Genomic DNA, 115,987 nt, shown 5'->3' with positions numbered 1-115,987 from the left:
TGCTCATCAAGGAGTGTTGTGGCAGGCAAATTTGGGATTTTTTTATTTTCTTCCTCCATAATTGTTTCTCTCTTTATGTTTCTCTTGTTTTTCTCTCCTTGTAATCTTTGGAGTTTCGACCATCTCGGTGGAAAAAAATTTATATGAATTACATGTGAAATTTGATATGTATTGAATTATTAGACATGCGCGAACGCGCGCGTAATTAGGTGTTTGATGTTGTTAAACCATTATAGATTGTCTTATGCAACGGTTAATAAGTGTTTATTTGTGTGCATTGTAACATTTCTTGAAGTTTCATCTTAAAATTCTATCATTTGCATATAATTTCATACATGTTTTGTGATTTTTCAGGAATTTCCCCACAAGTTCCAACTGAAACTGAAATGTTTCTGTTTCCATGGTGAATGAATCCGAAACCGAAATTTAAAACATTGCTGATAAATTTACCAAAAGACTGATTACCTATTATCATTTCCATCTACTCGACAAGCTGAAAATATTCAAAGGAACACTTCGGCATGAGGGGGAGTGTTAGAGAGAACATTATTAGACTCTAAGGGTGTACTCATAATTTTACATGTAATTGATTTATAAGTTGTAGTGTGTTTAGATTGATTATTGAATCCAAGGCAAATGATGCACGAGCAGAGAAGTTCTACATCGGTCTTCATAGGCTCATTAGCATAGGATTAGTTTGCTAATGATGTAGGGTAGTTTTGTCATTTCAGTTGTTCATGTCCTTTTATGTTGTTTTTGGTTCAATAGGCGTAATTAGGTTTCTCTTTGTAAGTTGGGCTGATATCTAAAGCCCAACTCCTTCTTTAGGTGGCGGGATTTTTTGATGAATTGTTTTTGAAACCTAGGGTTTGGAAGTTTTGCAAGGTTTTCTTGCTTTTTATTTTGATTGGGAAGAGATTAAGGACTGTTGAATGCAGTTTTCTATTCCCTTTCATTGAATTTTCCTCGTTAATCAAGGATTCTATCAAGATCAATGGCTTTGCGTCCCCCCACTCAGCTCGGTTAGTTGGTCGAGTTTCACCCAGAAATAAAAGGTAGCTTCATATCTTTGTATGTTTGTGTACTCCTTGTTGCTTGTGGAAAATTGAAAGGGTTGAATGCATCGAACTCTACCTTTGATTATTGGTTTGGTAAGGATTTGAACCCTGATGTTTAAATTTCATCCAATCTCTTGAATCTTTGGTGGAAATCTGGAGTTCATTTTATTCTCATTTAGAACTTGCTAAGTTGCTATTAAACCCAAGCTCCCAGTTATTTTGGAATGAATTCCTTTCTCTGAGCTCCATCCCTATTTAGCCAATTTTGCAACCCTAGAAGTTGGTGCCCTGCTCTGTTATTGAAGGTGCATGGAATTGCCTAAGTTAAGCTGGACGAACTATAATCCAGAATGGCCAAGGTCGTTGTTTTCTCCTACAAAGGCTTACACCAATTGGTTCATTTATTATTCCCATTGTACACGGTTTGGCAGGGCTCCCCTATAAGACCATATAAGACCCACTATTTTAGCTAAGCACCTGCAACTAGCATCCATCATGTGTTGCAACTAGCATCCATCATATGTTCGGTTTAATGCCTCAGTTAATGAACACAAGCATACTTTCTGTTTGCTATTGTATTTAATTTTTGACATTGGTAATGTCAATTGCTATGAAGCTACAAAAGACTTAATTAAGCATTACAGATATTGGGTTTTCATTGGTCCAAAATGAATTGCCTAAGAACCATGATTTGGATCAAATAGTTTGAAAGAGCTCGCTCTCTTCTGGCACATCTATTGGAATCGACATCATCTCCGAGCTTCGCGCTTTCTTGGACTTCACATGAATTGAGTGGTTTCTCCCATCTCTCTACTTCTCTACAACCTTCTCTATGTTTGATTTCTCCTCATGTTTCTTATTCCGCGATGAATCCTTTGCCTTTGGAAGTTTAACAACATAACATTACACATGTATTTTGTACTGGACAGCACTTTCCCTCATAAATTCCTAGTTATAAGTTTCATGAAATTTTCCCTTTACATATCTGTAATTCTATCCAATGCGATGACATTTTTGTTTTTGGACGCAGAAGTTTATGCAGATCCCAGCCACTCATCATTTAATGCGTTAAGTTTTGTGTCTGGGATTGCCACTACATTTACTCCATTGGTATTGCTGCTCATAGTTCCTTTATGGAAATAATTGTTTTGGTAGTGAAGATATAGTATGCATGATGCTTTCTCTATGGCTGAAACTGGTTTTTGACTTTTTCGAGTTCAGCAAGGGCCCTTTTGGATGCCGAGAAGATTTTGATTTGGATTTCTCACATTTGCAGCCCATTTTGCGTTGTGATTTGGATCCAGATCAAATCCTTGGATTTCCAAATCAGCAACTGACAGTGAACAAAATCAGATTTCCAAATATGCTGTGGAAATAAGTAATTAGAAATCCACAGATCTGGCAGTTTCCTTCACCCTCTTTGCTCCTCAACCTCTCCCCTCCAGTAGGAACCCCCTTCCCTCTCTGTCTCCCTCAACATGAGCTGGCAGATCTATTCATTTTGTATTCAAAACTCAATTCCAAATCCAAATACAATATAAGACGTATCCAACCTAATTGAATTTAGCGTCATCTAATGGAGTTTCTTTTATGACATTTTAGGCAGGTTTGAAGATAGTTCAGTCATATCTTGAAGGATACAGACAAGACTGGCAGCTTTCCTTTCAAAAGGACACAGTGAACAAAGGCGGTTGGTATGTAACTATTCCATAAAAAAAATCCTAGGATATATCTCATTTTTCTTACAAAATTATATGCTTTCAGAAATTTTATGTAAAGACTTATGGAGAGTAAAACCTCTCGAATACATAAATAAGGAGGTAGGCATGGTAAACATCTCAAGGGGGATCGTATTGCCGGCAAGGCGGTTCTAATCTACCCATCTCAGTTTGCCTTATTATACTTTACCTTTTTACATATAGGACTGTGAAACGACCAGTTACTCCACAAGCTTAAGCTGTTGGAGAAGGCATTATTTATTCTTTTATACTTTTAACACTCCCCCTCACGTGTGGTTGATGGGGACATCAGCAATGGGCGTGGATTCAAGGTTTACAAGCGTAGACGTGGATGAGATTGATGGCGGAGACTCTAGCATGGGTCACAGACATTGTCATATTTTTATTATTATTATTTATCTTCTATTTTCGTCATTTTCTGTGTAGCCTACTTTTTAGGCATCAAATCTCATCCATTTGGCATATTTTTGGTATTATTAGAAAGGTTTTTCAATTACCTATCTAATGAGCCCAAGATCACATTATTTGAATGTGATTTGAGCAGGGTGTTTTTAGGAAGTGGTATAGGTCTATTACGGGACTACTATTTTAGGTAAGTTTTTATCTTTATTTAGTTCTACTTTAGATTAGATGAATGGTTAAGATTAGTTTTTAACTTTAAGTTATCTTCCAGGGTTTCTTTTCTTATAAATACATCTTATGAAAGCAATGTAACTATGTAAGAGACTTCTGACTACTGAATAAAGAATTAAAGTTTTTGCAAAAGAAGCTATTGAAGCTTGGAACTTCTTCTCTTCTCACTTCTTGGTGGCTTGGAGCCATTCTTCTCAATCCCCTCTCATCTTCTCACTTATATTCTCCTCTCAAATCAACTATAAACAAGTCATTAGTTCTTCAATTTTTTGTGTGTTCTTGAACCCTAAAATACAAAAACCCAAAATCCAAAAATCTCCTACATCGTTTAAGATTTCATCTTGAAACTTTGAAGGACTTATTTTGGAATTAAACCTTAGCCATAGCAATCAAAATTCGTAGTTTTACAGCCTCTTTCGACGCCAATCAAATTTTCACACCTTTCAAGCCCCAAAACTTTCTTTTGGAGATTGAAAACGTAATCGGCCAACGTAGCAGCCCCCTTAAACCTGAAAATCTGATTTCTTTCATCATTTAAACCTATTATCTTTCAACTCACAGCAGTTTACCCAGAATTTCCAGATCTGTCCAAATTACCAGAATACCCTTTTGGCCTAAATTGGACCGATTTGATCCCGTTTTGTTGCTGCAGAAATTTAGTACTGTTTTTTTTTATTAGATTATTGCTGATTTCTCATCAAAATAAGGTTTAATTCATAGGTTTTGGTATTGTTTTAATTATTCTACTTGGTCGCACGTTTAAAACCCCGTTTTGGGCTAATTTTACCCTTCACTAGTTACCCAAATGACCCTTTAACTGTCGGCTAATTTGTTTAAGGTTTATTTCATGCTAATTGTGCTCTTTCTCATTATTTAATGCAAATTTATGCCTCGATATTGCTGCTGTCCGCAAAATTAATTCTGCTTTAAATCAACCCTACTTAACCCGTAGGTGCCTCTAGCCTTTAGATTCAGCCATAAGAGTTCGTATAGTCTTTAATCCCATTAGGAGTGTAGGATTTTTCCCTTATTTAGGTATTGTCCTGCATTAGTGGCCCCTCTTTCTTTGGGTTGGCCTACACTTGGCACATGTGGCCCCACTTTTGGGTTGACCATTGCATGTGGATTTTTGACATCAAGGAGGTTTGAACTCAGGATCTTTGCTCTGATACCATGTGAAACGACTAGTTACTCAAAAAACTTAAGCTGTTGGAGAATGCGTTATTTATTCTTTTATACTTTTAACAAGGACAAACTAAAATTGGGGTAGCAATACAAGACTCCATATTTTTGTTACCTGTCTCATGACACGCCATCAGCTGCAAGTCGGATTGGAAACCAGCCATAAATTTAGGAACTTTCGCCCATTCAGTTCGATTCATTATGCTTCTACCTTTTTACATATAGGACAAACCGACAAACTAATATTTGTGGCCTAATTCCCATATTTTATGTTACCTGTCCCATGACACGCCATCAGCTGCAAGCCAGATTGGGAACTTTGTTTAGCTGTTTTTTTACCTTTTTTTTTTTTAATAAATGGCAACATTTGCTTATAAACCCAAATTAAATGATTATAAGAGAGTCACCAATTTCCATATACATAATTCTAGCTGAAGAACTCCATTGTCAGCAAGCCTATTTAGCTTTACATGGAACATGGCTAAATAGGTACTTACTTGCCTCTTACCAAGTCTAAAATTTAATCTATGATATAAGCTAGTATCCATGCACCAGGAATTCTCTTTGTAGTCTAAGTGATGGCACATGTCAAATCTCCTTCCACTGCCGACTTTCTGGGAAAGTCTTTGTCAAGTATTCGAAGACCTTTAGGGGCCGTTGGATATGCGGATTTTAGAATCCTTGATTTCTTCAAAATTGTAGATGGGAGACGAGAGAAGAAAGAGGCCAGCCTCGTTTTCTGATTTCTCGCCCTTCTTTCCGACAGCAAGAGAGCAACAGATCGTCCCATGTTTCCAGATTTTAGAAATCTCAGAATGTGGGAGAGATTTCTAATATTTTGATCTTGAGGCTTAATGCCTCAAGATTCCTTCTTCAACGTAGCCCATTGGATGACCAAGCCCTTTATTTACCTTGATGTCTTCTACACAGAAACTATCTTATCTTTAACTTCCTAGTTCCCTCCCCCCCCATAGTCTCTAGAGCACAAGAAATGGGTTAGCTTTCGATAGGAAGCATCCTCTCTTGGCAAATGGTTCACCTGATCACCTGCCAAAACAAGCCATTGTGCTTGGAAATATCCACTCCACCCAAAAATCACGAGGAAGCAATACCAAATTCATCTGAATTTCTTGCAATAGAAGAAGAGGTCATCAACCATCTCTTCTGCATTCCTACACACGAAACACATACTTGCTTTATTTTTTTCGAATTAAAAATGGTTTAGCTTTTAAAATGCACTTAGATTTTTGTGATTTTCAAAAAAAAGAAAAAATGTTTTAGCTTTTACGAAGAAATATTTCAGTTACATCTAAAATTCTAAAACCCTTCCAATTATAGTTGAAACTTGTTGAAGAGCATTTCAATTAACAGAGACTTTTATTACCACTATCATTTCATACCAACACCCAGATGAGGACCCCTGGGATGGGGTATCCATGGCCGAGGCTCCGCGTATCTTTGAATTATCTATGCAGTTATGCAGAAACTCTTTAATGACTCGCATATGCATTATTTATGATAAGCATCACGTTCTTCACTTGCTCCCCCCTCCCCCCACCTTCTCTCTCTCTTGCATTTGTTGGTGTGAATCTTGAACTGGAGAAAACTTGGTTCCATAGTCTTGGCAAGAAATTGTTGTCTTTAGACATTATGCTTAGACTATAAACTGTTTTTGCCTTCTCGCAAAAATTTGATGTTTATTTATTTTTATTATCAATTGGAATAAGCAAATAGTGGTTTACATGCAAATTATAAATGTATAAGAAATGTTGTTGTTTTGTTTTCTTAGGCAGCAAGGAGGAATACTTGTTGCAGGTCCTGGTAAAAGTAACATCTCATACATGCACAAGGTTAGTTCCGTTTGACTTATTTTACTAGTAAATTGAATATAGTTGGCTAATAGTGAATGTGAGTTTGGGACACCTACTCCACATCCGTTGTGACGAGGATTAAATTATAAACTCAGGCTTCTAGTCCTGATTCCATCAGTATAATGGGACACCTACTCCACATCCGTTGTGACGAGGATTAAATTATTTAGTCTAAGGATTCTCCCTCCCTCTCTCTCTCTCTCTCTCTCTCTCTCTCTCTCTCTCTCTCTCTCTCTCTCTCTTCTGGTCCTTTAACCTACCATTTATATAACCCAATTTTGATCCATCGCCAATGAACAACTTGGTGGATTATGACCTTTCCTAGTAATTTGATACGTCTAATCGGATAGTCGTGATCTAGACTCCAGGGCGGTCAATCTGACCTTCTCTGGGTCAGAGGAGGGGTTGAAATAGTCACGGAACTACCAATTATGTATTTCAGCCATTTTCAAGGTTTAAGTACTACAAAAACCATATATAAAGTTGTTGATGATCTGATTTCTTATTTGATTTTTCAAAAAAATCTGATATGAACCCGGGTAGGATTCATGCATGATTAATCCTAGCCGTCCATATTGCCACAATCCAACTGTATAGGTTTTGAATTTGAATAATAGCTAATAATGGTAGGTTGATAGGATTTGGATGGAGATTAAGAGAGAATCTCTCTAGTAGCTCATTTGAATATGAATACTGGCTTGTAATAAGGAGGTAAACTAGGAGAGAATCTATTAGTTGATTTGAATTTGAATGATGGCTAAGACGGTAGGATAGTAAAGTAATTGAAATTGAGAGGGAGATTAGGAGGGAATATTCCTAGTAGTTGATTTGAATTTAAATTTGAATTTGAATTAGAATTAGGAGAGGATAAATAGGAAGGTGAGAGAGAAGAGAGCTATCTATAGAAATCTTTGTAAAATCGAAAGGTGAATTGGAGGAATCGTTTCGCTTGAAGAGAACGTTTTATGTTATTTTCATTTTATTATATTGGGATCTTATCATCTCCAGAGCATTTCGATCTATTACTAATTCAGAGCTTGCCGAGTAGATCGATCACATGAAGGATCATTTTGCCGAGTTAGTAGGAATGATTCATGAGCGATTTGATCAAGTAGCAATGATTCATGAGCGATTTGATCAAGTAGCATCGTCAATACAAGTGATGCAAGAGGAGATTGGTTCGATCAAGAACTGATCATGATAGTCAAGCCCCCAACCTCCTCCGCCAGCTCAACAATACGAAGACACTTTTCACAAACATGGAGTTCCATGCCCACCCAAGCTTAACCTTCTGAAGTTCGATGGGGATGATCCAACCGGATGGATCTATAGGGCCAAGAATTATCTCTTTTGTCATATACAAGAGGGAGCATGAGTACAAATTGCATCTGTCCATCTGGAGGGGGAGGCCATCCAATGGTACCAATGGTATGAGAAGACGAAAGGCATGCCGTCGTGGATCGAATTTGTTGAGGCTCTATGTGTTCGTTTTGGATCAAGCCAATTTGAAGATTTCACCAAATCATTTGACTCTCTCAAAAGACCATTGTTCGAGAATATCAACAACAGTTTGAAAGACTTGCCAACCGCACCTATGGACTCATGGAATCAGCTGCTTTATTAGTAGCCTTAGAGAGGACATCCGTCGTGAGGTTCAAGTACTACATCTGAGTACTTTGATGCCTCTCGATCTCAAGAGGAGAAGCTGGCGGCACAACACCATCATGATAGGGCCACGATACCATGGAATCTTGAAATTGATGTGCGGACTTCAACTGGATCAAGTAACTATCCTCCTCCCTCAATCAAACGCTTAACACCAATCGAGGCTAAAGAACGTCGCGACAAGGGTTTTTGCTACAATGTGACGATAAGTTTAGTCCGGGCATCGTTGTAAAACATTAACAATTATTTCTTATCAAAGGGAAGTGGCCGGATGTGGTTGATGGAGGCTAGGGTGATGACAAATTCAAAGATGAACCTGGAGGACCAGGTTCCTTCAATAGGGGGTGATATGATACAAACCCGGGCAGGATTTATGCATGATTAATCATAGCCGTCCATATTGCCACTATCCAACCGTATATCTTTTGAATTTGAATAATGGCTAAGAATGGTAGGTTGATGAGATTTGGATGGAGATTAAGAGAAAATCTGTCTAGTAGCTCATCTGAATATGAATAATGGCTTGCAATTAGGAGGTAGATTAGGAGAAAATCTTTCTATTAGTTGATTTGAATCTGAATGATGGCTAAGAACGGTAGGTTAGTAAAGTAATTGCAATTAAGAGGGAGATTAGGAGGGAGTATTCCTACTAGTAAATAGGAGGAATCATTCCCCTCGAAGAGAACATTTTATGCCTATTTTCAATTTATTAAATTGGGATCTTATCAAAATACTTGAAAAATGCCCTTTGCTCGGACAAAAATTGAAACAATTGTTCTTACACTCCCGATAATGACCGGAATGAAACCAAACCACTGGCATCCTTTATGTGCCAAAGAAACAATGGGGAGGAAACTGAATTGACATAAAAATCGATTTATGTGAATGCATCCAATAAAAGTCCAGACTGGTCTGTTGGTTTTTAGGAAATTGGAAATTGAAAAATGCTCACAAATACCTCAAAGGGGATCTGTATCAGGCCATGGTGCGTTTTTCCAGATCTCAGAAATATGGAGTGATATTGCTGATGCAATCCCTTGCATCTTGATTAGGGTTGGATCGGATGTTATCTTGAATCTTGATTTAAACAGGCTTTGATACTATGTAGTTAAACAGCTGCTTTATCTTCCTCAGCCCATGATCATCAATTTCAACTTGCTAGTCTGAAGACAGGAGACGAAAGATTTCTTTTAATTGTGAGAATGATAAACAGCTGGACTGCAGATCTTAGTGGCTGAAGAAAAAGATCATTGGAGGCCCTTACAGGAGGCTAAAGAGTAGTAGGATGAGATCGAGGCCCTTTCTGGCAAAAGATCATTGGAGGAGGTCTGTGTCCCTCTCCACAAACTCCCACACTTTCAAAAAGCCATGGCTGAAGAAAGAGGCCTTGGAAGTGGATACGTACTCCGGAGAGAAAGAGTGGGAGACTATTGTCAGCCATTAGACCGCTCAATCCAGGGACTCCATGGATGCCGATCTTAGCGGGCAGATCAAGAGTTGTATGAAAAGGGCTGAAAAGGAAGTGGGGAACGACTGTGCGGAAGAAGTGAACAAGGAAAACCAAGCATTTCAGGAAGAATTTGGAGAAATGGCGAAAATAGGTAAGTCTCTGGGGTTCGGATTTGAAGAAACGTGTCGAAGACAAAGGAGATGCTTCTAGACATCGAGAAGTGGGACGCAGCGTAGAAAGGAAAAACACCGGCCAAGGGAAGCAGGGAGCTTAAGGCTCTTAAGAACTAGGGGTTTCCTTGGCCTTTTGCTGTAAATGTTTTTTTGGGTTTTGATATGTTTTTGTTTGGCGTTTTTTGTCTTCTCTGGAGAATGGTGCAAGTTTTTTCTTTGTTTGAATGTTGAAGAGGCGTGTTGTAAAGGTCTGATGATGGGAACCTTTTTTTGATGATGGGAACCTTGCCCTTATTGTGGAGGTGGATGCGAACCGAGATTATTTGGAGTGTGCTTGAGGGACCTTGGGTCCTTCGCTGCTCGAAGATTTTTCCTCTGTTTAATCCCTACTTTACTTAGGGTTAAAGGATATGATATGGTTTGCTTTAAGAAAAGTTTTTTCTCTTTGTGCTTCTGGAGGAAGCTTCAACTGATTAAATGATGGTTTTTGACAAGAATCTTCTTTTCTGGGCTGATATGCTGAAGGGGATGAATTGTAGAAATATCCGAGAGGTGGGAACCTTGGTTCTTCGCTGCTCATGGTTTGTCTTGCCCTTGGATGATAGCCTATGGTTGTATTGAAGGTATGGGGTTCTAAATATTAGAGGGTTTGGTTTGTTGATAATGTAAGTCTAGTATGGTGCTGACATTTGGGTTCTTGGGGTATGGGAGGATGTTGTAATTTTGTGCTTCATTCTGGAGATGCAGCGTGGGTTACCAACTGAAGTTTTTAGAATGTTCTTGATGATGTTCTTTCTTCTTTGTTGTTTTTGGCCGTTTGGAGGTTACTCTTCTGGCTGTTCATGATGTATGTAATGGGGTGGGACTACTTGTCCCCAATCTTTGTAAATCTACGCTCGAGTGCCCAATCACATGTGAGCCCACTTTGTTAGGATGATCCAAAGCATTCATTTGAAAGGCCCTTACATAGATGGGGTGTGTACCAAAAATCAGCTCCATAGGATCATCCTAACCCATCCATTTGTGGAGGTCAAAATGGACAGACACTGTTTGTCCACAAATCTACCCATTTTTTGCCCTCCACTTTTGAAGGGGTTAGGATACACACCCTATCTATGATAGGGCCTTGCAAATGAATGCTTTGGATCACCACAAAATTTGTGGGACCCATGTGATTGGGCACTCGAGCGTACCATAAGCTTGGTACGCTCGAGTGTACAATCCTATTCCTCATATATATATATATATATATATATATATATATATATATATATATATATATATATATATATATATATATATATATATATATATGGCAATTTAAAAAAAAAGAAAAGAAGCTGGACTGCCATTACTCCCCTGTTCGAATGTTGCAAAACTGCAAAGTTCGGAATGGAAATATAAATCCTCTATTTACAGTGAGTTCCCTCTTTATTTTAGATTGCTCTCTCATTGGTTATTGATAGCTTGTTGGGATATGTAACAGCCAATGAGAGATTCAAGATAAAAAGATGTGTGCCAATCTCAAATGAGAGATTCAAAATAAAAAGATGTGTGCCAACCTCAAATCAGGGGATGCAAATCAGTTTTACAAATGTATATGTGCATAGAAACCCTGTTATCTCATCCATGTTCATTTCCTATGGTTTATGTTTACTTTTAGAATTTTAGACATGCTATTTTTTCATCCAAGCAATTGATATTTTACACATGCTACCTGTGATTGTGAATGAGTGAAGTACAATCTGCATTTAGGTGCTTTTGATATTCAATGAAATTCCTAATCGACTTTGTTAATTTTTTTTCCCATGGAATCAGTAGAAAACTATTAGCTTTTTTATTTTTTATTTATTTTTAAATAGGACAAAGAAGCTGGAGATGATCCAGATATTGAAGATATTTTGAAAGCATGTTGCTCATGAAAAATCACATAAGGTAGCTGTTCATTTTGGCTGTTGCAAATTTGAACATACGATATTATGTTAGAAAGCATTTTGATCCATATATGCTGTGTTTGCTTGATATGTCTTCACAGGAACTGAAACAGCTTGGGGCTGGTATCTTAATATAAAATATATATAAATATTTGGGGCATGAAGCAGGATTGTATTCTTATACAGAAAGGAAGAATAAAATATACCTTATTTTCTTCATTCATTCTGAACTAGATGTGCCCACTTAATGTTTGACTCCTATCTTCCAAATGTCTTCCAAGTAACAAAATTTACTTGAACCTAGATGTTTGAGAAATTTTGTTACTAGTTCCCCAATTTTCAATCCATGTATGAGGGAGGGGTATAATTATATCAATTGAGTTAATAAGATAATAAGAAATCTGATAGGGACCGGAAAGGCGCTGAACACATGTTCTCTTCATCTTTTTTCTCATAATATGGTATTTGAACTGTTTCTCTTAAGTTTTTTGGGGGTTGCTTGAGCTATGTTATTGGGAAATGATATTTCCACCCCCTATCTCAGCATTTCCAGCCACTTTTGTTTGTCTTTTCTTGAAATGACCTAATTTTAGGGAAAAAACAAATGGGTTGGAAATGCAATTATTTTTGGGAGAAAACAAACAGAAGGGGTGGAAATGCTTGGAATATCATTTCCCAATATTATATTGCTAGAAATATTATGAAAAGTTCACTGGATAAATTATTCCTCCTTAAATCAATTTGGGCTGTAAGTCAAAGTTTCATCGGATTAAAGTTCCTCCTTAAATCAATTTGAAAGTGGGTACCTCAAATCTGTTTGGGAATTGATGTTGTCCCTCTACCATCCATTGAGAACTGCAGTATCCTTTTAAATTCTATTATTCTCTGAAAACCCCACTTTAGTGATAGTTTCAGAGGGGGGGGGAGGACTTACAAGCAGAAAGCCCAACACTGAATTTTTATCATTATCTGGATAAAGCACTTAAAACCCCCATAGATGGCCACAAAAAAAATGAGATCAAAATGTTCAGGCCTAGTTCATTTCAGACTGTGAGAAGTGAGAACCGATGGTGAGGGCCCCAACCGATTATCAGCCCAAAATTGATTATCAGCCCCGTCGGTTCTCACAATCTGAAACTAACAGGGCCTCATAAATACCAGGAAGTTGAGAGTTTTCGTGAGGGTTACATGACTCTCATCAGCCACCAAAAAACCCATTTGATTTTTGTTCTATTAATTCTATCAGAACGAAAGTCTGATCATCTTGAGAAAATGGAAGAAGGTAAAACAGAAGAAAAAAGACAATTGAAGAAATCGACACCTAGGCCACAACATTGAGATTGACGCCGCTGAGTTTGAAATCCATTGAACACAAAACCAGCTAAAATATATTTCATCCTCCTCTCCCCTTCACATTCCCTTCAAATGAGAAGATGTGCAATTAACGTGACAATGATATGCGTCTTAACAATTAAGTCCTAAATGGGCGTCGTTAAGCAAATAATTCCCTCATCTTTTACTAAGATCAATTATCATTGGGAACACTGGAATGAGAGGGAAATCCAAGATACATCAGATGTTTATGTTCTTAAAGTGTAAGTCTACAGCACATTTCATAGTTCATATCTACAGCTACAGCTTAAAACAAGTAATCTGCTTTCCCAATACATGGCATACTACAATAAACCAATATTTAACATATTAATTTCATAACAGGTATAAGCATAAAATATATTTTTGATAATAGATATCTGCAAAGAATCAACACACAATCATAAATTGCAGACATTAATTTGCTCAGGCGTAGGGCTGCAACTCGAGCCGGGTTTTACCCGACCCGCATCGACCCGACCCGAAAATAGCCTGGGTTGGGTTCAGGTTTCATGGGTTTCGGGTCGAGCCAGGTTGAGCATTCAAAAGCCCGTATGAATCTCGGGTCGAGCCGGGTTTGAAGGGGCCCGACCCGAGTTACATAAGTTATAGTATGTACATTTTTTTCTATTGTTAGTTAAAAGTTAAAAGTGAAAACCCACGCACCCACTGTTATTGTATGTGAGTGTAATTTCTAGTTCTATGAGTTGAGTTGATTCAAGTGTTTGATTCAGCATTGTTTGATTGTAATTACAACATTGTTTGATTACAGCATTGTTTGATTCAAGTGTAATGTGAGTGTAATTACATCATTGTTTGATTCAAGTATAATGTGAGTGTAATTTCTGCTTCTATGAGTTGAGTTGCCTTACCAAACAAGAATCTTCCTTAAAAAATTGCATCAACGTGAAAAAACCCGACCCGAGATTTATCATGGGTAGGGCCGGGTTTGGGAATTGTGGGTTTTCCGAAAAAAAACCCGACCTGACCCGACCCGAGATGAGATATTTCTCGGGTAGGGTTGGGTTCTCCAAAACCCGACCTGAGTTGCAGCCCTACTCAGGCGTACTATGCTAAATTTGTATTTGATGTAGATTCTAATTTCAAAAAATTGAGGCTAGAAACTAAACGAAAAAAATTCTGCCCTGAAACAACTCCATACTGAACAGAACCCACTTCTAAAACCACCAATCTGAGCCAAAAAGCACCTCAAATCCAAAAAATCACCCCAATCTAACAAATTTACGTCAACCCGAAACTCCTCCCCAGAAACTACCCCGAAATTCTGAAATCACTTATGGAACAACCAATCTCAGCTCTAAACCATCCCCTGAACAGCAATCATAAACATCATACAAAAAATTGGGAGTCATACAGAAACAAATTGGGAGTCGTGCTAATGCATGCTGGAAAAATTCAACAGAACTTGACAGAGTAAAGCTCAGGAAATTCTGAGTAATCAAAAGCATCATACAAAGTACAAACACAATTTGGTAGTCATATAATGCATGCTGCAAAAAATTCAACAGAATTTGACAAAATGAAGCTCAGGATGTTCTGAGTTTCGGGAAGACAAGAAAAAAGTAAAATATGCTACAAAAGTTCTTCAGCCTCTCGTGCCTTAAATGTGGGCACAACATGACAAAATCAAATAAAATAAAGGTGTTCAAGGCGGAGATATCAACCTGTGAAGCACAGAGGGCTGTACTTACTGAGCAATTCATACTGTAGTTAGAATATTGAATACTCTCAAAAGTAAGTACAGTTGATAGAGCATGGTATGTGTGGAGAAATCTGATGGGCAAAAACTGATCTGATAACACGCAAAGTAATGGAAACATAATAGTGATGCAAACATACACATAAACACAAGATACACATGATTTAGCAACAATGGCTATGTCTATAAGGCGGGAACCGATTTCATGGAAAGAATAAACGAAGATTGCAAAATAGATTAAACCAATCCCGTATTCCGTAACCATGTCCTTCTCTCACCCTGGCAATCCCATTCTAAAACCTTTCCTATCTCCCACTCAAGACCAAGAGAATAACTTTTTCAGTAATTTCTCATGAAATAGTGCTTTGTGTCGTTCCCTCGTGTTACCTTCTCTTTTCTATAGTTTGGGCGCATATAGTTTTTTCATAACCTAAAGCCTACTCTTGCTGCAACTAAGAAAGCTCACAACCTCCCTATATCACAGTCAAACTAGAAATCCTTTCTTAGTCTAACTAGGTAGCTACAGAGAAGAGACAAACACCTGACTCTCTCCTACTCTAGCTAGGATACAACAAGAGAAATTCCCAACCGTCCTATTCTTCGTTTCCTATTCAAACAAGGAAACCTCAGAGAGAGAAATGTCCTAGTCAAACTAGGATGGGTGGTGCTCCACCTCCGTGGAAACAAGATATCAAACCCAACAATCTCCACCTTGGCTTGTTTCTCAGCCATCCTGAAGATTTTCCGTTGGGGTCTCTTTCGCGGTTGATGCAAGGATGGGTTCCTATGCTGCAGATGATGGGTAAGGTAACATTTTCGGGTGGTGGAGTACTGGAGTAGATTGGCCGAAGTCCCTCTCCAAAGTTGACTTGAGGCAGCTACACATGTACATTGGCCATGTTGATCGAGTCAGCTGACCAAGGCGATTCGATAGTGTGTGTAGCTGGTACTTCAGAAAGCCATAGTTGGTTTGCTACTACAGCAGACTGGTGGAGACGCATCCAGATATTTTGCTTTTCCTTTACTTCCCTAACTCAAGGAACACAAGGAGAGATTCTAAAAATTTTCCTCTCAGTCGGTGAGTCCAATGTTCTCGATTGGCGAAGCCTCACAATTGCGTAGCTTGACCCTCGACTCTTAATCGGCGAGGCTTTTCCTCTCAAGTGGCGAGGCCTGGCTACGCCTGGCTACAAGCAAGGTATTTAGTAGTTGCATTCCCTCCTATAAACGAATTCTAAAAACAAAACATTGCATACAATAAGTTCAAATGCACAACAAGGAACGAAACAGCGGATCAATCATTACGCAGAATACTTTGTTGTTGTTGTTGTTGTTGTGGCCCTCTTAGGGCTTTATTCTTGGTTGTTGTCCTCCTAGCTTGACCTTAACTCTCAGTCCGTGAGGCCTATGTTCTCGGTCAGCGTAGCCTCACAACCCGAAGGAAAACGCCGTATAGGTTATATGTTTCCTGATAGGAACAACGGGCGGCTTAGGGCTTTGTTGTTGTCCTCTTGGCAAGGCCTCGCAGCCCCCTCAATAGCAGTTTGCTTGGCTGCCCGTTCCTTTCTTCTCTTGTACGTTCCTTTCATGTCATGTGATGTCCTTCGCTTTCCTTCCCTTGCCTTACTAGTCATGTGTTGTCCTTTGCTTTCCTTAGGGTTGCCAATTGGCATATGTGATGAAGACATCGATGTGTTGCCCTTGGCTTCGGAGGGGTCGGAATCCAGTCGTGGCCGCATTACCTGTCTTAATCTACAGTGAGCACTCACAAAGTCATTGCCAAGTGTCACATGTTTGGGCACTACTGGCATATCTAAAAAACGACATCATAGCTAGGCGAATACCTAAGAGTCTGGTAGCTGCCAGTAATCAGTAGAAAACTGAATAAAGCTTTGCCCTTGATTGTGTTGGAGAATTCGAGGGTACTATTTGTGATAGAAAACAGAAACTAAAGACTGTTGCTTCAAGGCGTGATATCACTTTCCTTAAGACAAGATTCGCCCCCACCAGTAGTGTGCAAAGAGGATCCGCGAATTGCCTCCAAGATACAATGAAGCCTAGTAGGGAAGCCCTACTAACATTTGATGACGCCTCGCACTAGCGGAATCAAACCCGAAATGCCCTTCAGAATTTCAAGCCTTAGAGAAATTTTCAGATACTGTTTCTGTAGAAGAACAGTATCTAGAATAATAAAACAAAAGAAAACAATATGTAGAAATACTTAGGGAATTTGTAAGAATGTAGAAGTGTGTTTAGAATCTGTCAGATAGCAGAAGGAAATTGGTAATTCGATTCTGTTCTTAAATGACCGAATTCTGCACATTTTACAGACCACCAGGTGTCTTTTCATACAAACCATTTGGCCCACCCATCCGACCGGTCGACCTTCATCTTGATCCAACGGTCCAGATCAAATCTAGAAAAATCAAAGGCTCTGGAAAAATCAAAGGCTCCAATCGCTCCTCTCGACGTGCAAAGTGCGCCTAAAAAAGTGCCAATAAAGCGCCACTATGTGCCCTATAGCCCATAGCCCATTGCCCATGCCGCGCGCGCGTGTGCGAACAGTGCGTTGCACCGTCCCGCGGGTCCAACCATGGGTTTAACCCAATGTGCAATCAAACAAGTATTAGAGAAGTGTAGTGCTTTATAAGCCCTTCTCTTTCATTTCTCTCATTCGGTACGGAACTATCTTTTCAACTACACTTCTACATCCTTTTGTAAAAGCAAATCTTTCCAAGAAAACATTTTCTTTTTCCCAAACGCTTTTGATAAAACATTTTCCAAAACGCCTAAAACATGAAAAATACATGATTTTGAAAAAACCAAAATCACTAACAGATTGGTTATTCAAAGTGGGTGTACCTAGAGGTGAGCCTTCCATTATTGAACTCACAGCTTAGCAATAAGTACAACTTTCAAATCTGCTTTGGGCGACTAAGGTAGTCAATTTCGTAAAATGTCATGAGTGGAGGCGTCCAAGTCGAGTTGGAGGATCTCTAGGAATGGGTCAAATGAGGCTCAGTTAAACGAAACCCCAGAGTCGTTAACTCCTCGATAAATCTGACACTTAAAACCAACACCAACGAATGTAGTACCACGCTGAAAGGCAACTTGACGGCATCATAGTCGACAGATGAGGAGGCTTCAGTCTGAAGGTGGTGTACTTCATTTGGCCAAGTGTCTAAATTGGTTGGCAGTAAGACCACCATGAGGCGACTGACTGACTCACGAGGAAGGAGACTAGGGGAGAGATAAATCATTTGTTCTTGTTCATAAGGGCAAAGAGACATGGACGTATCTTCCCTTTTCCGTCTATTGAATATTTTGGCATAATGTATCTCCTCTTAGACCCTATTTAAACATGGAAACCTCAAAGAGAGAAGTCTCCTAGTCTACTGGGATGACCCCACTCCACTTGCATGGAAACAAGACACCAAAGCCAACAATCTCCATCTTAGCTTGTTTCACAACCATCCTAAAGATTTTATGATGTCGTCCCCACCAATTCGTTGTAGCAGCAAAACATCCATGGCCTTCTGAAGTACTAGCTATACACACTATTGAATTCTCTTGGCCAACTAACTCAATCAACAAGACCAATGCACATGTGTAGCCGCCCCGAGTCAACTTTGGAGAGGGACCTCAACCCGTCTACTCCACTAGCAAGAAGTGTCACGGTGACACTTCGTGCTAGTGGAGTGTCACCTCCCCATCATCTATAGCCTAGAAACTCGTCTCTGCATCAACTGCGAAAGAGACTGTGTGTGCATTCTACTCCTTTTTTAATCATCCATCAGGATACTAGGAACACCATTTGTCAGTGTATTTCCCGGTACAATTCACCACACAACCTAAATTGTGTACTTCATCAAACATTCTAATTTTCATAGTAACAAATTCATAGACGTAGCAAGTCGACCCATCATCCAAGGACATCCTGGAGCATATATGAACATAGAAACCTTATCTCATAGAACATCCTGGAGCATATAACATAGAAACCTAAATCTAGAATTAATTCATCTTTAGAAGTGTACCTACAGAGACTATGAGCAAATCTCCAACCATCTGATTCTGCCCATCAGTTACCGCCGCCATTGTATTTTCAGCATCACTAACTGACTTGTCAGCTCACTTTAGAGAATTATGCCTGCTGTGATGGTAACCCTGCAATGATAACAGTGTGCCGCTCACTCTAGATCTCGACATGCTACTTCTTTATCCCTTCCCAATCTTTTTTTATTCTCCCCACAAACAATCAATGCATGCTCTTGACCGTCATCGCGTTTAGGCCTCCTCCTAATCTTATTTGAAAAGAGTGCCACTATGACTTCTTCTAGCTTCATTGTATCCTTCCCGAGTAGGAGTATATAGTAACCATATTATCGTAAGAATCAAGATGAGAAATAAGAAATAACAAGGCCTTGTTTTCTTCCTTCATCGTTTCCCCAAACCTTGTAGAGTTGAGTCTGTTGAACACAATCATGTGTTCCAGAAGATTCTCACCTTTCTACATCTTCAACCAATACAACTACCCCTTTAGATACAATCGCTTGACCAAGTTTTCAACATGTAAAGCATCTCCAAATCTCACATAATTTTGGCATTGATTCTTCTTCCATAACATTAAACATAACATCATCACGAAGACAAAATTAAATAGTGTTGACAAGCCTCGATTCAATGTATTCCCATTTAGCATTATATACATCTTCTCTAGCTTCCCATCCTTTACCTTCAACGTCACAGCCAAGCCTTACTGAACTAGGATGTCATTCACTCTTCTCTGCTAAAAGGTGAATCTCCCCATTTAATCAAATTTCTCAATCTCAAATTTTGAGGTTAAGCCCTTTTCTTCCATTTCATATAAATCACACCTCTAAATGATAATCTTTAAATTCGGTCGCTCCACACAAAAGCAAGTAACACGAGAAAGACTAGCAAAAAACTCTCTTTCCACGCATCAATTAATTTAAAAAATCCTAGGCTGATTTAATAACCTACAGAAATCACAGGAAAGTATAGATGATAAAGATGTTGTAGAACTTCACCTCCAATGAGAATGTCCCAAACAAGCTTTCTAAATATGCCAATCTGCTCCCATTAGATCTATCCAACCTAGCTATGATACTACTTTGTAGAAAAATCTGACGCACAAAAATCCTGATCACATTTAAAGTAATGGAAAGATAATAATGATGTAAACACATACAAACAAGATGTATACAGTTCAACAACAATGCCTATGTCCGAAGAGAGAGAACCAATTTCTATATAAAAGAATAAACAAAGATTACAAAAGGGAGTAATCCAATCATGTATCTTAAGCTAACAATTAAAATTTGATATTTTTAATGTGATTTATTAGATTTGTATTTCATTTGCAAGTATATCAGTTGCCTGCCTGTCTACTTGTTTGCCAAGTTTTTCTTTTGTTATTAATTGAACTAAAAAAGTTGCAACAATTATCTAAAATAAAAAATGATTAAATAAACAATAAAAATAGCTAAAATACTAACATAATCGCATAAGCAAAAAGTAGTTCCATAAATAAAACAGAAGAAAAAATTATGAAAATAGACAAGAATAAGCCACACATAGATTTAGGATCTGAATGTTAGAGGGCTGATCCTAACCATCTATAGGTTGGAGAGTTAGGATCAACCTATGGAAATAATTTTTGGGGCACAACCTATTTAGGCTGTGGCCCATCTAATGGACGGTTTGGATCATCCTATGGTGCGAGCCATACCGTATTTTTAATAAAGTGAGGAGTGCCCTCATCAAAATACAGTCGTGCTGATAACATTTCCCTAAATCTATCATTAAAAGATGAGATATTTCAAAAATAGAAAAATATAAGGAAAAGTAAAACCCATAAAACTTGCTTAAGTAACACCTAAATTTCTTCAAATATTTTCTCAAACATGCATATGGAATGAATCATGCATGATTTTGATGTATTATTATTAATCCATGAACAGAAAACGAAAAAAACACGAAGTTTCTTCCTCAAACCAAAAAATTCCAAAATATATGTGTCCATCTTCGATCTATTGATTCATGCCTCATTTTTTATTTTATTTTTGGTAGATGAATTTAGTAGATCAATGCTGATTTAATTCGTTTAAATCAAGAAAACCGCCCTAAAATGGCAAAAAAAATGAAATAATAAAGTTAAGGGTATTCTGTTACGTACCCAAGATTAGCTGGAAGATCTTCTTGATTTCCTTAGTAGTAGATTTTCTTATTTCTTGCTATAGCTAGGATATTCCCCTTAATATTAGTTTCCTTTTATTATTATCTTGTTTCCTAAGTATCCTTTAGGATTTGGGAAGTTTGGATTGTTTCCTAAATAGTAGAAATGCTAATTCTATAAGTATGTAATATCTTTCTTTTTAACGTATGAATGGAAAAGCAAGGACTGTTTTAGGAGATTTGGCCATCTCGAATAGGCCTACATTGTTTCTTTCTCTCTTATTTTTACTTTTATCCAAGGGGTCGTATCATTTGGTATCAGAGCTATGGCTGATGAAAGTCATGCTACCCGAAACCAGCGGATGGAGGCAGAGATTCAATCTCTTAAGGAAGGCTATGAAGCGCACGGACGTATTCTTGAAGATATTCTAAAGAAATTGACGGCCTTAGATGCAACATGCCAAAGATTAGTCACATCAAAGGTTCAGGACGAATTGGATGATGCCCCCGTAGCACCACAAGTAAATCAAGGAAATCTTGAAGATGTGCAGACACATCTCCGTACCCTCCGTCTAGAATTTCCTAGATTTGACGGATCCGATCCAGCCGGGTGGGTTTTTAGTGCTGAACAATTTCAAAGGTTCAATAAAATACCCGATGAGCGTATGGTAGATTTGGCATCGATCCACCTTACTAGGGATGCAATACCATGGTTTTGTTGGATGGAGAAGACCATGGGTGTAATGGCATGGTCACAATTCAAGCATGCTTTATGTGCTCGGTTTGGGCCGCCTGGAAGCGACGATCCAGGAGGAGCACTATCAAAATTAGAACAAACGGTATCTGTTCGGGAATATCAATCGGAGTTTGAGCGATTGGTCAACCGAACCGTACGATTACCCGAATCATTCTTAATCGAATGTTTTATTTCGGGCCTTCGTGACGATATTCGGGCCTGCGTTAAAATGTTTCAACCGATTACTCTCCAGCATGCATCCCAACTAGCCTTGTTACATGAGGAATTATCTCTAGCTAGTGGTCGATACTCGCGCCCCCCACTACCAAATCCATCGACGTCTACTTCTACGGCGGTTGCCCTCATGAAGGAAGGACCATTACCAGCAAAAAAATTAACACCTACCGAAATGATCGAGCGGCGCAAGAAAGGGTTATGCTATAATTGCAATGAGAAGTATAGCCCACTCTATCAATGTCGAGGACAGTTGGCGATATTAGAAGGATTTGGATTTGAAAACGAGGAAGAAGAAATAATAAAAGTAGAAGGATCTTAGTCCTTGAGGACAAGGACTCTTAAGAGGAAGGGAATGTTACGTACCCAAGATTAGCTGAAAGATCTTCTTGATTTCCTTAGTAGTAGATTTTCTTATTTCTTGCTATAGCTAAGATATTCCCCTTAATATTAGTTTCCTTTTATTATTATCTTGTTTCGTAAGTATCCTTTAGGATTTGGGAAGTTTGGATTGTTTCCTAAATAGTAGAAATGCATTCTATAAGTATGTAATCTCTTTCTTTTTAACGTATGAATGGAAAAGCAAGGACTGTTTTAGGAGATTTGGCCATCTCGAATAGGCCTACATTGTTTCTTTCTCTCTTATTTTTACTTTTATCCGAGGGTCGTATCATATTCATGCCACATATCATATTCATGCCAGCCCCGCATAGGTCATATTGGCTGATACACTTTGCTTATCAACCGACACACTAGCAACTATTTTGTGAGCACCAATACTGGGTCCATATTGTATCAAAAGATACAGATACAAATCGGCCAATACGTATCTCCATCGACCGATAGTTCAAAACACGAACGGATGAGCTAGGTAACATATTTTTGGATTGTGTTACCTTGTTCATTAATTAGTTTTGTTCAGGTCTGGATTTGTGATTTGCAGTTCACATCAATCTTTTATAAGAACCAGGAACCAGGTTCATTAGAGGTGGATTTTTTTGGTTTGCCTAAATTCACTAGTTTGCTTGCTATGATGCATTGATAGTCTTTTGATTAATACTTGGGAAAGTCAAAGCTGGGTTACCTGGTTCACTCACTGCCATTCTTTATTGCAAATCAGTATGCAGGTGAGCGGACCAGATAACACAGATCTGTGTTAAGAAAACAAGCATAAGTAGTTCCTTTCATTCGAAGAAAATATTATAACATGTTTGGTTGAGGCATAACAAAAACTTCAAGTTTTAAAATTAATAAGTATCATCCGTTGATTATGAAGACAAAAAATACAAAACAAAAACTCATATATGTTTATAAGAAAGACAGTGAGAAACAATAGGACCGTCCAAATTCAACATCATCCGGTACATAACACATCATCAGCCCGAAACAACCAAATTCCAAACCAATAAATCGCCATGAGTTTTCGCTTGCGTGGAGACGCCATTGTAAGTTGCAAAAAGGATTCCCAATCCATGCATTAGATATAATAAGGCTGACAAAGACGGTCAATGGCATGTATCAGTTTTCTTCTGGGTCCAACTGCATCTGCTCCCATATCTTTAAGCTTGCCCATAGTCATATTCAATAATTGTAATTTATCGACATTTTCCCTCTGAAACATATGTATGAAATTCCCTAGGCCTTGAGACACAAGCCACCTGCTCAATCCACCAGCCCTTTTGAGCTTCCTGTCAAGATTCGATGCTCGCAACTGATGATTCTGCAACAAGCATGCATTGAGGCAGCTGAACTGTCTAAGCAATAACTTATCTTTCCCTCCATAAATTGGAATTGAATCTCGTCCCTCTGAAGCTGGAAATGATGACAAGGGTCGTGTATTCAAACCTTCTGATACCCCAATGGGTGTTCGAGAGGTACTTCCACAATTTTTCGAGGAATTGAGAACAGGATCTAAAACTCGCAAGGTTGACTCGCCAACAAACACATCTGAACCTTTTATTGTGGTCTTCCAAGTGGACAGAGGTAAATGGTCTTCGGTAGGGCTAGGTGAAGCAGCTAGATCGTGGATTTTTGAACCTTCTGCTCTACGTCCAACAATTTGAATTCCCTTTTTGAAATGGCAAGCAACGGATTCCTTCATATCACCCCTCGAAGGCTTGCAATGCTTCTTAGTCATAATCTGAGATCTGCTTTTAGTTGTTCTTTTCGGCTTGGTCTGTATTTGTTTCACCTTTGAACTTTGAGGCCGAGACTGAATACTTGGTGAGGGAGGAACCAGAATGGTGATTCTCTGTTTTCTAACAACCACCCAACTGTCATCGTCTAGTTCCCCCTCAATTCCAGAGTTCGAAGAATTGATGAGGCTGCCGGATGAGAAAGTACCTTTCCCTGTAGCTATTGCTGCCAGCTGTCTACACTTTGCCTTCACCATTGGAATATATATATCATCAATCCTGCTTCAAAACACCCAAATAGTAGATAGCCAGATCAGCTTATACTATGCAAATAACCAGGATAACCCACTTCCTCAAGAGGAAGAAAACACAAGGGATATTGTTGGCATTGAAGACCTCGTCAATATTGATACCAAACTAGAGTGAAGATAGTGCAATCACCCACATTATGGACATTGAAACTAGAGATCAGAAAATAAAACTGGAAATATTATGAACAAAATTAGGCCCGGCTATATGAGAGTGCATCATGTATTGTTTAACAGCATATATTTGAGACAAAAACCCATCCTTTGGCCAATAACCACATAAATCAGATAGGCAATTCTAACATGATATAGAGAAAAGGATAATGAAGACATTTCTAACAAATTTGTAGAGAAAAGAAAATGAAGTCATTTTTATAATTCTCATTTTTTTTTAAAGTTGACATATTTTCATTATATTAGAATTACGTTGGGGACCAGGAGTCTCATCCCGTATTATAAAATATCAAAAAATTGGTCCGGGCATACCCTGGACCAGGAAATAGTAAGAAAAGAAGCAAAATAAAATAACTGGGGCATGTCTTCCTTCATCATGCAAGTGGCGAAGTATATGCCTGAGGCCCCAAGGGCGTTTCTATGTACCAAGCTCTTCCATCAGTCATTTTTTCAAGCTAACCTCCAATTAGTCCTATTAACACCGTTACCAACAAAAACCAAGGTTTAAACCATAGTCACCAAAAGCATCCTAGTTGGATGGGAAGCTCGCTTCCCCGGAAACTCGCTTCAGAAGCTAAGTTCTTCTTGCTTCCCAAATTTAGGAGAAGCGCACTTCCCAGACGCTTCCTACGTGTTTCCTCTTAATTAAGAGTACACTTCCTATTTAGTTAATTATTTCTTCCTAAAAGAATATTTTCTCATTTTGACTATGCTAAAGGAGCATATTTTTTTTTAAAAAGAGTACATTTAAAGCTTGAAAATCAACTTAAGCTTCAAACTAAAATTATGTGCATCTTTTTCCAAACACTTAAACATTAAATATATGTGAATAAACATGTGAACTTGTAAATTCCTAAAACTTGTAATTCTAATTAGTCGCAAAGTCTTCTTGTTAGCTTGTAATTCTTACCTATATTAATCATTCCTCCCTAACCTACTATCATCCTACTCTATGTACTTCTTGTTTGCTTCCAATGAGGCTTATTACATGCTCCACGTTGGCTTCAAATGACAGCTTCCCACCATTTTCTCTTTACTTTCTTTAGAGATTTTTCGTTCCCACAGTTTCTCTTTTCATTCTTTAGAGATTTTCGCTTCCCAAATTTTCTCTTTTCTAAACCCCTCGCTTCCCGATCGCCTTTCTCACTCACTGCTCACTCTGGCATCTATGATTTACACACCTGAGTGCTGTATAATGATAGTACAAAAAACACCACAAGCATACTACAGCCAAAGTATCTAATTGTACTGAAATTATCTAATTGTACTGAAATCAAGTAAATAATCAGTAGGTTTCATACAATAGGAAAGCTGAAGAAGACCACTATAAAATCCATAATTTTAGGACAAACAAAAAAGTACATCAGATTTTTGGATATTTTAAAAAGAAATTTCCCAATCTAGCAAACTCAAACCAATAAGCTTAAAACAGTTTACATCTTCCATTGCACCTATAGACAAGGCTGGAAAAGAAAATTAGTCACGATCTCAAAAGGTACTTAATAATACCAAGAGCCCATTGTTTGTTAATATCCAGCAGACAACTGTGTGATTGTCAAAGTTGGCAAGCAGGGGCAGAGAATGATACTCTATAACTAGGTCCTCATGTAGAGATCCGAACCATTAATCACGCTCTGATCACACAGTTATGATTCATTCACTAGACTTGGATGCATGTCTCCCTAGAACTCAAGGATACAAACATATAAGCCTACAGAGAAGATCCGGTTCAAGTAAGGTCGAAAAAATTATTCTTTTTTTTTTTTTTTTTAAATGACAACAATTTCATTCAATAAAGGGCGAGACCGAGATGGTCCACCCAAGAATACAAACTTGAAGATAAAATTTCATATAAAAAGAACAAAAGGAAAAGGGGAACAAAAGGAAAAGGGGGCATGTGGTAAAGTGGGAAGGAAATCAAACAACTCCAAATTTGCCTTCCCCACACCATCTTTGGCTAGCCTATCCACAACGCCATTATAGCAGATCTTCTGACGTGCTTGAATACTACAAAAGATCCACTAATCCGATCAAAGATCTCATAAAAAAATGTCGCAAATCTCCATGGGGGCAGCCGAGCCACAAAACCACCAAATCTCCAAGGTCGTAAATATTCTTAAATACTCATAATGCCCAAATATTCATTTGGTAAAAAATCCAGCCCCTTTTGCCCATTTAAAAAAAAAAGATGATCCCTTCTCATCATAGTAATCATGATTCATGGACACGGATTCGTGGGTTGAGTTTCGACATGGATACGAGGTGTCTGGCATGGCGACCCCTAAAAATCTAGAAAGGTGACACACCCATGCACATACATATATAATTAATGATTACTATCATAATTTACAATAATAAAAATATGGTATTCATTTAACAAACTAATAAATCTTATGATTAATCAACTATAAACTAAAACAAAAATGAGATAATCATATAGCAAGGCATTCATCAATTTAATCTAGTTGTGTTCACTCTTCAATATGCAACGAGAAAGGATGATCAATAGGATATAATGAATATAATATTAGAACAAGAATTTGTTTAGGGGTTTTAGGTTTGGAGGAGGGGATAGTACATCAAATATTAGTTAAAGAAGAGCTAAAGAAGAGGTGATAATAAAAGAAGAGTAAATAATAAGGTAAACACAATTTTCAATAATAAAACAGAATGTCACACTTGAAATAGTACAGAAACATGTCGACGCACCCACATTAATTCGGACGATTCTAGAAGTACATTTAGCTTTGACATGTGTGGACTCGTGTGTCGTGTCCACACATGTGTCATCAACAAATTCAAAGTGTGAGCTAAATCATAGATAGTAACAAATATTTTTCATAGGGATTTCTCGAGTAAAGGTGTATCTCGGGATTTTTTTAATTATTTTGGGCTTATATTGGAAAAAATTTGAAAAATAAAATAAAGTTCAAATATATAAAATATAAATTTTAAGACAACAAATAATATCGTGGATTTACTGTGATATTTTCATGATATTGTTGCGGTAAAAATAAAATATTACAGTATCTTGATGATTTTTCATAATCTTGGGAAATTTTTCGGATTGCATTTGACCAAAAAAATCACTAAATATCGCAACATTGTCAGAGATATTTGCGACTATGCTACTCATCAATCCGTACTTGTTGAAGAGTACGTGACCTCGAGTCTTGGAAGTAAATTTCATTTCATTTTTGCCCGAAATGGGTGAAACTTTTCGGTTCAGTCCAAAAACCGGAATGAAATGGCCATACATACCATTTCGTTCCGGATTTCAGTGGATTTGGGTAATTTCGGACAAAATTTTCCGAAATCTGAAATTTCGTCCAAAATTTTTCGAAATCCGAAATTTTGTCCGAAATGGCCGAAATTTGAAAAATTATTTGTTTTTCTTTTGCTCTCCTTGTCTCTTCTTGGTTCTCTTCTCTTATTCTCCCCTCTTCTTAGTATTTACAAGTAAAGTCATTCAAGTAAATGTCTTTACTATATTAAATGTCCATTTACTTAAGATTTGCATGTAAATAAGGGAATAACCCCATTTGGATTCATTAAAATAGTTTCAAGAACTGTTGTTAAAATCTTATGATTTACGATTTGAATCATACGATTCAAATCGAATCGTGGGTTTAATGATTCAAATTGAAAGAAGAATCGTTTTTCGTAAAATCATACGATTCAAGTACGATTCGACTTTGAATCATACGACTTTTATGATTTTTATGATTTTTTTTGCGATTTTTACGATTCTGTCTGTTTTGGATTTTGAGAACTGACTATGATTTCAATATGCTTTGTTTATTGCTGATATTTCTTTGTATGATGATTATTATAGATTTGAGTATGTGCTTTGTTTACTGTTGTGCTAAATTATATAATGATTTATTGTATGATGAATATAGTTTGTGCTCTGTTTAGTGATTTTTTGTACAATGAATATGATTTGTGCTTTGAATTACTAATCATGGGATTTATATTTAATTTAAATAGTTTCAAATGAAAAATAGATAACTACTCATTTTTTTCTTATTTTTTACCTTTTTATATTTTTTAATATTTTTTTCTCATTTTTATATATAAATCTGAAAAAATCTTACGATTTACGATCCGATTTAGGATTCGATACAATTCGAACCTTGTTACAATCTACGATTCGATTCCAATTTTCAGAACCTTAGTTTCAAGACCCAATTCTAAAAGGATAAAAAGTCAACTTTCCAATTCTAGCATAAAATTCGAAAGAAAAATGAGCCGAGTAAAAATCTTAACTTCCAAACGATGTGTTATTTTTCCAATTTTTAAAATTCATAAATTCTATTATATCCAAACATTATTAAATCCCAAAAGTCTAGTAAAAAATCTCATAATTTGGTCTTTAAATTTTTTTAATCTTGTAACACCACACAGGTCAACACAGGCATTTCAGCTGATAATGATTTTCCTTTTAAGTAAATGTTGGATCGTTTACATAATTGGTTCCTTTAATTGTACCATTCAAAATATAATAAAAATTGGTTCATTTAATTATTTCTTATATTTTTCTAACAATTTCGGATTTTTTTTATTTTTTTAGTATTAAAAAAATTCCCACGTCGTAGCAGAACTAAAGTTTCGACCGAAATCAGACCGAAATGATCAAAACATTCCATTCCGGTCACCAAAACGAAATGGCGACCAAAACAAAATTTACAGCTAAGCCTCGAGTGCAAAGATGTGCGCGAAGGACATCCATTGGACCAAATACTGGTATTAGAAACCATCTCAATTTTTATGGGTTTACATCCAAGAAGAATAATTATGTTCAGAATTCTATCGAGCCCAATAAGCAAAACTCTCCCTGGCATTTTATCAAACATTTATTGAAAATTAAAGTTTAGGGTAATTTCGTGTTAGATATGATTCTCTTTAACAAAATCGACATGATTCTCTTCAACAAAATCGCAATACAATTCTGCAAGAAAAACCCACTCCAATAGATCAAATTCATCTACTAAAAACACTTTCTCAAATCAAAAAAAAAAAAAACCTAGTCAAATCCATCTTTTCAAATCACATTACTTACCAAACAGCCCAAACACCGGAAAAGTTGCAAATGTTTAAATCTTCAAGTTTCCATGATGAAAGCTAGGCTGTGTTTCGCCTGAAATAATCAACCAAACGACAATGATTTCAATGCTTTCTGGAAATAAAAACCCTAAAAAATACATTCCAAGAGGAAGGGATATAAAAAGAGAGATTCCAATAGGAAGGGATACACAGAGAGACAGAGAGACCTTATTGGCGACGAGTATCGGCCGAAGAGACGTGAGAGAGGAGAGGATGTCAAGCATCTCAGATGTCTCCCCCTCTCCTCAACTCCTCTCTCACAATTACGCCCAAAATTATGAAGAGGAGAGGTAAAGGGAAAAATACACTTAGACCTTCTGACACATTCAACTCAACCCCTCATGATTAAAAGGTTATAAGTAGACCCCTGTGGTTTCAATTTGTACGAGGTAGGCCCCCTCAGTTGACGGTTGAAAAGGTTATAAGTGACCCTGTGGTTTCAATTTGTACGAGGTAGGCTCCCTCAGGTGACGGTTCGTCCACAGACCAAAGGGTTAGGACGATCCGATGGAGCTGATTTTTTGGGCACACCCTATCTATGTAGGGCCAATCAAATGAATGCTTTGGATCATCCAAACAATGTGGGGCCATACCAGAATCCAAATACTACCAAAAACAGAGTGGGCCCACATTGTTTGGATGATCCAAAGCGTTCATTTGATGTGGCTGACATAGATATGGTGTGCCTAAAAAATCAGCTCCATCAGATCATCTTAACCCCTCAATCTATAGCTGATAGAGTGTACTTTACACAAATTGAAACCACATGGGGTCTACTTGTAACTTTTTAAACAATAGGGTTTCGGGAGGTCTAAGTGTATTTTTCCCTTAACTTGCCAAATTTTAAAAAAAAAATATTCCGAGGAAAGGTAAAAGATTTTAACTATGTCTGCTTCTAAAAAACGATTTGCAGGAGAGGGAGAAACTTAGAGCATGGGAGTGAGGCGAGCATTATGCCCTCTCTAGTCTCATTGACTCAATTTTATCTCTCTCATTTCTGCGATTCCCCCTCATAGAATGGGGCCGACCAATATTTTATGGATTAATTTTTAATGGTTTCAAAACATGGCAAATGTCTACTCAAAGGATGGTGAAAAATATATAGGAAACTTACAACTGAGGATGTTCGAAGTCGAAAAACTAGGCTTCAAACTGCTAATTTTGGTTTGGTTGTATCCATGGTTTTAAATTTGGATTGAAATCCGAAATTTCGGACCAAAACGGCCGAAATTTCGGTTAGGAAATTTCGGCAATTTCAGCGAAATTTGGGAAAAATATTAATTTTTTATTCCTTTATCAAATTTCAGCCGAAATGGTAATTTATCCCCAAAAATCAACATTTCGTGCTTCTTTACCGAATTTCGGCTGAAATTTCGGGATTTTGGTTTCGGCTAGGTCCGAAATTTATGCCGAAACCGAAATGTTAGAAAAGTTTTTAAAATTTTAAAGTGAGTGTTTTTAAAATTTCTTACCTTTTTTACTCTAAATTGGGAAATGAAAAAATTCCTCAGAAAAGTTTTTTTTTGTAAAATTTTTTTCTCTTTTAATGCCGGAATGGAGAGATTACCTTCGCTCTAAAAATGTAGAAAGTCACCACCCGTTTCTTTTCTTTGTTGGTTTCCTCCGATATCCCACCATGTGGAATAAATTTTCAAGTCCATTGGCTAAAATAAACTAAAGTGAATAAGAAATGTTGTCCATAGGCATAAACACACACATATATATATACATTCATCACACCATGACAAATGCCTTTGTTAGTCACATTTAATGTGCATGTTGACACCATATGTATGAGGAATTAATATGGTTTCTCCACCTAAAATAAGAGCCATGAAAGTTCAACCATTTGTTAAGTGATCCAAAAAATCATTCGGTGGGCCACCATGCATGTCCCGAACTCTTTGGACTATCTTAACCCTCCAGTCAATGGTACTAAATCTGGATTATAGGCTTATTTTGTTTTAGCTGGGCCAACCTTTTGTTGGCCAATGGTCAAAGTTGAGATCATTTAAAGGGAAATTTTGCCTATCTAAAGTAGGGCCCAATAAATGAATGGGGCCCATGGTTGGGTTATTGGCCAAAATTGCACCGACTGCATAACCCTAAGCTCAAGCTAGGTGGTCTACAAATCAATATTTAAAACAAAAATGCTCAATTATTTAAATCTAAAGGCTCAAAATTCATCCCCACTGACATCCCTAAATCTAGCGGTTACTATCGTCGTCTCTCCTCTCAAGGGATTGCAAAGCGAGAGGGAGGGGTACTTGCTGTACAAAAGTGTTCAACCGGTTGTGACAATGTGATAACCACAACCTGTAAAGGGGGGTTGAATTTATACTATAAGGGTGTGAATTTATCACCTTCCTATTTTTATAAACAGAAAATAGGGGCAGGCAATCAAAAGCGCTCGTTCAATGATTTAAACCATTCATTTGTTGGCCTCAATAGTGGGAAGGCCATGTCTCTTGTCCACTGGATGATCCGAACCCTTAAAAACTCTAGATTTGTGAATGGACGGCTCAAAAAGTTAGAAGGCAATGCTGTGAAATCTCCATAAACAATCTGTTATACTAGAGATTTTCAAAAAGTTGGAAGGCAATGCTGTGAAAAAGTCAGAAGGCAATCTGTTATTCAAAAAGTTAGAAGACAATCTTTTATACTAGAGATTTTCAGTATGAACAAAAAGGTTCATCCATAACAAATCAGGTTCGTATAAAAGTTGCAAAATGAAAACCTGAATCCAAACCAAATGAACCGATAAGGCCCTGTCCGTTTAAGATTATGACAACCGATTGTGAGTGCCAGACCGATTAAATAATCGGTCTGGCACTATTTAATCAGTCTGGCACTCACGATCGGTTGTCATAATCTAAACGGTTTGGCACTCACAATCGGTTGTCATAATCTTAAACGAACAGAGTGAAAAAGCAGTTTTCATGATCATCTCGAACTAGTCCAGCTGATACATAAGGCAAAGAAAGAACTTGGCTGGATTCACCTCTCCGGCCTGAGATTCCGTAACGATTAGATACTTCTGCAGGAGCATAATTGATTTTCTAGTTACTGAACCAGGAAACGTACCAATTTCTTAAAAAAAAAAAAAAAAAGGGCACTGATATTGGCACTACCATGTTTTAATAATTGCACAAATTCAGCTTGTCTTTTATGTTTTAATTGGCTTCTGAGAGTTTTTTGGGAACTGTAATAACCTTTGACAGCTGTTTAAATAATAAAAGATAAAGATAAGTTTGTTCAATTAGTAAAACATAGTAGTGCCAATATCAGTAGTCAAAGGAAAAGATGAACATCACATCCGTATCATCTAGTTTTGAAGTTCAACCCGAATGTTACAGGCGATTCAAAGAGACAGATTATCATCGACCACAAGGGCACAATTAGATTCAATCCAAAATAATCCATTTGTTAAAGTAAAAGAAAATTCATCGAAAAATGACATAAGGATGCTTTTTCATTGGAAGATTTTTCCATCGAAATATTGTTTAGGGTAACCAAACATGCCCTTAAGCTCCTAATTCCTAAGTCAATATTTGAATTGTAGAATGACTTAATTAACTTAGGCCATGTTTGGTTATGCTTACAAGAATAATCCAATTGTTTAGGTACAAAAAATTCGTCAACAAATGACATATTATAAGGATGATTTTTCATTGGAAGATTTTTTTTCATCAAAATATTGTTTAGGGCAACCAAACATGCCCTTAAGCTCCTAATTCCTAAGTCAATATTTGAACTGTAGAGTGACTTAATTAACTTAGGCCATGTTTGGTTATGCTTAAAAGAATCCATTATATAGCATGCATTTTTTTCAAGGTTTATTGATGAAAATTTTTTTCCTTAAAAAGCTTCTACTTAAAAAGATGGGTTAGCTTATATCGTTTTTAGTGGTGTTATAGGTGATTTGGAATGAAAGAAATGCTAGAATTTTTAAGGGATCGGTTAGGAGTGCTTCTTACCTTGCTTCTAAGGTGACGGCGCTTACTACTTTTTGGGCAAAATCCCTTCCTTTAAATTTGTTTCTATCTACGATCTCTGGTATGGTTGGAGAGAAATGTGTCGTAGTTCTCATATAGTTTCCCCCGTTTCTCAGCCTTGGGGGCCGCCAGAGAGTGGCTTCGTTAAGTTGAACTTCGATGGCTCTAGCCTTGGCAATCCGAGACCAGTCGGCATCGGAGGGGTGTTGCGGGATGAGATGGGTGAGGTTAAATGGTCGTTTGCGGGTCCTTTGGGTACTACCGATTCAAATGAGGCGGAAGTTAAGGCGGTAAGCCAAGGGATTAAACTATTGGAGGGGGAGAATTTTGATCGTATAGCGGTTGAAGGGAACTCTATCAATGTCATCCGTCGGCTTTCTGGACCACATCCGTTTTCTTGGCATTCTGTGGATTATTTCAATGAGATTAGAGATATTATTTGGTCCTCTGCTGCATCTTTTCGCAATGTTATAAGATCGGCCAACGGGGCGGCTGACTCTCTTGCTAGAAGGGGTGTTCATTTGGCATCCTTGGAGCAGTATGATTTTCTTCCTCCATAAGTGATCATCTTTGTGTGTTGTAATTATTGGTGTCTAGTGTATCTTTGTCCATCTCGGTCCGATTAAATGAATTTTTTACCATTCAAGAAACGAAGATGGGTTACCAGACATCATTAAATTTCATTTTCAAGGGTGAATACATTCACCCAGACACATCTCATAAACAAACCTTGAAAAAATGTGTCATACGACCATACAACATTGCATCTCAAGATCAAGCTCAAAATATAGATGGAACTAGTTCGGTTCTGGTGTTCAATCTCATACCAAGAGTACTTTGTGCGTATTAATCTAAATGAAAACCAGGCAAATAACCCCTTTTGGTCTGATAACTACAACACATTTAATGCATTAGAGAACTCAAAACCAGAAGAGTTTTACACAGCAAATAACAAAAAGCAAATGCTTGATAGAAATAACCACTGAATCTTTTGATTGTACCTTGTACAATTCAGTTCTGATGTTCGAAGTCATAAAGAGATTACTTTGTGCGCATTAATCTACATTGATCTGATAACTACATTACATCTAAAGCATTGGGGAACCCAAAAACCGAAAGAGTTTTATACAGCAAATAACACAGAGCAAATGGTTTACAGAAATAAGAGCTGAATCTTTTGATTGCACCTTGTACATTTGTTGTATGGGTTTCTGACTCTTTTGTTTTGAAATGGAATACTTGGACTCATTTTGACTTGAAATGGAACTGGAGATCACCCCAGCATCTGTTCAGAAACTATTTGATCCTTGAACCTGCTTTGCATATCAGAAGCAGATTAGATTTTCAGACGAGATTAAGTCTTAGTATCTTTGAACTGGAAGAAAGTTGTTTAGCTGCATACTCTAGTCAGCCTAAAATGATGCAAGAGTACCTGCAAATCAAGCAACAATAATTTTTTTATCCATGTACGCAGAAAGCAAAAAACTTCACTACATAACACTTACTCATCAAAAACACTCAAAATAATCAGTCTAAAATTCCTTGAATCCATCATTGGCTCGTCCAATTTGACACTGTTTTGGGCCTACTTAAGTCAATCTAAAACTCCTTTAAGTGATGTTTTTTTAGAGAGTGACAAAATTTTATTAAACACAAGCAACCATAATACATAAGTGGGGCAAGATGTCTCAAAAAAACGAACACACCCATTGAAGCCCAGGGGCCCTCTCACATCAATTATAGAACCGCTCTATTCCGGTTGAAAATGTGACTGACTCCTTATCCACTCCCTCATTCACCAACTTATCCGCATGCGAGTTTGCTGACCGCTTCATGTGGCTAAACACTGGTTAAATGATCAAGCATAAATCACAAATCTCCAAGATGACGTCAGCTAGCTGCCAAGGACCCGGGGCCTTGCTTATCGCCTATGCTAAGGCATTAGAAGAATCTCCTACTAGGTTTCAAACATAAGGGGACCAGCCATGGACTTCGCAAATTATCTTAAACCCCACAAGAGAGTTCGCACTGCCACTTCATTAGAGCCACTAAACCCAATTGGTCCAGAAGACGTTGTGCCCTTTAGAACCTCCAAAAAGGCTGCATATCCCCGCACAACCCAGATTCCTTTTGGAACTCCCATCAAAATTAAATTTCAGCGAAACTAATGGAGGATGATTCCGCCTTGGAGCTATAATATTTTTTGTTCTTTTTCAAAAATCACAGTTCTCTGTTTCCTTAATATTTCCCTAGTGCTATGGAAAGTTGTTCCTTAAATATTTCCCTAGTGCTATAGAAATGTAAAGAGGAGTTGTTCCTCTCCCAAGATATGATATCCAACTTGATATCCCATGTGATTCTTCCCTCACGCCTTCCTTTATCTTAAAAAATCTTAGTGTTCCTTTCTTTCCACGTGTGCCACGTCGTTGCAAAGAGTGCTTAGTCTCCAAAGATTGTGGCCCGTTTCTGAACGTGGCCAAGGGATTCGTCTTCCTTTTTTTCACAAAATGCTCTAATTGGCAAGTTGACATTTCCTTATTTTTAAGGCGGTCACAAGTGTTGATCCTTTTTTCACCACCACCATGCAAAAGCGGCCACCCAAGGTGGGGCCGACTATAGCCAAATGATTGTAAGTCTATATGTATACCTGACATCATATGACAGCCTGTAAAAGAATGAGCACACAGAAAAGGAACCAGAGATGGCAGGGGTCCACATTCTGACCGTGGTGAGAAGAAGAAACATAATAGGATTCAAGGAGACCCAAAAATGATGAAAGACAGTTAATCTCACTATCCTTAAGGTTCCTCCTAAGTCTAATATCCCACCCCACAGCCTCAACCCCCTTCTTTTCCAAATAATTGCACACCCCGGCTCCTTCACTGGTAGCTAACAGGGACAGGTCCGGGAAAGCATAGTATAACAATGACTCTCCTAACCAGAGATATACCCAAAAAAGAGTCCCCACCCCCCTCTCCACTCTAAATCTAACTAGAGGTTGAAACAATGGGTTTGGACACACAAATGAACTTCCATGCTCGGCTCGTTAAGCTCAAAGGCTCGGCTCGGGCTCGGTCAGGCTCGCGAGCCTTATCGAGCTTGGGTTATATTAAATTCAGTACAACATTTTTGGAAAAATTCTGGACTATACGTGACCTATCAAATGGACGATTTGGATTATCCTAGTGAGAGTGGCCTCGTAAGAAAACAATAGTTGATAACATTTCCTTCTTCTTTTTTATAGGAATTTGCTAGCAAACTTCTCCTGTGCCACTTCTCGGCATGTGACCATCCTTAGTGCAAAGATTCGCACATGGCAAAGGTGGCTAGCAAAGCAAAAATAAGAAAAAAAAAGTAATCATTACAAAAAAAGTAAAATAGCTGAAGGTATAAAGTTTTAAATGAAAAATTACCAACAAAAGGTAGAAAGTTATGACAATTACCAAAAAAAATACGTAGAAAGTTATTACAATTACGGAAAAAATTAATTTCTCACGAGAATTAACCGTTTGAAATGGACTGCATTCCGAGAAAGACAAAAACTCATGATGTTGACAAAACAGATGTTGACAACACCAACCTCATAATGATGATTATGCCTCCAGTTGTTTCCTACTGTATTATATTTAGGATTATTCTTTTATACGGTTTTCTTAACGAGCCTTAAAAAGTCGAGCCGAGCCGAGCCTGGCCTAACTCGGGCTCGGCTCGTTAAGCTTAACGAGCCTGGCCAGCCGGCTCCGCTCGGCTCGTTAAGGATTCGAGCCGAGCTTTTTTTGGGCCGAGCTCGAGCGAGCTTCCGAGCCCGAGCTAAAATTGACACCCCTAACCCCAATCCCCACATTCCTGCCCATACTTATCCTCGATTATTTTATGCCATCGTGCCTCCTCCTCTCCATACTTCTAGAGCCACTTTCCCATCGAAGCTCTATTTCTTTCTTTCTTTCTTTCTTTTTTTTGAATGGTAACGTGGCATTCTTTCTTAGTCATATTCTTCTAATGTCAAGCCCTCCTCGTTTCTTTGATCTGCATACTTTCTCCCAACACAGCAAATGTTTCAACTTACACCCTGACCTTTTCCTATTGATATGTTCCTAGTCCCCAATCCCCCAATTCCTGCCCATACTTATCCGCGGTTATTTTATGCCATAGTACTTCCTCTCCAAACTCCCACAGCCACTTTTCGGACGAAGCTTTGTTTCTTAGTCATATTCTTCCAATGTCAAGCTCTCCCTGATTCTTTGATCTAAATATTTTCTCCTAACACAGCAAATGTTTCAACTTTCAACTTACCCCCTCACTCCCTATCTTCTGGAAGACCATTTGGAGCTTTTCAATTCTCTTTGCCACCTTGGTCGGTATTTTATGAAGTGGCATATAGTACACCAGGAAATTTGCAAGTGCTGTCTTGATAAGGGCGATTCTACCACCAAAAAATAGATAATTTTTCTTCCATTAGACAATTTTCCATTCCACTCGGTCGATCACATGATCCCACAGGGCTGCTTTTGGAATAACCTAGTACAAAAGCAAAGCCAAGTGATGGCACTCTTCCTGCATCCAAGTATGGTATACTCTTGGACCTCCTCACCCTGCCTATTGATCCCAACTAACAGCCTTTTAGACAAAAAATGATCTTTAATCACGATGTCATTTCAAACCACGTGAAAATCTTTTAAGTTTCTAGTGCAAGCTGGATTCTCCTTAAGGACGATGAGTGTATCATAAACAAACTACAAGTGGGATAGAAGTTGCACATTTCTTCTACATTCCAACTAGGGGTGTCAATTTTAGCTCGGGCTCGGAAGCTCGCTCGAGCTCGGCTCGAATCCTTAACGAGCCGAGCCGAGCCGAGCCGGATGGCCAGGCTCGTTAAGCTTAACGAGCCGAGCCCGAGTTAGGCCAGGCTCGGCTTCTTAAGGCTCGTTAAGAAAACCGTATAAAAGAATAGTCCTAAATATAATACATTAGGAAACAGCTGGAGACATAATCATCATCATGATGTTGGTGTTGTCAATATCTGTTTTGTCAACATCATGAGTTTTTGTCTTTCTCGGAATGCAGTGCGTATCAAACGGTTAATTCTCGTGAGAAATTAAATTTTTCCGTAATTGTAATAACTTTCTACGTATTTTTTTTGTAATTGTCATAACTTTCTACCTTTTGTTGGTAATTTTTCATTTAAAACTTTATACCTTCAGCTATTTTACTTTTTTTGTAATGATTACTTTTTTTTTCTTATTTTTGCTTTTGGTAGCCACCTTTGCCATGTGCGAATCTTTGCACCAAGGATGGTCACATGCCGAGAAGTAGCATAGGAGAAGTTTGCTAGCAAATTCCTATAAAAAAAAAAAGAAAGAAATGTTATCAACTACTGTTTTCTTACGAGGGCACTCTCACTAGGATAATCTAAACTTTCCATTTGATAGGTCACGTATAGTCCAGAATTTTTCCAAAAATGTTGTACTGAATTTAATATAACCCAAGCTCGATAAGGCTCGCGAGCCTAGCCGAGCCTGACCGAGCCGAGCCTTTGAGCTTAACGAGCCGAGCCGAGCCTGGCCAAGCTCGGCTCGGCTCGTTTACACCCCTAATTCCAACCCTCTTATACATCCCCTTTCTGCTGAGAGAAGTTTTTCCACATGATGGCAAGGAGAAACAATTGCCTTGTTGACGATGATGGGTTGGTGCGAGAGAAAGATGGGATAAAGAAATTGATTGTCCAATATTTTTCCAAGTTATACACCAAGGACCAAGACTGAAGACATGAGCTTGGAGAGTTTGGATTTCAAACAACTTAGGCAGGACCAGGTTAGATGGTTGTAAAGAGAAATTGAAGAAAAGAAGATTCGGACTGTAATATTTAGCATGAAGAAAGATAAATCCCCTGACCCAAATGGCTTCCCTATGTCGGAGTTTGGGAAGTGATCAAAGAAGACATTATAGCATTTATGTCGGAGTTACACCATAGAGGTAAAATGGGGAAGGAGATGAACGCAATTGTCACTACCCTCATTCCAAAGAAAGAGGGTGTCTTGGAGCTGAGGGATTTTCGACCAATTAATCTAGCTCATAGTACAAACATTGGCGAAGGTGCTAGGGAGAAGGATCAACGAAGCAACAGGGGTCATAATGTCATAGTTTCAAGGAGCTTTTGTAAAAGGCCGTAGATATTGGATGGAATACTCATTAGCCAATGAAGTCATTGATTCCAAGAAGAGAGAAGACGGGGAAGGAGTCATTGGCAAGATTGAAATGGAGAAGGCATACGACCACGTAGACGAGAACTTTGTGGATTCGATAAAGGAACGTATAGGTTTTAGAGAGAAATGGATAAATTGGGTAAAATATTGTATATCAACATCATTGTTCTCTATACTGGTGAATGGATCCCCAGACAGCTTTTTCAATAGACCGAGAGGTATCAAACAAAGTTGACCCTCTATCCATTTACATTTTTACCATGGGAGCAGAGGTGCTAAGTCCTTTAAGTAATGTAAGTCAATAAAAAACTTGCCACATCAAACATTGAGCTGATTGTTTCGAGTCATTTTCTCTGGTGCGGGCTTTTGTCCAAGTACGAGCTTTTAAATGATGCCTAGAGTGTAATAGAAGAGCCAAACTTACATACCGTAGAATTTCCATAAAGAAAGAGCCTTAATTACTTCTAGAATTTTGTCAGTGAAACATCATGGTAATCATGAAATGCCCTCTTCTCACCATTTATCTTTCAAATCAAGCCAAAAGCTTGAAGTTCACGCCCTCACCTCTCCCCAAAGAAAAATCCAAACCCACAATATATTTCCATCCTCATTTAGTTGCTCCTATGGAGGATTACCCTTGTGAAAGACGTGTTAATTGATTTCCATCCTCATTTTATCAACTAAGAAATGAAAGTGAACTCAGTTGCCCCTTTGGAGGATTACCCTTGTGAAATGCCCTAGAAATATTTTCTTTGGGAGTGCCATTGGTTTTACGGACATTGCATCAGGAAATTGGAGGGGGATCACTAGTGCGCACTACAGTTTCATTCGCCTTACCCTGAAAAATATGATAAGGTCAGCTGCTGCATAGAGGGGAGCTGGAAATTGCGGTCAACTATGTGGGAAACAATAGTTAGAACCTATTCTAGCTGTAGGTATACAGCTTCGGCTTCTTATTTTCCATTAGTTTTAGCAGAAAAACACTAACCCCCCTAAGATTTAGGTGAGCATCTCAATGTCAATTGTGAGTTATAACATTTGGGTTTGAGAAGTGCACCTTTCTGAGCATGATTAAGAAATTTGTGAGATACACAATGATTTTAAAGAAAAATCAAAATCTCAAGGTCTTAAACCCAAATTAATGTTTGTTTAGTGCTTTTCAAGAAAGTTCTAAGGTGTAAAGGTTTTAGACCCAAGATCATGGTAATTCATAAAGTTGACTTTCTATTGGGGAACATGATAAAAAGAAGGTTATTATGGGTTGGATAAAACTCCATCCTAGCAGTGTTTCAAAATGCAGATGCAGGTCAAAACGCAGCCAAAGCAAATCCTAGTTGTAAAACCTGGCCCCCCATCACTCACAATGTAGGTGCATCTTAGTAGACTAGATGCTAGGTGTTACAAAAGTGATCGGAGTGATTGGATCGACTAGATCAGCAGCCAAAAACTTAAGATTTGTGATGAGATCACTTAGGGCCATCGGATTTGGATTGCTTAGATCAATGGCCTGGAATGTCAGTCGCTTTGGATCTTTGATCGGACCACCTTTAGAACCATTGGATTGAAGGCCCAGTAAACCCTTTTTTCTTTAATTGAGGGTTAGGTCTATTAGTTAGGGACTAGCTATGCTAGACTAGTCCATTAGTGGCAAACATATCAATGGCTTAGATCATCACAAAATGACAAATGCAAAGACTAGAGGACAATGCCACTACACATTTATATCTCTAAGAAGGAGGCCTTTAAAGAAAGCATATTCCATAAGTGTTTGTGTCTATCCACAACTTCCAAAATGCTTGAAATAGCCAAGGAAACAGGTGTTTAATTATGGAGTGCAATTACCAAAGCAAGGTGGGTGCAAATATCAAAATCATCTCTATGCTAAAAGTATTTCAAAAGACCTCCACCGTTGCCCAAAGTATTACAATTTTGATTTGCATGTAGAAGCCAACTGTTATCAAACATTGGTCAGCAATATAGATGGGGTCCTTTCCCCGTAAGATTCAACTACCAATAGGATACTAGAATGTTCTTAATCTTCTGAATTGCTATGTGAGGACGCTTAACCGAACCTTGGGTGTGCTTATCAAAACAAAGCTCAAGGGTGTAAGCTTAAGGGTGTAATCCAAGTACATGGGTGGTAGTGCCAAAATGAGGGGGTGTTATTAATAGCTATGGAAATAGATGTTTCTAACTAGTACGAAGGAGTGTCTTGGCAAACCCAAAAAAACTCAAAACTATGCATTAGGATAGGCCAATCACAGCCCATTTTTCTATAGGATGGACCCAACCGTTTTACTCCCTTGCATAAAATGGGCCAGGACCATCCTATGGGAATGTTTTTTTAGGCAAAACCTTCTATATGGCCCATCAAATGGTCGTTTGGATCATCACATGGTGCAAGCCTTGCAGCAGATTTTGAAAAGTAATGGACTATAGGGCCTTTCATCATATAAGACCTTATATATAGGCCTTCCACCATATAAGATCTTATATATAGAGAGAGAGAGATGATATATATAGATATCTATGTCGAAGTGGCCCCTTTTGGAGTCTGTTGTGATGAGTTCTAGTTGGTTGGTGTTAAATTCCAATTACATATAGATGGCTGGTCAACTTGGATTATTTGATCCAGTATTCTATTTCTATAGGTAAGTGAAAACATGAGTGTTTGACAGGGTACTACAATCCACATGCCCAGGAGTAGAGTCCATATAGGAATAGTTATATGAGTTTATATGCGTTAGACGTGCCACACAACTCTTGCTAGGTGCGTGGTTATAGAATTTTACTCCTAAACTTTCTCTAAGTCAGTGGGTTAGTTACAAGTGGTTTCTTTCCATTGGCTACCAAGAGTCCTAGTCCTTCAATTAATTCAAAAAAAGAAAAGAAAATGTGTTAGTTACAGTTTGAATTTCTATATTTTAGGTGAAGTGGTAAAGATTCGAGAGTTATTTTAGGTTTTGTTGGACGGTTGTGCACATAGGTGGGTTCTGATAGGTTGTGATCTCCTTGGAGATATATTTTCATGAACATGTATTGCCTAGACTTCCCACACGTTAAAACTCATATCTAAGAGAGAGAGAGAGAGAGAGAGAGAGAGAGAGAGAGAGAAGAAACTTTTTCTACACAGAGAATGGCATACAATGCAAATCGAAGGAGGGGTCTTCAAATAAAAAGGGGGCGTGTAGCAAGAACCAAGAAAGAGAGTTTAATGTAGGATATGTTGTTGGGGGTAGTGGTAGGTTCGGGTTGATGCCTTTTGACTATTGAGCCACACTGAGATTGGATGTTATGGGCGCCTCCCACAAATCACCTCCTTCTCTAGGTTGTTTCCAAACCACCATCGCTTCTACCTCATATTTCCACCTAAGCCTAGCACTACCAACACCCATTCAATGTCATCTTGAAAACCTTTGCAAATCCCTCATGATATGAGTCCCGCCTTGGTTTAAGTTTGACCCGAAGCCTCCACATTAGCCGACCATTCCCATTTAAGTCTCCACTCATATTAGCCAAAGCAGGTTCATCACCTTTGTTTCTTACCCTAGAGGCCTAGCCCAACTGACTTTGCTACCACCAGTTCTAACTCTCTATCTCATCACCTCTCTCAATTGCAAGCAGTTGTGTAACAATTGGGGCTTGGGGCTTCCATCAACGAATCTCGCATCATTGAAGGATCGGGACCCAGGCGAGGAAACAAGAAGGTGGGATAACGCCCTCACATCTTGCTGCTCAATTTCCAGTAAAGAGCCGAAAGGAACCCTAGTCAAAGAGAAAGAAAAGAAAAGAAGGAAAAAGTGGAGATTCCGTCTGGAGACGCGACGATCCGGAATTGGGATGTGCGTGAAAAAGTAGGTGAAAATTTATGTTTTGTGGCATTTAATTGTGTGAAGGGCATATTTTTCTACATATTAGATTTACATATGCTTTTTAAGGATATAAAATTTGATTAATCTTAAGCTATTTGGATCGTAAGTTTCTTTTAAATTGTAAATAGAGTAATGTTGACCAAAAAAAAGAAAAGAATTGCTAGATATTTACTCTAAGATTGTTTGGTTTCAAGTGCAATGATTAGTCTTAAATTATTGACCCTTCTCTTTTAATAAAGGCACGATATATGAAATAGTTTAAAAAGGATTTTTATGAGGGGTTACAAATAACAGTCATAATGATATTATGACACTTAGTTCTCATATTAACATCCTAAAGTCAGGTGAGTTATTAATTAAAAGCCCTCACTTTTGATATTTACACATTGTGAAGAAAAAAATGATTAAATTAAGTAGATTGATACTCGCAGTACCATATTGTGATAATGTCACTAATTGGTTTTACAATTTCCTGATTGAATGTTGATACAGTTGACAAAATGATATCTTTATGTTAATATTTGACCCATATTTGATCCCTTTATTTTGATGCTGAAATTTGTGATTAAAAGAATAATAGGATGTTACACAATGACGAGTTATGCATCATGAGTCTTCAAGAGCATATGTGCATATTTCTGCAAACCATGATCCTATGTACATGGCATATTTGCATATATTTGTAAAACAAGAAAGAAAATGATTTAAGAAAATGAAATTGATAAAGATATGATGCAGTAATATTGTACTATGTTTTAATAAGCAATAATTCATGCTAATATTATGAAGAAAATGAATTAAAGTATAGATTATCACTGTTCTTTTCATGCTTTTAGATGATATAAAACTTTATTTTCCCTACTGGGTTTCTGTGGTTGAAACTCACACCAAAAATATTTTCAGGATGGACACTATTTACCTTAAAGAAGATAAGGCCGAGGATGGGAACTTATGAAGGAGCGGCGTTCTACAGATTCTAGGGGTAGTTTCCTTTTATGTATTTTTAGTTTTGTATTATTTTAGACTTGGAGATTGTTTTATTTTATGTTACCATTGTGGGAATATTAAGACAATGATTCAATTTATTTCATTGTTTAGTCTGCTTAGTGTTGGTTGTTATTTCACCACCAAAAAGAAAAAAGAAAATTGATATCTTTTAGTTAACGGACCGGGCTTCGGGACCTCCGAAAATCCGGGCCATTACACTAGTCGACTCGGAGCGACGCGGCCGGGTACTCAGTTGACACGGCTGAGTACTCTGATAGCGCGGTCATAACTTGAGAGAGTCAAAGGAGTTCTGATTTGCCTCGTAGGGCAAAATGCGGACTCTGACAAGACAAGAACGCAGCCAAGATAAAAGGAAGTTGACTTGGGGGCTTCAGCGATGACACGGGGGATTGAAACTATGCTCTATAGTACTATGCCTAATGTTGATGTTGAATTGAAAGAGCAAAGCCCATTTTGAGATAGATAAAGTTCATTGGAAATTGTTAGTACATGTATTCCAGTGCCTTCTTGTGTTCTCTATCACAAATTATGATGTCTAGGTTTTGAAATATACAATTTTGTGCGATTTGTGAGAGAGAAAATGAAATCAGTGATAATTTCTTCCCCAGTACCCTTGTTTGTGACAGGTTTGGTTCTACAGCTTGATCGAAAAAGAATATTAGAATAATAGAGTCATCCATATTTAAAACTAGTTTCACAATCTCAAACAAAATAAAGATCAAACTTTAAACATGGATATGGAAAATCATCATTTTCTCATTCTTACCTTGACAATGATCACAACCAGTCTTTCTGCTGTAACTTGAGTGGCAGATACACCTCCGACAGATACTGGAATCCGAACGAACTCAACGCCTGAATTTCTGCCTTCTTCTTCGTCTTAACCATCAGTCCTAGCTCCTCAACCCAACCCGGATTCTTCTTAATGAAATCCTCCTCCAACAAATCCTTCCCCGTCTTAATATCCTGCTCCGTCATGTCCAACCGACATTGTTCGGGAATCCGATACTTATCCAAATCACTAGGGCGAACACCCAACCATTTTATATCAGGAGTCGTAAGATTCGAACTGTCATACGACATGTTCTTCGATCCACACATGTAAACTGACAGAATTTTCAACCCATAAGGATCACTATCCACCAAGGCAAGCACTGGTAATTTCAACTCAGTCTTCATCTTCTTCAAGAAAAGCCGAGTCGCAACATCAGGTTGCCCCTTGGCGGTGACAATTATGCAGGGAAATCTATTGTAGAATCTGTCCTCTGCAAGCCTCATAAATGCAGCATCCTTCTCCACGAGAAGGATGAACAGCGCATCCGACTCCATATCACTTACTCGATCTATATTTGGGGGAATTGCCTTCCCACCGACTCCCATTTTCGTGCAATCTATGATGTCGCCTGTTGGTGGAAATGCATAGAGATTTCAGATTATACTAATATTCAATAGAAATAAAGCCGAAACAGTATTCAAAAAAAAAAGTAAACATCACCGTCATCGGAAAAGATTAACCGGCCAACGACCACGCCTTTCTCGGAAGCAACAACATTCAGGCTAGATCTGGTGCATCCAAGCATACAGGACACATCATCGAGTACTGAATCGGACTGAGATTGATCCTGAAAGAGCTTAACATCTGTGTAGAATAAATCACGCTTTGTGACGTGGATGTTCTTGAGGCAGAGCTGGTGAACTAGGGTTAGGATTTTGGTTGTGATGGTGGTTTTCCGAACAGTGGAGAGATTTGAGAATGATCTGAGAGAGGTTTTGTCTTTGAGAACAATGCGATCGAGCTCTGGAACGTAGAGTTGGTTTGCGTTGCTTCGAGAAGGGATGGCGAAGGAGAATCCGTTGCCGGAGAGGATGGAGGAGGCGATGCGGAGGACGGCGGATTCGACGGAGAGTTGGACGGAGGCGGGGGAGAGATCGGAGACTTCTCGGCATTGGGAGGCGAGGTTTAGGTCAGTTAGGGTTAGGGTTTTGGAGGATGAGGAGGAGGGGTTTTGGTAGGAGGTGAAGATTTGTTTTAAGGAGGAGAGGATTTCGGAGTCGGGTTTTAGGCGGTTTTTGAAGGAGAGGGCGGCGCTGCTGCCGGCGGTGAGACCGCCGGATCGGGATTTGGGTCGGGGTGCGGAGTTTCCGGCTGAGTCATCGTCCGGTCGCCGGCGTTTTTTGTCGGCCATTGGAGAGGGAGGGAGGGGCGGGAAAAAGTAGGTCGGCGGGGTGGATGTTATAAAGGTATGGTGGGAACTCGTTCCCACCTATGATTGATCTGAGTCGTCCACTTGATATGACTTGATTGGATGTAATATGATCCCAATTTGGATTGATCTGGACCGTTCATTTATGACTTGGTTTGGATCTATATGGCAATGTGGATCCTACTTTTTGATTGATCTGATTCGTCCATTTGGTATGACTTTGCTTTGGAACTATGATCCCACCGTTGATTGATCCGGACTGTTCACTTGTTAGGACTTGGTTTGGATCTACTAAGACATAGTGGATCGTACCTTTGATCGATCCTAACCATTCACTTGATACGACTTTCTTTGGATCTAATATGGCAAAGAAGAACAAATCTTGGATTGATCTCGACCGTCCGATTGATAGGACTTGCTTTGGATCTACTATGTCATAGCTAATCTCACTTTTGATTGATCCAAACTGTTCACTCAAGATCAACAATGGCATTGTGGATCCTTCCTTTGATTGATCCAAACTGTTCACTTGATAGGACTTGCTTTGAATTTTATGATTCCATGATTAGTAGTGTAAACATAGCACTTGGGGAGGATTTGTAAAAAACAAATTAGATTTTGAGAACTAAATCAAGGTGCATTTGCTTTGAATTTTCTGATTTTGACGCTCCAGACAATGGGAATGTCAGAAGTTATACGATGAAAGGCCTTATGAGCTCATACCGCATCATCACAAGCACACTTTTTAAGATGCTGCTGTTGTATCAAATATCAAGAGCGGTACTTCTGTCGTATCACAAATAATAGCTCTCATATGGCGGCATACTGTAAGCACCCTTTTTAAGATGCTGTTGTTGGATCAAATATCAAGAGCGGTACTTCTGTCGTACCACAAATAAAGAGCTCATACCCTTTTTAAGATGCTGTTGTTGGATCAAATATCAAGAGCGGTACTTCTGTCGTACCACAAATAAAGAGCTCATACGGCGGCATTCCGTATACCACCTGAGATTCCATTCTGTTGGTTTCAACAAAACCATTACAAAATCTTTTGCTGAGGGCACGTTTCACTGCCAGGAATTGTTTTTCATGATAAATCAGTGTCTCTGAAGTGGAGATGAGGGCGTAGTTGCTAAAAACCAGGAAACAAAATCCCGTCTCGAGTAGAGTTTTTTGTTTCCATGGTTGTAGCAACTTCATAGTTTTGGGATTTTGTGGCTATTTATCATGAAAAACAATTCCTCCCTGCTGCCATAATGATTTCTAGAATGGCAAACAAATGCAACATCAAGTTGGTAAACTATCATTTGGTAAATGAGGAAAATGATTGTGAGCTTGAAGCTCATATAGCTTATATGAGCTTGAGGGCCCAAACACATGTGGGCCCACATTGTTAGGATGATCCAAAGCATTCATTTGAAAGGCCCTTACATAGATAGGGTGTGTACAAAAAATCAGCTCCATAGGATCATCCTAACCCATCCAAAAGTGGAGGGCAAAATGGACAGACACCGTTTGCCACAAATCTGCCCATTTTTGCCCTCTGCTTTTGGAGGGGTTGGGATGATCCGATGGAGCTGATTTTTGGTACACACCCCATCTATGATGGGGCCTTGCAAATAAATGGTTTGGATCACCACAAAAAATGTGGGACCCATGTGTTTGGGCCTCAAGCTCATATAAGCTATACGAGCTTCAAGCTCACAATCATTTTCCTCTTGGTAAATACAATTTTAGAATTCAAAAAATTTTGGTCACCATTAGTTGTCCCAAAAGCAATTTTACAGCCCCTCTTTTGCAGGTGACAGATGCCACCTCATATCAAGACAAATTCAGCTGATGTGCAAAATGTGGGGTCTCTAATGGCTTTGTCCACTTCCATTAGCCAAATCTTTTGATTAGAAATTATGTTCATGAAATTATTTGCCAATTGCAGAGCAACCTCACGAGAGCTTGCAACCCATGTTGGGGCTGAACTCAATTGAACCACCACCCATTTCAAAAATATATATATTAGCCAAAAGCACTAATAAAATGTGGTTTGAATGAACAAAATACCCTGGGTTAAGGGTTAAATTTTCAAATAAATGCCACATCCGCACACCATTTCAATTACCGAAGTTAATTCTACAGAGATAAGTTCAGTGATAGGGGCCACCAACATCTCATCAGCAAGATCCATACAGTTCATCAAGTGGGTCCCACAATTTAGATCATATAACCCAACAATCACTTCAAATATGAAATCCCTAAACATTTGACAAGATCTAATTGCTTCTAATATTCAGTGATTGGAGGCCATACGATTGATATCGGTAACATTCACCTTATCCATCAGGTGGTCCCACTAAAGAGAAGCTAACAACAGCAATCATATTGAGCCTGAACTTGCTCAGAAATTTCGAACTGTCCATCATTTTACATAGGGTCTAGAATGCTGAATAAATAGCCCAACCAGAGTTTATGTGCAAAATGCAAGTAAAATAAGCAAGATAGATTTCCTTTAAAACTTTTTTCCTGTCAAAGAAAACCCTAGATTTTATTTTAACAAAAAATTCCACTTTTGATGCAAATAAAATGATACAATAAAAGCAATTTTACCAAAATAATAATAATTGCTTCCTCTTGGTTATTCATCGTCTTCTCCGATCGTCCCTGTAAGGTCCTTCGCTCTCTTGATCCTTCAACAATCCAAGAAATGCAAGCAGACCGAAAAAGAAGAAACCGCCCGACCAGCCTCCACCACCACCTCCCCCACCGCCGCCACCATCGCCGTCGTCACGAGGGGGAAACCCGGTACCACCGTCGTCAAGTTCAGGTGACTTTTCTTTTCCTGAAATTCACATTATCTGATTATTATTTTTTCAAGAAAAATGTAAAAATAAGAAAACAAAAACATAAGAACTGAAAATTCCAATCACGCATTCAGATATATACATATATTTTTTTAAATTAAAAAATTACACACACACACACACACACATATATATATATATATATGAGAAAAGTGTAGCAAAGTGTAGCTACACATACGTGTAGCTAACTTAGCTACACCGACGGCTTAAAATACAGTGGGCCCCACATTGTTTGGGTGATGCAAACCATTCATTTGATGGGACCTCACATAGATAGGGTGTGCCCAAAAAATCAGCTCCATAGGCATCGCAACCCTACGATTTGTGGAGGCAAAAATGGACGTGTAAAAACCTTCATAAATCTGTCCATTTTTGCCTCCACAGTTTGAAGGGTTGAGATCATCCAATGGAGCTGATTTTTTGGGCACACCCTATCAATGTGAGGTCCTATCAAATGAATGGTTTGGATCACCCAAATAATGTGGGCCCACTGTATTTTAAGCCGTCGGTGTAGCTAAGTTAGCTACACGTATGTGTAGCTTCACTTAACTCATATATATATATATATATATATATATATATATATATATATGAGTTTTTATATGGTGTAAGGCCTTAAACATAAGCAATCATCATTAGAAAGTGATGCAGATAATAGGCCAATAAGTGGCATATTTGCCCATTAGGATTTATTTCCATGTTATTTAGCTTATAGGCTTCTTCTACTTCTAATTCTCCTCTCATCTCCTTCCCTTCTTGCCCTATTTTTCTCCTTCTCTTCTCCTATTCCTCTTCTTCTCTTCTCTTCTTCTTCTCTTTTCTCCTCTTTCTTCTATTTCTCTTCCCGGTCCTACATCATAAAGTCATTAGCTTCATTACTATTTCTCTTCCCGGTCCTACATCAGAAAGTCATTAGCTTCATTACAAGAAACATCAAGGACAAAATATAACTAATCAATATTCAAAAGCTTGATGATGATTGTGAACGGCCAAACACTCGAAAAAAAAGAAAGCTTGTTGATGAATTCTAATTCCGCAAAGTTCTTAATATGTCCAGGCCATGAATATATTACAGATATCAATTTCATAAAAAAATCACTTGAGCTGATGATCACATCAGCTCAATCGGGTTTTTTTAATAAAACCAAAAAGTTTTCATTGGCCTTGGCCAAATCAAACTAAGTCATCAAAGAAAACTGGAACAAATATTCAATTTTGAGTTTTTGAATAATGCAACTAACCAAACGATTATCAATGAATGGATATTACCTTGTATTGGTGCGATGGTAATTGTTGATGATTGGCGTTCAACAGTCTGAGTTTGCTCTGCTGAGCATCTCGCATTCTACCAAGAAAGAAAATCAACATTAGGACCTCGAAGTAAGATGTTCTTAGCAACATTGGCTTCTATGATATCTACAAGGCTGAGGTAAGCAAAAATGACATTACACAATTACATAAATGAAAGGAGATAATAATGAAAAAGCAATCTACATCTGGCAATAGAACTGAAACCAAACTTGATGAATCTGAGTAGTTAACGAGTGCCATGTATTGAGAAGCCACCATCAAATATTTAAGCAATTTCAACTCATGAAATATCTCTTAGGAAAACATCTACTTATTCATTGGGTTATAATATTCACTGACTTTATAACACTCAACTCATGAAATATCTATCTCTTAGGAAAACATCTACTCATTCATTGGGTTATAATATTCACTGACTTTATAACACCCCGTGGCTTAACAAGTAAAAATAGATGCCTGTATAATGCAGTTAAAAAACAAGAGGTCTTTTAGATTGATGTAGAAACTTCTTATCAGAATAATTTTCACCTTAGTATCTGTTTCTAGCAGTCTATAGCCTGATTCAAAGATTGTTTCAAGATCTACAAGTATTTCTATAAATTTGGAAAGATTTCACAATTCTGTGCCTTGTGAAGGGAGATAAATTAGAGATCTAATTGCTTCAGTTCAGAATTACAGTTTTAAAAGTTTGTAATGTCCTTAGAAAATGGTTATAATGAAGGACTGGGATAGATGATAATGAAGAATTGAGATTAAAGTAGATTTTGGGGGTCTACAAAGTTGTATTTCAAAATTGAGTTCTTGTTTTAGTCAAATTTCTGCAAGCTGTTTGATTAGGAGTATGACTTCAGGTCTGGTCTGAGTTTAGTTAAAAAGTTGATTTTTTTTTCTTCTTCTGAATGGTAGTTAAAAAGTTGATTGTGTGGGCAAGTTTTATGCTTTTGTAGTTTCCTTATTCTTTCTTTTGCTTGTTGCAGCACAAACAGGATAAGTTTTGTTAAAATTATTCTTAATTTAGTTCCTACATTATTTTCTGTCGCGCTTGCTTCTTCTGTATGAAGAGTGATGGTATTGTTTTACTTGATTTTCCTTTAGGTTTTTGTTTTTTTTGTTTTTAAGTTAATGGCTGGGTGAACTTTATTAAGAAGAAAGCAGCAAAAACACAATTGACCGAGCTGGCCAAAGAAAACAAGAAGAACAAACAGCAGAGGAATATATCAAGGAAGATCATCAGAAGGATAATACCATTCAAAAAAATCATCAAAGGGATAATGATCGTGTACAGTCAGTTCCACACTAGAAAATTCATTCTCTTTTTCAGGCTGCATCGTTTTACCACACAAGAAAAGTTTACAATATCAACTCACCAAAGCAGCAGCACATATCACCGTAGAGGGAGTCAGTCGACAAGAGAGTGAAAGAGGTCTTTCATGTCGAAATGGTTGACAACATGTATTGGGTACCTCTAGCCTAGATTTGATAAGCTGAAGCCTTCCCCTATTCTGAAATTCTGTGTTGCCTGCATTCATGTGTTGACTTACATTAGAAGTTAAATCTAAACTACATTAATCAAAACTTCCAAAATCAAGGCAAATAATATTAAGTATCATGCAAAGACATAGTCACAGCCCTAATGACACACATGTAATCACTGAGATTATGTGGAAAGATTGATACTCAACTCAAGTCACCACTCCTGATAAGAGAACAAACTTCCTGTACCAAAGTAAACACTAACAGATGATGAAAGAAGTAAACAATTATTATAAATGAAAAGAATTTATTGAGCTTTGCTAAAGGAACCATCGTGGTCTTACATGACTGCCTACCTCACTGATGTGATTTAAGCCTTAGTTCTATTTATTGGTTTGTTTTATTCAAACATTTTATTCTATTTATACTTATAGTCATTGTTACGTTTTATCAGACCTAGATGTGGTGGGTGTCCATATCACTACCCTTAACTTCTACCCATTTTTAAATTTATGGCCCACCACTTATGACCCCAAACCCTTTTCCCAAACCCATTTAGACAGATGGCCCATCAGGCATCAACTAGACCTAATCAGCTAACCCTAAACCTATTACACTACTTACCCAAACCCAGTGTCCACCAGCTTCTAGCCAAACCCTCCGTCCCTCCCTCCCTCTCTCTCACATATCACATTATCACCCTCTTGGTGGACAACAATAGGCCAAAGGCACCATCACCCCTCCAAGGTACGCCCCTCTCTTCCTCTCTCTTCCCTTTCTCCTACTCTCCTCCCCTTCACTCTCACTCCTCTTTCTTTTCCTCTTCTCCCCTTATTGTATTTCCCCTCACCTTCACATTTCCTTTCTATCTCTCAGAACACCCATGTTCCTTCTCTAGTTCCCTCGTCCCCTTCTCCTTTCTCCTTATTTTTCTTTGAATCACGATTTTCTCCTCTCCCCTCTTCCTTCTTCACATTCCCCCCTTTTCTTCCTCCCCTCTTTTCCCCAACCATTCCCTAACTTTCTTGCTGTCCACAACCATCCTGCCCCAAACTAGTCACCTTTCTTTCCACCATTTAGCAACTATTTAGGGACTGGTCTGAACTACTTTCAGACCTATCTCAGATCTGTATTTTTTTTTTCCACATGCACTTTTTCTGGTCTGGTTTCTTTTATCATTGGTTTGAGTTACCATGGATTTATTCTGTGGATATATCAAGTTCTTTATTGATATTTGAACTCAACAATCATAAATTTCAGTTACCATGTTTTGTTTAAATTGTTTGGAAATGTATGTTTGCTGCCCTTGTTGAATCAATCGTCGTTAAAGCTCCTAAATTTTCACCGGACCTGATTAATGAACTTTACGGTTTGCATTACCCACGCTACACGTGAGAACATGATCGGCTGATTTAGTGGGCCACCACCAGACTAGTCAAGAGAACCATGATTGGATGATACTCAATCGTTGATCACCACTTCATCAAACAGGCATTGCTTCAGGGTTGTCTAAAAAGAATTTGACAACTACTTACGCCAAGCCTTCATCAAGCTTGCAGGACGTCCATTTAGCATGGGCCTATAACACATTGTGTAATGGCCCTAAGCAACATATGCATGTGCAGTCCCCATATCATTTTCCTCATTCTTTTTCAAGAAAGGCACTTTCACCCGTGGTGGAGAAGAAAGCATGATACCATAGATTCCCAATAAAAATGCCCAAGCAAGAACAATCAAACAAAGACCCAATAGCAAAAGTGACATTTTGAAATGAAGAAGGGGCAAGTTTGGAGAGAGGATATAGAGGATACATTAACGCCAAAATAAGGGTAACTAAAATATCATTTTTATGGCAGTTTTGTAATTAGAACTAGAATAAGTCATAATGACAGCAAACCATGTTAAAATTACACATTTGCCAACAATCGAGGATATAGAGGATAATTTACACATTAAAACATTTCCACATGTTAAACTACTCTGCACATGATGTAGAGTAGAAGTCCCTTATATTACGTATAATATAAAAGAGGGAGGATTTATTAAATGCACGGAGGTGGGGATGTATTAACATGTTCCTTTAGAGATTTTGTCTTGATGAGAGGTGTTGAGTGAAGCTGGAGTTCTAGGGAGGTGAGTTAGGGATGGAATAGGGTTTGGGTTGGCGACTTAGCAGACAATTTGACTTCTTGAATCTTGGTGATTTCTTTCTATAGGATCTTGGTAGGTGGACAAATTCCCTCCTCTCAAAATGATCAATACATGGTGATCATGCATATAATATCATCCCTCTATATATAATACATGGTGTGGATCAATATCATGCATATTGACCTACTTTAGCAATGTGGTCCCCTTCACCCTAATTGTCGTCCCTCTATATAGATAAGTGGAAGAGATGTGTCACCACTTACCTCTTGAGTGCTCTTTCTTTATAGTAGCACTTAGACAGATAGGCTTGTGTTGGGGCATTCTCTTTTGCTGCTTGACTTATAAGTTACAACAACGTTGGAGGAGGAGGCTACCAATGAGAGGCTATGATGTCTTCATATTATTTCTTTCTTTGCCAACACTGGGTCCATTTGGGGAGAGCAGGGTAGCAAAACTCACATTTTTTTCATGCAAGATATCCCAACATAATTGATGAGAACGATCACATATGGAAGCTGGTGAAAAATTATCCATCCTTCCTTCTCGCTTTAGAGGTGTCTCCTTGCAACTTCTAATTTCAGATTTAGTATCTCTGAAGTGGCTACATGCCACTCCAAAGATATCGAGGATACGGCTTAGATGCACCACGAACATCAACATCAAGGCTTTGGCATGATTTTTTTTAAAGAAATGCTTTGGAGTAAGCATGAGCGTTCCTCTATCAATGTCTTACTTTGGGTTAACAAGGGAGCAAGACATTTCATGCATAACCATTAGAAGATCATGGATTTTTGGGTGATGTTGAGCATGTGTAGAACTGGTCATGCTTAAAGGGGTCAAATACTTTAGCTGATAGTTTTGCTAATTGGAGCCTCAAACAGCCCCTCCTTTGTTCTTCAGCCCTGAGGTCAGAGGTTCAATCCTGTGAAACAACCAATTACTCCAAAACCTTAAGCTGTTAGAGTCGGTTATTTAATCATTTAGACTTCAACACTCCCGCTCACATGTGGCCCATCTTTTTTGGGTTGGCCGTACACGTGGATTTTTAATATCAAGGAATTGGAAGGTTTTGAAACCATGACCCAAAAAAACAGCCCTTCTTTGTAATTGTAACGCAGTGGATCAAACGGGAATCGCAGCCGAAGCGTAAGATCCAATAATATTCCCTAGAATCCACTAGGAAGAAGAAGAATAGCCCTAGAATCCACTAGCAGAGAGAGAGAGAGAGAGAGAGAGAATTCTTGCAATTGCAAAATATGGCCAAAATTGCCTTCTCATGTTCCCATTACATATTAATACCACTGTCATAAAAGTGCAACAAGAATAAGGAAATAAATCCTATTGAATAAGGAAAGAAATAAAAAAAATCCATTCCATTTCAAAAAAAAAAATCCTAATGATATAAGAAACGAACAAAATAAGAGAAATAATCTAATGCTTGCTATTAAATGCTATCCTCCTAATAGACATGCCATTAAATGAATTGTTATTATAGGCATCCTTTACTTCAAAAGAGTAAATTTTAAGTAACTGCCGACTGATAATATTGCTAATTTGGTGATCCACGTTAATGCCATTGACTTGCTAATTTGTGTATGGCGTGCTACGTCAGTCCTCTCCACTTGGAAAGAACTTCCCCTCGAGTTGTGCATGGAATAGCTCGGCTCATCTGGTAGGTGGTACTTGATCACGTCACCAACATCCAACGTCGGAGGGATTGTCTTCTCTTTTGAAATATCAGCAGCATAAGCATGGTCACTATTCTTCTTATCAATCGGATAAGGCCCACACTTCTTGTACTTCAATTTGTGGCAAGTTCCCACAAAAAAATTTCATTGCGCAGATACACCATCCCCAAACCGTCTTCTTGAAATACTTTAACTCCTTCCATCTCTTGTACCTCCCGTTTAAAATCTCTACGACTAATAGTGAGAAAGGCTTTCCCCTCCACTAGTAAAAGCTTTGGGTAGGTCTCTTCCGCTCGTAGGCCCAAGGACAATTTTTCTTCCATCTTTTTCAAGGATATAAACATTATCCTTGCCCCTATGAGTTGCATCGACATCGTATTGCCGAGGTCTCCCCAGGATTAGGTGACAAGCATCCATGTCAACCACATCACATAACACTTGATCTTTATAATTCTTTCCAATCGAAAAAGGAACTCGACAGATTTCAGTTACCTTTATTTTGTCGCCTTTTTTTATCCAGCCAATCTTGTAAGGTGATGGATGTTTCTCCGTCTTTAACTGCAGCTTAGTCACCATCGATTTTGACACTAGGTTTTCGTTACTGCTGCTGTCTATGATTACATCACAGACCTTTTGATTGACGGTGCATCGTGTCGTAAAGATATTGTGTCGTTGAGGATCTTCTTTCTGCTTTGGTGGTATATAACAATCGCCTTACGACAAGTGAAAGTCTATCTCCGTCGTCACCTTCAGTCACCTCAACACCGTCATATTCTAAAGCTTTACCTTCCTCTTCACCATCTTCATATTCTGGCTCGACCAAATTCACTGGACCTCTTTGGGGACACTGATTGGACCTATGCCCTGGTTCCCAGCACCGATAGCACTTATCTGGTACTGGTTGGGCATATGGATTCTTTGATGGAATCCCTCCTGTTAGCTTTGTTTGGCTATTACTAACCGCCGCATCCTGGGTCCCATCAACAAGTGGTTTAGAAGACTGAACAGTTACGGTCTGCTTTCCTTTATCTGAAGTAGTACGTGATAAATCAGAAGAAGTTGAAGCAGATCCCTGTGTTCTCCCAGGAGGCCTCTCTAGTTGCATCTCAACCCTCATAGCAAGAGTGATAGCATCTGTCAAGGTAAATACAGGCTGTAATGAAACCCGATCATGAATCGCCATTCGCAACCCTCTGATGAATCTTGAAATTTGTTGTTGTTCGGATTCCATTAAATCGTTCCATGATGAGAGTCTATGAAATTCTTCTATATATGCCTGCACTGAACGACCACCTTGCCTACATTCTTGATACAGTTGAAATAGTGTTTGCTCATAGTCTGGTGGTAGAAACCTTGCTCTCAACAAATTTTTCATTTTCGTCCACATTCACACAAGTGCCTTTCTTTGTCGCGTTCGGGAAAGTTGTAACTGATCCCACCATGCCGAGGCTCCACCCTTTAAGCTTGTAGGCTACAAGCTTAACTCTTTTCTCCTCCGACTCCGGAATCTCCATATAATCAAAGAATCGCTCAACCTCTGCAAGCCAATCCAAGAAATCTTCAATATGAAGATGACCATTGAAAGTGGGAAGGTCGATCTTCATACGAAAATCTCTCGAATTCCTATCTCCACATTCACGATAACCTCCAGCGCTACCTTGTCTCGCAAATACTCCTTCGGCATATTGATCATCTTCACTGGAGTCCTCCTCATAGGTTTGAGGCCTAATCGGAGTAGGAATGTTCCCAGGCAAGCGCCCTATAACAGACTGCCCGCGAGCCCCATCGTCGGTTCAAGGTCTGTCGCTGTCGCGATCCCGATTGGGCTCCACCGTGAGCTTCCCGATTGCCGCCTCTAAACACTGCAACATTCGTTGACTTTCACGTTGGAACTCAAGAAACTCTGCCCTCGTAAGGACTTCCCCACGATCAACATCATTGGGGTTGTTCTCTCCGTCTTAAGTTGCCATCAGCCCAGGTCAATCGAGGCTCTGATACCAACTAACGCAGTGGATCAAACGGAAATCGCAGTCAAAGCGTACGATCTGATAATATTCCCTAGAATCCACTAGGAAGAAGAAGAATAGCCCTGGAATCCACTAGGAGAGAGAGAGAGAGAGAGAGTTCTTGCAATTGCAAAATATGGCCAAAATTGCCTTCTCATGCTTCCCATTACATATTAATACTACTGTCATAAAAGAGCAACCAGAATAAGGAAATAAATCCTATTGATATAAGAAAAGAAGGGAAATAATCTAATCCTTGCTATTAAATGCTATCCTCCTAATGACATGCCATTAAATGAATTGTTATTATAGGCATCCTTTACTTCAAAAGAGTAAATTATAAGTAACTTGCGACTGATAATATTGCTAATTTGGTGATCCAAGTTAATGCCATTGACTTGCTAATTTGTGTATGACGTGCTACGTCAAATTGGGTCTATCCCTTCCATAGAGCGGATATCACTCTTTCATTAGCATTCAACCCGAGACAGAGATGGTCACAATACAGTCCAACAGAAAAAATACGACAGAAGATATGAAAAAACCTTCTCCAAACATAGAGAAGGGCTAAAAACAAGATTTTCATTGGCATTCATTAGTAAAGTTCAATTAATCAAGGTAAAAATTTTATATAAATCCTATATGCAAGAAATTCATGTGCTAATAGTAGTGCCTATCATAAAAAGGAAATTTATGTACCTCGAGGTCTCTTGGTAGAGATGGTGAGTGTAGGCACAATTGCCGTAAATAAAGACATCCTTTTGCATGCAAATAATAAACCTGCATATAATTTAAGTGGTCTGAGTTAAAACCAAACCAGGAGAATCATCAAAGAAATTACATACAAGCGTATTCACTTTAGATAAATTGAAATCTTTGGAATGCTTTCAAAGATCATGAACATAAAAAAAATCAGCATTTTGAGTGTTTTGATAAAAAAAAATTTACCTTCGATTACTTTCAAAAGTAAATCGCTTTGATTACCTCGTTTAAGTACTCCTAGAAAAATTCCGGAGAAAGATTTCTTGCAGAATTTGCAGTTGTAACATTTTATACTTGTTTTTTAGATTCTCCAAGAAAAAAAGAAGGAAGGGTCGATGCAAGAAACCCTAACCCTAATAAAAAAATATATATATAAAAACATTGCAGAGCATGAGAACAGTTAAACAGAAGTCCTATCCTACCCTTTCTTCTCTCACAAACCCTAGCAACACCTATTCCTCCTCCTCTCTAGAAATATGGTTGGATGAGGTTTTATCTGCGAATTTTTCTGAAACCCTAACCTTCCACCATCTCGTCAAGAGGAGAAGCGTTGTAATTCAGATCGATTCAACAAGATACAGTGACCTTTCGGATTCGCGTTCACCGGGAAGGAAAAACCCAAACCCTAACCCTAACCCTAATCCGGTGCACCAGAAACCCTAGATTTTACAGGTCGATCAAGATACAAAAAGAGAGGAGAAAAAAATTCGTACCTGCTGTGCAAAAACGAAGGTCGAGTCGAGCTGATACTGCGAAAAATCAAAAAGAGATAACAGCAAAAAATCTTTCTATTTTTTACCATCAAGATATTACTCATCCGCCGTACACGTGGCGTAATGTTAGAAGTGTTGATCTGGTGGGCCACCATCAAGCGACACGGCGATATCATCCGTTTACTCAAATGGCTGCGAAAATCGACGGCTAATCTCTTTCGATGATAGGCAGAGATCATCAGATCCTGATGTAATTGGGACCAATGGATTGGGTTCAGGGTACTAGATTAATGGCCCTGATCATTTGTCACATCTATACACATTATATCTTATCCAAATTAATTTGAACAAGCATTATTCCAGTTTTTGTCTTCTTCTGTTTCGATGTGCGGCTAACGAGGAACCTCACTCCACTCCTATAAAAGGAACAGGAATAAGAATAGGAAGCTCTTTAGCTCGTATAGGCGCGGCTAAGAGAGTAGTGGTATAAGTACTCAACAGGGAGGAGACAAGCATTGGATTTGCCTCGAAGTACCTCTTAAAAGGATAATGCTAGGGTCATACTTTAGGGTTTCCGAAGGCTTGAAACATTATATTTGTATTGGGCCAATGAGAGATTGTTTTATTGGCATGAGAGGGGTGTTCTAGGTTGGGGACACGTAACTAACCTTATATGAATGCGTGTTTTGGGGAGTGTCCAATTGACAACTGCTTATTTGTTAGTCTACGGGGGACTCCTTTCTGAAGAAATGCTCTCATTTTTGTGGAACTCAATATTTCTACTTACTTTCCTTTTTTGGATTTCCTCAATTTGTTTGCAATCATTTTTACATCCATGTATAAGATGTGTGATTTTATTAATAGAATTCAGATATTTTGCATGGTTGCACTAAAAAGTGAGAAATTTCCTACAAAACCCTGTTGCAATTTTCAACAATCCATGTTTCATTCCAGTGGAGCTTGGGCCCCACCTTTGGTTCGGTTGATCTGTGGGCCGACCTTATGTTGATATGCTCTCTGTTGGGTATATGATATAACACATATGTTTATCTCTATCTGTAAGGGCTGGAGGCAACAAACTTGGTATTCCAAATTAGATACCTTGGGTGTAATGCTTCAAGCAACCTCTTGCTTGACCTAATTACTCTAACACTCTCCTTTAAATAATATAGCTATTGATATAGATGCTCGTTGTGTCTCACACTACACATCTAAAAAATTATTATAATAAAGTAGGATGGGGGTTTCACTGTTCACACTGCGTGGACAGTTCCCCCCCCCCCCCCCCCCCAACATGAGATCATGGATGAAGAAGCAACAAGTAAGCTTCTGAAACTCTTTTAGCCAATCTCCCATTTATCCAATAAGGGGCATCAGCCATGAGAAAGTAAATTTTTATCCGCCACCGGCTGACATATGAGTAGTCTGTATTTGCAAATATGTTCTTATCTATATCGTGTCTGTGCTTAGTTGCCAAGTGAGAGATGCTTTACTCCTTTAATTGAATAAACTTATTGTGGTTGGTAAGTCTTGGTTGGGCGAGGCAGTAGGAGATTAGATTTATGGGAAAAACAACTTATTCCCTCTCAAGCTAGGGATGTTCTGATCAAAGCAACTGCTATGAACATTCCCTGTATATTATATATTCTTTTATAATTTGGCTAGAATTCTATAATAGAATTTCAATTTCATGGTATCCTAACATGTTTATAGTTTTCGGTTGGTTTGCCATTATATTTTCTATCCCCATCTTCCTTTGCTACCAAATTCATTGCAATGGGTCTTCTAAAACAAATCCAAACTCATGCCTTTAATATTTTTTCTTCCAAATTCGAGTAAATTTTTTATGGAGTCATTCTCTTATACAGACAAAAAGCAAGTCTTAGTTTCACCTAATTTATTGAAGAAGCCTATGGAGATAGTTTCTTAGGAACAACCTATTTATATCATCTTCTATGGAATGAATGGCTTGGATGAGTCAAACAACACGAGAGATGCCCTCTATAAAAACTCTACCTTAGATAGAATTTCTGAGCTTGAGCTCAGATACCTCCCCCCCCACCCCCCACCCCCCACCCCCCCCCACCCCACACACACACACACATATATATATATTATTTATTTATTTATTTATATCCGCGAAGTTCCTTGATCTCTCTGTTGGACACCTTTCGAAGCCTTCTCCGGCTATGTTCTGCACTTTATATGTCCTTTCTATCATGCTATTTGATCCCCTGCATAGAGATTCAACATTCTGACTTTTTGAGCTTAGGCCCCGTTTGGATTGTAGAAATTTTCCTAGAAAAGTTTAGAAAGGAAAAATATTTATAAAAATTTCTACTATTTTCACAAAAAAAGATAGCATGAGCTTACCCTGATAAAAAATTTCCTAAAGCATGGCTCAGTGATTAGAGATCATGAATTAGGGTTTAGCTAAGAAAATCTAAAGTACTGATTTTATTAGGCTGGGATGTTCTTTTGACCTGGGACCATGATCATCAACTCCAAACCTTTTACCTCATACAAATTTAGTCATAAAAGCCCATATTATTTATATTGATAATATTTAACTATGAACATCTGTGCCTTTATTTTTTTTTGAAAAGGAACATCTGTGCCTTTATAAACAGATGATTTTTGGGAGGTGCTCTTTTCACTGAATATCTATCTCGCCGACTCTGTTTTTTTTTTTTTTTTTTTTTCAACTTTTTAGATAGTTAGAATGCACGATTCTTTTTTCTAAGCTTTTTGAACCATTTTAATACACCTTTTTATTATTCTTTCAATTTATCTTCAATGCACCGTGCATCGCGCGGTGACGCACAGGCTTCACATTAGTTATTTAAATATCATTTTATGAGTATTGTCTTATTTGTAAATAATTTCCAGCTTCTAGCCCTTTTTTGCAAATGAGATTATTTTGAATTAATCTTATTTGCAAATGGAAAGAATGTTTTGTTAATTTTTTAGACTGTATCATAAGCTAGTCCATTCATAATCAAATTAAGGAATTACTTGGCTGTTGAGAGCTTTTATGAGAATTGTAATAGCTTTTGAGAGCTGCTTAAAAAGAGTAAAACGAGGTGACAGTTGGTTAGAATCACAAAACCCAAGGAGTCATCCCTATTGCAAGTATAGCAAGCTCCACATGACACTTTTTAAAACAATGAGCTTGATGTGCATGAGGCAAAATTGCAGTTGTGTGAATAATAATATTATAAGTATCAAACATTCTTCCTTTTGTGGAGGGACTAAGTACAGAGGCAAAATCTGGATTTGTGTATTTCAAAACATTCTTCTCTTGTTGTGGGAGATAAAAAGGTTACCTTGATCTTTGTATCATGTTTTCAAAATTTAGGTGGTCGAAAGAAAAAGAAATCTATGTCTTTAATTATGTTTTTTATTGTTTGATTTTTACCTAACGTTTGTTTTATTCCTTTGATTTCTATTTAAGGATAAATTTGTTATGGAAATTACAATCGAAGAAGTGAGATATTGGAAGAAACTGAGGTGAGGTACAAATTTTTTTTATCTAATATTTATTTTTTCATATTCTTTTGAATTCGGTTATGCTATGTTTGAATTCATATTTCTATAAATAAGACCTTCCTTCTTCCAGAGCATCACACAACAGTCTCTCTTTCTCTCCACCTCCAAAATGTTTTGGCTTTTAGTGATTTTTCGCTTCTTCTCCCTTTTTGTTTTCATCTCAGGTTCAGGGGGATTTTTCTAGTGAAAATTGCTTTTGTCTTTTCATTCTCGAGAGATGAGGAAGTTGCAGGCGGTCCAGCCGGCGATGATAATCAAGTCGGCGGGAATGAAGTTCTATTTGGCGCCGAATCATTTCAAGAACTGAAAACCATGTCACTGTTTAAAATTTAATCATACTTTGATAACGTGGGTGAGGTTTTCTACAGCTCCTCCTGAGAAGTAAACTGGCTCCTTCATCTTATAATTGCTTCAAAAAATAGTAAACCTCATTTCTATCTCACACCCGATATAAAAATGTAAGTTTTTCTTGTAGCTGAAAGAGATCCTTTGATCACTTGTACCAAGTGTAGACTGCAGAAAGTATGACCAAGCAGGACAGATGGACTTGGTTTCAATACAAGAAAAAATTGAATGAATTAACTTTTTGGATGTTGGGTTTAGGATTTTAGCTAACTTTATGAAATTGTTCGAGATATTCCATTCAAAATCCCAATACTCTCCAGTGTTCTTGAGAGTCCAGCATGACCAACTTACCTAATAAAATAAAAAGAACATGTAAACCATGATGAAGAAATTTGTAACTTTCAACAGAGCACTACCTTGATTTTCTGAAATAGTTTCATGATCAAATGATGATTCATAAGGAATGTAAATATATAGGTACCACATCAGAATTTCATAAAACAGTTAAAAAAGTCATTAGGCAAACAAGAAACCCTGTTGGAATTTAAGACTTTAGTCATGCAATATATAACAGGAGGCTTGACATGCATCATTGCACCAAAGAAGCTCTGTTTTTGGGATGGTTTGATAAGAAATTCCAATCTTAGCTATTGAACTTTGGCTAGTAAACACCATTAATTATATACTCCACCGTTCAAAAAATAAGTAGTGAGTGTACAATTTTAAGACATAACACTTGAAAGAATCATCTGGTTTCCCCAACAGATATTTTCTAAGGGGACAATGTGGAGCAGAAATGCAAAAAGAGAAAACAAACTATAGTTTTGGTCTAAATCAATAGAACCTTAGGAAGACACAAAAAACGAAACAACAATTGAACACGAATTCGTTTAGTCTAAATTAGCTATTGTGACAAAAAACAACTGTTCAAGAAACGCAAACATCAAATAAAATCCATGACATTACTAGAAAGAAAAAACACGAAAGAAAAAAACGAAACATGAATGTTGCTAAGATATTATCACATTAGATGTAAAAACGTGTTGGCTTAGGATTTACCTATCTTTGGTCATTTGCCTAGTTGAAACTTTGACCCTTTGATGTAGGGGTGCAACTCGGGTCGGGTTCAACACGAAAAAAGTCAGGTTGGGTCGGGAAGGTTCGGGTTTGGGTTGAGTTTTCCCAACCCAGGTTGAGTTCGGGTTGAGGATTTGGGCAATCCGACCCGAGTTCACCGACATTTTTTATTAAAAATTTTTTTGTAAGCTTAAAAATTCGGGTTGGGTCGGGTTGAACCCGGGTCAGGTCGGGTTCGAGTTGGAAAAATGGGTTCCTCCAATGGGGTCGAGTTGCATCCCTACTTTGATGAATTGAAAGAAAAATCAGTACCAAAATCATCCTCAACCCAAAAGTACCAAGATAATAGCCTCGTTAGTCAGTAGAACACCCTTCTCTTTTGGAGGAAGCATACCATTTGCGCTTCCGTGATACCAAACCAACAAAAAATACTCCAGAATCGAAGAATCAAAACATAAGCTCAAGCATGGACAACTGAAAAAGGTTATGGTCTCTCAAAAATGGTTCCTCAGCATATTTGTACATCTTATGGCATGGTCTTGAAATTCTTCACATAAACTTTCTATGTGCTTTGTTGTGAACTTGGAAGAAAGCACATACAAAGTTTCTTGCAAGAAATCAAGTTCTGCTAGAAACCCTTTAGCATACCCTGAAGACACGCGGTCTTACTCTCCGCACCCTTTCAGCTCCCCAGCCCCAAAATGCCTTCTGTGATGGTTGTTTTTTGAAAGGAAAAACTGTCATCTTTTCCCAAAAAAAAAAAAAAAAACATAACAAAAGTCGTCTAAATTCCAATGTAGCTCCGTTTGGTTGCCGGAATTTTTTTGGTTCTTGGGACTTTTGCGGAATTTCCGTAGGAAACCCACGTTTGGTTGCAGGGCCCAAAATAATCCCAGGAACCAAAATAACCCCACACTAAACCCTACCCTGAAAAAAAAAAAAACTCCCAGGAACCAAAATAATCCCAGGAACCAAAAATAAGCTTGCAGAAGAACTTTTTTCTTCCCAACAATTCAAGCAACCAAACAAACCCGCCAGCGGTCAACCAAACATGAGATTTTTATTTTACCGGGATACTTGCTGGGAGTTTTTTTTCCACCAATCTCTCAGGAAGTATTTTGTTCCACAGAAATCCCAAAAACCAAAAAAATTCCGGCGGGGATTTGCTAGCGTCCCATCGCAAAAGTCATTTCTTAGATGGCTTGTTGCATGTGAAAGCAGCCCCTCGTGAGTAAAGACAAAATCTGCTGAAAAGTGAGCCTATGTGGCTGCTCTCACATGTAACACGCCACGAAATGCCTTCTGCAATGGATGCTAGCAAATCCCAGAGAGGGATGACCAAACACGCAAGAGGTTGGAGGTTTTATATGGTGTGCGCACAATAAGTCTAGTAGTTTTCGAAACGTACTGTAGGGCCCACTTCACAGGATGATTCAAACTGTCCATTTGTTGGACCACAACTTGAATAGGTTGTAGGTTGTAACTGTAAATTATCTGCACTGGATGATCCAAACCCTCCCATCTATAGAGGTTTCTGTAATGTGCAGTCTCTCTCTCCAGATCGAAGGGTTAGGATCATTTTATGGAAATGATGTATGAGGTACAACCTATTTACGCTCTGACAGAGCTAGGGGTGCAACTCAGGTCGGGTTGGGGCCAGCCCTAACCCAAGCTGAGATAGCATTTCCTCAACCCTAACCCAACCCGACCTGAGCATCGGGTTGAGGATGGTCAACCCTAACCCAACCCACCTCCAAATCTGGTTGGGTTGGGTTCGGGTTGAGTTAGATTGAGTTCGGCTTCATGTAGAACCAAAATGAAAAAAACAAGAAAATCATGATAAAAATTATAAAATTAGAGGAAGGAGGTCGGGTTCGGGTTTCCAAGGCCTCAACCCTAACTCAACCTGAAATTAAATCAGGTTGGCTTTTCCCAACCCAACCCAACCCGAGAAAATGCCAACCCAACCTGAGGCAAAATCAGCTTGAACCCGTTGCGCGGGGGGTTAGGGTTGAGCCCGACCCAAGTTGCACCTGTAGACCCAACAAATGAATGGTTTGGATCATCTTATGAAATGAGCCCCACTATAAAATATAATGGCCCACCAGATTAGCACCCTTAATCACCATACACATCTATGTACGGTGAAGATGAGATTAGGGTGTATCCGATTCTATTCAGTACTAAATATTAGCAGGAGAGAAGAGAAAACCCTCTCGAGCAGACTCATACCCACAAGGGATTTGATCGCATTGCACCTCATCTTCTTCTTTGTTTTGCCCTAAAAAAACCCAGAAGAAAACCCATATCGGAGGGCCCTTTCTATCGAACCATCTCTAACATATTTCTTTCTTTTTTCCTCCTGTAAAAAACCCTGTTTTTATTTGAGATTTTTATATCTATCTGTCTCGTATTTCTTTTGATGTTGAATTCGTGATGCCTCCAAAGCAGCAAGCCTCGAAATCCGACCTTTCGAAGAAGCAGAAGGTTGTTGAAGATAAGACTTTCGGCCTGAAAAATAAGAACAAGAGCAAAAATGTTCAGAAATACGTGCAGAGTCTCCATCAATCTGTTCAACCCAAACCCGACGCTTCCAAGATCGCTGCCAAGGTAAAACATCTCCCTATTATCTTTTTGATACATTGATTTTATAATCCTGGATTCTACAAGCTAAACCCTAGATTCTTAAAGCTAAAACCTGGATTTAAAACCCCCAAATCTTGATTTTATATGCATAAATAAGATGTGTTACTACTTAAGGTTTTAGCTTATAAAATCATAGATTATAAAATCCATGTGTCTGTGTGTGCCCTTTTTGTGGATAACCTCATTCTTCTCTACCAAATCTATTAAACAGAAGAAGAAAGAGGAGGAGAAGGCCAGAGAGAAAGAATTGAGTGATTTGTTCAAGATTGCTGTTAGTCAGCCTAAAGTCCCACTGGGTATGTTGGTTTTCATTGATATTATTATTATTTTTTTGAAAATGTTCATCATCATCATCATCATCATTATTATTATTATTATTTATATCTTTTTAGGTATTATGGATATTGGGTTGGTTTTATGAGCTCCCATTCAATGATTTTTCTTATACAAATTTATGCAATTTTGGGTCTTGCTCAGGTGTCGATCCTAAGTCGATATTGTGCGAATTTTTCAAGGCGGGGCAATGCACCAAGGGTTTTAAGTGCAAGTTCTCACATGATTTGAATGTCCAGAGGAAGGGCGAAAAAATTGATATTTACAGTGATAAACGTGATGAAGGTAAAGAGTACTGGTCGCCCACATAATTCATGCGTCTTCACTGTAAGTATTTTATTTTATTTTATTTTTTATATTTTTTGTTTCCGGTTTAGACACAATGGAGGATTGGGATCAAGAGATGTTAGAGAAAGTCGTGGAGTCGAAGAAGACAGAGTATAACCAAAACAAGCCGACAGAGATTGTATGTTTTCTCTTTTCATTTATATGTGGACTGGTATTCCTGTTTATAATTTGGTGGAAATTGAAGGTGGAATTTATATGTTGTGTTATTTCTTTGGTATAACCATAACCATACTTTTGATTTCTAATCCGAACATTAAGTTGCCCATAGTAGTTTCAGTTGGTGCTTGTACAGTACAGAGGCCACCTCCTTTTACCTGGATATTTGTACGGGAATTTGATACTACTAGGGTATCTGGTATAACGATCATCTATATCCGTAGAACTTACAATACAGGAACATGTTTCAACTGCATATTTAGAAAGTTTAATCATGTATTCCAATTCGAATCGTTCGAACTTTCATCTATCAAATTACAACAAAAACAACAATGAACTAATAAAAGCACATCCATTCAGAAAATAAAAATAAAAATAAAAGCAAAGTTCCACCTATACTTATACCACCAGATCCGAGTGATGATGGCCTACAGATGATATTTAGTTCAAACTACATTCTTATTAATGTAGTCTTTAAATAGTTATATACATCGTGGTGTGTAACTTACGTGCAAGTGAAGCAACATCCCAACTACTACAATTGACTTAGTTTTTTGTAGAACATAAATTGGCTGGGTAGTTAAGTATTATTCTCAAAAAATCAAATGAGAAAAGGAGTCCAAAGGATCTGATACATCACATCCTACGTGAGGGTGGAAGGACCCAATCATAAAAAAGGATGTAAGTAAAACAGAACACAGTCATGAATATCCAAAGTGTATCTCTTATTTGATATTCGGATGCTCTAAGTCTAAATTTTTTGAGGATCCAAGATGACAACCACCTCATGTTGCTTCTTAGAATTCATTTTGTGAGACATGATTCTGATCAGCTAATATTTCACAGGTGTTATGGAATTTTAATGCCAACCTATGAAAATTCAGTCAGAAATTCGCAAGTTATTCGAAAACTTGTAATAAGCACATGGATGGAAGTAATGTAGTTCATCAACACGTATAGCCAACTCCTAGGTTTTTTTTTTCATAGTAAGGTTATCCACCAAGTACTCTGTCACTCTTAGTTGCCCAAGCCATCACAATTAGGGACTTGATGGGTCTTTCTTGTTGTCATTTTTTCATCAGTAGTATATTATTTGGGTTGAACTCAAGTTCTTGCGTGAGTCATATGGTAAGCTTTGGATATGAAGGATGATATTGTAATACGGAATCTGGAGCTCTCTATCCTTATTTGGTGAGTGAACCAACATTGCTTTCATAGGGATTGTCATTGTGGTTTTTTTTTAATCTTCTCAAATGGCATGTGACTTTTAACAATAGCTGTTGATGTTTTGTATAAGGTTCATGTTTCACTGTTTGAGCTGGATAAGAGGATTTGGATGAAGGATCCTCAAGTTGTTTTTTATCATTTAATTTTATTAATAAAAAATGAAACAAACAACAATAACAAAATTAAAAAGAGAGGGGATCAGCCCCTTACAAATTGTGCATATTATCCGCCACGCCTAATTTCATACAAGATCTCCCAAATTTGCTAACCTATTGGCATTACCATTTCCTTCCCGATGACTGTGGTGATAAATATCTCCTAATATTCTTTAACCTTGTTAGTCCTTTAATCCATACCTTGCTGGCTCTATTGATCGTAATCTTTTGTATTGTTGTCCTAACCATTTTAACTTCAACATTTATAGCCTACCTATCACTGCATTGGCCTGCAAATGCTATCTAAGTTCTACCATTAGGGTCCAAAATGGTTTCCCCAATCCCCGCACTCCGAAAAAACAACATTGATTACTATTGTCACCTTACTGCGCCCGTATCCGGCGTTGATCTTCCAGATTTCTTCTCACTCAAATTCTTTTTTATTATCTATCAGCTTCCTCTAAATTAGTGTCTCTTCTGGGTAATATGTGGGATGCGTTAGTTTCTCCATGTTTTCAGGCTTTCTATTAGAAGTCTCCTGTTGAAAAGTTGAACACACGTGATATGCTTAACAATAGAAATTTAGGCCTGTTAATTGACACACAATATATAGAAAAGCGGAATGATAAATGGAAAAGCTTCTCTTTCCCTGCAACCTAGTCTATCACTTTTTGGTGGACATTCTCAAATGATTTGACGTGTCTTGGGTTTTTATTTATGATGGTGGCCAGCATATTTTTTGTTGGTTTTGTTGTCGATTCTACACTAAGGAAGGATCTTATGGCGAGTGAATCCGTAGTCAGTGCACAATTTGATTGGGGTTATGGACCAAAGGCAACTAGAGTATTTTTTGAAGGTCATGGTTCGTCTTTAGGGAGAATCTTCTCTGATAAAGATGTTCAATATTCAATAGGTTCAATACAAAAATGAGTTTTTTGGGATGTTAGTGGGGGGCATTCTCCTCAATAAGTGTAACTTTGAGCCGATATATGCTATTGGTTTGTGCGGTTTGGTGCCACTATCTTTTGAAATGTGGCTTGTGGAATCAGGGATAGTGGACAAACAAGTATTGGTTTCAGTCATGCAAGGTGGTGGGATGTGTAGGTCAAAGAGTGGCACAGGAACTGACATTGATGAAAGAACAGCTACAGGAGTGCGCAAAGAAATAATTGGAGAAATAAAAACAAAGAAAACTGAAACATAAAGGAAGATAAAATGGGCCAACTAAATGAGGAGAGGGGTCAACTTAAGGAGGAGGGCTTGCAGAAGAGGCACTCATGAAAGACAAGCAGGTCAGTCATTCAAGAAAAGATTAATTGGAAGCAGAGTGCAAGTGCGAAGGCAATAAAAATACGACATTCTTTCGTAGTATAGTGTAGCACAAGGAGAAAACACATTAGTATTACTATCCTGATAGTAGATGTTGTTAAATGTGATGTTTCAGCATCTGTAGCCAACGTTATTGTGTTTTTCTATAAAGAACTCTATAACTCAGATGAGAGCTTACGCTCACTCTCTTTCCTTTTACCTATCAAAAAAAAAAAAAAAAAACTTAGATGAGAGCTTTGGACCTATCTGTATGGCGTTGATTTTCACACTACTGGTGAAGCGACCATAATAAGAATTGAAGAGTTATTGGAGAAGGAGGCTGAGGATGTGGTGTTTGCAACAGAATGGACTGGAGAAAGGAGATTGAGGATGCAATGTTTGCAGTGAAAGAAACCTATGACTTCTAAATGGTTTTTCCATGAATGTTGGGGATTTATTAGGGAAGGCCTTATCACTATAATATGGAATTCCACCAGAAGGCTCGACTAGATTGCGGTACCAACCATAATTTCATTACGTTGATATGGAAGAAAGACGGAGTGATGGAGCTAAAAGACTAAATGTCAATAAGCCTAATTTGGAGTGTGTACAGGATCCTTGCGGTGTTGCGTAGATGAAGGGTTATACTAGATCCAATCAATGCTTTTATTAGTGGGAGGCAGATCTTAGATGGATCCCTCATTACACTTGAATGCATTGATTTCCATTGTAAAAGGGGCAGAGGGGGTGTCTTATGCAAGAGTGATATGGAGACAGCATACATCATGTTGTAGTGGGACTTTCTAGATTACATGTTGGGAAGAGACTTGGGTTTGGGAAGAGGAGATGGAGGGCGTGGATGAAGGCATGCACTTTGGCATGGTTATCTTACTATCCATACTCATTAATGTCACTTCCAAAGGTTTCTTTAGAAGTTCCAAGGGGTTAAGGCAAGGTAAGCCATTATCACCGTTTCTATTCGCCAATCTTGCGGAAGCCCTTGGTAACATGGTGAAGGCTACAATGGATGGTTTTGTTCAATTGATTCAGAGTTGACGATTCAGAGTTAGAGCGAAGCCACTTAGAATTTGTGGATGTCACAGTTTATTTTGTGGAGCTTTAATGAACCAAAATTTGTGCCCATAAGGTAGTTTTGAGGTATGACGGGGCAACTTAAGGCCGGCATATAAAATTTGTTGACTACATGGTCATGCAAGTGAGAGCCTACGATCAAGTAGTGGAGGATGTAGATGCCATCCTTTTTTGTTGATCGGATCTATCCAACTCATTTTTGGGCCTGCTGTTATGTATTGGAAAGCCTTCTAAAATGTTATGGGATCCAATGATTAAGAGATTTAAAAGGAAGTGATCTACATGGAAATTAGGGTTCTTCCCTAGTGGTAGGATCACATTGCCCATGCTGGTCCTTGCCAACGTACCTTTTTATTTGATTCCCTGCTTCTCATGCCCTATTAGTGTGAATGATTGAATTGAATGAATGCTTACGATTTTTTTTTCTTTCGTGGAACACGGAAGAATGTAGGAAATATGACCTTGTTTGGGAGGTGGTGTGCAAATCAAGGATGAGTGTGTGGGCGCGTGGGTGGGTGGGGCTGTGTGGGTTTTTTTTTTTTTGGGCGGGGCGGGGGGGTTGGGTGCGTGGGTGGTTGATTGTGAATTAAAAGCATGAGAAAGATGAACAGAGCATTGCTTGGCAAATGGTTGTGGAGATTCGTTGAAGAGGAGAACAATTTGTAGATAGAGGTCATAAGAAGTATAACATAGGAGGGGCTGGCTTTCTAAAAAACTTCCTAACGAAGCAGGGTTAGGCATTTGGTGCACTACTGAAACTGTGACTAATGAATTCCTGCGGCATCAAATTCCATGTAGGATTGGGTGTCATAGTCTGCTTTTGCTAAGATCTTTTCCACTCTTGTTCAGGGCAGCCGAGAATGAGGGTGCTATGTTGCTCCTTTTTTAGAAGGAAATTTCTGGATTGGGAGCCTGGGTGGTGACTGTTATGACGGAGTTTGTGGACCATATGGAAGGAAAGGAACAACAAAATATTCAAACGAAAAAATAAAAGGACTGCAACACTGAAGAAACAATGGATTGGGCATTGTCATTGAAGTACTTCAAAGGCATTCAAGCATCGATTCACAGGTTATGGCGTCTTTACATTAACCAAAGCCTAGGAGAAACATTCCTAGATGAAAATCGCCTCCCCAACGCTGTTTTAAGTTGAACTTTGATGGTCCTAGTTGGGGCAATTTGGGTCAAACGAGCATCATGGGCATCACTAGAGATGAGGACGATTGGATCATTTTTGAATGGGATCATTCTTGATTGGATCATTCTTACCCTTGCAGGCCCATCATATTGAGAGGGATTCTCTCAACATGTTCAGGTGCATAAGTTAAGGGGAAGGTTTCTTGTGGGAGCTAGCAAATCTGTTAGAGGCTAATTTGGATTGTCTAGTAGGATCCCAAGTTCAATTCAGTCATGTAGGGTGACTTGCTAATATTTCGCTAAGATTGGCCAGGGAGGGTATGACCAATCTCCTTGGTATTAGGGATCATGGCTAATAGAGGACTTACAGCATGGTATTTTTTTTTAAATTTTCTTGGATTTTCTTTTATCTTGTTTTGATGTTTTGTCTCCTCCGATCATTTCAATCGGGGCCAGATAATTTGGTTTTTAAATAAAATTTCAGTTTTTATTCAAAAATAAAAATAATCTCCATCTCCATATACATGTATGGAAAACACAAGGAGGGCGAGAGGTGTTCCTTAGCTAGTTAATAACAAGTAAAGAGTCACACTCAACTCAAACGTTGGAAGATCCCATGTTTTCCAAAAAATTATGAGTCACTTCACACTACTTTAACTTACATATGAATTGCTTGACCTTTTCCAGCAGGTCCAACAAAATCCCTAATTACAATGCCACTAGGATCCGATATAACTGCTTCAAACTCGACCTTCCTGTGCTCGCCTCGGTATCACGATAAACCTTATTACTCCTGTCGAAATTAATCTTTAGATACCCGCCAAGAATGTTTTCCATTCATATGGTTTTCTAGAGTGTGACACAAAATCTTGCAAACCGCAATCGAATTAGAAATTAGTATATTGGGAGGAATTCCATTAAAACATTCAACCTAGGAGGCACGTTCATAGAATTTTTATGTTGAATTCACTTCCCCCCATAGTTTCTTTAGTTGAATTTGGGCGAGAAGTTCCCGTGGGAACAAGGCCCGGTTGGATCAGCTGTATTGTTAGTAATGTTGTGGAAGAGGTATCAAAGCCTTCTCCCACCTCATAGGTGTGAAGGGATCTGGTGAAGCAGAAGCATTGGCGTCCCTATTCGAAAAAAAGCTGAAGCATTGGCGTCCCTATTCGAAAAAAAGTTGAAGCATTGGCGTCCCTATTCGAAAAAAGAAGAAGCATTGATGTCCCTACTAGAAAAAAGTAGAACCATTGGCGTTACTCAGGAGGTTTTCCAATCGATAAAGAGCATCATTTCGGTCCATTATACATTGAGGGGGATTCAACTAATGTGATTGCTTTGGTGTCAAAATATGGCCCGAGTTCGCGTCGGCTTGCAAACACTATCGTGGAGATTGTTGACTTTTGCAAGGTCATTTGGCCCAACCTCAAGCATATTCAATCCAGTGCCTACAAAATGGTGGACTTGCTTATGTGTGAAGGAGTCGAGAGGACCAAGACTGTGGTGGGGGAAGAATCGCCCCTTGTTTTTTGCTTTATTTCTACTCATTTCTTTCTTTTATCAATTTTTCTTTTTCCTTCCTGTTGTTTTTTTTAAATGTATCAAAGTCAAGAATAAAAAATTGTTAGTAAAAGAAAACGTGGTTAAAGAGAGGTGGAGAAGTTACTTCGATAATTTTTTTGATGGAGAACCCGTAGCGAATTTGGGAGAACTTGATAATGCTTTTGATGATATAAATCAGAGGTTTGTTCGTAGAATCTAAACATCAGAGGTAAGAGTGGCTATGAAAAATATGAAGTTAAGTAAGGCTATGGGGCCTGACGGTATTCCTACTGAGACTTGGAAATGCTTGGGTGATATGGGTTTGGTTTGGTTAACTAGATTATTTAACAATATTTTAAAGACTAAGAAGATGCCTGATGAGTGGAGGAAGAGTACATTAGTACCTATTTATAAGAATAAAGGGGATATTCAGGGTTGCACCAATTATCGGGGAATTAAGCTAACGAGTCACGCCATGAATATTTGGGAGAGGGTAATTGAGCATAGGCTAAGAAAAGAGACTAAGGTGTCAGAGAATAAGTTTGGCTTCATGCCCGGACTATCGACTATGGAAGCTTTCTTCTTGATTAGGCGGTTAATGGAAGATTTCGAGAAAATAAAAAGGACCTTCATATGGTTTTCATTGATTTGGAAAAAGCGTATGATAGGGTTCCTAGGAGTGTTATGTGGTGGGTCCTTGAAAGGAAAAAAGTGCCTACTAGATATGTTGATGTGATTAAGGATATGTACGATGGAGTAGTAACTAGTGTCAGAACTACGGATGGCACGTCTAGTGAGTTTCCAATTACAATAGGATTGCACCAAGGATAAACTTTAAGCCCTTATATTTTGACGCTAGTTATGGATGAACATACATAGGGTATCCAGGATGAGGTGCCGCGGTGTATGTTATTTGCAGATGACATGTTATTAATTGACGAAACCAAAGCAAGAGTTAATGCTAAGTTAGAGTTATGGAGAACTACTTTGGAATCCGAAGGTTTTAGACTGAGTAGGACTAAGATATATTATATGGAGTGCAACTTTAGTAATGTAAGGAGGCAGTGCGAGGATGTCGTAAATATGACTGGATAGGAGGTACCTAAGAGGGATATCTTTCGCTATCTTGGTTCAATCCTACATAAGGAAGGAAAGATTGAAGAGGATGTTAACCACAAAATAAGAGTAGGTTGGTTGAAGTGGAAGCATGCTTCACCTGTGCGACCGTAAAATACCTTCCAAGTTGAAGGGAAAGTTTTATAAGACAGTTGTGAGGCCAACCATGCTGTACGGCTCAGAATGTTGGGCCACCCAGAAGCAGCATTCGCATGAGATGAGTGTGGCGGAGATGCGAATGCTTAGATGGATGTGCGGCCACACAAGGTTAGATAGAATTAAAAATGAAGACATTCGTATAAAGGTGGGGGTGGCACCAATTGAGGAGAAGATGAGAGTGCACCACTTAAGATGGTTTGGGCATATCCAACGCAAGCCTTTGGATGCTTCAGTGAGAAGAAGTGACTCGTGCCAAGTTGATGGAGTAAAAGGAGGAAGGGGTAGACCGAAAACAACCTGGGTAGATATAGTGAGGAAAGACTTGATGGCTAGGAACATAACATAGAACATGACCTTGGATAGGAGTGAATGGAAGAAAATGATCTATGCAGACGAACTCAACTAGTGTCAGGATTAGACTTAGCCAATTTGAACCGGGTAGACTCTTTCACCTTCTTCATGAAAATTTTCTATTCATTAGCCGACCCCAACTAGTTTGGGACAAAGGCTTAGTTGAGCTAAGTTTTGGCCTCTTCATTGTATTCATTTCAACTTGGGTAGAAATAGTGAGGAAAGACTCGATAGCTAGGAACATAACAGAGAACATGGCCTTGGATAGGAGAGAATGGAAGAAAATGATCCATGCAGACGAACCCAACTAATGTCAGGATTAGACTTAACAAATTTGAGCCAGGTAGACTCTTTCACCTTCGTCATGAAAATTTTCTAAAGGATTCATTAGCCGACCCCAACTAGTTTGGGACAAAGGCTTAGTTGAGTTGAGTTGAGTTGAGTTGAGTTGAGTTGAGTTTTGGCCTTTTCATTGTATTCTTTTTCTTGTTCTAGAAACTTTCTGTTATCTCCATTCCATCATAAAAAAAGAAAAAAGAAAAGAGAAGAGTTTCAACAGGAGCAATGCTGATATTCGTCTTTGCCTGATGGTTGTTTCATTAGTTGTTGGGGCTCGAAGAGTCATGAGATTTTTGCGTTGGTCATGACTTATATCCTTTTCTGCAAATGGAGTATTTTGGCCAAATATTGACTTGTTAATGGTATACTTACATCTACTAGGTCTAATACATTTCCGTGGGGATGTGGTAATTGGTGTTTCAATGCCAATTTGAGTTTCTACCTCCACTCATGGATGCTGAAAACCATAGGAGTGCCAATTTGAAACCATGTAGATCTACTTTGGTCAGTGTGGTGATGGTCGTTGTCTCAGGTAGGGTTGTAAATTATGACATTTAGTGCCGCTCCCTTGATGATCTAGGTTGAGCTTTTTCTGTGTGCATGTTGATTTTCCAAAGCATTGTTTCCTGTGCGCAGGTTTTGACTCCAATGCCAGTACCAATACTAATAATAATAATAAAAAGTCAGGTTTAAACCAAACAGCACCTGGTTTTTTTGTCATACGTTTACTATGTCCCCCTTTTCCTTTTTGTTTGGATGGGAGTATAATCCAAATACCCAGGCATTCTTGGACTGCTACATGAGAGCAGATATTTAGTTGTGCATATTGACGTTCTTGGACTGCTACATAAGCCCGAAAAGTTTTCGTTTCCATCCTCATCGAAACAATACCGAAACTGAAACTCATACCAAAACAAAAATCGTAAGTGCATTAGTAGTATGCTAATTAGTATGTGTTGCATAATTATATTTAAGTTTAATCTAAAAATTTGATCATTTCCATATGTTTTCGTATGCTTCCTTGATTTTACATGATTTCCACTCAAATTTTCAGTCGAAACCAAACGTTTCCGTGGTGACCAAAACCGAAGCCAAATTCATTATATTCTTTGTGATTTGGGCTATGTTTATAAATGGTGTATTACACGACGTGGGATGATAACTCACTTGTGTTTTTCCTCCAAAATTTCTCCAAAGTGACACAATTGACAACTTTTCGTGGTGAGACCTTTGTGCGCCCATCAAGTAACGGTGTATGTAACCCGTACATGTGTGGCTCTTTGGCTTAAAGTCATGGGTATGCTCCCCATTGACGTGAGTTCTAATCCCCTCGGGCTTACCCGATGCGCGTGGTTTACGGGTGATTGCACGCATCTGTGGGGAATAGTCCCGCTTTAAAATTGGGGTGGGGATATCCTATGTCATAAAAAAAAAACAAAAAAAAAACAGATTAACGTTATATGTCTCATGTGCAAAATAGGTATAGCAGATGAAGGGCTTGTTGTTGCGTAAACTATGAATCTAATGTTGGTGACGGAATTCCACCAACTTATCTCCTTCAAACAATGTGTGGTTGATAGCTTAGGAGGGTTCTTGATCGATATACATATCAAGAACCACATAGTAGAAATTGGAGCTCAGATCCTCAAAGGGAGTTCTTGGAAAGCTCCTTTTTTCAGTGTATGGTGGAGGGCGACAACACCTTGGCCCCTCGGGCAAAATTATGGCGTTCATCGGCTTCACTTAGAGTGGTGGCCTTCTTATGTACGGTTGCAGCAAGAAGGATGGATCAATATCTGTGAGATGCTCATGAGAAAGAAATTTTGACTTGTGTAAAAGGGTGGAGGAAACACTACACTAAATTATGACCCATTGCCCATTTGCCCCAAAACTACGGGGAGCGATACTAAATAGATTTGGGATAGCATGAACATTACACTAAAAGCAATACTAAATACATTTGTGATTGCATGAACACTACACTAAATTATGGTCCATTGTCCCTTTGCACAAAAATACAGGGAGCAATACTAAATGCATTTGGATAGCGTGGATATTTCTGCACTCTATTATCATTTAAAAAAAAATTCTGCACTTTATTGAAACAGCCATCTTTAAGTGGGGATCAGATCCTTTTGGAGACATTGTAAGGGCACTGTGGAGACTAGAACCATCTACATTGATTTGGTATCTACTGAGTGAGAGAAATTATCACATTTTCAGGAAAATAGCAACTCATATGGTGAAATCATTAACAAAAATAAAAAATAGACCCAATAGTTAGGTAAAAGGCAAGAATGCATTAAGCACCCTACCTATCTATGAAGTTGTGGGAAATTTAATCATCGGCGAGTTAGAACATACCATTCAAGACCATCACTCCCATTAGCAGCACCTTTAATTGGGCTTCGAATCTTTTTGAAAGGAAATGTTTTCCGGAAGACTCATGATTGAAGGAGATTTCAGAAATGTGGGCTCATAGAAGGTCTGCAGGCCCATAGAGGCTTGTTGGATTCATCTTGGAGGTTCTTGAATTCCGCAGCTGTCAGTTCGAAACTGAATAGTTGGCCAATGTCCTCTAATAAAATGGGTGTTGTGCGAACAAGGGAAGGAATTGATAGAGTGGAATTGACTATAAGGAAATATGTTCCCACTAGTTTGATAAATGATAAAGTATGTAAATGATCTTGTTGAGTCTATATGGATGTAGGGACAGCTCATCCTTGGTGTAAAACTTGAGATACATCAACATCCACGGATAATTTTCATTTGGATCGTCAAATATGCCTTTTTTTGAATTGTTCACCAAAAATGCCTTTCCCAAAATATCTTTATCAGTGGCTCATTTCAGTAAGATGCTAGGGCTTTTGGGGTTGGGTGGCTCATTTCAGTGCGTTGCTAGGGCTTTGAGGGTTGGGATTTGGGATTTGGTAAGAAATAAAAGGACTACAGCCCACAAAATTCACAATTCTATGGCAATCTGAAAGAGAAATAAAATAAGAAAAGTATAATTACACATACTGAATAATATACAATAGAGCGAGCTGAACAATCCTCTCCTATTGTAGCGTGTACCAATATAGCGATCAAGTAACCCTCATTGTACCACGTACCAAGGAAATGTCATACCATGTTCTTTTTCAAGTACCACTTGCCAGAGCTACCCGCATTCCAGTTATCATTGGATACATCAAGCTTCTTCTCATGATCTCGAGATGAGTGGCAGGAGTAGCATTCCTGAATGGACTTGCTACTTCAATTGCGCAAGCCATATCAATTTGATGCTCCTTTATATAAATTCTGGTGCAATGGTATGTGCCAGTGTAGTTGCTATTAAAAAAATCAGTTACAAAATTCTTTTTTACCCTGAAAATGTAGCCTCTCATCTTTACCGCATGGCTGAATCTTTTGAACCATGCTCTTGGAGGTTTCTTCAACCCATATAAAGTCGTCTTCAACTTACAGACTTTTCCTTGACCTGCTAGGAACGTGGACCTAGGTGGAGGTCGCACAAATGCTTCCTCTTGTAGATTCAATGGAGGAAAGTGTTCTTCACATCCAACTGATACAATGTCCGAGAACAATAAGTTTGCTGTGATCGACAACATAACTCTAAACAAAGTTCATATTCACTGCTGGGACAAAAGTCTCGTGATATTCTATGCCTTGAGTTTCTGTATATCCTATAGTTTCAAAACTCCCCCACTTCATAGTGGACTCCCCCGAGTTGACTCCCTTTTACCTTGGCCGGATTCTTGTTCGAGCCTGCGTTTTGGCCTGTAAAGTCGATCAAATCTCCTTTGACTCCCGAGTTATGACTGTGTTAACCGAGTACTCTACCACGTCATTCTGAATCGACTAGGATTTGCTTTGGCCGCGTTTTGACCTGCATCTACATTTTGAAATGGTGGTATATCCTTATGCTACTAGTCTCTCCTTATACTGTGAATTGAGCCATCGGCCTTATACTTCACACATTCCTCCTTTCGTAATAGTGATAGGCAAATGAGAATCATCTAAGGTAGGAGCTATGGGATCTGAAGCGAAATGAACAAATGACTGACCTGAATCAGAGGTAGGGTGAGACTGGTATGGGAGATCAACTGTGGCTTGAGAATGAGAGTCGCACTACGTGGTCGTCATCTTGTATACACGTGCCCCCCCCTGATATTGAGAAACGTGGTAGAGACAAAACAAAGACAAATGGAGACAGATGTGAAACAGAAACATGTAGAAGGATAAGTAGATGGTTAGGTGATAGAGAAGAGTTAGGATGGAAGAAGCTCTCTTCACCTCCAGTAGGAATGAGATTCTCCCCATGAAGAGAGATTCAACTAGAGAAAATGAAAGGGGCAAACCTATGATTTGTGGACACGGACACGGACACGAGTGTCGCGTCTCGACAGGGACACGGGGTGTTGGACACGTCAAACTCCCAAAATTTAGAAACGGGGACACTGCTAAAATAGAAAGTACATATACTCATGATTTGTGGACACATATTCGTGTGCCGAGTTTCGACCAAGTTTCGACATGGATATGATGTATCTGACATGGAAACCCATAAAAAACTATAAATAGTGTCACACTCATACACATACATACATATAAAGTTGCTAACACTTCTAGCAATACATTTGAAAGTGTCTGAAGGAGTGTCGACACGTGTGGACACGGGTGTCGTGTTGGACACGACACGACACTTGTGTCGGCAATAAATTCGAAGTGTCGGCCAAATCCGGCAAACTTCAAATGTGACATCCATAGACACAGATTCCTTACTCGACTGGGGGATGATAACACTTGTAACCCTTTTGGGATGATTGATAGCCAAGAAAATTACACTTGAGCACTTTTGGATCAAACTTACTAGTTACTACAGTTACCGGATTGAATATGAACATAAAAAAACACCCAAAGACTTTTGGTGGAATAGGGAGCAATGGTCGATCTGGATAAAGCTCCACAAAGGGGAGGGGTCTTGAACTGTAACACTCGTGAAGGCATGCAGTTTATAAGGTAGGTGGCAGTAAGGACAACATAAAGCCAAATAATTTTTTGTGACTTTCATGGTAAAAAGGTTGATGGTGACTTCAAGTAGATGTTGATTTTTCCGTTCAGCCACTTCATTTTGTTGTGGTGTGACTTTCATGGTAAAAAGTTCGATGGTGACATCAAGTAGATGTTGATTCCTCCATTTAGCCACATCATTTTGTTGTGGTGTGCCTACACGTATTTTGGTGCTCAATCGCATGTTCAACAAAGTGTGATTCCAAAGCAGATGTACTCTCCCCCATTGTAAGATCATAAGATCGTAGCACTTAGGTTTACCTTACGAAAACAAAGGATGAAGTTTGTCCTTAGTGTGATGCAGTCTGCCACAGTGAGTGCAATTCAGCTTATCTTTACCATCACACTCGGCAAACTTCTTTCCCTTACCTTTAAAAGTCTCATGAACTTTTGTTGAAGCAATGGTAGCATATTGCTGCATGGTATTACACCTCTTCTCTTCCCTTTGCACATATACATACACAATATTTAGGGACGCAAATTCTTCCTTGTGTAGGAGCTGAACTCATACAAGTTCAAACTCAGGATTGAGACTGGAAAGGAAGTCAAAAGACTTATTTCTTTCCATTATTTCCCTATAGGTTGCAGAATCAGCAGGGCAAGATGGAAGAAAACTATCATAATGCTCCAACTCCTCCCACGTGCTCTGAAGGGAGGCAAAGTAGATGGTCATTGAGTTCTCCCCTTGTTGATGGTGAGCAATCTCTTGACTAAGCTGGTACATATGGACAAAGCTCTTCACTTTGGAGTAGGTCGGAACTGCATACGGACAAGTCTCCCATATTTCCCTCTCAGTTTTCAAGAAAAGGAAACCCATGTTGATTTTAGTTTGTATACAATTCTGCAACCAGGTAAGGTTGCTCCATTGTGACCTGGTGGTCACGGGTTTGAGTCACGGAAACAGCCTCTCTGCAAAGCAGGGGTAAGGCTGCGTACATCTAGCCCTCCCCAGACCCCGCAATGGCGGGAGCCTCGTGACTGGGCCACTCTTTATAGAATTCAGCAACCACGAAGTGGCAGTCAAATTTTCATGCTCCCATTTCTTATACTTTGCATCTGTTTCCACCTGCTCTACAACTTTTTTTGTGAGATATCCAACTTTCCATGACCTTCAATATACATTTTTACTACATGCAACCACTCAAAAAATTTATTTTCTCAAAAATTTATTTCCGTTCGACTTTATGATGGTAATCTATAGGCTAGGGTTATCCACGATTGGATTATTAGACCCACCAACACCACTACTGTTATTAACTCTTGACGATGAAACATCACTGATACTATTTCTTGACATGGTTTTCCCTCAAACAAATCTCAATCCAATGAACATATATTAAAGAGGAAAAAAAACTGCCCCGCACTAGCACAATAACTTCACCAACACGACTGATCCACACAAATCAGCTACGAATGTGATAAACTGCTGAAGCAATATCTAATACATGTGATCTCTAGAGATCACCCTTACAATAACAAGACAACTACCTTGTCATGACTTATGTGTGGAAGGTGTCTCTAAACTGCTGCGAACACCTTCAAACATCCATTAAAGTGCATGAATAGAAAAAGAGCAAAACCCCTTATCCCTCTAACAAAAAAGGAGAACACAAAAAAAAGGGTTTTACTGGGAGGTGAAAGTTGCTGAAGGTACCCTCTCAATCAGACTTAATTCAAATTCCCTTTGTTCTAATACCAAGTAAAAAACTAGGTTTAGGGTTTGTGGAGAAATGGAGAGGACGAGGGAAATAGAGGAGAGAAAGAAATGGGGGAAAATATTTTCATATGCTTTGGTTTTCGCATCACAGAAATCTGGTTTTATTAATAATCTCCACATTTTCATAATTACATAGAGGTCCTTGATAAGTGAAAAACATATTTTTATAGATCTCTACTTACAAATAGGTGCCTCCAATAAATAAAAAACATAATAAGACATTATATGAGATTATCAGTGGGTCCCATCAGAGCAGTTCTGATTGCCCTGTGTGTGTTTGAGGTTTTCTGCATCAGTCTGTGAATGGAACAATTCAAAACAGGAAAGAGTATGGTTTGCCAAATATGAAAAGCAGAAACTCATCCATTCTATCATTTTTTTACCTATATCTGATCAGTTAGAACCTTCATTAATTTAATGCTGCTGAACTTTTGAGCAGGTTTGCAAATACTTTTTAGATGCAGTGGAGAAGAAACAATATGGTTGGTTCTGGGCTTGTCCCAATGGTGGCAAAGACTGTCATTACAGACATGCTTTGCCCCCAGGATATGTGTTAAAATCCCAAATGAAGGCTTTACTGGAGGAAGAGTCTGAAAAGTTAACTATTGAAGAGGAGATTGAAAATCAGGTAATCATCTGATTAGATGCTTGTAACAAATTATGATGATCTCTATTTTGCTGGATTGCTATGCTTATTACCATTGGTAAATTTTTACGTCATTCAGGTTGTGGGTCTTACATTATTTCTCTCTCTCTCTCTCTCTCTCTCTCTCTTTGAAATTTATTACACTTATGAACGGACATCTTTTCCTGCCCTTTAGCGTGCAAAAGTAGCTACTTCTACCCCTATTACAACTGAATTGTTCATGCAATGGAAGACCAAAAAGATGGAAGAAAAAGAAGCAGGCCTCGCTGCTATGCGTGCGGAAAGGGCTAAAAATGACCGTATGAGGTATTTTTCTTTTTCCTTGTTGGTGTTGCCTCCCTTTAATTTTCCCTGCTTATCATTCTATTGATTAATTTGAAACTTGCATCCTTTCAGTGGTCGTGAGCTGTTTCTATCAGATGCCAGCTTGTTTGTTGATGACGCTGAGGCATATGAAAAGTACCAAAGAGAAGAAGAATCTGATGCTAATGAACAAAAGGTAATCTCAACATTCTCTTTATTTTGTGTCTTTTCATACTTCTTTGGGCTGAAACTTTGTGAACTGATATAATGGTTAATATAGTTTTTATTATTTACTTTTCTTTAGATCACCTTATCACATGGGTATTTTCCACAGGTACTTAAAAGATGATGCTTCAACTCCTGATATATGTTAATATTTTCTCTTAATTTTGCAAACTATATTCTCTATATGTAGACATTTCTTTTTGACAAACTGCTTTTTTTTTTAATGATAATTTTTTGACAAACTGAAAGGGTCGATCTGAGAGAATATGGTTTTATGGTAGTGGTGCATACCTTTAGGACTACAGCTGTTATCAGCGAAAACACTGCATTCAGGCTGTACTAGATGAGCTTAAAGCTTTGACACATTGGACATGTTCCTCCCTTTCAGTTAGTGGATAGTTAATTGGACACTTGGACTTTATATACCACAACATGATGCTGTACTTGCTTTTGAGCCTGGAATTATTTCATTTATCCATTTATTGTTTAAATGTGCGTTTCTTGCAAAAGATACTTAAAATATGGAAACGGTATAGATTGAAGCCCTAATCTCATAGGAACTCAGTTCTTTACAGTGCAATTCTATTGCCTTCAATAACTGCGGAAGTATAATTTTGAAACTTGTAGTGGAGGGAGCACAATATAATAAAAGAGAAGCTTAGCTATTAGTTTCTCAGGATTATTTTCATCATGAAATATATCAGCGTGTCGGTACGGTGAGGTGCTGAAATATCTTCCGAAGATTTAGTAATTTAAAAGGAACATCGGACTGGCATGTATTGTTTCTAAGGATTATCTGCCACGAATGTTAATGTCCTTAGTTTTGTTGGATGTTTTACTTATGACAGGTTTCCAATTCATTTATATGAAATTTTACTTTGATAACATAAGACATTTGATAGCTGTTTGAACATGCTTCTTGGGCCCCACAAATTGATTAAGTTGCATGTGAAAGTCCTTGTGATTTGACAGTCCTTTTAGGTTCCAGGAAGAACCTCACCATCATTTGGTGAGCACTTTGTGTTCTGCTTATGGGGAGTCTTTGCTGTCTTTACATGACCTATTTACGATTTGGGAAAGGGTCAAAGATATTGCTAGTGGAAGAGGCTCGGGTTCATGACAGTTGGTTTGTGGGGTCAAGAGTGAGTTTGGTTCGTTTATTAGGTTTAGGTTGGGAATGGGGGCTCGGGTTCATGACAGTTGGTTTGTGGGGTCAAGAGTGAGTTTGGTTCATTTATTAGGTTTAGGTTGGGAATGGGGGATGGGATTAGGTTTTGGGTAGACTTGTTGTTCGGTAACATCCCGTTGTGCAATGCCTATCCAAGTCTCTATATGTTAGCTAGGGAGAAGGGGGTCCGGATTGTTGATTGTTGTGAGATTGGGGGCTAGGATAGTTTGGTGGGTGTACTTTAGGCAGGGGCTAGGATAGTTTGGTGGGTGTACTTTAGGCATAATTTTAAGATGAGACTATTGAACTCGCCTATCTTCTAGGTGTTCTTGATGATGTTTTTGTCTCGTTATGTGGGGGATAAAAGTATTTTGGCTTTGAACCCAAAGGAATCTTCTCGGTGAGGTCCCTTTCCATTGCTTGGTGAAAGGGGACCAACCCGCTTTTAGGTGGATGCTGATTTGAAATTCGTATGCGCCGCCCAAGGTCCAAGATTTTGTTGTAGGTGGTTCTTTAAAAGATCAACACATCAAATAGTTTAAGAGGAAGAGTTTCAAGGTTGCAAACAGGTGCACGCTTTGTGGGAAGGTCGCGGAGTCATCTAACCACATTTTCCTCCGTTGCAACCTTGTGTGGGAGGAGTGGAATAGGAGGGCGTTCGAAAATAAGCAGTCCTCATATTGTTAGGAGAGATGAAAGGCCTTCTGTTCTCTTTGGCAATTATCCCAAAGGAGTTCTTTGGTTAGTTTATTATAGGCCTTCCCCAGAAGTTAGATGAAGTTATTGGAGTGTGTGCAGCGAAGGAGAAAAAAGAAAGTGCAGTGGTCCCCACCGCCTTGTAGCACCATCACGGCAACCCTGGCCCGGCTCGAATTGGAGCATTCAGGAACCACACTGGTGATATTATTCTCTTCTTTTTGGGGCCAAGCGGGAGAGCAGATGCGAATGGGGTGGAGATGAGGGCTCTCCTTAAAGGTTTACGTCTGTATTTTGAGAAGCTGGATGGAAGACTAGAGTGGGACTCGGCGTATACTATCTCTTGGGCTAAACAGATATCCTGGGCCTGGACTGTGGATACTTGTTGGGATAATTAATGAATTCTCTAATTTATGTTGTTCTCATTCCTTTGCTAACATCGCCCGGGACTCTGTGGTGGGCAATCTCAGCCCCTGCTGCAATGTTTCTTTGGTCTCTTGTTTCAATTCGAAAAAAAAAAAAAAAAAAAATTCTAGGTAACACAGGTATAAGGTTGATGCTTTATCCTAGTGATGAGCTGAATTGTGTACCCTTGATCTGGTCAGGGATCTTTTTTTGAGATGGTAAGAAAAAAATGATTAACAAAAGTGTATTATTCAAAAAAAAAAATTTTTTATTAACAAAAGTGAAAAACAGATCACTGAAGGGGAAGGGATTGTCCCACTAACCGCTATTGTCGAGCGTTCTAACCTTGATTACTTATCCCAAAAAAAAATAAAAAAATTAGAGGGAAATCTTTCAAGAATCTGTTTCTTGTTTCTTAAAGGTTTTGCTTTTATTTCCTGCATGCTTTGCTTTTAGTCAGTAAAGACGAACTCGAGTTAGTATTTTATAATTTTAGATGCCAATATGCACCCATTGGATTGGATTTGACTTCAGGCCAAGAGCGAATCCGGCGCCGAGGGACCAAGTAGCTCGACTATTGCAGAGGAGGAAGGGCCCACCGATGATGACGACGACGACGATGATGAGTTGGACATGGATGAGCTAAACGAGCTGGAAGCTAGCCTATCAAGAACATCTCTTCAAATCCGCGAGCCGGGCATAGAAGCATCATCCTGAGAAAATTGCAGATCTCGGCGGTGGGTAACTTTTCAAAACATCTCTTATGAAACCTTCTCGCGAGCCATGATTTTTGACAGCCTCTGTTTTATGCAGGGAAGAATGAGTGATCCTTTTTATTCACTGTCTTATTAATAGTTGCATTTTTCAGAGGTATTATATAATGATGGTCTGGGTCTGTCTTTGTTGTTTTTGCTGAATTGAATGTGGATGATTGTTCATTAATAAAGACCCATGATGATGGTATGAGGAAAGCAGAGGTTCTGGTGTAAACTTTACCCACAACAGAGGTGATAGAAAATCAAAACTTACTGTTCTTAACTTCTTATGCACTGAATATCAGATTAGTGGTTACATTGTTTTTGTTTTTTTCGTTTTTCTTTTTGCAAAGGAAGATTTACTAAACAAGGTTTGAGTGTGTTTTTTTATTTTATTTCATGCTTCATTATTTCGGGCATGTTTGGCAAGCATGAAATAAAATTCATCTAATATTTGTTTACCGAAGGTGAGACAAGGGTAGAGAGGGCTGGTGAGAGAGTTTTGAGAGGGCCGTGAGTAAGGAAAGAAGAATAGAAAAAAGAAAAAAAAAATTCCATGTTTAAAGGAGTGGGTAATGCTAGAATCAAGAATCAGAATAGACATCACATTCCTATTCCTATTCTCTAATAATTCCATTCCTATTCCTATTCTCTAATAATTCCATTCCTATTCCTATTCTCTATGGGATGGGTCCGATTTGCCAAATATCATTAGATATTTTTTCAAGGGTTAAAGAACACATACACCTTATTTTCATGGGCTTTTTCCAAAATTAAAGATTTTCCTTCCTTTTTTTTTCCAAGGAAATAAAAAACATACCAACCTTACCATTTCATATGTAGAACAATGGTAATGTTAGGCTTCCAAGTGTGGTGTATAGGTGGACCCTTCCAGTTTTTTCATGGGTCGAACTGGTAGGCATTTTGAGGTCTGTGGACCTGCGGGATTTGCTTGGCAATAACGTGGAAAGCCATTGGCGGTTCACTTTTGCAGGAGACAACACCCACCTCACATGAATCAAATGAATAAGACAAAATCTGCTAAAAACTTAGTCTGTATGGCTGTTGTCTCTTGCAAAAGTGAGCAGGGAAATATGGCTTTCCACGAAATTGCCTAGCAAATCTCTAATAACGATTACCAAGTAGAAACGCAATAACGAAGAGGCAAAATCAACAAAAAAAACAACCCCGGAAATGATACTTCCACCCTTTTCAGCATTTCCTCATCCTAAGCTAAGATATTTAGGAAATGAGAAAGCAAAAGGAAAGAGGAAACGCCACGAGTCTTAAGAAAAGACAAACAAAATGGGTGGAATTGGGAAATGTTGGAAAAGGAGTGGAAATATCATTCCTAAGGTATCAAAAGCTCTCACGTCATCTTTTCTTACGTTTTGGAATGAACAAGATTGTGACTTTTGATTTTTACACCTATGGGGTGTGGGGACCACCAGTGCTGCTGTGACTCCAAATCCATTTGGACCCACAAATCAATAGCCATGATTATAGATTGGCCATTGAGCAAATTTCAATGTTTCAATGGATATGCCAGTGGGACCCTTACGTGTCAATGGCCGGCACGGGTCGGGCACCATATAAAATCCCTCACAAACCAATGTTTGAATGAAGGAAACAAAATTTCAATATGTTTTCCCTGTAAAATGATTTTTTCAGTGTTTGTTAAAACTCATTTTTCATGGTCTTTTTTTTTTTTTTTTCCAAAATCTAAGGGGCCGTTTGGATACGCGGATTTTAGAATCCTGGATTTCTTCAAAATTATAGCTAAGAGACAAGAGAAGAAGTAGACCAGCCATCGTTTTTAACTTCTCACCATTCTTTCCCTCAGCAAGAGAGTAGCATATCCATGCATATTTCTAGGTTTTAGAAATCTGAGGATGCAGGAGAGATTTTTAACACATGAATTTCTCACTTAAAATCCAAGAAACTTTATCAGGAGTCTCAGGACAGCATACAACATCTTGATCATGAACACTCTTTGACACTGTTTTCAAACTTAAAACCCGGATTCTAAAATCAGCGTATCCAAACGGCCCCTAAAAGTTTCCTTATTTTCAAGGAAAACTGCAAATCTACTATAACTTCGAATTTTACTTGTCATGAAATATTTTTCCATGAAAAACTTCATTTTCCATGATTCTCTTTTTCCTAGATCCAAACACCCCTTAAAATCAAACATTCCCTTCTCTTTCTCTCTATCTCCTATTTAGAAAATCATGTTTGTATAACAAGAACTTATGATACAAGTAGAAAATGATAATGGGAAAAATCATTTTCTAATGATGGGAAAAATTATGTTATATATCCCGACAGTTGGGCCATGGGCAGTGGCCCACCTGTCTCCCATGAGTCATGGTTATGGCCCACATGCTTTAATTTCCTTTAGTAACCAAAAAGCATTTTCCACTATCTTTTCAATGGAGAATTTCTGATCAGAGAAATCAAATCCAAGTCGTTATCAACTCATGTAATCTTCAACAAGATACCAACTTCTCCCAAACAAAAAGCTATCAACATCCCATGTTCAAACGTCCGCGTACCATGAGGGAAAGGTACATGGCCGTAGAAGGCTTTTCACGTCCGACAACTGGTAGGGGAAAACCCACCCAACCCTACCCGAGGTAGCAATCTTCAACCCTAATCCAGACCAACCCAAGCCTCAGGTTGAAGAGAGTCTACCCTAACCTAACCCGTGTAACTCATTTTTTTTTTTCCAAATTGGGCTATGAATTTGGGTCATGGTTGGCTTGCCCGCCCAAGGCAAAAATAGGAAAAAGATAAACCAATAGTTTTAAAAGAGAAAAGTGTTTCTAAGCACGAGTGGCCACCGATTGGTCGCTCTTTGTGAACCCCGCAGAGGTGGACCCGCCATGGCTAATTTTGGCTTAGACATGCGGGGTTGAAGTCTAGAGTGGACTCACTGAGTCACTGATCTCTTTTGCAGAGTCAGTGATTGAATTACAGGGTACATCTGCCCTGAGGCCATAGAGAATGCCAAGAACTCGAGGCTTTTAGAGGTGAAGACCCGCGTGCAGTCATGGAAGGGTTTACCCAATTTGTTTTGATCTTTCAAGAAACCTGATGGGGTCCGGACTCAGCAACCAATTGGCTATTGACGCGTGGCCCTCACAGGGACCGCTGGAAAGCCAACACCTGGACCAATCAGGGACTTCCACCTACCCTTCCTAGGTATGAGACCTGGTCCATACAGAGGCCACTACCTGTCCTGGACAGGTGGCTTAGAACTACCACCTGTTCTAGACAGGTGGCTCAGAATCACTATAAATAGCCTTCACTTGTGCTAAGATGAGGGATCTGAAAATCAAAACCTTAAGCTTTTGCTCTGACATTGCTCTGCACTCCTGCTCATACTGATTTGAGTGTCGAAGCGCCCGTCCGGAGCACCACTCCGGGTTGGTCCTCTGACCCTTTTTCTTCTTGTCTGTGCCCTTGTGCAGCGCAGGACTCCACCAGCCCTTCAGCCGTGACTTGTTAGATCAGCCCTTCCGGCCCTACCATAACCTGTTACCAATTTTAGACCTAACAGATTTGGCGCCATCCGTGGGACCCCGCAACAAAAAGCTGTTCGGAACCTCACTTAAGCAATGGTAGGAAAACACGGAAAGCATGTGCCAACCTCCCGGACGACCCGGGCTACAGCCCCCCGCGAAGGGAGAAGCGAGCGATTGGCCTCGCAGATAGAGGTCGGGACGCCAGGGGAGCGCAGTCCGACTCGCTCGGACCGTTCAGACCCTACCCCGACCCCGAGGGAGATGCTGGCCCTTTTTCAAGAGATGACTGCTGTAATTGCGCAGTTTAGGAATCCGGCCACCGCACTCCAGCAGCACCCAGCCGAAGCCTCTCAGCCCGCCCAGGGGAGGGGAAGCTCCCGCCGAGAGCACACGCCTCCGCCCCGGGAGCAGACTCGCCACTCCACAAGACGAGATCACCTCTCCCGGGACAAGCATGTGAGTCCCGAGCCTCGCTTACATCACCGGTCACGATCACCCTCCGTACAAAGGCATGGCAACAAGAGAGACGCCACGCACGGAGAGGGATCGCGGCACCGGCGAAGGAGTCCGGCCAGTCAGTCCGGATCGGCTATGAGCCCGCCGGCAAGGAGAGAGAGGCCCGTCCACCGGGGTCCACCGGGCAGAGGAAAGAGAGGACCCGGTGTTGCGAAGGATCCAGCAGATCGACCACCGGATCGAAGAGCTCGCCAGAGAGCAGGGCCGGCCTGCCTCCCGGATCTTCACAAGTACTCAACCATTTTCAGACAGAGTGCTCAGCGCGGAGGCCCCCGCGGGCTGGAAGATGCCCCAGGTTCCGCAGTATGACGGGACCACCGACCCCGTGGACCACCTGGAGACTTTCAGGACCACAATGCTCCTCCACGGGGCGTCGAATGGATTCCTTTGCCGGGCATTCCCCACCACGTTGACCAGAGCAGCGCGGGACTGGTACTCGCAGCTTAAGCCCAGGTCCGTGGACAATTTTGATGATTTTGGGGATAACCTGGCCCGCCATTTCATGAGCAGCAGGAGACCCAGGAAGACGACCGCTTCGCTGATGGCCCTCAGGCAGGGAGATGATGAGGCCTTGAAAGTGTTCGTTGGTCGCTTTAACAGGGAAGCTCTCCAGGTTCCTAACCTGGATCCCTCCGCGGCCACGAACGCCCTTCTGGCCGGCGTCCGATCAACTGATTTCAGGCGAGCAGTGGCTCGGCGCAACCCGCAGTCCCTCGCAGACCTGATGGCCGGGGCGGAGGAGTACATCTCGGTGGAGGAAACTCTCGCCGCCCTGGACTCCGCTGGCAGGAGAAGGCCCAAGGAGAAGAACCCTACCAAGCAGCGTAGGGATGATAAGTCTCAGAAGAAGGAGAGAAGCCCTCCCCGCAGGGAGAGAAGCCCTTCTCGAAAGGGGAGAAGCCCCCAAGCGAGAGAGCATTACACGCGGCTGACCGCGTCCAGAGCACAAATCCTGGCAGCCATTCGGAAAGAGGACTTCATCCGTTGGCCGGAGAGGCAGAACTCATCGACGAAGAAAAACATGTCCCAGTACTGCAGGTTCCACAAGGACCACGGCCACGACACCAACGCGTGCCTTCATCTGAAGGAGGAGATCGAGCAGTTGATCAGCCGTGGGTACCTCGGAAGGTACTTGAAGAATGATGACAACAAAAGTGAACGCAAGGAAAAGCCGAAGCCCAGAGGCAGAAGCCCTCGCGGCACTCAACCTCTAGGCGACCGCATTCAAGCTCCGGCTCCGGCCAGCCCCCCTCCTCAGGTACCTCAACCTCAACCTCATGGTGTTATTGGTACCATTTCAGGAGGGCCGACCGCAGGAGGAACCTCTTCATCAGCCTGCAGGACCTATGCCCGGCAGGTAAACGCCGTCCATACCTCCAGCAAGAAGGCCAGGCTAGAGAACGAGATATCCTTTTCAGATGCAGATCTCGATGGCCTAATCCTCCCGCATGATGATGCCCTGGTCATCACCATGCTGGTGGCCAACTGGGAAATGAAGAAGATCTTGGTTGACAACGGGAGTTCCGCAAACATCCTCTATTATCACGCTTTCGAGCGGATGGTGATCGGAACCGACCGTCTGAAGCCGGCCAACTCGGATCTGTTCGGGTTCTCCGGAGAAGTTGTCAAAGTCGAAGGACAGATCGAGCTTCCAGTTCTTATCGGGGAGCCGCCCTGCCAGTCCGTCGCCATGGTAAACTTCTTGGTGGTAAGGGCCAAGTCGGCCTACAATGCTATCTTGGGCCGCCCTGGCCAGAATCTCCTCCGAGCCGTTCCCTCTGCCTATCATCAGAAGATGAAGTTCAGTACACCAGGGGGTGTAGGGGAAGTCAGAGGGGACCAGCCCCAGTCAAGGCAGTGCTATGCAGCGGCGCTGAAAGGGAAGAATGCGTCCGAGTCTCTGCCGATCGAGCTGTTCGATCTAAGGGACGAAGCCCAGATCACAGTAAACGAGCCGGCTGAGGACGTTATATCTATCCCGTTGTATAGCGGCGACGACCAGAGGGTTGTTCAGATCGGCTCTGCCCTGCCAGAGGCCGCGCAGCAGGATCTCGTTCAGTTCCTCAGAGCCAATGCAGATGTCTTTGCCTGGGCTCCTTCAGACATGCCCGGCATCGACCCTGCAATCAGCACCCATGAGCTCAGGGTTGATCAGACCTGCAAGCCCGTGAAGCAGAAGAGGAGGCACTTTGCACCAGAAAGGCGAAGGGCCATCAGAGAAGAGGTGGAAAGGCTTCTGAAGGCCGACTTCATCCGCGAGATCCAGTACCCGGACTGGCTCGCGAATGTTGTGATGGTAAAAAAGTCTAATGGGAAGTGGAGGACCTGCATAGATTTTACAGACCTGAATAAGGCCTGCCCGAAGGACAGCTACCCGCTCCCAAAGATTGATCAGCTCATCGACGCTACTGCAGGTCACGAGCTGCTAAGCTTCATGGACGCCTTCTCAGGATATAATCAGATCAGAATGCATGAGTCCGACATTCCGAAGACATCCTTTGTAACCGATCAGGGGACTTATTGCTATCGAGTTATGCCTTTCGGACTGAAGAACGCAGGGGCCACCTACCAGCGGCTCGTCAACAAGTTGTTCAAAGAACAAATCGGCCGCAATATGGAAGTATACGTGGACGATATGCTGGTCAAGAGCAGAGCTGCCTGCAATCATGTTGCCGACCTCGAAGAAGCATTTCAAGTCTTGAGGGAGCACAACATGAAGCTCAATCCGACCAAGTGTACGTTCGGCGTCGGAGCGGGCAAGTTTCTGGGCTTCATGGTAAGCCAGAGAGGGATAGAAGCAAATCCTGAGAAAATCAAGGTGGTGATGGAACTGACTCCGCCCAGAACTATCAGAGAAGTACAGCGCCTGACCGGACTAGTAGCTGCCCTGGGGCGTTTCATCTCTAAGTCCGCAGAAAGATGTCTTCCGTTCTTCAACGCAGTCAAGGGTATAAAAACCGCGCCCTGGACTCCGGAGTGCCAAGCGGCGTTTGAGGAGCTGAAGCAGTACTTGTCCTCTCCACCGTTACTGTCGAAGCCAGAGCCAGGAGAAGAGCTGATTCTGTATCTCTCAGCGGGACCTTTGGCAGTCGCAGCAGTACTGATCAGAGAGGAGTACCACCAGCAAAAGCCGATCTACTATGTCAGTAAGGTCCTCCATGATGCAGAGACAAGATATCAGCGGGTCGAGAAGCTCGTATACGCCCTCGTTATGGCGGCCAGAAAATTAAGGCCGTATTTCTAGGCGCATACGATCAAAGTCCTGACAGGACAGCCCCTGAGGCAGATCCTCCAGCGCCCAGACACTTCAGGTCGACTTGTGAAGTGGGCCGTGGAGCTCAGCGAGTTTGACATCAAATATCTGCCCAGGCCGGCAATCAAAGCCCAGGTTCTTGCGGATTTCATAGCTGAATGTACCATGCCAGATTCAGACCCCGGGTCAGAAGCAGCGCTTCCTACAGCAGCAGAACCGGTTATATCCGAGCAGCAGGTCGAAGCCGAAGCGGTTCCGCTTACAGGGCCCGAGGATGCACCTCCTCCGACCAGTCCGCTTCCGTGTTCTGAAGAGCCGCTCTGGGAGGTGTATGTTGACGGATCTTCAAATAAAGGTGGCAGCGGTGCCGGGCTAGTCCTCATAGGGCCAGATGATTTCGTCCTGAATTATGCCTTGAGGTTTGGATTCCGTGCGTCAAACAATGAGGCAGAGTACGAAGCGCTCATCGCCGGAATGAACCTCGCCACTCAGGCCCGCGCTCAGAAACTGAAGGCCTACTGTGATTCGCAGCTAGTCGTATGTCAGATTCAAGGAGTATATGAGGCCCGTGAAGAGCGAATGATCAAATATCTGCACAGGGTCCGTGTCCTGGCCGGCAAGTTCGAAAGTTTTGAGATCATCAGAGTCCCCCGGGCTGAAAATACAAAGGCTGATGTGCTCTCAAAGGTAGCGGCTTCAGGCTACACCGCTCTCAAAGAAATCCGTATGGAGTTCCTAAAGACCTCCAGTATTGATGAGCAGCCCGTCGTAGTAATGCAGATCGACGACGAGCCGTGCTGGATGGATGAGATCATCAGATATTTGCGCAGCGGAGAACTCCCCGGGGAGAAAAAAGAGGCCCGTAAAGTCGTACAGCGGGCAGCAAGGTTTTCATTTGACGGCGAGACTCTGTACAAGAGATCTTACACCCTCCCGTACTTGAAGTGTCTCCGGCCAACCGACGCCCTGTATGCCCTGCGAGAGACCCATGAGGGGATTTGCGGAGAACATCTTGGGGGCAAGGCCCTGGCCATCAAAGTCCTTCTAAGAGGCCTGTACTGGCCTACATTGAGACAAGATGCACTGAGCCTTGTGAAGAAGTGCGAGAAGTGTCAGAAATTTTCTCCCGCCGTTCACCAGCCTGCCGTGCCAATGGCTCCGATCATCAGCCCTCTCCCTTTTGCTATATGGGGAATGGACATCTTAGGTCCTTTTCCGCCGGCCTCCGGAGGCCGCGAGTTCGTCGTTGTCGCCATCGACTACTTTACGAAATGGGTAGAAGCTGAACCCCTGGCCAAGATCACCGAGCAGAACGTCTAGAACTTTTTCTGGAAATCAGTGGTGTGCAGATTCGGGATACCCCGGGTCCTCATAACGGACAATGGCAAACAGTTCGACTTGAGGAACTTCAGAAAGTTTTGTGCGGATCTGAAGATTGAGCAAAGGTTCACTTCCGTGGCACACCCTCAGACGAATGTGCAGACCGAAGTGACGAACAGGACTCTGCTGCAGGGGATAAAGAAGAGACTGGATGATAAGGCCGGACGCTGGGCTGACGAGCTGTACCATGTGCTCTGGGCGTATCGGACTACCCCACGCACTGCGACGGGTGAGTCGCCTTTCAATCTCTCCTTCGGAACAGAGGCTGTGATCCCGGTTGACATCGGCGTTCCTTCCCCAAGAATTGTTCGCTTCAATGAACAGCTTAATGGGGACGGGCTCCGTGCCAACCTCGACTTGCTTGAAGAAGTCCGTGAGGAGTCACAGATCAGGGCCGCAGCGTATAAGCAAAAGGCGTCTAGATACCATGACACGAAGATCCGACCAAGAGAGTTCCGCACAGGCGACCTAGTTTTGAGAAAAGCGGCCGTCTCCCAGCCAAGAAGGGTGGGCAAACTCTCCCCGACTTGGGAAGGGCCGTACCGAGTCAAAGAGGTCATCCGTCCAGGAAGCTACCGCCTAGATACACTTGACGAGCAGCTGCTGCCGCACGCATGGAATTCCAGAAATCTTCGAATATACTATCAATAGTCTTTTCCTTTGCCTTTGAAGGCCTGTAAAGAATCTCTGTAATGAAATTTCAAAAAGAAATAAAGTGGAGTTGTCACTAAACTGTGTCCCTCACTTTTGAGTCACTAATATATGCCAACTCCTCCAATCAAACTCTAAGTGTTTGCAGACTTAGCTCTCATTCTAAGTGTTTGCAGACTTAGAGAGCAGCAATGGAGCACTCCGGCGCGTCCAATTTGGTGTGGAGACCAGTTCCGACCACATGGACCCGCCCTAGTGAAAACCACCTCAAAGACTCTAAGTGTTTGCAGACTTAGCTCTCAGCCTAAGTGTTTGCAGACTTAGAGAGCAGTAGTGGAGCACTCCGGCGCGTCCAATTTGGTGTGGAGACCAGTTCTGACCACATGGACCCGCCCTAGTGAAAACCTCCTCAAAGACCTGCCCGGCCTAGCCGTCTACATCCGAAGCCGGCCAGGATATGGCGCAACCGCTAAACGCCAAAACACCTGCCCGGCCTAGCCGTCTACAACCTTAGCCGGACAGGATACGGTGCAAATACCAGGCGCCAAAAAGACTCTAAGTGTTTGCAGACTTAGCTCTCATTCTAAGTGTTTGCAGACTTAGAAAACAGCAGTGGAGCACTCCGGCGCGTCCAATTTGGTGTGGAGACCAGTTCCGACCACATGGACCCGCCCTAGTGAAAACCTCCTCAAAGACCTGCCCGGCCTAGCCGTCTACATCCGAAGCCGGCCAGGATATGGCGCAACCGCTAAACGCCAAAACACCTGCCCGGCCTAGCCGTCTACAACCTTAGCCGGACAGGATACGGCGCAAACACCAGGCGCCAAAAAGACTATAAGTGTTTGCAGACTTAGAGAACACCGGTGGATCACTCCGGCGCGTCCAATTTGATGTGGAGATCAGTTCCGACCACATGGACCCGCCCTAGTGGACACCACCTTAAATACTCTAAGTGTTTGCAAACTCGGAGACAGAAGTGGGTCATTCCGGCTAATGACATCCGGTTAACCACTCCGCCTCGGCAGAGAGATGAGGAAGAAGCACAGACAACATACGTACATAAACAAGATAGCCGTACAGACAGTTAGACAAAATTGAATTTGTATTCGTATCACAAAAGTGCTCTTTTTGCCGAGCTGGCTTACAAAGATTGAGCCTCTCGGGCCATTACAAAAATTAAGAACAGGAGGTCTGCCTGGCCACTCAGGCCTTCCCGTCGGCCGCCTCGTCGGTGACCGCCTCTGCAGTAAGGGCTGCATCCTGGCCGGCCTCGGCGGTTGGAGGGGTGACCTCGGAAGCCAGAGCGACTTCCTGTTCTACCTCGTTGGGTTGGGAGGAGTCCACTTCACCTTCTTCCTCCTCGTCCTCTTCATCCTCTGGAGGTGCGTACGGGACGTCCAGTCCGTCCAGAGAGATGTCGGGGTAAGCCTTCTTAACCTGCTCAGAGCAGAGGAGGAACCCCGCCTTATAGGCTTGGAGGCCCAGGTTGAAGAACTGTGTGTCCTTCCTCTCTTCGGCCTCCCGCACTGCCACTTTTACGGCCGCCTCGACAGCCGCCTTTTCCCTCTGGTCGGCTCTCTCCCTCGCAGTTAGGAGATCCTGCACGGCTTGGTTCTTGACCCTCTGTACCTCGTCCTTGAGGCTGTTGCATTCGGCCTCTTTGACCTGGACGACTTCACTAAGCCCGTCCTTGTCCCTCTGGAGCTCGCCCTTCTCGGACTGTATCTGTGTGAGCGTCTCAGAGAAGAGATAACTCTTCTTTGCCATGTCTCTAGAGTATACTTGGAGCTGATAGAGGGCGGAGGCGATCGCCTCTGCGCAGGTCTCCGGCGCCTCTTTCTCGACTTCTCGTCGGTCATTCGGGAGGACGCCCTAGAACATCAATTCTGTGGCCACCCGGCTATCACCCAGGCCGGTGTCCGTTTTCTGCACCGCCCAGTTTGGGCGGAAAACATTATTAGCTCTCGCCGCCGTGGCGGCGGGGATACCCAGAACTGGCCCGCTGTGCCGGGGCTCTGCCGCCCGTGCAGACCCTGAGCTCTGCCCGGTGAGGCTTGGCCGGCTCGGCTTGACTGCGAGCTTGTGAGTCGCCCGGCTACTTTTGAGAGGATTAGCCAGTGCGACCATCGACGGGGTTGACTCCGGCACCTTCCTTTTCTTGCCCTTAGGTTGGGGCTGCTCATGCGTTGGGGACGATTGGGAGCTCTGCCTTATTCTGTCCATCATGGACATCTGCTTCACCATTTCTGAACGTGAAAACAGAACAGAATTAGAACTATAAAAAAAAAGAGGGGGAAGAAGATAGACGAAAAGAAAGGAGCAGTTCAAAATATAAGAGCTGGCCTAAGAACATTTACGTACGTGCCGGCGTCGCACGGCTGACATTGAGCTCCACCAGGAAGGCCTCCTCGGAGAATTCCGAGCAGTTTGTTTGACCGCGCTTCAGCTCTTCTTTGATCAAAACAAAGGTCATGTAGTCGTAGCCTTTGAGGACCGGCTTTCGACTAAGACTCTTGGTGTCCGGCGTTCTCCATTCCAACGAGAACGGCCAGTGGGAGCTCTGCTCGGTGTCCCAAGCATAGAAAAACCTGTTCTTCCATGTGTGAATGGAAGTAGGTATGCCAGTGATCATTTTCACCTCGGGCCGTTGGCTGATGTAGATCCAGCCGCCGTCCTTATGCCTCTTCAGATGCGCACACATCCTGAAGACGGGCAGGGTGGGGTTCCTACGGACCCGGACTCCCAAAAGGTGCAGGAAGCCGACCAGCGTCCTCCAAGAGTTCGGCACGACCTGTGTGACCGCCAGCCCGTAATAATTCAGCACCTCGACAAAAAAATGGATGCAAGGGAAGTCTGAGCCCGGCCCGTAAGGCTTCTTCGTATAGGCAGAGATCTGCACTATCGTTGCTGGCCCAGTCCCCTTCAACGGCCGCCCTCAAAAGGTACCGGTCAGGAATACAGTATTTCCCCCGGACGGCCTGAAGTTTGCCCGGGCCTAGATGATTCACCTCGTACAGAGCCCCGACGTTGTACTGTGGGTTGGCCTCCATCCGTGCCTCTGCTATTACCTCTACGGGTGCGCGCGGCAAGCGAGGAACTTCAATATGTTCTTCGTTGTCGCTGGTTTCTACCCGGTGCGGTCCGTCCCCACGGACCGGGATTGTGTCTAAGTCCACAATCTCTTCCTCTCCGCTCTCCTCGTCTACTACAATTATTACCTCCTCGTCCTCAACACCAGCCTCCGCAGGAGAGGCCGGCCCCGTCCTCTCCGACGCCCCGGACCCACTACTACTACTAGTCGAACCGGACTCCTTTGAGCCGGAGTCCGACTCGGAACTGGTGCTAGACATTAAAAGGGAACAAAAGAAAAGCTAAAAGAAATTACCGAACTGAGGTGTTGACTGAAGATCTCCGGGCTCACTGATCCGAGGCGGGCAGAAATTTGACTAGCCGAGCAGTAGAGAAGGAGAGGAGAATGTAAAAAGTGAAAAATGAGGAGTAAAAACTCTGGTATATATAGGCTTGGAAGAGCGGGAAAAATCCCACCCTTTTCCCACCAGCCGGATTGCGCCAAGACACCTACCGCATTAAATGCGCCGCTCGCATTAAATGCGTCGCTCCGCATTAAATGCAAGGTACAAGTTCCAAAGCGCTAAGTGATGACGCCCAGAAGACAACATATCTGTCCGGCCTGGCCGTCCAACGCCTTAACCGGAGCCGGACAGGATATGGCGCAATCACTACGCGACAAAATACCTGCCCGGCTTCGCCGCCCAGAAGGCTTAGCCGGACAGGATATGACGCGTTCGCTGGAAGACAACATATCTGTCCGGCCTGGCCGTCCAACGCCTTAACCGGAGCCGGACAGGATATGACGCAATCACTACGCGACAAAATACCTGCCCGGCTTTGCCGCCCAGAAGGCTTAGCCGGACAGGATATGACGCGTTCGCTGGAAGACAACATATCTGTCCGGCCTGGCCGTCCAACGCCTTAACCGGAGCCGGACAGGATATGGCGCAATCACAACGCGACAAAATACCTGCCCAGCTTTGCCGCCCAGAAGGCTTAGCCGGACAGGATATGACGCGTTCGCTGGAAGACAACATATCTGTCCGGCCTGGCCGTCCAACGCCTTAACCGGAGCCGGACAGGATATGGCGCAATCACTACGCGACAAAATACCTGCCCGGCTTTGCCGCCCAGAAGGCTTAGCCGGACAGGATATGACGCGTTCGCTGGAAGACAACATATCTGTCCGGCCTGGCCGTCCAACGCCTTAACCGGAGCCGGACAGGATATGGCGCAATCGCTACACGACAAAATACCTGCCCGGCCTTGCCGCCCAGAAGGCTTAGCTGGACAGGATATGACGTGTTCACTAGGCAACAGAGGGCCTGTCCGGCCTAGTACCCCGTCCAGGAGATCTGCCCGGCCAAGACGCCCAGGGAGTTTAGCTGGCCAGACCTCTGGTTCAAATTCCGACCAGACTGGATTGTATAGGGGCTCCTGCCCGGCCATGCTCCTTCAGGCCAAGCCACAAGGCCGGACCAGGCCGCCCAGAGGCCCCTGCCCACTGCAGTTTCTCTGGCCCATACCTGAGGCCGGCCTCAGCTGCCCAGAGGCCTCAAGGCCGGCCAGATGCTGCTTTAACCCTCTTTTTGCTTCCCCTAGCCGCTGTCACGACTCGGAGAACCAGGGGGCAACTGATGGGGTCCGGACTCAGTACTGATGGGTCCGAACTCAGCACTGATGAGGTCCGAACTCAGCAACCAATTAGCTATTGACGCGTGGCCCTCACAGGGACCGCTGGAAAGCCAACACCTGTCCCTGCTAGATGTGACACCTGGACCAATCAGGGACTTCCACCTACCCTTCCTAGGTATGAGACCTGGTCCATACAGAGGCCACCACCTGTCCTGGACAGGTGGCTTAGAACTACCACCTGTCCTAGACAGGTGGCTCAGAATCACTATAAATAGCCTTCACTTGTGCTAAGGTGAGGGATCTGAAAATCAAAACCCTAAGCTTTTGCTCTGACATTGCTCTGCACTCCTGCTCATACTGACTTGAGTGTCGAAGCGCCCGTCCGGAGCACCACTCCGGGTTGGTCCTCTGACCCTTTTTCTTCTTGTCTGTGCCCTTGTGCAGCGCAGGACTCCACCAGCCCTTCAGCCGTGACTTGTTAGATCAGCCCTTCCGGCCCTACCATAACCTGTTACCAATTTTAGACCTAACAAAACCAATTATCAACAGAAAACCCTCAGCCTGCTGAAAACTCAAATCTGAAAAAAAAAACCCTTCTGTGTTGTGTTGATTCATGAAAACCCAAGACACACCCTTCTTTATTCTGAAACCAGCCACAATCTTACCCCAAATTCTCTGATCTTCATAAATGAAAAAAACTATAATTCAATCCCTAATGCTGATTCCCTGAAAATTGCAGGCATAACATTAACAGAGATCACCAATACACCATGTAATTTGAAGGAAAAAGAGAAAAATTACACTCTGCAAGGTCTAATTTTCCAAGAATTTCCATATATCCATATCAAGAGGAGTAACACAGGTATGCTTTTCTCAAAGAAATTAAAAAACCCATATCTATTGGCTAATAAGGGAGCATAATCTAACAATCCTGCCTCTCATCTGTTATTCTTCCCCTCTATATCACTATCTAAAAATCAGCAGCAGAGGCTTTAAAGCACTTCAAAGAAACTCAATTACAATTCAGTGAGTTGAAGCAACCAAAGAAAAAATAAAAATAAATTGTCACTGAATTTAGGTGTCAGAATGCCCTTCAGAAAGGCAGCCACTCATAGACGGCGAGGTGGAGGCTGAGCTTTCACTGCCACTTTGTTCTCTTCCTTTTGCTCCTCCCTTTGAGGTGATTGCCATGACTGATCTGATAAAACTTTCAAATATTTTAGCTTTTATCTGGCCTCTTTTTGGAGAAGGGTTTCCTGTTCCTTTCTTTGGATTGTTAGTGCCTTGATCAGCCATAGCTGAAGTTTCTACAGAATATGAGAGAAGCTTAAGACCCTTTTTGTGGAGGAGAAATTGCAGTGTTTCAGAAAAAAGAAAGAAACTAAAGACTTACTAGAGAAGAAGAATAAGATGGAGAAAACTTTAAAAAGAAGAAGAGAATAGAAAACTTTATATAGAAAAAGAAGAAGCTGTTGCTTTGTGTACTACAGTGTTTAAGGAGAAGGAAACAGAAATTCTTTGCTTGTGTACAGTGGGGCCTACATGTATGGATGATGTTGAGTTGGGTGTCTTGAATTAAACCCTATCGGGTCTGAAATATGTTAGATTTTGATTTTCAAAATCTAATTTTTTGGTCAAAATAAAGTGTTTGAAAAATATTTTCCAAGTGTGTTTTGGAAAAGGAAAAACTTTTTTTGAAAAGATTTACTTTTTGCAAGAGAAAGAGAAGAGTGCAAAAGTAGTGTGAAAAAAGATAGTCTCATACCGACTCATAAGAAAGAAAAAGTTGGGCTTATAAAGCCTTACTCTTTTCTCTTTTTTATTATGGTGCACAATGGGTCTTAGCCTTGGGTTGAACCGCGGCACGGTGCAACGCACCGTTCGCACACGGGCACGCGCGGCGTGGGCAATGGGCTATAGGGCGTTTTTTTAGGCGCACTTTGCACTTCGGAGTTGGAAGGGTTTTTACATAAGCCAACGGTCACTCCAGGATTAATCTGAACCGTAGAGTCGCAATTAGACGCGATCTAACAGTTAGAATTCAAACCCGCTGAAAGGATGCGCAGAAAAGGTGTTTTCCAACCGGAAAAGCCACCAGAAGCTCTATAAAAACAGTGGAAATTGTTCGAATTTCTACTTTGGTATACCCAAAATTGCTATTTCCAGCACAATTCTCTCTCTCCAATCCCCTACAAAAGTTTCTGTTTTACTGTTTTAGAAGTTTTGTTCAAGTGTTCTGTTTTCTGCAGAAACAGACAATTGTGTCTCAAATACTTGCAAAATTCAAAGGTGATTCAGGACTTGCTTCCGTTCAGTGCAGAACGTCGTCAAGTAATCGGTTTGGAACCGGACTTCATTGTATCTTGGAGGCGAGTTCGTGGTCCCATTTGCACACTACTGGTGGGGGCGAATATCGTCTTAAGGAGAGCGTTTACGCGCCTTGAAGCATCTTCCTATCTTCTTATCTTTTCTTAGATTGAACCAGTACACAAATTTTCTCCAACAAAATATTGTGGATGCTCCCCTCCCTCTGTTTTAAGTGATTTCGGCCCAATTTGAATAAGTTTTGGCCCCCCTTGTACAAAGAGATTTTAGGGTCAATTTTTGCATTCTTGTCTGAGAAGAGGGTTGAGAGCTCAAAATTGTGTACTGGGGTTTCTTAGGGTTTTGGTGAGAGATACTGATCTTCTCTTGTAATAACGGGCTATATGGATTTTCTCGTTGCCTCTGCCGTGGATGTAGGTTTTGCCGAACCACGTAAATCTTTGTGCCTTTGTGCGTTTGCTTGCATTTGGCTCTTTTGTTTTGCTTTGCCATTGAAATCACAATTTTCTATTTGGGGGGTTTTCACAACAAAACCATGTATTTGTTTGTCCATACATGTGGGCAAACAAATGAATGGTTTAGATCATCCATAAATATGGGCCCCTATGTAAATTCTTGCATATAAAAACTCAATTGATTGGCTTCTATGTTTCAAATTTACTATGCGGTGAAATTCAGTGAAAGCAGCATTTACACTCAGAATCTTTGAATTTCAAACCAAATGTAAAGGAAATAATAACCGGTTCAAAAGCCCATTAGATTTCGGCTACTGATATTGGCACTAACATGTTTTGATAATTGCACTAACTCATCTTGTTTTTTCTTTTTAGATGGGCTTCTGAGAGCTTTTTGGGAACTGTCCTGTAATAACAACTTGACAGCTGTTTAAAAGACAAGACGAGTTTGTGTAATTATGAAAACATAGTAGTGCCAATATCAGTAGCCTAAATTTACCTTTGTAATAGTTAGTTCTTTCATGGCATAAGCTTGAGTACTAGAAATTGCAAGTCTGCTCTATTTTGTATTAGTTTTAGTATCAGAGGCTATGATACGAATACATTTACCTTAATGATACATATACAATAATACATACAAATTCTAAAATATCTGGGTATCATATTAAAAAGGGTAGCTAATGGTATTTAAATGGTTGGACATTTCAAGTCTTGATGTTCAAAGATGAAACGTTTTTGCCATATGAAAATCAAAGAGGCTTGAAAGGTAACTTGTGTGTGAACATGGAATTCAGGCATGCAGAGTTGTCTCTGCATACACTGACATATGGGCCCCATCAAGATTGCTAGGGATCATCATAAAGAGAAAAAGGAAAAGAAGATAACCATGTATTTTTGTAAGTTTTTGAAGAAAAGGGTCAAAGTCACCTGCTGTCTTGGACTTATCCTTCAAACACCCACCAATGTTTTTCATTCTCAAAACCTCTTCCCCTCGTGTTGAATATTTCTTGAAGAAAAGGCTCAAAAACTCTCATAGGCAGAGTTTTTCTGTTTAAAAAAAAGGACTTTTTTTTTTCCTAGAGGATTCATTTAGCCGACCCCAACTAACTTGGGACAAAGGTTTTGTTGAGTTGAGATTGATAGAAAGATAAATAACAAGAAGTTACAGAGCGGGGACAAGATGTTCCCAGAAGATGAACATCTTATAAAATTAACTTTTATTGGTAGAAAGATCAAAGGACTTCTTCTTTGATCGATCAATGTTCCCTTTTGTGCACAACCCATAATCTCCAAAGTTTCTAATAAAAGAAGCTTCACCTTAAAAAAAGTCTCCATTTAGGGTGGGTCTGAAATCACTGGGAATTGCATGGTTGGAACTTGGAAGTGCTACCTTAAGAAGAAGAATCTGATGATGACTGACAGTAAGATAACCTCAATACCTAAAATCCTTTGTTTTCTCCTAATGGAATTATATCTAAGAGCATCACCAGTGTTTGACTTGCAAAAATTCAATTGGGTTGGCTTGGATAACGTAAGGCTCCATTCTATCTGTGACATTTTAATGAAACACCTTTGTCCTTTTTTATGTGTTAGGTATAAGATTCTCTTGTTAGCTTAGTCAAACAAGTAACATTTTCTTGTTAACCATGTGTTTTATTCTAAAAACATTAGCTCCTCATGTTGAATATTTCAAGGAGAAAAGGATCACAGACTCTCATAGGCATAGTTTTTCTGTAAACAAGCAATTGCTCTTTGACAATTCAATTTTCCCTTTTGTGCAGAGGCCATAATCTTCAAAGTTGCTCAGAAGAGAAGTTCTACCTTTTTTTTGATCAATGGTAACTTTATTGAAGCCCAAAATTTAGTACATCAGAAAAAGACAAATGCCAATAGGGCCAGAAGAGAAATTCTACCTTCAAAAGGTCACCATTAAGTGCCTGAAATGACTAGGAATTGCATGGTTGGAACTTGGAAGCGCTACCTTAAGAAGAAGAATCTGATGATGACCTACAGTAAAACCACCTCAATACCTAAAATCCTTGTTTTTTAATGGAATTCTATCATGACTACTAACTATAGAAGAGCTAAAATCCTTGCTTTTTAATGGAATTCTATCATGACTACTTCCTATAGAATAGCATTTTTTTTTAAAAAATGACTATAGAAGAGCTTTTGACTTGCGAAAATCCAACAGTGCCATGAAACACTTTGTAATGCTCCATTCCATCTGTCTACTTCCCAAAGTCTTACATTACTAATTTAATTCAACCCTACTTTTTTCTTGTCAGTGTTCGATGTAAATTTTTTTTTGTTGCCCTAATCAAAGACAAGAAACATCATACAAATTGTCCATTTGTGTCCAGCGAATTATCACTTTATTTCCATCTTATTGTCTTATTGTTTGACCTTCAATTCATCTATGACAATCTTATTTGTCTAGATGAACCTATATCTCAAATATTAAGTTAAACCAATATTTTTAAATCAAACCATGGATTGAAGGTTTGAACCAGATATCCTGGATCAGTCTTAAACAGTTCAAGCACAATTCAAAATCATGTCGTAAATAAAGAGAAATAAACTTGATTTAAAATTTTATATAAAAAGGTCAGCCATGAATTAATTATAAAATTTCTAAATGGAATTTCAGCAGGCAACATCTCTCAAATCACATTTATCATGGGCATGTTTGAGTCTCTTATTAGATGAACCATCTGGCTTCCACCGAACTGTCCTATTTGATTGGTTTAACTATCGAACTGGGTGGTTTATTCGCTTTAATCGATGCAGCTTTGATCTAATGGGTCCGAAAACATGGCTGGTTCCGGTCGAACCGGGCGGATGGGTGGGTTCCATCCAGTTTTAAAACAGGAAGTTGAACACTGGAGATTTGACTCCCAAGCTTGTCATACCAAACCGAGAAAGAAGTCACATTTCACACCCAAATTGCAATCTAGGCCCTTCTAGATTGCAGTTTGGATTGCAGTTTACAAAGAAACTGCAATCTAAACAGGACCCAAATTGCAATTTGGACATACATTAAAATCTATCCTTAGATAGTCATTCCTTCTACATAGTCTTCCAGATAAAGGGAAATGTCATCTCTGTTCCACAAAATCTTTTCTTTTTTCAATAGAGTTTCTGGCTTTCTGCGCCGACAAATTCGATATTGCAGAAGGGGTATAGTTGGAGAGGAAATTTTGATGACAATAAAGGATTGATTTTGGAAGTGGTGCATACTGAGAGAGTTAAAACACTACACCAATTGCTCTTCTTCCAAACTTGAAAGATACCCCTGCTAATGGAGCGATGATAATGAAGAATAGAGTCCTCGTCAGTCAATAGATATTGTCATGATCAGTGCTTCCAACTATGAAACTTAACTAATCAAGTTTTGATTGAATCATATTACTGAGTTCTTTTCTTTGACATGGAGATGCAGATAAGTAAAGGATGGATGACAAAAAAGTTCAAGTAGTTTCCTTCACTAAAAATTTACAAAAAAGAAGAAGAAGAAAAGCCAATCTACAAAGAAACATATAAGCCTGCAATTTAATTTAAAGTTAAACCCATATGAAGATATACATTCCGAGGCGAACTTTCATCTACTAGAGGTAAAGAAACTATGGAATTCTCAGAAAAATTCCGAATGTCCACATTCCGGGGCGAACTTTCATCTATATATCTTGTATAGAGGTAAAGAAACCATGAACCATGAAATTCCCAAATGACATGATAGAGTTTTAATGCTCCTTCTTGTCATATGCTGTTCTACCCCTCTTACCCTACCCAATTCAATTAACTAAAAGGACTAAATATCTGTTTTTTTTCAACTAGGAATCAGAATGCACTTTGGGAGTGTAGATGTTGAAACCTGGTGTTCTGGATCCAGGACATACTGTGCTACTTTTCCTTTCCTTCTTGCTCTTCCTTTTTGCCTTTGAAACTATTGTGATGATTGATCTGAACATTTTTCTAAATATCTTGGCTTTGATCTGGCCTCTCTTTGGTAATGGGTTTCCTTTTCCTTTGCTTGGTGGGTTGTTGACTTGATAAGCCATTGCTACAAGTTTTGCAGAATTCAGGGGGAGTTGCAGAGTGTTTTGGTGAAGAAGATATTTGCAATATTTAAATGAAGAAGAAAAAAACTTCAGTCTCTAATAAAGAAGAGGGATGGGAAGTACAAAGGTAGAGATTTTCTAATTCTCTCAAGGAGTGAGGGATTTGGAAAAGGAGAGGGGTTTGAGGGAGTATATATACACTGCTGGGAGGTAGTTTGGTTGCTTAGGCTACAAGATTTAAAATTACAATTTTTTGCAGTTACATCCAGTGAAAACAGTACTTTAAGTTCGGCTAATCCAAGTTTGCAAATTACCAAAATCACTTTCATAAAAACTCCCCCAATCAAATATTTATTTGCCCGACTTGAATCGATTTTGGCCCTACCGCGCAATGAGAAACCCTCTTTGACTTGCCTGAGCCACAATTGGTTGGATCATAGGTGCGATGATTTAGTCAGGGGTGAGGTCTCGGGATCAAATCCATGATGGCCTAGCTGTGCAAGGGAAATGATTTAAAGAATAAAATGTTGAGCATTGACTACACCAATTCAATTGGGTCTCACCTTGGATCCAAGTATGAGTTTTGAAACTTTCTTTCCTTTTTTTAATCGAGGCATGACATAAGAATGACCATTAGAAAAATGCTAATCTCTAGTCCATATTCTAATCTCTACTCCATATTCCATGGACCTCATAGGTCTTGAAGCTGTCTATTTCTCAATGAACTGGCAAAGTACCATATGGGGGGTGGGGTCCACCAAAATTTTTGTTAAGGAACAGACAAGAAGTAAAAGGTAAAGAAAAGAATCAGGTCTTCTCTCATAAAAGCTACTTGTTGGCTCAGACTTCCCCCAAAGGTTTAACAATGCCTCTCAGTCCCAAAACATTAACCTATAATGGGTTGTGTTGATTGTCTTGGGAACTTGAATGGTGGGGTTTTCCTTGTGTACAAGCACTCAATCTTTAAAAAAAAATGATGTTTTCTCCTGTGCTTGATCCAATGTTTAAAGCACAAACTTACAAAAAGTCAGCTAAGGGTAAAACCGAGTCAGCTCGAGCGAGTTAATGATTAATGCGCTCATTTGTTTTTAACTCGGACGGGTAAAAGAAGTTTATGATTGACTAGGCATAAAAAAACTCGGAATTTGACTAGAATTCAGCTCGGGTGTAAAGGTGGAAGAAAAAAGTCAGCAATTTTTAGGTGTGGTCTATAACATGAGACTCGATCTCTCCAAAGTAGTGATGGGTCAATGTCCTCGGACAAGGAGTATTCAGTTCGAATTGGATTCCAGCTCATATATTTGTCTTGTGGGAATTTGTAAGAATAGTGTCTTTTTTCCCTTGATTCCTAATTCTTGACCAAGTCTTCTTCCAGTCTGTTGACAGCCTATTACCAGAAAAATAAGAAATAATTCTAGGTAGAGAGTGAGAAAGACTGAGAGAGAGAGAGAGAGAGAGAGAGAGAGATTGCTGTACAAATGGACTTTTAAAATCAATGAGTTGGGTTTTGAAACCAGGACCTATCGGGAGGCCATAGCTCTGATACCATGTTTTTTTTTTTTTGAAAGGTAAGGAAATTTTATTCATCCAATAGCACAAATACTGGGGATCAGACGTCCTCAAATATTATGTGGTACAGATTTAAATCACTCGACAATTAAGGATCGACAACAATGTCAGATTACAAATTTCCCCCCATAAGACCCCCCCCCCCCCCCCCTCCCCAACCACACACTGACACACACACACAATTATGGTATCATCATGGCTCACCATGGCTTTCATCAAACCATGGCAATGGAGTTCGCGGACCTCCGTCTGTGGACAAGTTGTTGACGGATGGATCGAACCAGATCCCTAATTTCGTCAATCTTGGTGGCAAGCCGCCATGGCCCACAATGTTGGTTCATGGCCCACGCAATGAACCATGTTCAACAACCACTTACTCCAAACGTTTAGCTGTTAAGAGTTGGTGCTTATTTAGTCATTTATACTTCAAAATTCCCCCTCACTTTTTTTGGGTTGGCCGTTGTTAGACCTAAAATCGGTAACAGGTACAGCAGTGACGTAAGAGCTGAGCTGGATGACTAGGGGAGCTGAGTCCTAGGGGACCGGAGTGAACGGGGAGTGAGGTGGTCGAGAACGAGTCCTGCTATGAGGGCTGAGTCCTGCACAAGGCAAGCGAGGTCAGAAGACCAGACCGGGTTTTACTCCGGACAGGCCCTTCGACACTCAAGTCAGTATGAGCAGGAGTGAAGGGGAGATGTCTAAGAGTTTTTTGGGAGAGAAGGAATTTTTCATTACCCATTGGTCTGAGCTTTGATCCTCTATTTATAGGGAAAATCTGGTGAGGTGGCCTGGACAGGTGGTGGCCTGTGAGAGGCTGCAGCTCACCTACTCTGGGACAGGTGGCGGCCTGTGAGAGGCTGCAGCTCACCTACTCTGGGACAGGTGGCGGCCTGTGAGAGGCTGATGTTTTCACACCCCATCAGTTGCCCCCCAGTTTTCCAAGTCATTAAGAGACTTGGGAAAGTGTGATTAATCGATTCTCTTAATGGGTAGGCATTGTCTGGGAGTGAGTCAGAAAATTAAGTTCAGAGATCCAGTCCGGAGTCCGGCTGGAAGTTGAGTCCGGAGATCCAGTTCGGACCGGACTGCGTTTTGTCGTTTTGTTGAAACGCGTTATATCCAGTTCGGCTTTTGCCGGACTGATTTTTGTCGTCTTGCGGCCAGTCCGGTTCGGACCGGACTGATTTTTGTCGTTTTGTTGAAACGCGTTATATCCAGTTCGGCTTTTGCCGGACTGATTTTTGTCGTCTTGCGGCCAGTCCGGTTCGGACCGGAGTGATTTTTGTCGTTTTGTTGAAACGCGTTATATCCAGTTCGGCTTTTGCCGGGCTGATTTTTTTCGTTTTGTTGAAACGCGTTATATCCAGTTCGGCTTTTGCCGGACTGATTTTTGTCGTCTTGCGGCCAGTCCGGTTCAGACCGGACTGATTTTTGTCGTTTTGTTGAAACGCGTTATATCCAGTTCGGCTTTTGCCGGGTTGATATTTGTCGTTTTGTTGAAACGCGTTATATCCAGTTCGGCTTTAAAGATCCAGTACGGAGTGCGGAGTACGGAGTGCGGAGCATGGAGTACGGAGTGTGGAGATGTGAATTTTCATGCACGTAGGAACACGCGCGTGCTTGATCGTATTTTTGAGTGGGAGAATGTGTCCGTCATAAATATGGGACATGTGGCGCCATTCGAGTGTCCTCGAGATGCGTGCGTCGCATTTAATGCCCCACCGCCTCTGAAAAGCTATAAAAGGAGGTTTACCCCCTTTCATTTTTTACTTTTTACTTTTCATCTTTTCTTCTTTTTCTTGCTCTGGGAGCTCCGACTTCTCAGTTCTCAGTTCGCAGTTCGCAGTTCGCAGTTCGCAGTTCGAGTTACGCAAGGACTTGACGAGCTCCACTCACCGGTATTCCTTTCAGCCCTTCTCTTTACTACATGTCTGATAGTAATTCGAGTTCCGAGTCCGGTACGGAGTCCTCCACTAGCAGTAGTTCAGAATTTAGGCCGCCGCAGGAGCCTGTAATGGCTAGGACGTCCGCTAGGATAGATCTTGTAGATAGCGACAACGGAGGGGACAGGGACGAGGTGTTTTTAGACTTGAACGCCACTCCACTCCCCACTGGTAGTCTCTCCCGAGCAGAAGGGAGTGTTGAAAGTGACGTTGCTGAAGCGTCTACAACATTCCTTCCTGGTCAGGCGGTGGAGGTAGTCGCTAGAGCGCGGATGGATGCCAACCCAAAATACAACCTGCGAGCTCTAGTCGAAGAGAACTACCTCACCAGGTCCATGCTAGGCGACATTAGGGATAAGTACTGTGTGCCTCCAAGATTTGAACTGAAGGCAGCTATAGAGGGAGACAGAGCCTGTAACGAGAGTCGAGATCTCTGTATCTATGAGGAGTCGATGAGGGCGAGACTCCGATTTCCTTTGCACCTATTCTTCGCAGCGGTGCTTCGATACTACGGACTGGCCCCAGCTCAAGTAGCTCCGAACTCATGGAGACTACTGACTGGGTTCTTGTATCTTGTCCACGGCCGGTTAGAGAGGAGCGTGAGCTTGTCGCTATTCCGTGCTTGTGCACATCTGAAGAGGCATAAGGAAGGGGGCTGGATCTACATCAGCCAGCGCCCTGACCTAAAAATCATTACCAGCATCCCCTCGTCAATACATTCATGGAAGAATAGGTTCTTCTACGTCGAGGATAAGGAGGTCAGTGAGCCCTGGCCTGTCCCTCTAGTGTGGGACACTCCGGACACTTCCAAATTAAGTCGAAAGCCGCTCCTCGAGAGTGAGGACAGAGAGACTTTCGCCTTGATGCGGAAGGAGATTGAGCAATCAGGCCTTATCCGCTGTGCAGAGTTCTCAGGAGAGGAGGTGGTAGTTGGACTGGGCGTGAGTGCCGCGACTCCAGAACGTATGTAGCTAGACTTGTCTTTAGAATATGTTTACTTTTATATGCTTGCTTCTGACTGCTCGCTTGTCTGGCAGAAATGAAGAAACAATCGACTGTCGAGAAGATAAGACAGGGAGCCCAGCCACGGGCACAGGAGGGTGCTGCACAGGCACAACAGGAGCGCCAGAAGAGAAAGGCGATTGTACTGGCGAGTCCGGCCCCATCACAGGGCACTCCTCCACCCCCATCTCAGAGGGCCAAGACTACGGTGAAGCTAATAGGCCCCTTTGCCCAGGGCGGTGGCTCTTCTAAGTCCGGTGGTGCTTCTACTGGAACCGGTTCTGGAGCTCGTCCTCCTACGGGGCTTAGTGAGCACGTCTTTCGACCCAATTGGGCCGTTCTGAAGGATGACACTGCTCTAGGCGAGAGCCGAGTAGCAGCAAAGATCATGAGCAAGTGTCTGCTGCGGAAGGACAAGCAACAGGTCCTTCACGAGCCGCCAGCTACAGGAGATGAGGCTGTGTTATCCTCAGCTTACCAGGTAAGGAAGAGGTGATCAGTTTGCTAACTTTCTGCCCATTTCTTCCTTTGACCATATTGATGCCTGTTTCTTTCTGCAGATCTTGCTCTACTACAATGACCTCAAGGAGAAGAGTAAGAAGTTCTCCGAAGCCATCACTGCATCTGAAGAGGTGAACGGAAAGTTGGCCACTGAGGTGCAGGAGCTTCAAACGAGCATCGAACGAGTAGAGGAGGAGAAGAAGTTGTTGATGGAGGATCTGGCCTCAGAGAAGAAGAAACTGGTCAAGGCTGCTGAAGCCATAGAGGCCCAAAGAGGAAGAGCCAAAGAGAGGCAGGAGACGGCAGTGAAGGAGGCCACAGAGGCGAAGGAGGCTGAACTTTTCAGCCTGTCGAGCGAGGCTTATAGTCTTGGATACTACGACTGCCTCCAGGAGCTCCAGGCCTGCAATCCAAACTTAGTGATGCGGAATATGACTCTCCCTGCCAGGCCGAAGATTACTGATGAGGAGCCAGATGCTCCTACTGATGCTCCTGCTGACATCACCTCTCTTCCAGATGCTTAGTATTTTTTTTATTTTTTATTTTGTTTATTTTGACCTCATTTTGTAATGGTCCTTGAGACCCTACAGCTCTTAGCAGCCTCTTTAAAATGAATTTTGTAATGGCCCTCGAGGCCCCACATATTCTGATCAATGAAATCACATTTGTCCTTCTGTCTCTGATATTTCTCAACTAAGTGATTTGCTCGACTTGTCTTTTTAATTTTGATAACCTGGGACTGAGGCTGTTGATAGTCGAATTGTGACGAGCTGGTCTTCTAACAAGTACCCAAGTTTAGGAACAACAAGTACCCAAGTTTAGGAATAACAAGTACCCAAGTTTAAGAACTGGGTTTCCAGTAAGTACCCAAGTTTTGTGAACTGGGTTTCCAGTAAGTACCCAAGTTTTGTGAACTGGGTTTCCAGTGAGTACCCAAGTTTAAGAACTGGGTTTCCAGTGAGTACCCAAGTTTTGTGAACTGGGTTTCCAATGAGTACCTGAGTTTTGTGAACTGGGTTTCCAATGAGTACCCGAGTTTTGTGAACTGGGTTTCCAATGAGTACCCAAGTTTTGTGAACTGGGTTTCCGATGAGTACCCGAGTTTTGTGAACTGGGTTTCCAATGAGTACCTAAGTTTTGTGAACTGGGTTTCCAATAAGTACCCGAGTTTTGTGAACTGGGTTTCCAGAGAGTAAGAGTGAAACAAAGTCTGCAAAAAAGATTATTTATTTATAACAACAAATTTACAAATTTACAAAGTCACCTTTTTACGCCGTACATTTTGTCTATTGATAATATCTCCTGAGATTTTTGGAGTTCCATGCGTGAGGTAATAAGTGCTCCTCCAGTGTCTCCAGCTTATAGCTTCCTGGCCGGATAACTTCTTTCACTCGATATGGCCCTTCCCAAGTCGGGGAGAGTTTCCCGACTTTCGTCGGTTGGGAGACGACTGCCTTTCTCAGGACCAAATCTCCTGTCCTGAATTCTCTGGGGCGAATCTTGGAGTTGTGATAATTTGATACCCTCTTCTTATAAGCGGCGACTCGAATTCGAGATTCTTCCCGGATTTCTTCTAGTAAGTCGAGATCGGCACGGAGCCCGTCGCCGTTAAGCTGCTCGTTGAAGCTGGTGATTCTGGGAGACGGAGCGCCTATATCGACTGGTATCACAGCCTCAGTACCAAAGGAGAGGTTGAATGGCGATTCACCAGTCGTCGTGCGAGGAGTAGTGCGGTAAGCCCACAGAACGTGATAGAGCTCATCTGCCCATCGGCCAGCTTTTTCATCCAGCCTCTTCTTTATCCCCTGAAGCAGAATTCTATTAGTTACTTCCGTTTGCCCATTGGTCTGGGGGTGAGCAACCGAAGTGAATCTCTGTTCAATCTTTAGGTCCGAGCAGAACTTTCGAAAGTTCCGGCAGTCGAACTGTTTGCCGTTGTCTGTGATCAAGATACGGGGAATCCCAAATCTACAGACTACTGCCTTCCAGAAGAAGTTCTGCACATTCTGCTCAGTGATCTGGGCCAGAGGTTCTGCCTCCACCCACTTAGTGAAATAATCGATCGCCACTACCACGAACATGCGCTTTCCAGAGGCCGGTGGGAAAGGGCCCAGGATGTCCATCCCCCATACTGCAAAGGGAAGCAGACTAATAATTGGAGCCATTGCTACGGCGGGCTGGTGGATGGTAGGAGAGAACTTCTGACACCTCTCACACCTTTTAACTAGATCCAGGGCATCCTGCCTGATAGTAGGCCAATACAGTCCTCTGAGCAGCACCTTTATCGCCAGAGCTTTGCCCCCC

General features: G+C 40.6%; 6 protein-coding genes, 1 long non-coding RNA gene and 1 other non-coding gene across 15 annotated transcripts in view; 4 read left to right on the top strand and 4 right to left on the bottom strand.

Moving 5' to 3' along the window:
• LOC143880464 (thioredoxin-like protein AAED1, chloroplastic) overlaps positions 1-11,953 on the top strand; it is a 21,279-nt gene extending 9,326 nt beyond the window's left edge. The window contains exons 6-10 of one of the 2 annotated variants that reach the window (XM_077383498.1): positions 2,092-2,168; positions 2,661-2,752; positions 6,402-6,462; positions 11,634-11,706; positions 11,807-11,953. In XM_077383498.1, coding sequence (XP_077239613.1) covers positions 2,092-2,168; positions 2,661-2,752; positions 6,402-6,462; positions 11,634-11,693 — 290 coding nt within the window. In that variant the 3' untranslated portion in view covers positions 11,694-11,706; positions 11,807-11,953. Of the gene's footprint in view, positions 1-2,088; positions 2,169-2,660; positions 2,753-6,401; positions 6,463-11,633; positions 11,707-11,806 lie in introns of both variants that reach the window. The other variant, XM_077383497.1, reaches the window with a different exon arrangement.
• An 11,234-nt stretch (positions 11,954-23,187) lies between these two features.
• On the bottom strand, positions 23,188-30,014 carry LOC143880462 (uncharacterized). 2 transcript variants are annotated; one of them, XM_077383496.1, is made up of 3 exons: positions 29,855-30,014; positions 29,644-29,721; positions 23,188-24,381 (listed from the first exon to the last, which is right to left on the bottom strand). In XM_077383496.1, the coding sequence occupies exon 3, from the start codon at positions 24,354-24,356 to the stop codon at positions 23,442-23,444; it is 915 nt and encodes a 304-aa protein (XP_077239611.1). In that variant the 5' UTR covers positions 24,357-24,381; positions 29,644-29,721; positions 29,855-30,014; the 3' UTR covers positions 23,188-23,441. The 2 variants fall into 2 exon arrangements, with proteins under 2 accessions (XP_077239611.1, XP_077239610.1); XM_077383495.1 differs by having other exon boundaries at positions 23,188-24,378.
• On the bottom strand, positions 26,112-26,324 carry LOC143880500 (small nucleolar RNA U3). The gene has a single exon (XR_013251731.1). It is a non-coding gene; the product is annotated as a small nucleolar RNA U3 (small nucleolar RNA).
• Positions 30,015-34,631: 4,617 nt separating the features above from the next.
• Positions 34,632-46,961, bottom strand: RHL2 (Spo11/DNA topoisomerase VI, subunit A protein). 3 transcript variants are annotated; one of them, XM_077383494.1, is made up of 4 exons: positions 46,261-46,961; positions 45,532-46,168; positions 35,085-35,114; positions 34,632-34,995 (listed from the first exon to the last, which is right to left on the bottom strand). In XM_077383494.1, exons 1-2 carry the CDS (start codon positions 46,949-46,951, stop codon positions 45,543-45,545), a joined length of 1,317 nt encoding a protein of 438 aa, XP_077239609.1. In that variant the 5' UTR covers positions 46,952-46,961; the 3' UTR covers positions 34,632-34,995; positions 35,085-35,114; positions 45,532-45,542. The 3 variants fall into 3 exon arrangements, with proteins under 3 accessions (XP_077239609.1, XP_077239607.1, XP_077239608.1); XM_077383492.1 differs by having other exon boundaries at positions 34,632-35,114; XM_077383493.1 differs by lacking the exon at positions 35,085-35,114.
• Positions 46,962-49,448: 2,487 nt separating this feature from the next.
• LOC143878682 (uncharacterized) lies at positions 49,449-60,033 on the bottom strand. Of its 3 annotated transcripts, none has more exons than XM_077380936.1 (5): positions 59,929-60,033; positions 59,153-59,233; positions 52,503-52,654; positions 51,094-51,169; positions 49,449-49,802 (listed from the first exon to the last, which is right to left on the bottom strand). In XM_077380936.1, the coding sequence occupies exons 2-5, from the start codon at positions 59,208-59,210 to the stop codon at positions 49,603-49,605; spliced, it is 486 nt and encodes a 161-aa protein (XP_077237051.1). In that variant the 5' UTR covers positions 59,211-59,233; positions 59,929-60,033; the 3' UTR covers positions 49,449-49,602. The 3 variants fall into 3 exon arrangements, with proteins under 3 accessions (XP_077237051.1, XP_077237053.1, XP_077237052.1); XM_077380938.1 differs by lacking the exon at positions 59,929-60,033 and adding an exon at positions 59,638-59,828; XM_077380937.1 differs by lacking the exon at positions 59,929-60,033 and adding an exon at positions 59,402-59,539.
• A 3,153-nt stretch (positions 60,034-63,186) lies between these two features.
• On the top strand, positions 63,187-64,004 carry LOC143878681 (uncharacterized). Its single transcript, XR_013251078.1, has 3 exons — positions 63,187-63,249; positions 63,383-63,438; positions 63,642-64,004. It is a non-coding gene; the product is annotated as an uncharacterized LOC143878681 (long non-coding RNA).
• Positions 64,005-67,076: 3,072 nt separating this feature from the next.
• Positions 67,077-88,076, top strand: LOC143880460 (Zinc finger C-x8-C-x5-C-x3-H type family protein). 2 transcript variants are annotated; one of them, XM_077383491.1, is made up of 9 exons: positions 67,077-67,509; positions 67,757-67,841; positions 68,023-68,163; positions 68,256-68,344; positions 84,035-84,223; positions 84,417-84,547; positions 84,638-84,740; positions 87,573-87,775; positions 87,852-88,076. In XM_077383491.1, the coding sequence occupies exons 1-8, from the start codon at positions 67,336-67,338 to the stop codon at positions 87,753-87,755; spliced, it is 1,095 nt and encodes a 364-aa protein (XP_077239606.1). In that variant the 5' UTR covers positions 67,077-67,335; the 3' UTR covers positions 87,756-87,775; positions 87,852-88,076. The 2 variants fall into 2 exon arrangements, with proteins under 2 accessions (XP_077239606.1, XP_077239605.1); XM_077383490.1 differs by having other exon boundaries at positions 67,078-67,509; positions 87,573-88,076.
• Positions 88,077-95,563: 7,487 nt separating this feature from the next.
• On the top strand, positions 95,564-98,274 carry LOC143879124 (uncharacterized). Its single transcript, XM_077381308.1, has 2 exons — positions 95,564-96,057; positions 98,241-98,274. The coding sequence occupies exons 1-2, from the start codon at positions 95,564-95,566 to the stop codon at positions 98,272-98,274; spliced, it is 528 nt and encodes a 175-aa protein (XP_077237423.1).
• The last annotated feature ends 17,713 nt before the right edge of the window (positions 98,275-115,987 follow it).

The sequence above is a fragment of the Tasmannia lanceolata genome, unplaced genomic scaffold (assembly GCF_043159265.1).
Source record: "Tasmannia lanceolata isolate RefF3 unplaced genomic scaffold, GAP_Taslan_0.1 ptg000006l, whole genome shotgun sequence".
Classification (NCBI taxonomy): domain Eukaryota; kingdom Viridiplantae; phylum Streptophyta; class Magnoliopsida; order Canellales; family Winteraceae; genus Tasmannia; species Tasmannia lanceolata.
This window is presented reverse-complemented; position numbering and strand designations above follow the sequence as displayed.

What these genes read in the sequence shown, in the direction of transcription:
- LOC143880462 (XM_077383496.1), bottom strand. Translation starts at nt 24,356, where the DNA reads ATGGTGAAGGCAAAGTGTAGACAGCTGGCAGCAATAGCTACAGGGAAA.
- RHL2 (XM_077383492.1), bottom strand. Translation starts at nt 46,951, where the DNA reads ATGGCCGACAAAAAACGCCGGCGACCGGACGATGACTCAGCCGGAAAC. An exon ending in GTTAATCTTTTCCGATGACG is followed by an intron (nt 46,169 to 46,260) that starts GTGATGTTTACT and finishes TTCCACCAACAG; the next exon opens with GCGACATCATAGATTGCACG.
- LOC143878682 (XM_077380936.1), bottom strand. Translation starts at nt 59,210, where the DNA reads ATGTCTTTATTTACGGCAATTGTGCCTACACTCACCATCTCTACCAAG. An exon ending in TGATATGTGCTGCTGCTTTG is followed by an intron (nt 51,170 to 52,502) that starts GTGAGTTGATAT and finishes CTTTCTTGGTAG; the next exon opens with AATGCGAGATGCTCAGCAGA. An exon ending in TACCATCGCACCAATACAAG is followed by an intron (nt 49,803 to 51,093) that starts GTAATATCCATT and finishes TGTGAATTTCAG; the next exon opens with GAAAAGAAAAGTCACCTGAA.
- LOC143880460 (XM_077383491.1), top strand. Translation starts at nt 67,336, where the DNA reads ATGCCTCCAAAGCAGCAAGCCTCGAAATCCGACCTTTCGAAGAAGCAG. An exon ending in CTTCCAAGATCGCTGCCAAG is followed by an intron (nt 67,510 to 67,756) that starts GTAAAACATCTC and finishes TCTATTAAACAG; the next exon opens with AAGAAGAAAGAGGAGGAGAA. An exon ending in CAGTGATAAACGTGATGAAG is followed by an intron (nt 68,164 to 68,255) that starts GTAAAGAGTACT and finishes TTTCCGGTTTAG; the next exon opens with ACACAATGGAGGATTGGGAT.
- LOC143879124 (XM_077381308.1), top strand. Translation starts at nt 95,564, where the DNA reads ATGAACCTCGCCACTCAGGCCCGCGCTCAGAAACTGAAGGCCTACTGT. An exon ending in CTCCGGCCAACCGACGCCCT is followed by an intron (nt 96,058 to 98,240) that starts GTATGCCCTGCG and finishes GTATCACAAAAG; the next exon opens with TGCTCTTTTTGCCGAGCTGG.